The sequence below is a fragment of the Chlorocebus sabaeus genome, chromosome 16, assembly GCF_047675955.1.
Source record: "Chlorocebus sabaeus isolate Y175 chromosome 16, mChlSab1.0.hap1, whole genome shotgun sequence".
Classification (NCBI taxonomy): Eukaryota; Metazoa; Chordata; class Mammalia; order Primates; family Cercopithecidae; genus Chlorocebus; species Chlorocebus sabaeus.
In genome coordinates, this window is record NC_132919.1 from 50,447,564 (window position 1) to 50,575,872 (window position 128,309).

A 128,309-nucleotide genomic window follows, 5' to 3' on the forward strand; every position below is an offset into this window, starting at 1 on the left:
ACAGAGCATCGCTAACCAGGGAAGTCCACCCGAGCCTCTGTGTAGAGTCATCCTTGGGGTTTTATATGCAGGCATGATGGAGGAATCATTCAGTACCCACTGAAATCAAACTCCAGCCCCTCCGTCCCCGGAAGCCAGGCTGATAACAACTGGCTCAAAGACCCAACCTTCTAATTTTTTTGTCTTCTTCTTTCTGCAATTTTTTTGTTTGTTTGTTTGTTTGTTTGAGACAGGTTGTTGCTCTGTTGTTCAGGCTGGAGTGCAGTGGTGGGATCACGGCTCACTGCAGCCTCAAACTCCTGGGCTCAAGTGATCCTCCCTTATGATCCCTCTTATGGGACCATAAACGTGTACCACCACACCCAGCTAATTAAAAAAATTTTTTTGAGACAAGGGCTCTTTTGTTTTGAGACAAGGGCTCCCTCTGTCGCCCAAGCTGGAGTGCAGTGGCAGGATCATAGTTCACTGTAGCCTCAATCACCTTCCATCACCCAGGCTCCAGAGCCACAGCCTTCTATTCTCGCAGCTGGTCTTCCTGGACCTTGAGTCATTTGCATAAACGACTGGGTGTCCTCCAAGGCCCGATCATGACTAACACAGACACTACTGTCACTCAGGAAATTCCGAGGATTTAGAAGTTACCTCCAAGGAACCAGGGACAAAAGCCAGTGGAATTCTCAATTCCACACAGGATTGACAGTGTCAGGGCTGAGAGGTATCTCCCAGTCAGCCCCCTCAGTGGGTGGTTCCCTGAACCAATAATTGGGGGTGCATTTTATTCTCAGCAGTGAGCTCTCATAATTCCCGGAAAACATGAAGGATCGCACAGGGCACCTCACTCCTCCTTGTCATCCACTCTCCATCTCATTTAGCTCTCACAGCAACCTCCAGGCAGGCTCAGGCATAAGCCACTGTACCCAGCTTTTTTTTTTTTTTGAGACAGAGTCTCGATCTGTTGCCCAGGTTAGAGTGCAGTGGTGTGATCTCTGCAACCTCTACTTCCTGGGTTCAAGCGATTCTCCTGCCTCAGCCTCCCAGGTAGCCGGGATTACAGGCTCACACCACCACACCCAGCTAATTTTTTGTATTTTTAGTAGAGATGGGGTTTCGCCATGTTGTCCCGGCTGGTCTCAAACTCCTGACCTCAAGTGATCTGCCCGCCTCGGCCTCCCAAAGTGCTGGGATTACAGGCATGAGCCATTGTGCCCGGCCTAAGGCTTGATTTTATACATTTTAGGAAGACAAGTTACAGGAAAAGACATAAATGGACACAGGTAAGGTATACTTTGGCTGGGCCCAGAAAGGTGGGACATCTTGAAGCGGGGAGTGGTTTCCAGGTCATAGGTAGATTTAAATATTTGCTAATTGGCCATTGGTTGAAAAGGGTAAGCTCTGCCTGAAGAGCTGAAATCAGCTTGAGTTATGGTAAGTGGCGGGCAGTTGTGGATGCCAAAGTTCTTCTCTTGTAGATGAAGTCTTCAGGTAGCAGGCTTCCGAGAGGAGAGATGTGAATGTCAGAGGTGCCAGTCTCTCCGGAGAGACCTGAGAAGGGAAGGGGATTCTCTACAGAATACAGATTTCCCCCATAAAAGAAAGCTTTGCAGGGCCATTGCAAAATATGTCAAAGAAATGTATTTTGGGAGACCAGGCGAGGTGACTCAGGCCTGTAATCCCAGCACTTTGGGAGGCCAAGGTGGGTGGATCACCTGAGGTCAAGAGTTCAAGACTAGCCTGGCCACCGTGGTGAAACCCCGTCTCTACTAAAAATACAAAAATTAGCTGGGCATGGTGGCGGGTGCCTGTAATCCCACTACTAGGGTGGCTGAGTTTACAGTGAGGCAGGAGGCCAAGTTTACAGTGAGCTGAGATCGTGCCATCGCACTCCAGTCTAGACGACAAGAGCGAAGCTCCATCCCAAAAAAAAAAAAGGAAAGAAATATATTTTGGGATAAAATCCTTTTGTTACTGGTAGAGGGTGTCCAGGTTCTTGGTGTCTTAAAGAATTGTACAAAACTCACACAAAAAGAAAAGAATAAAGCAACAAAAGCAGAGACTTATTGAAAACAAAAGTACAGGCCGGGCGCGGTGGCTCATGCCTGTAATCCCTGCAGCACTTTGGGAGGCCAAGGCAGGCGGATCACTTGGGGCCAGGAGTTCAAGACCAGCCTGGCCAACATGGTGAAACCCCGTCTCTACTAAAAATACAAAAATTAGGCCAGGTGCGGTGGCTCACACCAGTAATCCCAGCACTTTGGGAGGCCAAGGAAGGCAGATCATGAGATCGGGAGTTCAAAACCAGCCTGGCCAATATGGTGAAACCCCATCTCTACTAAAAATACAAAAATTAGCTGGGCATGGTGGCGGGCGACTGTAGTTCCAGCTACTCCAGAGGCTGAGGCAGAAGAATTGCTTGAACCCAAGAGGTGGAGGTCAGCATTGAGCTGAGATTATGCAACTACACTCCACCCTGGGCAACAGACCGAGACTCTGTCTCAAAAACAAAACAAAACAAAAATTATCCAGGAGTGGTGGCGATGCCTATAATTCCAGCTACTCAGGAGGCTGAGACATGAGAATACTCTGTCTCAAAAAAAAAGAAAAGAAAAGAGGCCAGGCGCCGTAGCTCAAGCCTGTAATCCCAGCACTTTGGGAGGCCGAGATGGGCGGATCACGAGGTCAGGAGATCGAGACCATCCTGGCTAACACGATGAAACCCCGTCTCTACTAAAAAAATACAAAAAACTAGCCGGGCGTGGTGGCGGGCGCCTGTAGTCCCAGCTACTCGGGAGGCTGAGGCGGGAGAATGGCGTAAACCCGGGAGGCGGAGCTTGTAGTGAGCTGAGATCCGGCCACTGCACTCCAGCCTGGGCGAGAGCGCGAGACTCCGTCTCAAAAAAAAAAAAAAAAAAAAAAAAAAAGAAAAGAAAAAAAAGGAAGTACACTCCACAGGGTGGGAGCAGCCCGAGCATAGGGGCTAATTTTTGGGGGTTTAAATAACCTCTAGCAGTTTCCATTGGTTACTTGGTGTACGCCCTATGTAAATGAAGGGATTAAGTAAAGTTATAAAGTCATTCACTCGGTGAGCACCCTTTGTAAATGGAGAGGATATTTCCTGTCATAGCTGAAGTGTTTCCATTTGATTCATTTCTAGGAAGTCCTTAGATTCTCTGCTTCCAGATCCTATTCTCCTGTCTCACTTTTATTGCCCTTTTTTTTTTTTAAAAAAAAAAAGACAGTGTCACAGCTCACCGCATCCTCAACCTCCTGCGCTCAAGGGATCCTCCCACCTCAGCTTCCCAATTAGCTGGGAATACAGGCATGAACCACCATGCCCGGCTAACTTTTGTATTTTTTGTAGAGATGGGGTTTCACCATGTTGCCCAGGTTGGTCTTGAATTCTGGGCTCAAGCCATCCACTCGCCTTGGCCTCCCAAAGTGCTGGGATTACAGGCGTGAACCACCATGCCCAGCTTTTATTTATTTATTTTTATTATTTTATTATTATTATTTTTTTTGAGACAGGGTTTTGCTCTTGTTGCCCAGGCTGGAGTACAGTGGCGCCATCTCAGCTCACTGCAACCTCCGCCTCCCGGCTTCAAGCAGTTCTCCTGCCTCAGCCTCAGCCTCCCAAGTAGCTGGAATTGCAGGCATCCACTACTACGCCCAGCTAATTTTTTGTATTTTTAGTAAAGATAGGTTTCACCATGTTGGCCAGGCTGGTCTTAAACTTCTGACCTCAGGTGATCTACCTGCCTTGGCCTCCCAAGGGAGGCTGGGATTACAGATGTGAGCCACCATGCCCAGCCCATAGCTACCTTTGGACATTTGCATTGTTTGGGGGTTTTTAGCTCTCGTAGACCTGGACCCCCTTGAACTGACAAATTTGGCACACATGAGCCAAGAACCTTGTGACTTCCTGAATCATTTGCCTCCTGAGTTGTTATAATGTCTCCTTAGTGTTTGCCTTCTGCCTTCTCAGCCCCTACGGCCCTGGCCTTTTTCCTTGCTCCATTTCTGCCACTTCCACCCCATCTTGCCAGTGCCGCTACAAATCTGGCCACAGGGGTCAGGAAGCATGTCATTTGACAGGAGCTTCTGCGATGCACAGAGAGAAGGCACTAGAAGCCCCTCGAGGGTTTCCACTTGAACCAAAGTCTTCAGTGATGTTCGGGCATTTCAGACACCCTCAAATGCCTCCAAAGACTCCCACCAAGAGCTACTGAAACCGAGGCATAGGTGAGGTTGAGGGCTCAGTGCCTTGCGATTCCATTTCGGATTTTCCATCGACCAGCCCAGCAGCTGCTGCCTACCACTGTCCTTGTTGAAGCTGGGAAGGGTCACTCCCAGCAGGCTTGGCTCTGTCTGCCTGTTTTTTGCTCCTGCCCCCAGCATGGTTTCTGGTACCCTATAGAGAGAATCAGCTTAGAGATCCAAGTTGGTATTATTTTTAGAAATAAAGATCACTCAGTCCCAGCTTGCTGAGGCTTGTTTGGAGAATGAAAACAGGGAAAGGCCTCATACTTTTCCAAAGTTCAAGTTCAAGTGGTGCAACGTGGATGCAAAACTTCTGAATTATTGCCTGAAATGTTCCCTTTCCTTGCAAAGACTGACCTTGTCTTCCAATTAGTTCCTCCCTTGGGAACAGGGCTGAGCAACCCTAAACACACCCCTCTTTGTCTTGTCCTGTTTGTTCCTGGACAATATTTCACGCCAAATCTGTACTTATGCCACCCTTTGTCTTCTAGTTTCTAGTACAGAGGAGATCTTTCCATAATTCATGCTGAAACTGGCCCGGTTAACAAGCAGCTCATTTTTTAAAACTTGAAAACTGAAATCGGGTTGTAGATGCAAAATGTCACTTTGTGGAGGCACAGCTGTCTTCAATCTTGCAGGAGGTGTCCAGCGGGTCTGGAGCCTCAAGAGTCAGCCTAGTCTTATAAAGACAAACGGTAAAAAAAAAAAAAAAAAAACTGGTCAAGTGAAGTCTCACTTCAAACGTCAAAAAAGACATGTTAAGGCTGGGCACGGTGGCTCACGCCTGTAATCCCAGCACTTTGGGAGGCTGAGGTGGGCGGATCACAAGGTCAGGAGTTGGACCAGCCTGCCCAATATGGTGAAACTCCGTGTCTACTAAAAATACAAAAATTACCCAGGCATGGTGGCGCATGCCCATAATCCCAGCTACTTGGGAGGCTGAGGCAGGAGAATTGCTTGAACCCAAGAGGCAGAGGTTGTAGTGAGCCGAGATCGTGCCATTGCACTCCAGCCTGGGCGACAAGAGCAAAACTTCGTTTCAAAAAAAGAAAAAATCCCTCACCCATCAGTAAAAATGAAGACTCTGTGAAAGTTGTCAGAAGCAAAATTGAATCACTTGTGTTAAAAAAAAAAACAAAAAACTCTGACAAATAGAGCTAGGAAGGCTATAAAGAGGAGATTCTTATGCATAAATGCCAGATAACAAAAACTATCACAGAAGACGCAGCAAAAATCACAACCTTGCACAAAGGCCACTGAAATCTTACACAAAAAATACTTCTGCGAGGACATCTGCCCAGCAACTGCCTGTACGACCTGGCACTGGGTCACACTTGTTGCTGATCCTTGTAGCCAAGGAAAATTACCCCCAAACAATTGTGTAATCCCCCTCAATCTTCCTCTAAAAACGTTTGTCCTCCTTTACCTCGTTGGATACACACATAGTTTACTATGGCACACATATTCCCATTGTCGTGCCCAATCCCAAATAAATGTTGCTTTATTTCAGAGAGTCTCTCTCTCTCTTTTTTTTTTTTTTTTTTTTTTTTTTTTTTTGAGACAGAGTCTCACTCTGTCGCCCAGGCTGGAGTGCAATGGGGCGATCTTGGCTCACCGCAACCTCAGCCTCTTGGATTCAAGCGATTCTCCTGCCCCAGTCTCACTAGCAGCTGGAATTACAGGCGGATGCCACGACACCCAGCTAATTTTTGTGTTTTTAGTAGAGACAGGCTTTCACCATGTTGGTCAGGCTGGTCTCGAACTCCTGACCTCAGGTGATCTACCTGCCTCAGTCTCCCAAAGTGCTGGAATTACAGGCATGAGCCACCATGCCGGGCCATAAATTCTGTTTAACAAGATTAAATCTGACTCTAAGTCCTCTGCCGGGACTGGTACATAAAAGAGCCCCAGGGCCTTCCCCAGTTCCTGAGCTTCAAGGAGAGCCTCTGGTCTTCATTCTTTCCTCATCTTTATGAGAGTCCCCAGGGCACTTGCTAGAATCCCCACCTCCTCGTCCAACTGTCCCTTCAACTTGTGAGGACTCCCTTTCTCCAAAGCTGGGGCACTCAGGGACACTCCAGTTCTTGCCTTTGGGAATTTAGGCTTTCTTTTTTTTTTTTTTTTTTTTTTTTCTTTTTTGTTTTTTGAGACAGAGTCTTGCTCTGTAGCCCGGGCTGGAGTGCAGTGGCCGGATCTCAGCTCACTGCAAGCTCCGCCTCCCGGGTTTACGCCATTCTCCTACCTCAGCCTCCCGAGTTGCTGGGACTACAGGCGCCCGCCACCTCGCCCGGCTAGTTTTTTTGTATTTTTAGTAGAGACGGGGTTTCACCGTCTTAGCCAGGATGGTCTCGATCTCTTGACCTCGTGATCCGCCCGTCTCGGCCTCCCAAAGTGTTGGGATTACAGGCTTGAGCCACCGCGCCCGGCCGGGAATTTAGGCTTTCAATAATGAAAGCCTCAATTCCAGCTGCTTGGGAGCATCATTTGAGCCCAGGAGTTTGAGTTCAGCCTGGGCAACATAGTGAGACCCTGTCTCTTAAAAAATAAATAAATAAAAATAATAAAAGCCTCTTAAGGGAGTTTCAGGTCCTCAGAACATGTTCCTGTGTGCCTTCTTTCTCTTCAGACATGCAGGAAAATATGACTCAGATAATGCCTAAGTCAGGTTATTTTGCCACTTTCTTCATGAACATTTCCCCATCATCAATGATTCTTTTAAAATCAAACCTTTTCTTCTTTCTTTCTTTTTTTTTTTTTTGAGACAGTCTTGCTCTGTCCCAGGCTGGAGTGCAATGGTGTGGTCTTGGCTCACTGCAACCTCCACCTCCCAGGTTCAAGTGATTCTTGTGCCTCAGCCTTCTGAGTAGCTGGGACTACAGGCGCACAACAGCACACCAAGCTAATTTTTGTATTTTTAGTAGAGATGGGGTTTCACTATGTTGGCCAGGATGGTCTCAATCTCCTGACCTTGTGATCTGCCCACCTTGGCCTCCCAAAGTGCTGGGATTACAGGTGTGAGCGACCGCGCCCGGCCTGTTTTTTTTTTTTTTTTTTGAGACAAGGTCTCACTCTGTTGCCCAGGCTGGAGTGCAGTGGCACAATCTTGGTTCACTGCAACCTCCACCTCCCAGGTTCAAGCGATTCTCCTGCCTCAGCCTCCCAAGTAGCTGGGATTACAGGTGCTTGCCACCACACCTGGCTAATTGTGTGTGTGTGTGTGTGTGTGTGTGTGTGTGTGTGAGAGAGAGAGAGAGATGGAGTCTTGCTCTGTTGCCCAGGATGGAGTGCAGTGGCATGATCTCGGCTCACTGTAACCTCTACCTCCTGAGCTCAAGCGATTCTCCTGCCTCAGCCTCCTGAGTAGGTGGGATTACAGGTGTGTGCCACAACGTCTGGCTAATTTTTTGTATTATTAGTAGAGATAGGGTTTCACAGCTACCTTGCCGGCCATAGAGTCAGGGTTTCACCATGTTGGCCAGGCTGGTCTTGAATTCCTGACCTCGTGATCCACCCACCACAGCCTCCCAAAGTGCTGGGATTACAGGCATAAGCCACCATGCCCAGCGTGATTTTTGTATTTTTAGTAGAGACAGTGTTTCGCCACATTGGCCAGGCTTGTCTCAAACTCTTGACCTCAGGTGATCCACCCACCTCAGCCTCCCAAAGTGCTGGGATTACAGGCATAAGCCACCATGCCCAGCGTGATTTTTGTATTTTTAGTAGAGACAGTGTTTCGCCACATTGGCCAGGCTTGTCTCAAACTCTTGACCTCAGGTGATCCACCCACCTCAGCCTCCCAAAGTGCTGGGATTAGAGGAGTGAGCCACCACGCTCAGCCAACACCTGGCTAATTTTTGTATTTTTATTAGAGATTGGGTTTCACCATGTTGCCTAGGCTGGTCATGAACTACTGACCTCAAATTATCCATCCGCCTCGGCCTCCCAAAGTGCTGGGATTACAGGCATGAGCTACTGCACCCGGCCTGTTCCCCCTGGCTTTTCTTTTTTGAGACAGAGTCTCACTCTGTCGCCCAGGCTGCAGTGCAGTGGCAAGGTCTCAGCTCACTGTAAGGTCTGCCTCCCGGGTTCATGCCATTCTCCTGCCTCAGCCTCTCGAGTAGCTGGGACTACAGGCGCACGCCACCACGCCCGGCTAATTTTTTGTATTTTTAGTAGAGACGGGGTTTTACCATGTTAGCCAGGATGGTCTCGATCTCCTGACCTCGTGATTTGCCCGCCTCGGCCTCCCAAAGTGTTGGGATTACAGGCATGAGCCACCGCGCCTGGCCCGTTCCCCACTTTGAAGAAGGTATCAAGATTTTTGTCAGGGTCCATGAGCTGGACATGTGTGCAGTAGTTAAATAATTCGGCCTAGGCTGTGTACACACTGTCCTTCTTTTTTTTTTGAGACGGAGTCTCACTCTGTCCCCCAGGCTGGAGTGCAGTGGCACCATCTCGGCTCACTGCAAGCTCCGCCTCCTTGGTTCACACCATTCTCCTGCCTCAGTCCCCAGTAGCTGGGACTACAGGTGCCCGCCACCACACCCAGCTAATGTTTTTGTGTTTTTAGTAGAGAGGCTAATGTTTTTGTGTTTTTAGTAGAGACGGGGTTTCACAGTGTCAGCCAGGATGGTCTTGATCTCCTGACCTCATGATCTGCCCGCCTCGGCCTCCCACAGTGCTGGGATTACAGGTTTGAGCCACCGCGCCCGGCCTTTTTTTTTTTTTTTTTTTTTTTTTTTTTCCTAGAGAGCTATTGGAATAGGGACCAGGCTGCTGCAGGCTCAGGGCAGCTCAACTTCCAAATCCTGTAGCTTCAGCCTTGTGGTCCTTCATGACATGCTGAGTCACAATCTACTGCTCCCTCAAACCCAATGTCACTACAAGCAGAGTCTCTAAAGGACATTCTCAGATGATGGTACTGTAAATGTGTGAGGCACCTCTCCTCCCCTCAATTTCTGGTGCAGCTGATAACTAGAGACTTCAAATGCTTCCCTGGGCTTTACTTTCTACTTCAACAAGTACTGATTGCGGGCCTCTGGAGCCCACACACTGCCCTAGACACTGGGAAACACGGAGCACTCAGGAATACACGATCTTGGCGGGGCGTGATGGCTAAGGCCTGTAATGTCGGCATTTTGAATGACTGAGGCGGGAGGATGGCTTGAGCCCGGGAGGTAGAGGCTGCAGTGAGCCGTGATCATGCCGCTGCACTCCAGCCTGGACGACAGAGCGAGACCCTATTTCAAAAAAAATAATAATAATAATAATAATAATAATTTAAAAAAAGGAACTCACAATGTGGCCGTAAAAGGGGTTACATCCTAGTTGGGAAAACAGATGTTTGCAAAGGTGAATAAATATGCAAGAATCAAAATAACAACAACAACAACAAGAACAACAAAAATTTAAAAAATGCAAGCACCTACATGTGGCACAGTCCCGCGGGCCAGGCGGCTTCTGTGGTTGAGGTCACCCAGAAAGACTGTGGAGCAGACGCATCGCGAGTGGGTCCTGGAGGGTTGGTGCATATGGAAAGAGGGGAAGGAGGGCTTTTTTTTTTTTTTTTTTGAGACGAAGTCTCGTTCTGTCGCCCAGGCTGGAGTGCAGTGGTGCGATCTCTGCTCACTGCAACCTCCGTCTACCGGGTTCAAGCAACTCTCCTGCCTCAGCCTCCTGAGTAGCTGGGATTACAGGTGCGCGCCACCACGCCCAGCTAATTTTTGTATTTTTAGTAGAGACGGGGGTTTCACCATGGTGGTCAGGCTGGTCTCGAACCCCTGACCTCGTGATCCACCCACGTCGGCCTCCCAAAGTGCTAGGATTACAAGCGTGAGCCACCGCGCCTGGCCCAAAGGAGGGCTTTTATGATTGAAAGCGAATACCGGCAAGAGGGCCTTTGGCACGTTCAGGGAATTTTGCCTTACACGCAGACACAGGGTTGGGGATCTGTTCGGAAACGCCTGAAAGATCAGGCTCAGCAGAAGACCACCTTTCAGTATTCAGTACTGACGCTTCAGTACTGCGGTCAACCAGCTGGAAAGAACCCCGCCCTCCACTTTTCAAATTAATCTCAGGCCGGCGCACGCGCCTCGGGGGTCGGGCACTGTGCTACCATAGACATGCGGAGCTAGATCGTCTACCTCCTCGGAGGCGGACATGTTGGGTCCTGGCCAAAAAAGTTGGAAACAGCTGGAGCCACTACCGAGGTAGGATGCTCCTCCCAAGAAGGTGAGACCGAAAGAGCTCCCGTGGAAGCGGTCAAAGCAGGGGTGGAGCGAACCTGTGACACGCCCCATCGGCAGAACAGGCTTTTAGAGAGTCGCCCGGCTCCCTGCCCTCATCCGAGATGGCTGCCTGAGGGCGCTCTAGCCGACGCTCCTCGGATGCCCGGAGGGGGCGGTGGCCTTGTCTCTGGCTCTCAGGCGGCGGCGCGGGGCGCAGCAAACGCTCGGCAGCTGCAGTCCGTGGTGTGGGGTACGCAAGGGTGCGGACCTCGGAACTCTCCCAGCCTGCGCCGTTTCTCAGCGCCTTCCCCACCCGAACCGGGGTCTCGCGGTTGGAAACGCTCCGGGTGCAGCCCCGCGCGGGGCCGGCCGTAACCGCGCCGCGGGCCGGACGATGCCCAAGAAGCTGCTGCTGTTGCCCCCGCTCTCCGCGTCCTCGGCTTTCCGTGTACCGCGCGCCCGCCCCGCTCCCCTGCCGGCCATGAACGCCGCTCGCACCGGCTACCGAGTCTTCTCGGCCAACTCCACGGCCGCCTGCACGGAGCTGGCCAAGCGCATCACAGAGTAAGGGGGCGGCGGGAGGGCCGGGCCGGGGGCGGCGGCGCCTCGCTCGCCTTCGCGCCCCGAGGTACCCACTCCTCTTCACCCGCCCCACCTCCTGCACCTGGGCGGGAGGCGCAGGCCTGTCCTTTCCCAGCCGGAGAAACCTTGGAGGTGACGGAAACCAGAACCCGCCTCCCGGTTTTGCAGCTGGGAGGCTTGGGGCGGACTCTCGGTGACCTCAGTCCCCGCCCCGTGACTGGGTCCGCGGCCTACCTGCCTTTCGTCTCCGCACTCCCACACCCCGGGGCGGGCCGAGCTTTCTGGAGCTCCCAAAGTGCGTGCCTTGGGGAGAGGGGCGCTGGTCTTGGCTCCCTTTCCCACGGCTGGAGTTGACCTGGGAATCTGACCGCCGCCACTTTCGAGTCTCCCTGCGGTGAGACTCGTGGTTGTGACTTGGGGGACCCGACGCGGCGGGTGCGGTCGCAGAGCAAAGGTGTGGGGACTGGCAGTGTGAAGAAGGCAATTCCAGGGAGGCAGATGGGCCGGAGCTGGTGGTAGAAATGACAGGCCTGACCCTGCTTTGCAAATCAGCTTGGGATAAGATCAGTCATGTGTGTCTTTAACCCAAGGAAGGCCCTGGTCTCAAGTCGCCTTTGGGGTCTGACAGCTCTGAGATGCCTTCCCAGCCTTGCCACTTACTAGCTCTGTCACTGGGCGAGAGACTTGATTTCCCTGAACCTCATCTGTGAAATGGGCATGATTCTGTCTCTTGGCCAAGAATATTGTGAGGATGACCGGGATAATGTAGTAGTAGTATCTGGTTCTAGCAGAGCAGGGCTCATAGTGGCCCTCTGAATACCTGTTTACTAAATGGCCTCTTTTCTTTTTATTTATTTCTTTATTTTGAGATGGAGTCTTGCTCTGTCGCCCAGGCTGGGTGCAGTGGCGCTATCTCGCTCCCTGCAACCTCTGCTTCCCAGGTTCAAGGGATTTTCCTGCCTCAGCCTCCCAAGTAGCTGGGACTACAGACGCGTGCCACCACGCCCGGCTAATTTTTGTATTTTTAGTAGAGGTGGAGTTTCACCATGTTGGCCAGGCTGGTCTCGAACTCCCCCTGACCTCGTGATCCGCCCGCCTCGGCCTCCCAAAGTGCTGGGATTACAGGCGTGAGCCACTGTGCCCGGTTAAATGGCCTCTTTTCTAGTTGGCTCTTTTGGAGAATCCCAGAGCTCTGATATAAAGGAGGAGCCTTATATGTCCTTTCCACATACACTTGTTAGAAATCAAAGACAAAATGAATAGCTCGTCTTTTAATATTTAAAGTCATTTTCACATCTTAAACAGTTTTTACAGAGTTACTTCGTTAAATTTTTAGGGTTGATAAATAATTGCAGGGATATATTTTAAACTTCTGGGGGGAAATGTAGAAGAACGGGAAAACTTTAGTCATTTTTTTCAGCTCTGCCTGTTTTTTTTAATAGTTGGAGTTTGGAGATTGGAAGAATGTTAAAAAAAACAAATCAATCCTTTTGCAGTCTACTACCTAGTTTCTATTTCTAACCCCTGATTATTTGTCTTTCTTTTTGAGGCCAGTGAAAACACTGACTTTAAAGGAAGCTTCTGTGTGTATCTAGTGGTTCAGATTTACCCCACCTGACCTTGAGGGAGAGCAGAGGGGAGCAGGGCACATTTTAAAAGTCAGTGAGGGTTTTTTTTTTTGGTTTTAGATTATTTCCTGGCAAATTCCAGAAAGGTTTTGAATTACTATCAATGATACATATTCATAAATACTTCCCTTATTTTATCTGTTTTATTTATTATGAGACAATCTTGCTGTGTCACCCAGGCTGGAGTGCAGTGGTGCCATCTTGGCTCAGTGCAACCTCCACCTCCCAAGTTCCAGCAATTCTCCTGCCTCAGCCTCCCAAGTAGCTGGGATTACAGGTGCCGACAGCACACGTGGCTAATTTTCGTATTTTTAGTAGAGACCGGTTGGTTTCATCTTGTTGGCCAGGCTGGTCTCAAACTCTTGACCTCAGGCGATCTGGGATTATAGGCATGAGCTACTATGCACGGCCAGTAAGATTTTATTTTAAAAGAAGATTGTTTGCCCCTGAACAAAGTTTGATCAGTAGATTACTTAACCCCTGAAGTTATGATATTGTATTTCCATGATTTCTTTCAGACTGTCTAATCTTCAAGCAAGGATCTTCAAACTTTTTTGATTATGAACTTTAATCAATAAAATAGTTAGATACATGACCTTCCCAGGATATGTGAAAGTTACATGTATTTTGTTACCTGCCCCGCCCCAACCTGGTATCCTTAATCCAGCTTCCACACTTAGCAACTTTTTGGTAATCTTGTCTCTATCGTGCTTTTTTTTGAGGTGGGGGAGATGCTGGAGTATTGTTTGTTTTTGAGAAGAGTCTCCCTCTGTCACCAAGCTGGATTGCAGTGTGGTGATCTCAGCTCACTGCAGCCTCAACCTCCCGGGTTCAAGCGATTCTTTTGCCTCAGCCTCAGCCTCTCAAGTAGCTGGCACTACAGGCGCGTGCCATTATGTCCAGCTAATTTTTTTTTTTTTTTTTTTGTATTTTTAATGGAGATAGGGTTTCACCATGTTTGCCAGGATGGTCTCGATCTCTTGACCTCGTGATCCGCCCGCCTTGGCCTCCCAAAGTGCTGGGATTACAGGCATGAGCCACTGTGCCTGGCCTGGAGTATTTTTAAAAATTGTTATATACATAACATAAAGTTTACTGGTTTTTTTTTTTTTTTTGAGACGGAGTTTTGCTCTTGTTTCCCAGACTGGAGTGCAATGGTGCCGTCTTGGCTTACCCACAATCTCTGCCTCCTGAGTTACAAGTGATTCTCCTGCCTCAGCCTCCCAAGTAACTGGGATTACAGGCATGCGCCACCTCGCCTGGCTAATTTTGTATTTTTAGTAGAGATAGGGTTTCTCTGTGTTAGTCAGGCTGGTCTCGAACTCCCAACCTCAGGTGATCCACCTACCTTGGCCTCCTGAAGTGCTGGGATTAGAGACATGAGCCACTGCGCCTGGCCTACCTTTTTAACCATTTTCAAGTGTACACTTCAGTGGCATTAACTACATTCACAGTGTTGCACAACCATCACCACTATTCATTTCCAGAACTTTTCATCATCCCAAACAGAAACTCTGTACCCATTAAATACTAACTCCCCATTCTCCCCTCCCCGCCTTCCCTGGTAGCCTCTGTTCTGCTTTGTCTCTATGAATTGCCTGTTCTCTGGACTTCATACAAAAGGAATCATACAGCATTTCTCTGTTTGTGTCTAGCTTATTTTCCTCAGCGTACCTTTTCCAAGGCTCACTCGTGTCATAGCACATACCAGAATTTATTCTTTTTTTAAGGCCAAATAATATTCCATTGTATGTGTATACCTGGCTGAAGTTTTTTTTTTTTTTTTTTTTTTTTTTTTTTGAGACAGAGTCTTGCTTTGTCACCCAGGCTGGAGTGCAGTGGCACAATCTTGGCTCACTGCAGTCCCCACCTCCTGGTTCAAGTGATTCTCGTGCCTCAGCTCCCAAGTAGCTGGGATTACAGGCACTCACCACCACACTCAGCTAATTTTTGTATTTTTGGTAGAGACGGGGTTTTTCCATGTTGCCCAGGCGGGTCTTGAACTCTGGGCCTCAAGTGATCTGCCCACCTTGGCCTCCCAAAATGCTGGGATTACAATCATTGAACCACTGAGCCTGGCCTGACTGGAGATTTTTATTTTTATTATTTTTTGGAGATGGAGTTTCGCTCCTGTTGCCCGGGCTGGAGTGCGATGGTGTGATCTTGGCTCACTGCAACCTCTGCCTCCTGGATTCCGGCAATTCTCCTGTTTCAGCCTCCTGAGTAGCTGGGATTATAGGCGCCCGCCACCACACCCAGCTAATTTTTCTATTTTTTGTAAAGATGGGGTTTTATTATATTGGTTAGGTTGATCTCGAACTCCTGACTTCAGGTGATCCGTCTGCCTCCCAAAGTGCTGGGATTACAGACGTGAGCCACCGCGCCCGGCCTGGAGTATTTTTAAATAGATTCCCTTCATCATATCATTTCTCTTGTAAAAATAGTAATGCTTACTAATCAGGACTTAAAACTTCACACTACTATTAATTCCTTAATATTACGTAGTATCTAGTCTTTGTCCATATTTCTCTGATTATTTTTTAAAATGGCTTTTTTTTTTTGGGACAGAGTTTCGCTCTTGTTGCCCAGGCTGGAGTGCGACGGCGTGATCTTGGCTCACTGCAACCTCCGCCTCCCAGGTTCAAGCAGTTCTCCTGCCTCAGCCTCCCTAGTAGCTGGGATTACAGGCATGTGCCACCAGGCCCGGCTGATTTTGTATTTTTAGCAGAGACGGAGTTTCTCCATGTTGGTCAGGCTGGTCTCGAACTCCCAACCTCAGGTGATCCACCCGCCTCGGTCTCCCAAAGTGCTGGGATTACAGGCATGAGCCACTGTGCCCGGCCAAAAATGGGTTTTCATACTTGGTTTATTCTAAGCAGGATCCAAACAAGATCCACACCACATTTGGTCAATGGTGCTGAAGCCTCTTTCCTTCTCTATGCTTTTGATAATTGAGGCATTTATCTCTGGTGTGTGTTACTGAAATCGTTGCTAGTAACCAAGTACTTGGAAGTGATTTTCCAAGAAAATTACTATTCAAAGAACAATGGACCAGACATTAACCATGGGTTGTGAGCTCCGTCTGGTAAAGCAGTATGTATGTTACAACGTGGTGAGCTGCTTATGGAGTGACAGCAGAATTTTAGTTCAGTGAATTAGATTTTCTAAATTATTTTTTGGAAAGAGTGCCAGCTTAGTTATTTGAGTCTTTTTGTTAGACATATGCATATAAACTGGAGTTTTTTTAAAGCGAGAAATCTTAATTTCCCTTTTTTGTTCTTTTTGGTCTATAGGCGCCTTGGTGCTGAATTGGGGAAGTCTGTTGTATATCAAGAGACCAATGGAGGTAAGTTAAAATTATTTCTTTTTTTTTAAATTTTTTATTTATTTAGTTTTTTCGAGACAGAGCCTCACTGTGTCGCCAAGGCTGGAGTGCAGTGGCACGATCTTGGCTCACTGCAACCTCCGCCTCCCAGGTTCAAGCAATTCTTTTGCCTCAGCCTCCTAAGTAGCTGGGTTTACAGACACCCGCCACCACACCCGGCTAATTTTTATATTTTTAGTAGAGATGGGGTTTCACCATGTTGGCCAGGCTGGTCTTGAACTCCTTACCTCAGGTGATCTGCCCACCTTGGCCTCTCAAAGTACTGGGATTACAGGCATGAGCCACTGTGCCCAGCCTTTATTTATTTATTTATTTTTATTAAGATGGGGTCTCACTATGTTGGCCAGGCTGGTCTTGAACTCCTGAGCTCAAGCAGTCTTCCCGCCCCAGCTTCCCAAAGTGTTGGGATTACAGGCGTGAGCCGCTGCGCTCGGCTTCCACCATGGTATTTCTAAAATGCAAATATTTTTTCTTACTACTGCTTCCTTACTCCTCCCCTCTAGGCTGGAGTCCAGTCTTTTTAGCAATTACATGGGGCCCTTTGGGAATCCAGATTCTACCCCTTTACCTGCCTCGTCTTTGATCCATCCATTACCACATCTTGTGTGCTCTGACTTGGGAATACTTGTTAAATCTAACCTCTTCTCACAGCCTCTGCTGCTCCCACTCCAGTCCAGCCTGCCATTTGCTGCTTGCTAGACATCTTCCAAAACAGCTGCCGTGGCCTCCCCGTGGCCACTCCTGTCCTGCCATGGTTTTCTTCACACAGTAGCCAGTAGTCTTTTTTTTTTTTTTTTTTTGAGACGGAGTCTCACTCCGTCGCCCAGGCTGGAGTGCAGTGGCCGGATCTCAGCTCACTGCAAGCTCCGCCTCCCGGGTTTACGCCATTCTCCTGCCTCAGCCTCCCGAGTAGCTGGGACTACAGGTGCCCGCCACCTCGCCCGGCTAGTTTTTTGTAGTTTTAGTAGAGATGGGGTTTCACTGTGTTCGCCAGGATGGTCTCGATCTCCTGACCTCGTGATCCACCCGTCTCGGCCTCCCAAAGTGCTGGGATTACAGGCTTGAGCCACCGCGCCCGGCCTGCCAGTAGTCTTTTTAAAACAAGTAGATGAAACCCTTCCCAAACTCAAATCTTCCAGTGGGTTTCCTATTACTGCTAGAATAAATTCCACTCTTTAGTGAATAAGAAATGAAATCCAGAGTCTTGCAAGTCCTGGTCCCTTGGCTCACTGACTTCCTGTCTTTCTCTTTCCCCTCAGTCTCTCTGCTTTCTAAGTAGACTAACTGCCTGCGCCTCTGCTTGGTACGCTCGGATCCACATCTTCCTGAGTCCTGAACCCCCTTCTGCACTGCTCGTTCTGGATTGCAGTGAGGCCCTTGTTTCCAGTCCCATTGTTCTCTCTCCTTCGTCACAGCTATAGCATCTCCGGCATGCTGGGCCTGAGGGTTTGCTGGCCTTGGTGTCGTATCATGTCTCTTGAGTCAGTCTTTGTCCCTTCGTCCAAGTCCTGCATTTTGTGGTTCCCAGTACAGTTCCCGACATGGAGGAGGCCTCAGCATTTGTTTAAAAAATAATAAGGATGGGCCGGGCGTGGTGGTTCAAGCCTGTAATCCCAGCACTTTGGGAGGCCGAGACGGGCAGATCACGAGGTCAGGAGATCGAGACCATTCTGGCTAACACAGTGAAACCCCATCTCTACTAAAAAATACAAAAATCTATCCGGGCGAGGTGGCGGGAGCCTGTAGTCCCAGCTACTCCAGAGGCTGAGGCAGGAGAATGGCATAAACCTGGGAGGCGGAACTTGCAGTGAGCTGAGATCCGGCCATTGCACTCCAGCCTGGGCGACAGAGCCAGACTCCGTCTCAAAAAATAATAATAATAATAATAATAAGGATGTTAATCTTTGGCCTCTTTGTTTACCTTTTATTTTTTATTTTTTGAGATGGAGTCTCGCTCCATTGCCCAGGCTGGAATGCAGTGGCCCAGTCTAGGCTCACTGCAAGCTCCATCCCCCAGGTTCACGCCATTCTTCTGCCTCCGCCTCCCAAGTAGCTGGGACTACAGGCGCCCGCCACCACGCCCGGCTAATTTTTTGTATTTTTAGTAGAGATAGAGTTTCACCATGTTAGCCAGGATGATCTCGATCTCTTGACCTCGTGATCCACCCGCCTCGGCCTCCCAAAGTGCTGGGATTACAGGCGTGAGCCACTGTGCGCGGCCTGTGTCTTTATTTTGATAACATGTTGTTGTTTTATTGTTGCTTTTGACCCTGAGACTTTATGCTGAACTGTTGGTTAGTTTTGTCTTCTATTTTGGGGGACTTATTTTCCTCGAGTTTGACTATTTTTTTTTTTTTGAGACGGAATCTCGCTCTGTCGCCTGGGCTGGAGTGCAGTGGCACCATCTCAGCTCACTGCAACCTTCGCCTCCCCAGTTCAAGCAATTCTCCTGCCTCAGCCTTCCAAGTAGCTGGGATTACAGACATGCGCCACCACGCACGGCTAGTTTTTGTATTTTTTAGTAGAGACAGGGTTTCACCCTGCTGGCCGGGCTGGTCTTGAACTCCTAACCTCAAATGATCTCTCTGCCTTGACCTCCCGAAGTGCTGGGATCACAGGTGTGAGCCACCACATCTGGCCCTTATTTTTTTTCAAGTCAAACTGTGTTCAGTTTTTTTTGTTTCTTTTCTTTGAGACGGAGTTTCGCTCTTGTTGCCCAGGCTAGAGTGCAATGATGCCATCTCGGCTCACTGCAACCTCCACCACCCGGGTTCTAGCGATTCTCCTGTCTCAGCCTCCCAAGTAGCTGGGATTACAGGCATGTGCCACCACACCCAGCTAATTTTATTTTTAGTATGGACAGGGTTTCTCCATGTTGGTCAGGCTGGTCTCGAACTCCCGACCTCAGGTGATCTGCCTGCCTTGGCCTCCCAAAGTGCTGGGATTACAGGCGTGAGCCACTGGGCCCAGCTGTATTCAGTTTTCTTAAAGATATTTTCTTTTTTTTTTTTTTTTTGAGACGGAGTCTCGTTCTGTCACCCAGGCTGGAGTGCAGTGGCACGATCTCAGCTCACTGCAAGCTCTGCCTCAGCCTCCCGAGTAGCTGTGACTACAGGCACCCGCCACCATGCCTAGCTAATTTTGTTTTTATTTGTATTTTTAGTAGAGACGGTGTTTCACCGTGTCAGCCAGGATAGTCTCGATCTCCTGACCTCGTGATCCGCCCTCCTTGGCCTCCCAAAGTGCTGGGATTACAGGCATGAGCCACACTGCCCGGCCTTTAAAGATACTTTCAATATACAATCATGGTATTTCAAGCAGGACATGGGTAGACAATCATTAACAACATATAATAACTTTCTTTTTTTTTTCTTTTTGAGATAGAGTCTTGCTGTGTCCCCTGGGCTGGAGTGCAGTGGCGTGATCTCAGTTTACTGCAGTCTCCACCTCCCAGGTTCGAGCAATTCTCCTGCCTTAGCCTCTCGAACAGCTGGGATTACAGGCGTGTGCAGCCACGCCTGGCTAATTTTTGTATTTTTAGTAGAGACAGGGTTTCGCCATGTTGGTCAGGTTGGTCTTGAACTCCTGACCACAGGTGATCCGCCCGCCTCAGTCTCCCCAAGTGCTGGGATTACAGGCATGAGCCACTGCGCCTGGCCCAATAACTTTCAAACTCCCCTTTTCAATGAACTACCAAAAATCAGAAAGTCACTGTAAAACCCAGTGAACATTTAGCATGTTTAACAACTTTTCACGTGCTGACCCTGACTTTGAGGAAGTGAAATGAAAATGGCAGAATTTATCTGAAGATCCACAGTGTAGAAACGGAACCACTGCTCTTTTGAGGGGCGCCATGTCAGTGGCATCACTGGAAGGTACAGATTGCCTGACACACTGGAAATCAATTATGGGGGGTCAGGTCCCAGCAGTGTCTGGCTTTAAGGGATTTAAGTCTATGCTGAAAGGTGGAAAGGGAGAAGAGGACATAGACACGAATTTGTCTTTTCAGACCACGAGGCTTTTGTGTGCTGAGGTGGCCATGTGTGTCAAACTCAGGGGACCCCTCTTCCTGGGAGCCGAGAGGAAGTCTCAAAACTAGAAGGGGCCGGGCTCGGTGGCTTACGCCTGTAATCCCAGCACTTTGGGAGGCCGAGGCGGGTGGATCACCTGAGGTCGGGAGTTCGAGACCAGCCTGACCAACATGGAGAAACCCCATCTCTACTAAAAATAGAAAATTAGCCGGGCATGGTGGCACATGCCTGTAATCCCAGTTACTAGGGAGGCCGAGGCAGGAGAATCGCTTGAAGCTGGGAGGCAGAGGCTGCGGTGAGCCGAGATCGTGCCATTGCACTCCAGCCTGGGCAACAAAAGCAAAACTCTGTCTCAAAAAAACCAAAACAACAACAACAACAAAAAAACTGGAAGGTTAAGGTGCTTTCCCCACATCAATCCAGCTTCGGAGACATTCTATTCATGACATGTGCCCCTTCCCCCAAAACAACAATGAAGTGTTCTGTGTGCTAACAACATTGCTTAGAAGAAAAAAAATTCTGCATTTTTATAAAACTTGATAAAAAATAGTATTTCAAACTGTACAGTCACCAGACGTACACAGTTGTCAAAAATGCACTCACTTCCCTCGGCATCTCCAGCAGGTGCCTGGTCTGTTCAGGCATCTCCACTTCGTGTAGAGTCATTCCCCTCCTTGCCAGCGTCAGCTTTTCCCTTTTTCCCTTTGGGTACCTTCTCTCCCTTCTTTGCAGCGGCCTCTTTAGGCCTGGGCTCTGTCTTTGGAGGAGCAGGTTTAGCAGACAGCCTCACGGATCTTCTCTGTGGTTCGTCCTTCACCTTGGCCTCACCTTCCTTAGCATCCCCTTCAGCCTTTCTCTTGGGCATGGTGGCAGCAAAGGCGGCCAGATGCAGGCACTGGGAGCGGAATGCAGTGGCAGTACACGGACTGCGGTCAGTCTGGGGGTCGTTCTTGCTTCCTCTTCTTCATACTGCTCCGAGATTTATTGTTTTGCACCAGATGAAATGTTGGTTTAGATTAATCTTTACTCCCTCCAAATGTTATCTAACTGTTGCATCATGAGTGCTTTGCTTCTCTGCTTTCTTTTTTTTTTTATTTTTCCAGACAAGGTCTCTGTTGCCCAGGCTGGAGTGCAGTGGCACAGTTTCAGCTCATGCTGCAGCCACGACCTTCTCTGGTTCGGGTGATCCTCCCACTGGGACTACAGGCACCTGCCACCATGCCGGCTAATTATTATTTTTTTGAGATAGAATCTTGCTCTGTCGCCCAGACTGGAGTGCAGTGGCACGATTACGGCTCACTGCAACCTCTGCCTCCTGGGTTCAAGTGATTCTCCTGCCTCAGCCTCCTGAGTAGCTGGGACTACAGTCACGTGCCACCACGCCTGGCTAATTTTTGTATTTTTAGTAGAGATGGTTTTTCACCATATTGGCCAGGCTGGTCTTGAAGAACTCTTGACCTTGTGATCCACCCACCTCGGCCTCCCAAAGTGCTGGGATTACAGGCATGAATCACTGCGCCTGGCCCTTGCTAATTCTTGTATTTTTTTTATTTTTTATATATGTATTTATTTATTTATTTTTGAGACAGAGTCTTGCTCTGTTGTCCAGGTTGGAGTGCAATGGCACGATCTTGGCTCACTGCAACCTCCGCCTCCTAGGTTCAAGCAGTTCTTCCGCTCAGCCTCTTGAGTAGCTGGGATTCCAGGCGCCCGCCACCATGCCCGGCTAATTTTTGTATTTTTAGTAGAGACGGGGTTTCACCATGTTGACCAGGCTGGTTTCGAACTCCTGACCTCAAGTGATCCGCCCACCTTGGGCTCCCAAAGTGCTGGGATTACAGGCGTAAGCCACCATGCCTAGCTAATTCTTGTATTTTTTGTAGAGACAGGATTTTGTCATGTTGCTTAGGCTGTTCTTGAACTTTGGTGCTCAAGTGATCTCCTTTCCTTGGCCCTCCCAAAGTGCTAGGATTATAGGCATGTGCCACTGTGCCCGGCATGAAGTGCTTTTTTTTTTCTTTTTTCTCCTTTTTACACATAGGAGCTTTTCTTAAAACTTTAGAACATTTTTATTTTTCAGAAACAAGAGTTGAAATAAAAGAATCTGTTCGTGGCCAAGATATTTTCATTATACAGACAATACCCAGGTAAGAGGACTGACTACTTTATCTCTTTTCTGTAAAAACCTTAACAATATAATTGATTATCTTTTCATATGAACAACAACTTAGTGTTTTTAAAAGTTATACATTCAGACTGGGCATGGTAATCCCAGCACTTTGGGAGGCCGAGGCGGGCAAATCATGAGGTCAGGAGATCGAGACCATCCTGGCTAACACGGTGAAACCCTGTCTCTACTAAAAAATACAAAAAAAATTAGCCGGGCGAGGTGGCGGGTGCCTGTAGTCCCAGCTACTCGGGAGGCTGAGGCAGGAGAATGGCGTGAACCTGGGAGGTGGAGCTTGCAGTGAGCTGAGATCGCACCACTGCACTCCAGCCTGGGCGACAGAGTGAGACTCTGTCTCAAAAAAAAAAAAAAAAGAAAAAAGTTATACACTCAAGCCGGGCATGTGGCTCACGCCTGTAATCCCATCACTTTGGGAGGCCGAGGTGGGTGGATCATGACGTCAGGAGTTCGAGACCAGCCTGACCAATATGTTGAAACCCCGTCTCCGTTAAAAATACAAAAATTAGCCGGGCATGGTGGTGTGTACCTATAGTCCCAGGTGTTTGAGAGTCTAAGGCAGGAGAAGTGTTTGAACCCAGGAGGCAGAGGTGAGCTGAGATCGCACCACTGCACTCCAGCCTGGGCGACAGAGTGAGACTCATCTCATCAAAGGAAAAAAAAAAAGTTATACATTCATTTGCATGTGAAACTAAATGCTTCCCCAAATACAATTACTGTCTTCTGGAATTCCTGCCGTTTGTCACGCTGTACTGTTGTTACCTGTGTACTTCTCTGCAGGCTTTTTTTTTGAGATAGAGTCTTACTCTGTCACCCAGGCTGGAGTGCAGTGGCATAGTCTTGGCTCACTGTAGTCTCTACCTCCTGGGCTCAAGTGATTCTCCTGCCTCAGCCTCCCCCGTAGGTGGGATTACAGGTGCCGACCACCATGTCCGGTTAATTTTTGTATTTTAGTAGAGACATGGTTTCACTATGTTGGCCAGGCTAGTCTTGAACTCCTGGCCTTAAGTGATCCGCCCACCTCAGCCTCCCAAAGTTTTGGGATTACAGGCGTGAGCCACCACTCCCCAGCCTTTAAACTCCTCAAGGACAAAGTGTTTTCCCATGATTTGCACTGACCCTAGGCCAGTGTCTGTCAGCTCAGCTCTGCTGAAAAGCTTCTAGTTGTTAAGTGTGGTGCATAACTGCTCCTGGTTCATGCCCATCAAGACAGGTTTTTGCACTGCATTTTATCTTGCACTGTGGCCTGTTTCTGGCCTATCTCTGTTTCAGAGAGCATCGTCTTTGCTTCCCTGAGGGCAGGGGACTGACGCCTGGGGAATCCTGGCCTGGGAGCGTCCATGCTTCTATATGGGACTATCTCCTCATCGCCTCACAGGGAGTGGGCAATTACACCATCTGTGTCTCTGAAAAGTCCAGACCTTCATGTCCTGATCAGTTTACATTCCCCAGACCATATTAGTCATAAGAATGGCACCGAGTGCCACTAGTGTGCTGGATGCTTTTTATGTTTCATTTTTGTTTGTTTTGTTTTTTTTGAGACGGAGTCTCTGTTGCCTAGGCTGGAGGGCAGTGGTGTGATCTTGACTCACTGCAACCTCCACCTCCTGGGTTCAAGTGATTCTACCTCAGCCTTCTGAGTATCTGGGATTACAGGCGCCTACCACCATGCCCAGGTAATTTTTTTGTATTTTTAGTAGTGATGGGGTTTTACCATGTTGGCCAGGCTGGTCTCAAACTCCTGGCCTCAAGTGATCCATCTGCCTCAGCCTCCCAAAGTGCTAAGATTACAGGCATGAGCCACTGCCCCCGGCCCTATTGAGTCTTCTTTAGTTTGGAGCAGTTCTTCACAGCCTTTCCTTGACTTTCTTTTTTTTTTTTTTTGAGACAGGGTCTTGCTCTGTCACTCATGTAGGAATGCAGTTGCATGATCATGACTCACTGCAGTCTTAAGCTCCTGAACTCAAGCGATCCTCCCACCTCAGCCTCACTAGTAGCTGGGACCATAAGCGTGTGCCACCATCCTGGGCTAATTTTTTGTATTTTTAGTAGAGATGAGGTTTCGCCATGTTGCCCAGGCTAGTCTTGAACTACTGGACTCAGAAGTGATCCACTCACCTCAGCCTCCCAAAGTGCTGGGATTACAGACATGAGCCACCACATCCGGCTTTGACTTTGAAAACTTTGACACATTTGAAGACCGTGACATTTTACCAATTACTTTGTCGAATGTCCCTCAATTTGGGTTTCACCATGATGGCTCTTTCACTATGATGAGATTCATGTACCTTGGAAGGAAGATGTGTTTCCATTGTCTTCCTGCTGCTTCATGACAACTCGTGTGGATGCATCGGTTTATTCATTGTCTCGTGTGTCAGTTTCTAGTCTTATGCTGACACAATAGAGGCTCTTGTGAGCCTCATCGTATGTACATCATGTTGTCCGTGTTTCAGGTATATCTGTAGGAAGATCCTAAGGAATTTCTGGTTGTGAGGGTCCATGCCCTGTGGTATTGAGGGAAGGGGCTGCATTGCCCTCATTGAGGATGTACTAATTCACATTTTCTTCAGCAGTTTTGGTTTTACATTGTTTGCCTCCTGGTGACTGGAGTCTTTTTTGCCCAGTGGTTTTGTTTGACTCTCCATCTTTTTTTTTTTTTTTTTTTTTTTTTTGAGATGGAGTCTTGCTCTGTTGCCCGGGCTGGAGTGCAGTGGCACGATCTCGGCTCACTGCAAGCTCTGCCTCCCGGGTTCACTCCATTTTCCTCCCTTGGCCTCCCGAGTAGCTGGGACTACAGGCACCCGCCACCACGCTCAGCTAATTTTTTGTATTTTTAGTAGAGACGAGGTTTCATTGTGTTAGCTAGGATGGTCTTGATCTCCTGACCTCATGATCCGCCCACCTCGGCCTCCCAAAGTGCTGGGATTCCAGGCGTGAGCCACCGCACCTGGCCTGACTCTCCATCTTATAAATAAGGGGAAGACCTGAGGGCCTTGCCTGGGGGTACAGTGCCCGTCGGAAGGGAGCTTTGGCACACCTTGGCACACCACATAGCTGTTCCCTGGCCGTCTGTGATTATCCTGGGTTTTGTTGGTAGTGAATAGTAAGGTTACTTTGTCATCGCTATTTTTTCTGCATTCTTGAGTTCCTTAGGGCATAGGAAAGGGCCACATGTGACCCTAGGTCCATGGTTTGGCCACCTTAGATGACTGAGAGCTCTCTACTAGTTGGTGGAAGGGTGCAGAGTAATAGAGCATGGTCTTTGTAGCCATAGGTTGGCCAGCTTTGTCACTAATCCTCCAAGAAATATTGGGGTCTGATTCTAAAAGCAGTATTGATTGGTGAAGTCTCTTTACTACCCTAATCAAATTTGTGATAACGAAAGGATTTGTCATGTGAAGAGTTATCATTAAGAAATCTCAGTAGGCCGGGCGCGGTGGCTCAAGCCTGTAATCCCAGCACTTTGGGAGGCTGAGACGGGCGGATCACAAGGTCAGGAGATCGAGACCAGCCTGACTAACACGGTGAAACCCCGTCTCTACTAAAAAAATACAAAAAACTAGCCGGGCGAGGTGGTGGGCGCCTGTAGTCCCAGCTACTTGGGAGGCTGAGGCAGGAGAATGGCGAGGACCCGGGAGGCGGAACTTGCAGTGAGCTGAGATCCGGCCACTGCACTCTAGCCTGGGTGACAGAGCAAGACTCCGTCTCAAAAAAAAAAAAAAAAAAAAAAAAAAATCTCAGGCTGGGCGTGGTGGCATAAGCCTGTAATCCCAGCACTTTGGGAGGCCGAGATGGGCGGATCACGAGGTCAGGAGATTGAGACCATTCTGGCTAACACGCTGAAACCCCGTCTCTACTAAAAAATACAAAAAACTAGCCGGGCACGGTGGCGGGCGCCTGTAGTCCCAGCTACTCAGGAGGCTGAGGCAGGAGAATGGCGAGGACCCGGGAGGCGGAGCTTGCAGTGAGCTGAGATCCGGCCACTGCACTCCAGCCTGGGCGACAGAGCCAGACTCCGTCTCAAAAAAAAAAAAAGAAAAAAAAAAAGAAATCTCGTTGGCCAGGTACAGTGACTCACGCTTGTAATTCCAGGACGTTGAGACACTAAAGGCGGGAAGGTCACTTGAGTCTGAGATGGCTTGAGAACAGCCTGGGCAACATAGTGAGACTCCATCTCTACAAATAAAATTTGAAAATTAGCCAAGTATGGTGGTGTGCACCTATAGTCCCAGCTACCCCGGAGGTTGAGTTGGGAGGATCACTTGAGCCTGGGCAGTCAGGGCTACAGTGAGCTGTGATTGCACTACTGCACTCCAGTCTGGGCAACAGAGCCAGATCTTAGCTCAGGAAAAAAAAAAAAAAAAAGTCAAATTGTTAACACTCACTAGTTTGTCAGTCTGCACTGTAACCTGGAATTTCAGTCAGACTTCTCCAGGAAAAGACTGAACTGAGTTAGTGCCTGATCAGAGCCGTTCTCCTCTGGCATATGAGCAGCTGTGCTCTTGGCACTTTTGTTTTGTTACATGTATTTAGGGATCGTCTATGAGTCAGGAGAAGCTAAGAGGTTAGAACCTCCTCATGGCAGATACCCCATTTTGTTAGATAGCCCAGTAGTCCCCAACCTTTTTTGCACCAGGGACCAGTTTTGTGAAAGACAGTTTTCTTTTTTTTTTTTTTTTGAGACAGAGTCTCACTCTGTTGCCTAGGCTGGAGTGCAATGGCGCACTCTCGGTTCACTGCAAACCCCACCACAACCTCCGCCTCCCGGATTCAAGCGATTGTCCTGCCTCAGCCTCCTGAGTAGCTGGGATTACAGACATGCGCCACCATGACTGGCTAATTTTGTATTTTTAGTAGTGACGGGGTTTCTCCATGTTGCTCGGACTGGTCTTGAACTCCCAACCTCAAGTGATCTGCCCGCCTCGGCCTCCCAAAGTGCTGGGATTACGGGCTTGAGCCACTGCGCTGGGCCGTTCGTGGTTATCTCAAACTAGTCAAGCATAGAAACAGCGTATTGTTAGTGTCCTTTGTGATAAAAAGTTGAATTTTATAAAATTCTTGACTTTGATATTACATGGTAACCAAGAGTGCTCAATATAAGTATTTAATACATGCAATCTAGAGTGATGGTGGGGGCAGTAAAGACTGAACTTGACAAATGAAGGATCATCAGTGTGCAAGTGTCTTCCAGGGAAGGGACAAAAGAAGCATGAAAATATGAACTAGTTAATAGCAAATTGGGAAGCACAGTTTTTCTCACTCGTACCTTGAGTATGAGAAAATTTGACCATGGTCAGGTATGGTGGCTCATGCCTGTAATCCTAGCACTTCAGGAGGCCAAGGTGAAAGGATAGCTTGAGGCCAGGAGTTTGAGACCAGCCTAAGCAATATACTAAGACCCTGTGTCTATTTTTGTTTGTTTGTTTGTTTTTGAGACAAGGCCTTGCTCTGTTACACAGGCTGGAGTGCAGTGGCACGATCTCGGCTCACTGCAGCCTCCACCTCCCAGGCTCAAGTGATTCTCCTGTCTTAGCACCTACCGTCTTACCCTCCCAAGTTGCTGGGGCTATAGGCACATGCCACCACACATGGCAAATTTTGTATTTTTGGTAGAGACAGGATTTTGCCATGTTGCCCAGGCTGGTCTCGATCTCCTGAGCTCAGGTGATCCACTTGCCCCAACCTCCCAAGGTGCTTGGATTACATGCATGAGGCACTGTGCTAGGCTTTCATTTAAAAGAAAAAAGGGCCGTGCATGGTGGCTCACGCCTGTAATTCCAGCACTTTGGGAGGCCGAGGCGGGTGGATCACGAGGTCAGGAGATCCAGACCATCCTGACTAATACAGTGAAACCCCACCTCTACTAAAAATACAGAAAATTAGCCGGGCATAGTGGCGGGAGCCTGTAGTCCCAGCTACTGGGGAGGCTGAGGCAGGAGAATGGCATGAACCCAGGAGGCGGAGCTTCAGGTGAGCCCTGATTGCGCCACTGCACTCCAGCCTGGGCGAAAGGGCGAGACTCCGTCTCAAAAAAAAAAAAAAGAAAAACGAAATTTTGACCAAAGGAAGAAGTAGTGAGCACTTCATGGAGTTGCAGCAAAGAGGCAGTCTTGTATAATAACAATGGCAATTTTACATGCATGTCAACATGGAAAGGCACCTTTCCTGTTGAAAAAGGCACATAGGTATAAATGAGTACTTCTGAAAACCAGAACCCTGTCCTGAGGATGGTGAAGTTCCTTTATGTGTATTTGGTGTTGAGATTATTTAAAAGCCGCAAGTCTCTTCCCAGTGGTTCAGTTTAAGAGCATCAAAGCAAAAATATCACCGGGCATTTCCTCTGTCTTTTAAGCTGATAGGGATGGAAGAAGAAAGGAAAAATTTGGAAAAAAGACAGAGGATGGATGTGTTGTTTTGTGTGCGTGTGCAGCCCATAAAGAAGGTTATTAGGTTTGTCACAATAAACTAGTTCTTTTTTGTTGTTGTTTTGAGACGGAGGCTTGCTGTCTTGCCCAGGCTGGGGTGCAATGGCGCGATCTCAGCCCACTGCAACCTCTACCTCCCAGTTTCAAGCAATTCTCCTGCCTCAGCCTCCGGAGTAGCTGGGATTATAGGTGTGTGCCACCACAGTCAGCTGATTTTTGTATTTTTAGTAGAGACGGGGTTTCGCCATGTTACCCAGGCTGGTCTCAAACTCCTGACCTCAGGTGATCCACCTGCCTTGGCCTCCCGAAGTACTCACAGACGTAAGCCACCATGCCCAGCCAATAAACTAGTTCTTGTAGTGCTTGAGTACTGGATACTTTAGTACCAACTAAAGAACAGAGATAATTTAATTTAATTTAATTTAATTTAATTTTTTTTTTTTGAGACGAGTTTCTCTCTTGTTGCCCAGGCTGGAGTGCCGTGGTATGACCTCAGCTTACTGCAAACTCCGCCTCCCAGGTTCGAGTGATTCTCCTGCCTGAGCCTCACAAGTAGCTGGGATTACAGGCATGCACCACCATGCCCAGCTAATTTTGTATTTTTAGTAGAGATAGGGTTTCACCATATTGGCCAGGCTGGTTTTGAACCCCTGACCTCAGGTGATCCACCCACCTCGGCCTCCCAAAGTGCTGGGATTACAGGCATGAGCCACTGTGCCTGGCCCAATTTTTTATTTTATTTTATTTTATATTTTATATTTTGTTTTATTAATTTATTTTATTTTTTGAGACAGAATCTTACTCTGTTGCCCAGGTTGGAGTGCAGTGGCACAATCTCAGCTTACTGCAATTTCCGCCTCTTGGGTTCAAGCAATTCTCGTGTCTCAGCTTCCCAAGTAGCTGGGATTACAGATGTGCACCACCACACCCAGCTAATTTTTGTATTTTTAGTAGAGATGGGGTTTCTCCATGTTGCCTAGGCTGGTCTCGTGACCTCAGGTGATTCACCTGCCTCGGCCTCCCAAAATGTTAGGATTACAGGCGTGAGCCGCTGTGCCCGATCTGGTTTTTTTTTTTTTTTTTGAGACGGAATCTTGCTCTGTTCCCCAGGCTGGAGTGCAGTGGCGCGATCTCGGCTCACTGCAAGCTTCAGCTCACTTCAAGCTCCGCCTCGTGGGTTCACACCATTCTCCTGCCTCAGCCTCCCGAGTAGCTGGGACTACAGGCGCCCGCCACCACACCCGGCTAATTTTTTGGTATTTTTAGTAGAGATGGGGTTTCACCGTGTTAGCCAGGATGGTCTCGATCTCCTGACCTCGTGATCCGCCCGCCTTGGCCTCCCAAAGTGCTGGGATTACAGGCTTGAGCCACCGCGCCCGGCCTCGATCTGGTTTTTTAATATTATCTGCAGTTACATAGATGAAGGAATATATTTTACAGGTTTTTCTGTTGTTAGGAGGAAGGGGGCATTGCCTAAAGTAATAAGGCTAATTTTAGGCAAACAGACCAAAGCCTAGTCATTAAGCTTATTGCCTTCGGAGCTGTTGTTCTAAAATAACATAGATCCCTTTTTTTGGTTCTGTTTTTGCTTGGAATAGCTTTGGAACTACCGCTTCCAAACTTGCAGCATATTTCTTTTGACTGTTCTAATAATAGCAAATTTTTGGTCTTTGACGATAGGTTTAATTTTTGGAAATGGCAAAAAGCCATTCAGAACAAAATGATTATTTTGGGTAATTGAACTGTGTAATACTCAAAGATTTTCCAGATATACGAAGCAACGGAACTAAGTAAAATATGAAGCTTATAAAGTATATTTTAAAGGATAATTTTTATGTTTACGTACAAGTTCTAGTGTGTTGATTATGAAGCTTATAAAGTACATTTTAAAGGATAATTTTTGTGTTTATGTACAAGTTCTAGTGTGTTGATGTAAAGTAAGAAGACTCACTAACATAACATTTACAGCTGGGCACGGAGGCCCATGCCTGTAATCTCAGCACTTTGGGAGGCCGAGGCAGGCGGATCAGTTGAGGTCAGGAGTTTGAGACCAGCCTAGCCAACACGGTGAAACCCCGTCTCTACTGAAAACACAAAAAAATTAGCCAGGCATGGTGGCGGGTGCCTGTAATCCCAGATATTCAGAAGGCTGAGGTGGGAGAATCGATTGAACCTGGAAGGCAGAGGTTGCAGTGAGCCAAGATGGTGCTACTGCACTCTAGCCTTCCAGCCTGGGTGACAGTGACCCAGTTTCAAAACAACAACAACATCAAATTTACAACTGCCGCAGATGATTAATTTGTTATAGTTGGGAGGAGGGTAAATTCTCCCCCATTACTTCCAGCTATGGTGTTGGTCTCTCTTTTGCAAGCCTGGTTAGTTTAATGAATGCGTATACATACCATGCCTGTTTCCTCACCTCAGGTTAGTTTTTGCCTGTCCAAAATGCTAGAGCAGTAAGGTCTGGGCTTAATATAGGATATGGTTTTCTTAGGGGAAAGAAAAGTAGTTGATTGGCTGGGCATGGTGGCTTAAGCTGTACTGCCAGCACTTTGGGAAGCCAAGGCAAGAGGATCGCCTGAGCCCAGGAGTACAAGACCAGCCTGGGCAACATGGTGAGACCTTTCTCTATTTAAAAAAAAAGAAAGGGCCGGGCATGGTGGCCCACACCTGTAATCCCAGCACTTTGGGAGGCTGAGGCGGGTGGATCACAAGGTCAGGAGATCGAGACCACGGTGAAACCCCGTCTCTACTAAAAAATACAAAAAACTAGCCGGGCGAGGTGGCAGGCGCCTGTAGTCCCAGCTACTCGGGAGGCTGAGGCAGGAGAATGGCATGAACCCGGGAGGCAGAGCTTGCAGTGAGCTGAGATCCGGCCACTGCACTCCAGCCTGGGCCACAGAGCGAGACTCCGTCTCAAAAAAAAAAAAAGTCTCTGGGAAGGGGACCACACATTCTTGCATGAGTCAGATGTACTCCTTCTTAGGAAGAATGATTACCTTGAGAGTGGTCCCAGATGGCCTCTGGCGTTCCCTAGAGGTGGTTTGCCTTGTTTACCTACCACAGTGCTTGACTCAAGTTGCCCATTAAATATGTGTTGCATGGATGATGAACTAAAATTGACTATTATGAATTCCCAAGTTCCTTGAAAGTATTTGATAATTGCTTTGATTCTACCAAAGATTATCTGACCTTTTGATGCCAGACTTGGCATTATTAATTTGGAAGGCTGAAGGAGAAAAATGCTCCAATTTATTGAGGGGGGGAAAAAAAAAAGGTAACTGGAAAATAATGGAATGGATTAGCAGTCTCAAAGGAATATCTTAGTTGTCTTGAAGTTGAGCCCTGCATCAGTCTCCTCAGGGAGAAATGTTTTTTGTTTGTTTTTGTTTTTTTTGTTTTTGTTTTTTTAAATCACAGAATGCTTGCAATCGTTAAGAAAAATCTAAATTACAAGGGTGAAATTGAAAGTTCCAGGAGTTGAACCTGGAAGTGGAAAACATTGTCAGAATAAAAGGATGTCCTTGAAATCGCTCACTCCCAAACGCACTCTGCCTTAGAGAGAAGTGTCAACATAAATTGTAAGAGACTGGGAGGAAATGGCTCGATTACCCTTCAAGCTAGAAGGCATCTCTTGCTGAGTATTTCATTCAGTCACCTATTCAGCAAACGTTAACTCTGTGTATGTCAGGCTTTCCACTTTGCTGTAATGAGGGCAGCATCACCTACATGTCAGTGTAGAGCTGATAATTGTTCAAGAACGGGCGCCTGAAGAACCTGCTGCCATGGGTATGAACTGATGACATGGGGAAGGGAAAGGAGATACAGTCTTGACCCCCACCCCCGCCCCAAGATGGGGATGTTTGAGGATGCGTGGATAGTCCAGGGAAGAGCAGGAGGAAGCTAACGTGAGAAGTGAATACTGAGAGAGCGTCCTGGAAGGATTTCAAGGCTTTCTCACCGGTTTTTAAAGGCAGAGCCTGACTGGGAATGGTGGTGCATGCCTATAATCCCAGTGCTTTGATAGGCTGAGGTGGGAGCATCACTTGAGCCCAGGAGTTCGAGGCTGCAGTGAGCTATGATTGTACCACTGCACTCCAGCCTGGGTGACAGGGGTGAGACCATTTCTTAATAAGTGAGTAAGTAAGTGAATCAATGAATGAATACAGACTCTACATTAGGTTTGATTATCCTTGGCAAAAGCTAACAATCCAAATTTATAATCATTGGAAGTAGCCTTTCCTTCCACTATCTTTCAGATTCATGTTTCATTTTTTTGTCTCTCAGGGTAATCTTTGTCAGGAATTTATATGTCAGGGAAGGAAGGGTCCAGGGAGTTTTGTTTTGTTTTTTGAGACAGTCTCACTCTGTCGTCCAGGCTAGAGTGCAGTGGCGCGATCTCGTCTCACTGCAACCTCCACCTCCCAGGGTCAAGTGATTCTCCTGCCTCAGCCTCTCCAGTAGCTGGGACTACAGGCGTGTGCCACTACGCCCAGCTAATTTTTGTATTTTTAGTAGAGACAGGGTTTCATAATGTTGGCCAGGCTGGTCTCAAACTCGTGACCTCAGGTGATCTGCCTGCCTCGGCCTCCGAAAGTGCTTGGATAACAGGCGTGAGTCACTGTGTCCAGCATCTAGGGAGGTTTTTGAAAATCAAGTTCTCACTGGGCACAGTGGCTCATGCCTGTAATCCCAGCACTTTGGGAGGCTGAGGCAGGTGGATCACCTGAGGTCCGGAGTTTGAGACCAGCCTGGCCAACATGGTAAAACCCCGTCTCTACTAAAAATACAAAAGTAGCTGCGTGTGGTGGTGCACGCCTGTAATCCTAGTTACTTGGGAGGCTGAGACAGGAGAATTGCTTGAACCTGGGAGGCGGAGGTTGCAGTGAGCTGAGATCATGCCACTGCACTCCAGCCTGGGTGACAGAGTGAGACTCCGTCTCAAAAAAAGAAAAAAATTATATTCCAAGACCTCACCACACCCAATGAGAAGAAAGACCAAATCTTTCTGTTAATGGCAGCTAAATGGAAGGGCAGGTGGGTTCTTGGCGTTCATGCTGGCCTGAGCCCAAATCCCTGGGAGGCTGCCAGCAGGTGTTGGGTAACTCTGGTCACCAGCAGTTGCTTCAGATGCCACTGCAGTAACCCGGTATGACACACGAGAGACCCAGGCAAATGTGAGAGTGGGTTAACTGTGCTGTGAATAGGGGTAACCTCAGATGAAAGCTGGGGCTTACTCAGCTACAAAAAGTTGGAAAGCTTCCCCTGCCTTCATGAGGTAGCATTGTAAGCTAGTGTGATGGTAAAATTCCCACAACACCCGTCTGGCTGCCCATATTAAGTTGATAAAGTCAAGATCTTTTCTAAGGGTTAATAAATGGAGTTAATCCCCAAATACAAATTTGGACTGTTTCAGAGATGTGAATACAGCTGTCATGGAGTTGCTCATCATGGCTTACGCACTGAAGACTGCCTGTGCCAGGAATATTATTGGGGTCATCCCCTACTTCCCCTACAGCAAGCAGAGCAAGATGAGGAAGAGAGGTTCCATTGTGTGCAAGCTGCTAGCATCCATGCTGGCAAAAGCAGGTGAGTGTGCGCCGGGGCCCTGGGGTTCCAGCATGATCCTTTAGGGCTCTTTCCTAGTCGGGCTTAGTTCATACCTCAGATACCCAATTTGGGATCTGAGTGTTTGTTTCCTTTTGAACAGTTTTGGCTAAGGATATGTGAGCTTGGTTAGAAATTCTGTTTTTTCCCTTATTCGCTTCGTCTTACTTTAGAATACCATTGCTTTAGTGTCTTCTCTTCTCTGTCATCTGTCACATATCTTCTATTTCATCTTGTCATCGTTAAATTCTTAGCTGGCAGTCTTGGCATTCTTATGTGATCTTTTGATCTTCAGGTCTGGATTTCTGTACCTGCTTTGTTAGCTAAATTCCATTTTTGTTCATAGTATTCAAGCTGGATTTTCTTTTACTACCTCTCCCCCACTTGCCTTTCTACATAGCAGCTCATTTTCATTGCTTTATTCTCCTCATGTAGCGGGGGCACACTTTCTGGCCTGTAAATCAGTGTAGTATTTTACATTTGGGTTTCTATTCATCTGATGTCTATTCTAAAACTTTAACACGTATTTATGTCCTCAGAATGAAATGTATGGTCCTCCCTCGATATCCTTGTAGGATTGTTCCAGGAACCTATCTCCCCCTTCCCTGGCTCCTCAGCAGATACCAAAACCCAAAGATACTCAAGTCTTTCATATAAAATGCCATAGTATTTGCATATAACCAACACAGTCATCTGGAGATTATTTATAAATACCGAATACCATATAAATGCTACGTAAATTGTTATTATAACTGTCATTATTTAGCGAATAATGACGAGAAAAAAAATTTCATACCTGCTCAGTACAGACACAACCATTGTAGGCCTAACTACATTTTCAGTCAGTGTTTGGTTGAATCCACACGTGGAACTCGTAGATCCAGATGGTCAACTATATGTGAATTTCCTTCTGTCCAAAAAAGTATAATATTTCTGGAAAGAACAAGTAATACTGGTTCTATGCTCTGGAAGTTTTGCTGTGACCTTTGACCATTTGCAATGTGTTTATATATGTACCTTTTCCTCTTCAGTACTCTTGATTATAAGAGTATCTCTTCACTGTTTTTCTATAAGAGTACCTGAAACATTCTTTATCACATACAGAAATTATTCTAAACTTCAATATCTTTGTGTTACATGAGTTTATTTTCTTCTAATACGTATATTACTTTGTTTTTGTGTTCTTACTACTTTTTGCCTTCGCTGCAGTTCTTTATCCTTTCTTTCAAGATTCTTTAATAAAGGCCTTACTGTTTTTTACATCTCTTTGATATTAATTCCATATTCATAGTTTTGCTCCTGCCACGTTATTCTTTTCTCAATTTTCTGGACCAAGCCAATAGTCAATAATTCCCACTTTCTCAGCTTTAGTTCTTTGTCCATGTGGAAGGTTGTAGCCTTCTCTACATTGGAAAGTTGTAGTCTTCTCCACATTAAGGCTTTATTAAAGTTAACAATCAAGCGTGTGATTGCAGTGCTTAATCACAGCACCCCCTGTCTTCAGTCTGCTGGTAGGAAGCAGGAGTTGAGCATCTAGTTTAGGTCCACTGTAGCCATTAACCTGTAGGGGTGAACTTTGTAATTTTTTGTTTTAAAATTTCAGGTTTAACTCACATTATCACTATGGATCTTCATCAAAAGGAAATACAAGGCTTTTTCAGCTTTCCCGTGGACAACCTTAGAGCCTCACCTTTCCTGCTTCAGTATATCCAGGAAGAAGTGAGGAACCACCAGCAAACACCCCATTGTCCTCAAAAGAGATCTTATCTAGTTTTTCTCTGGTATCAGATTTCGATATTGAAAGGCGCATCAAATGAGCTCTCCCTTAAGTCGCAATGCCTGAGGCAGCAGACAGGGTCAACTTTAGTCGTGGAGGATCATAGCTTTAAAAGACACTAAAAATGGATTTTTTTTCCTACGTATCTTTAGCAATTTGCTTATGTTTTCTAAAATGAAGGTTTTAATAAGATTTATTTTTTAAAAATTCTTGATGGAGTGCTTTTTGCAATGATGTTAATTGATAAATATTGAAAAATCTAAAACTTGTGGCTAAAATTCTAGCATATTTGATGACTAGTTTGGATCATTGTTGTACGAACTTGAATACTAGCATCCAAGTGTTATTTTCTGATAACTTTTCAGTATTTTCTATTTTTCCTTCAAATCTAGATTCCAAATTACAGAAATGCAGTCATTGTAGCTAAGTCTCCTGATGCTGCAAAGAGGTAAGTAAGCTAGACCTGGGTCCTGATCCCTCCTGAGCACTCCCAAAGTCAGAATGAGCTGCTTTGGAATCCAGAGGCTGTCACTTGCCTGTGAAAACCCATTGGCTCTCATGTTAACCCCTCCCTCGTTGCCACGTCCCATGCCACACACAGCTTTATCTCCAGCCTCCAGACAACACACATGGTTGCTGAGTTGCTCAGCTCTCCTCTGGGAAAACAAAGTTTCTTCAAGTTCCCAGAGAAAGGAAATCAATGAGGCTATGAGCATTTTTCAGCGAATAGTTTTGTTTTGTTTTGTTTTTTGTTTTGTTTTGAGATGGAGTCTCATTCTGTCGCCCAGGCTGGAGTGCAATGGCTTGATCTCGGCTCACTGCAACCTCTACCTCCTGGGTTCAAGCACATCTCCTGCCTCAGCCTCCCCAGTAGCTGGGATTACAGGCACCTGCCACCACTCCTGGCTCATTTTTTGTATTTTTAGTAGAGACGGGGTTTCACCATGTTCACCAGACTAGTCTTGAACTCCTGACCTCAGGTGATCTGTCAACCTCGGTCTCTCAAAGTGCTGGGATTACAGACGCGAGCCACTGTGCCCGGCCCAGGCAATGGTTTTTAACGTTGTTCTTTCTTCTGAAGATGACTATTAAGAATATTGGACAAAGGATAGAATCAAAATTATCTAGAATCAGAGCTGGGCGGCGTGGCTTACGCCTGTAATTCCAGCACTTTGGGAGGCCAAAGCGGGAGATCGCTTGAGCCCAGGGGTTCAAGACCAGCCTGGGTAACATAGTGAGACCCTGTCTCTACAAAAATACAAAAATTAGCCAGTTATGGTAACATATGCCTGTGATCCCAGCTACTTGGGAGGTTGAGCTGGGAGGATCACCTGAGCCCCAGGAGGTTGAGGCTGCAGTGAGCCATGTTGACGCCACTGCACTCCAGCCTGGGTGACAGTGAGACGTTGTCTTAAAAAAAAAAAAAAAAAGGTCTAGAATCAGATACAATCCCAGACACTAACTCATGTGCGCTTTGAGGCATTTACATTCTGACCTGGGCCTCACATTCTCATTTATATAAATAATGCCTTTGTATGTCCCTGAAATGTTAAATATTTTCATTTTGTGGTTAAAAAGTGATGCAGTAGTGATATGTGGGATTTCTTCCTGTCAGTTTCACCATTTCCCTTTGTCCTTCTAGGGCCCAGTCCTATGCGGAGAGACTGCGTCTGGGTTTGGCTGTCATCCACGGGGAAGCTCAGTGCACGGAACTGGACATGGATGATGGTCGTCACTCCCCGCCTATGGTCAAAAATGCGACTGTGCACCCGGGCCTGGAGTTGCCATGTAAGATGAGCTCTGTGTTTTTATTTTAGTTGTAAACTGAAGAAAGTTTTTTTTGTTTTTGTTGTTGTTGTTTTGTTTTGTTTTTGAGACAGAGTCTCACTCTGTCACCCAGGCTGGAGTGCGGTGGCGTGATCTCGGCTCACTGCAACTTCTGCCTCCTGGGTTCAAGCAATTCTCCTGCCTCAGCCTCCTGAGTGGCTGGGATTACAGGTGTGTGCCACCACACCCCGCTAAAAATGTATTTTTAGTAGAGACAGGGTTTCACCATGTTGGCCAGGCTGGTCTCAAACTCCAGACCTCATGATCTGCTCGCCTCGGCCTCCAGAGTGGTGGAATTAGAGGCATGATCCTCTGCGCCTGGCCCTGAAGAAAGTTTTAAGTAGTCTGAATGACTAGGAGTTACCGACTATGTAGATATATGCTGTCTTCTTGTTTTTAAATAATGGAATGGTATTTGCTATCCTCTGCCTTTTTTATTTTTCGAGAAAGGATCTCACTCTGTTGCTCAGCCTGGAGTACAGTGGCACAGTCATGGCTCACTGCAGCCTCGACCTCCTGGGCGCAAGTGATTCTCCCACCTCCACCTCCTGGGTAGCTGGGACTCTAGGGGTACACTACCATGCCTGGATAGTTCTCTTTTCTTTTTTTTTTTTAAATAGAGACGGGGTCTCCCTACATTACCCAGGCTGGTTTGGAACTTCTGTGCTCAAACAGTCCTGCTGTTGTGACCTCCCAAAATGCCAAGATTACATAAGATTATGGATGTGAGCCACCATGCCAGGCCCGATTTCCTCTTTTGTAAAAGGAAGTTGTGTTGTACGCATTTGTAGACTGTGTATGGACAGTTCTGCGTAGCACTCAGCATTCAGACAATATTCGATAATTTTTGCTTTAGTAAAAAAGTTGTATGTGATGGTGTGAAATCTTAAGCTTTTATATTATGGTAAGCTGGGTGACATCCGCTGATCAAATACCAGGCTTTGGGGATCAGGTAACTTTCATTTGTATTTATTTATTTATTTATTTATTTATTTTGAGATGGAGTCTTGCTCTGTCGCCAGGCTGGAGTGCAGTGGTGCAATCTTGGCTCACTACAACCTCCTCCTCTCAGGTTCAAGCGCTTCTCCTGCCTCAGTCTCCCCAGTAGCTGGAACTATAGGTGCGTGCCAACATGCCCACCTAATTTTTGTATTTTTATTATTTATTTATTTATTTTTATTTATTTATTTTTTGAGACGGAGTCTCGCTCTGTCGCCCAGGCTGGAGTGCCGTGGCGTGATCTCGGCTCACTGCAGGCTCTACCTCCCGGGTTCATGCCATTCTCCTGCCTCAGCCTCCCGAGTAGCTGGGACTACAGTCGCCCGCCACCACGCCCAGCTAATTTTTTGTATTTTTAGTAGAGACGGGGCTTCACCGTGTTAGCCAGGATGGTCTTGATCTCCTGACCTCGTGATCCACCCACGTCGGCCTCCCAAAGTGCTGGGATTACAGGCTTGAGCCACCGTGCCCAGCCTATTTATTTATTTTTTTGAGAAGGATTCTCTCTCTCTTGCCCAGGCTAGAGTGCAGTGGCGTGATTTCGGCTCACTGCAGGCTCCACCTCCCGGGTTCATGCTATTCTCATGCCTCAGCCTCCCGAGTAGCTGGGACTACAGGCACCCGCCACCACGCCCAGCTAATTTTTTGTATTTTTAGTAGAGATGGGGCTTCACCGTGTTAGCCAGGATGGTCTTGATCTCCTGACCTCATGATCCACCCGCCTCGGCCTCCCAAAGTGCTGGGGTTACAGGCGTAAGCCACTGCGCCCAGCCGATTTTTGTATTTTTAGTAGAGACGAAGTTTCACCTTATTGGCCAGGATGTTCTCTATCTCTTGACATTGTGATCCGCCTGCCTTGGCCTCCCAAAGTGCTGGGATTACAGGTGTGAGCCACTGCACCCGGCCTATTTTTATTTTTTTTAATTTTGTTTAAGACTGATCTCGGCCGGGTGCGGTGGCTCAAGCCTGTAATCCCAGCACTTTGGGAGGCCGAGGTGGGTGGATCACGAGGTCAGGAGATCGAGACCATCCTGGCTAACACGGTGAAACCCCATCTCTACTAAAAATACAAAAAAAAAAATTAGCCGGGCGTGGTGGCAGGCTCCTGTAGTCCCAGCTACTCGGGAGGCTGAGGCAGGAGAATGGCGTGAACCCAGGAGGCGGAGCTTGCAGTGAGCTGAGATAGTGCCACTGCACTCCAGCCTGGGCGACAGAGCAAGACTCCGCCTCAAAAAAAAAAAAAAAAAAAAAAAAAAAAAAAGACTGATCTCGTTCTGTTGCCCAGGCTATAGTACAGTGGCGTGATCTTGGCTCACTGCAGCCTCCGCCTCTTGGGTTCAAGCAGTTCTCCTGTCTCAGCCTCCCGAGTAGCTGCGACTTCAGGCACACACCACCATACCCGGCTAATTTTTGTATTTTTAGTAGAGACAGGGTTTTACCATGTTGGTCAGGCAGGTCTTGAACTGCTAACCTCAGGTCATTCACCTGCCTCGGCCTCCCAGTGTGCTGGGATTACAGGTGTGAGCCACCATGCCAAGCCATAGTCTGCTTTTTTAGCTTTTTATTTTAAACTGACTTTAGACTTAAAGTTGAAAGAATGGTACAGATTTCCAGCATATGCTCTTCACTCAGAGTCCCCAAATTTAACGTTTATATACTTGGGTTTTTTTTCACCATTTGAGGGTGAGTAGCAGATGTAATGTTCCTTCATTCCTCAATACCTACATGTATATATATAAAGACAAAAGACTCTCTTATATAACCAGAGTATCATTGTCAGACTCAGGAAGCTAACATTGCTATAACACTGTAATTTACAGACTTTACTTCAGTTTCACCAGTGGTGCCAGCAGTGTCCTTTAGAGCAAAAGAATAAACTTGTTTTCTTGTCCAAGACCTAACCCAGGATCACACATTGCATTTACTTGTCATTTCTCTTTAGTCTCATTTAATCTGGAATGGCTGCTCTATTCTTTGTTTTTCTTATGACCTTGATACTTTTGAACAGTGCGATCAAGTGATTTTGTAGACTGTCCCTTAATTGGGGCTTGTTTATGTCCTCAGGATTAGATTCAGGTTATGCATTTTTGGCAGAAAATCACAGGAAACACGTGATGTGTCCCATTACCGGTGACGTGCATTCTGATAAGTTGGTTAAGGTTTCTCTGGCACGTTTCTCCACTGTAAAGTTATTCTTTTTTTTTCCCCCTTTGTAATTAAGACTATGTTTTAACTGTAAATACTCCATTCAAAAAAAAAATTAGCCGGGTGTGGTGGTGGGCGCTGTAGTCCCAGCTACACGGGAGGCTGAGGCAGGAGAATGGCGTGAACCCGGGGGGGCGGAGCTTGCAGTGAGCCGAGATGGCACCACTGCACTCCAGCCTGGGCGACAGAGCGAGACTCCGTCTCAAAAAACAAAAATGTCGACCAGGTAATGTGCTGATGTTCTGACAAGGTTCAAGGGTAGCACATCTCACATGTGAGTGCGAACACCCAATGATCACACTTAGGAACTATAAAAGGATCTGTCTGATAGCATTTTACCCAGAAGAACGAACTACTTTCTCTCTCTCTCTCTCTCTTTTTTTTTTTTTTTTAGACAAGAATCTCACTCTGTCGCCCAGGCTGGAGTGCAGTCACCGTCTCGGCTCACTGCAACCTCTGCCTCCTGGGTTCAAGCAATTCTCCTTCCTTGGCCTCCTGAGTAGATGGGATTACAGATGATTACAGATGTGTGTCACCATGCCTAGCTAATTTTTGTATTATTAGTAGAGATGGGGTTTCACCATGTCAGCCAGGCTGGTCTCGATCTCCTGACCTCAGATGATCTACCCACCTTGGCCTCCAAAAGTGCTGGGATTACAGGTGTGAGCCACCATGCCCGGCCGAAAGAACTAGTTTCAAAATTGTAGTTGCTTTTCTCAAACCCTGCCACTGTGTTACCATATAATTTTTGTAATACTTCGAAATCCTTGTTTTCATGCAGTGTTCACAGCATCTTCGCCAGCAGTAGATTCATCTCGAAAAAAAAAAAAAAAAACCCACTTTCTTTGCTTATCCATAAAAGCAACTCCTTCTCCATTACAGTTTTATCATAAGATTGAAGCAGCCCAGTCACAGCTTCAGGTTCCATTTCTAATTCTAGTTCTTTTGCTATTTCCACCACATCTGCAGTTACTTCTACCATGGAGGCCCTGAGCTCCTCAGAGTCATCCATGAGGGTTAGAATCAACTTCTTCCAAACTCCTGTTAATGTTGATATTTTGACGTCCTCCCCTGAATCACGAATATTCTCCATGGCATCTAGAATGGTGCATCCTTTCCAGAGATTTTCAATTTACTTTGTCTGGATCCTTCAGAGGAATCACTATCTATGGCATCTATTGTCTTATAAAATGCATTTCTTTTTTTTCTTTCTTTTTTTTTTGATACAGAGTCTTGCTCTGTCACCCAGGCTGGAGTACAGTGGTGTGATCTTGGCTCACTGCAACCTCCGCTTTCCCGGTTCAAGTGATTCTTGTGCCTCATTCTCTCGAATTTCTGGGATTGCAGGTGTGCCCCACCATGCCCAGCTGATTTTTGTATTTTTAATAGAGACAGGGTATCACCATGTTGGCCAGGCTGGTCTCAAACTCCTGACCTCAGGTGATCTGCCTGCCTCGGCCTCCCAAAGTGCTGGGATTATAGGAGTGAGGCACCACGCCCAGCCAAATGTATTTCTTTTTATTTTATTTTAGAGGCGGGGTCTCTGTCTGCTGTCCGGGCTGGAGTACAGTGACAGGGTCTCCCTCTCTCGCCCAGACATGGAGTGCAGTGGTGCGACCACTGCTCACTGCAGCTTCTATCTCCTTAGGCTTAGGTGATCCTCTCACCTCAGCCTTCCGAGTAGCTTGGAAGCTGGGACCACAGGTGCGTGCCACCACACCTGACTAATTTTTGTAGAAATGGGGTTTTGCCATGTTGTCCAGGCTGGTCTTGAACTCCAGGGCTCAAGCAATCGACCCACCTTGGCCTCCCAAAGTGCTAGGATTAGAGGTATGAGCCACTGTGCCCAGCACACAGCTAATTTGTAGAAATTTTTAGTAGAGGCGGGGTCTTGTCTTGTTGTCCAGGCTGGTATCAAATTCATTGGCTCAAGTAATCCTCCCGCCTCAGCCTGTATTCTTTTTTTTTTTTTTTTTTTTGAGACGGAGTCTCGCTCTGTCGCCCAGGCTGGAGTGCAGTGGTGCCATCTCAGCTCACTGCAAGCTCCGCCTCCCGGGTTTACGCCATTCTCCTGCCTCAGCCTCCCGAGTAGCTGGGACTACAGGCGCCCGCCACCTCGCCCAGCTAGTTTTTTATGTATTTTTAGTAGAGACGGGGTTTCACCGTGTTCGCCAGGATAGTCTCGATCTCCTGACCTTGTGATCCGCCCGTCTCAGCCTCCCAAAGTGCTGGGATTACAGGCTTGAGCCACCACGCCCGGCGCCTGTATTCTTCACAGTGTGGGAGGGTGAGGTAGGAGGATCACCTTACTGTTACTACTTTTTTTTTTTTTTGAGATGGAGTCTCGCTCTGTCGCCCAGGCTGGAGTGCAGTGGCACGGTCTTGGCTCACTGCAACCTCCTCATCCCGGGTTCATACCATTCTCCTGCCTCAGCCTCCTGAGTAGCTGGGACTACAGGCGCCTGTCACCACGCCCGGCTAATTTTTTGTATTTTTAGTAGAGACGGGGTTTCACCGTGTTAGCCAGGATAGTCTCAATCTCCTGACCTTGTGATCCGCCCGCCTCGGCCTCCCAAAGTGCTAGAATTACAGGCGTGAGCCACCGCGCCTGGCCTATTATTACTGCTAATAATAAGACTTGGAAGTTGAAATTACTCCTTGATCAATGGGCTGCAGAATGGATGTTGTATTAGTGGGCATGAAAACAATGCAAATCTCCTTGTATATCTCCGTCAGAGCTGTTGAAAGACTATTGTTTGAGATATATATATACATATATATATATATTGAGATGGAGTCTTGCTGTGTTGCCCAGGCTGGAGTGCAGTGGCACAATCTCGGCTCACAGCAGCCTTCACCTCCCAGTTTCAAGCGATTCTCCTGCCTCAGCCTCCTGAGTAACTGGGATTACAGGCATGCACCACCATGGCTGGCTAATTTTGTATTTTTAGTAGAGATGGGGTTTCACCATGTTGGTCAGGCTGGTCATTAACTCCTGACCTCAAGTGATCTAACTGCCTCGGCCTCCCAAAGTGCTAGGATTACATGTGTGAGCCACTACGCCTGGCCTGTTGTTTGATATTGTTTGAACTTTTATGAATTATCTTGGTTAGATCTTGTGAGTAACTTACTGCAGCTTCTACATGAGCACTTACTGCTTCACCTTGCACTCTTAGGTTACGGAAATGGCTTCTTTCCTTAAACTTCATGAACCAACCTTGCTCTGGATTAGGCTTTGGCTTAAGGGAATTTTGTGGCTGGTTTGATCTTCTATCCAGATCACTCAGACTTCTCTGGTTCCGTAATAAGGCTGTTTTGTTTTCTCATCATTCGTGTGTTCCCTGGAGTCAAATTTTTAATGTCCTTCATGAACTTTTCCTTTGCATTCACAACCTGGCTGTTTGACTAAAGAGGTTTAGCTTTTGGCTCTCGACACACTAAGCTTGATTATTTGTAGCTTTTGATTTAAAGTGAGAGACATGGGGCTCTTCCTTTCACTTGAACACTTACAGGCCATTGGAGGGTTATTGGCCTAATTTCAATATATTGTATCTCAGGGAATAGGGAGGTCCAACAAGAGGAAGAGAGACGGGAACAGCAGGTCAGTGGAGCAGTCAGAATACACATTTACTAAGTTTACTGTCTTTTTTTTTTTTTTTTTTTTTTTTAGTGACAGAATTTTGCTCTGGGTCTCGGCTCACTGCAACCTCCGCCTCCCGGGTCCAAGTAATTCTCCTGCCTCAGCCTCCTGAGTAACTGGGATTACAGGCGCGCTCTACCACACCTGGCTAATTTTTGTATTTTTAGTAAAGACAGGGTTTCACCATGTTGGTCAGGCTGGTCTTGGACTCCTGACCTCATGATCCACCTGCCTCGGCCTCCCAAAGTACTGGGATTACAGGTGTGAGCCACCACTGCACCCAGCCAGTTTGCTGTCTTATGTGATCTTGGTTCATGCTGCCCCAAAACAATTGCAGTAGTAATATCAAAGATCACTGGTTACAGATACCAGAAAAAATGTAACAATAATGAAAAAAGTGGAAATACTGCAAGAATTACCAAAATGTGACACAGAAACATGAAATGAGCACATGCTGTTAGAAAAATGGCTCCCAGGCTGGGCACGGTGGCTCATGCTTGTAGTCCCAACACTTTGGGAGGCCAGAGTGGCAGGATCACTTGAGCCCAGGAGTTCGAGACCAGCCTGGGCAACATGACGAAACCTCGTCTCTACAAAAAGTACAAAAAATTAGCCAAGTGTTGCATGCACCTGTGGTCCCAGCTATTCGGCAGGCTGAGGTGGGAGGTTCCCTTGAGCCCAGGAGGCAGAGGTTGCAGTGAGACGAGATCGAACCACTGCACTCCAGCCTGGGTTATAGAGCGAGACCCTGTCTTTAAAAAAAGGTAAAAAAAGAGAGAGAAAAAAATGGCGCCCGTAGACTTGCTTGACACAGGGTTGCCACAAACTTCAATTTGTAAAAATTGTATTATCTGGTAATCTAGCACTTTGGGAGGCCTATGTGGGCGCATCAACTGAGGTCAGGAGCTCGAGACCAACCTGGCCAACATGGTGAAACCCTGTCTCTACTAGAAATACAAAAAAAAAAAATTAGCCAGGCATGGTGGTGTGTGCCTGTAGTCCCAGCTACTTGGGAGGCTGAATCAGGAGAATCACTTGAACCTGGGAGGCAAAGGTTGGAGTGAACCGAGATCGTGCCACTGCACTCCAACCTGGGCAACAAAGAGCCCTGCCCTGCCCTGCTGTGCATGCAGCGGCACCATCTTGGCTCGCTGCAACATTTGCTTTCCAGGTTCAAGTGATTCTTGTGACTCAATCTCTCAAGTTTCTGGGGTTATGGGCGTGTCCCACCACGCCCGGCTAATTTTTGTGTTTTTAGTAGAGACAGGGTTTCGCCGTATTGGCCATACTGGTCTCCAACTCCTGACCTCAGGTGATCCGCCTGCCTTGGCCTCCCAAAGTGCTGGGATTGCAGATGTGAGCCTCCACACCCAGCCTACTTTTATTTTAATGCTCAGTTTGTCTCATATTTGGCCAGAGAGAGCTCCTTCTAGCTGCCTCCTGTGTTCTTTTGGCATGTCCCCATCACTTTTGGAGACTCCCTTACTTTTCTGCTGTAACTACGCCCCGTGTTCATCTTGTAATTTCTTAGTACTGTACTTGGCCATTTCTCCAAGGAGCCCTTATACCTTTAGTTGGAGAATGGTATTTATTTATTTTTAAAAATCAGTCAGGCCAGGCACAGTGGCTCACGCCTGTAATCCCAGCACTTTGGGAGGCCGAGGAGGGCGGATCGCGAGGTCAGCCTGGCCAACGTGGTGAAACCCCATCTCTACTAAAAATACAAAAATTAGCCGAGCATGGTGGCGGTCACCTGTAATCCCAGCTACTTAGGAGGCTGAGGCAGGAGAATCGCTTGAACCCAGGAGGCGGAGGTTACAGTGAGCCAAGATGGTGCCACTGTATTCCAGCCTGGGTGACAGAGCAAGACTCGGTCTAGGAAAAAAAATAAATCGGTCAGATTTACCAGTGCTGGAATGTATGCCAACTTTTTAGTGACACTAATATTAATAAGTATTGATAACCCATTAGCATCAGACCAGCTGAGAATGGTATTTAGAAACCAAGATTTGGGGCCGGGCGTGGTGGCTCACGCCTATAATCCCAACCTTTGGGAGGCCGAGGCGGGCGGATCACGAGGTCAGGAGATCAAGACCATCCTGGCTGACACGGTGAAACCCCATCTCTACTAAAAATACAAAAAAGTAGCTGGGTGTGGTGGCGGGCGCCTGTAGTCCCAGCTACTCGGGAGACTGAGGCAGAAGAATGGCATGAACCCGGAGGCAGAGCGTGCAGTGAGCGGAGATCGCGCCACTGCACTCCAGCCTGGGCGACAGAGCGAGACTCCGTCTCAAAAAAAAAAAAAAAAAGAAAAGAAACCAAGATTTGGGCTCAGGGTGGACATACTCAGTTACCAGATGTTACTACCTGTGAGTAGCCTTGACTTAATGTCCTTTTTTAAGCGGCTGAGTATGTTGTAGGATAATGACCAAGAAATAGGCTGGTTGTGGTGGCTCACACCTGTAATCCCAGCACTTTGGGAGGCCTAAGCAGACAGATCACGAGGTCAGGAGTTCGAGACCAGCCTGACCAACATGGTGAAACCTGTCTCTACTAAAAATACAAAAATTAGCCAGGCGTGGTGGTACACATCTGTAATCCCAGCTGCTTGGAAGGCTGAAGCAGGAGAATTGCTTGAACCTGGGAGACGGAGGTTGCAGTGAGCTGAGATCACGCCACTGTACTCCAGCCTGGGTGACAGAGTGATACTCCTATCTCAAAAGAAAAAAAAAAAAAAAAAAAAAGACCGAGAAATAAAATTACTGGGTCAGAGGTTACTTTGATAGATGTTGTATTATCAGAGTATTTTATATGGTGAGATTATTTATTCTGAGGATGTTGCTTTGTTGCTTAATGGTCGTAACCATGGTTTCCCTGGCAGTCATCTTTATGAGTCATAGGAAAAGCATGCATTACTTCTAGACATACTGGTGTGTTTACATTGCAGCTTCCACAGTTATCATCACATTGTTTTGTGTGACTCTAATAGGCTTAGCCAAGAAGATTCTGAAAAAATTATTTCTTGTGTATGTAATAAATTGTGCCTCCTAAATTAAATATGCTTTACATCTGTATGTCAGTTATCCAGTGTGTTCCAGTGGTTCATTTGTTGGTAATTTAGTTTAAGATCTTAGAATGGTTATGACAGAATAAATATTCAACCTGAGAACTTTTGCAGTTTTTAGGGAGATGAACTATTTTATTTTCCTCAAATCCATTCTTTTTTTTTTTGAGATAGAGTCTTGCTCTGTCACCCAGACTAGAGTGCAATGGTGCAATTCCAGCTCACTGCCACCTCCACCTCCCGGGTTCAAGCGATTCTGCTGCCTCATCCTGCCAAGTAGCTGGGATTACAGGTGCCTGACACTGCCCCCAGCTAATTTTTTTGTATTTTTACTAGAGACGGGGTCTCACCATCTTGGCCAGGCTGGTCTTGAACTGCTGACCTCGTGATCCACCTGCCTTGGCCTCTCAAAGTGCTGGGATTACAGGTGTGAGCCACCACACCTGGCCAAACCCATTATTTAGAGCACTACTTCTTGCCCACGGGTGAGTTTTGCTTCACAGTGGGTATTTGGCAATGTCTGGAGATATTTCTGGTTGTCACAACCATGGGAGCTGGGGTGCTGCTGGCATCTCGTAGGTAAAGGCCATGATGCTTAGCATCCTGCAGTGCGATAATCACCTAATCCAAAATGTCAGTAGTGCTAAGGCTGAGAAGCTCATTTTAGAGTAATTTGTTAAAAGAGAAGTTGTATGAATGAAGGAGTGAAACCTTAAATCTTTTTCATCTTATAGGTAGGCTTGATACAGATGATGGGCAAGGGCATCTAACAAACTTGAAAAGATTATATGTCGGGGGTTCTGCTAAAGAAGACTACATTTGCCACAGGGGTGAAAAGTAAGAGTTTGGATCACAAAAGTGAGAGGAGGTGACTTTTTCTGGCTCGCTTTTCCTGGCTTGTTAATTTCACAAGTGAAGATGTGGTTTTCACCACTGAAGTGAAAACAGACATTGGCACCTCTTGAGCATCTGTTAAATGTAAATTTTGATTTGTTTGTATGTAGATAGGGGTTGTGAGCTTGAAATCAGTTCATTTCTGTTCTACAGAAGACCTCATTTTTTTTCTTCATCTAATTTATTTGTTTATTTTTCTGAGACGGAGTCTCATTCTGTCACCCAGACTGGAGTGCAGTGGGCAATCTCAGCCCACTGCAACCTCCGCTTCCCTGGTTCAAGCAATTCTTCTGTCTCAGCCTCCGAAGTAGCTGGGATTATGAGCGTGAGCCACCACACTCAGCTAATTTTTGTATTTGTTTTGTTTTGTTCTTGTTTTGAGACGGAGTTTTGCTTTTGTTGCCCAGGCTGGAGTGCAGTGGTGTGAACTTGGCTCACTACAACCTCTGCCTTTGGGGTTCAAGTGATTCTCCTACCTTAGCCTCCCGAGTAGCTGGGATTACAGGCATTCACCACCACGCCTGGCTAATTTTGTATTTTTAGTAGAGATGGAGTTTCTCTGTGTTGGTCAGGCTGGTCTCGAACACCTGACCTCAGGGTGATCCACCTGGCTTGGCCTCCCAAAGTGCTGGGATTACAGGCATGAGCCACCACGCCTGACTGTTTTTTTTTTTCTTTTCTTTTTTCTTTGAGACAGAGTCTTGCTCTGTCGGCCAGGCTGGAGTGCAGTGGCACGATGTCAGCTCACTCCAACCTCCACCTCCTAGGCTCAAGCAGTTCTTCTGCCTTAGCCTCCCAAGTAGCTGGGATTACAGGTGTGTGCCACCACGCCCAGCTAATTTTTGTATTTTTAGTAGAGACAGGGTTTCACCATGTTGGCCAGGCTGGTCTCAAACTCCTGATCTCAGGTAATCCGCCCGTCTCGACCTCCAAAAGTGCTGGGATTACAGGCATCAGCCACCATGCCCGGCCTCTTGTTTTTTTTGAGATGGAGTCTCGCCCTGTCACCTAGGCTGGAGTGCAGTGGTACAATCTCAGCTCACTGCAACCTCCAGCTCCTGGGCTCAAGGGAACCTCCCACCTCAGCTTCCCTAGTAGCGGGGATTACAGGTGTGCACCACCACGCCTGGCTAATTTTTGTATTTTTAGTAGAGAAGTGGTTTTGCCATGTTGCCAGGCTGGTCTTCAACTCCTGACCTCAGGTGATCTGCCCGCTTCAGCCTCCCAAAGTGTTGCGTTCACAGGCATGAGCCACTACGCCCAGCCACTCATCTCTTTCTAATGTCAGTTTGTTGATATGGTTTGCCATTTCATTGAACTAGAAATAGACAAAGGTCAAAATGGGTAAGGAATGAATTTGCTCATAGTTCTTTTTTGCTGTTTACTTTAGCAGAGGAAGGTTTGGTTAATTGGCTCCCAGGAAAGAGTAAACGTGTGCACATGTGTGCAGGTGCTTGTACTTGTGATGGAAGCGTTTGTAAGGTAAGGAGGGTTGTCAGTGCAGCTTTATTTTACTTGGAAAATGCTACCTTTAAAAGCAAAAGACAACTTCCTGCTTCCTTCATAAAAACATTGGAAATCATTTGATGAATTGGAGACATTTTCACTGCAGTTGATGTAGTTTTCACAGTGATTTCTGGCCACAAGTAAGGTTGCACAATTCATTTTATTCATGGATTAGATTTTGTTTGATAAAATGGAAAGAGAGAGCAGAATCTAAACTTAGGGTAGTTTTAGCACTCTATTCTTGACCTTGTATGAAAACTGTAATTTTTAGTGTTTTATTTTTTGGGTAAGCTATTCAGAAACTGTTGGCCTGTGAGGTACTAGTCATTTTTTTCTACCCTGTAATAATAAAGCCTGTCTCTGTTTTGTGGCAGCCACCAAATTATGTGTTCACTTTTATCCAGAACCTAAAGGCAGTATCAGCAGGGAATGAGTATACTGGGCAGGAAGCCTTTCTTTTTAGCCTTTTTTAGCCTCCCTCCTAGCTGTGCTTAGGTTTTTCGTACGAAACTAACAATAGTTCTTTGCAGGAGGTAGGGTTGCAAAAAAGTAAACACAAATATTGTGATGTTTTCTGTATCAAACTAGAGCTGAATTTCCATTGATATTTGATGGAGGGATATTGGCTTGCAATATTTCTTTTTTTTTTTTTTTTTTTTTTTTGAGACTGGAGTCTTGCCCTGTTTCCCAGGCTGGTGTGCAGTGGTATGATCTCAGTTCACTGCAACCTTTGCCTCCTGGGTTCAAGCAAGTCTTGTCTCAGTCTCCCGAGTAGCTAGGATTACAGGCATGTGCCACCATGCCTGGCTAATTTTTATATTTTTAGTAGAGACAGAGATTCACCATGTTGGCCAGGCTGGTCTAGAACTCCTGACCTCAGGTGATATGCCTGCCTTGGTCTCTCCAAAGTGCTGGGAGATTACAGGCATGAGCCACCACGCCCAGCTGAAAAGGAACCACATCTCTTTAAGAAGCTGGTAGGTTGGTCAGGCACGGTGGTTCATGCCTGTAATCCCAGCACTTTGGGAGGCCGAGACAGGTGAATCACTTGAGGTCAGGAGTTTGAGACCAACCTGGCCAACATGGTGAAACCCTGGCTCTGCTAAAAATACAAAAAATTACCCAGCTGGTGGTGTGCTCTGTAATCCCAGCTACTCAGGGAGCTAAAGCAGGAGACCTGTAATCCCAGCTACTCAGGGGGCTAAAGCAGGAGAATCACTTGAGCCTGGGAGGCAGAGGTTGCAGTGAGCTGAGATCATGCCACTGCACTCTAGCCTGGGAGACAGAGTGAGAATCTGTCTCAAAAAAAAAAAAAAAAAAACACAAAACGGATAGGTCAACACAACTGTCTATTTACATGGTTTAAAAACAGAATCTCAGGAAGCTGCTCCTAATGGTGGTGGTTTGAAACCCCCCTCCCCCCCATTTTAAGTGATTTTATATACAAAGTCTTCTTTTCTTGCCCAAATTCAAGAAGTTGTCTTTGTTTCTACGATATGAAATCAGGAAATACATGTCTGTCGAGATGTATAAAGTAGTGCTGAATTTCAGCTCAGCTGATTTGCCAATATACAGAGAAAAACACCTGTTCTTTGAGATACACAGTGCCTACTGGTGGAAATCAGCCAAAATTGTTTTTTGGTAGTCACCAAACTCTGTTACCCTGGATTTTATTCTCTTTCGCTTCCCTGACTACTAGGCTAATAAATATTTCAGAATAATAAAGTTTAAAGAAGGAATACTTAGCCTATTCTTCTGAAATAGTCTTTGTTTTTCTTCTCTGTTTACTAACCTCCTTTTGAGGATAAAATCTTATTTCCTTTCTTTATCCTGTAGTTTCCTTTGTACACTCATAGCCTTTCTTCAGACGCAGATTTTGTAGTCAGATAAAAGTCTCTACTTTAAGCACTAATTAAATCAGGAAAAGGTGATGGGCCTGGAGTTATTGTCTTCAAGTTCCTGATTCTGAGGAAACTCTGATTATGTCAGTAGTGCAGTTATCTGATAGTAAGGTTACACTGTCCAAATAAGGTGACTTTGGAAGAAAATAACATAAAGCCATCTCATGATCTGGCAACCTTTCGCAGTTTCGCTTTCTGCAGAGCGGCATTCCTTCTGACTGTCTCTGCCAGCCTCCATGAGAGTGGGGTTTCTATCTGCACGGCATTGCAGTGCAGCCCCTCCGTGTTGGCAGAATCTTCCATGCTCTGCTGGTTCATTGTCTTTCCAGCTGTGCTGTGCACTCTGCTGGTTGCTGAGCTCCTGAGACACAGCTCATCTCAACTGAGAAGTGCTATGTGTATAAAACACACACCAAGTAGAGAAGACTTGATAGGAAAAAAGTGTAAGGCTGTGTGTGGTGGCTCATGCCTGTAATCCTAGCACTTTTGGGAGGCTGAGGTAGGAGGATTATTTGCGTCCAGTTTGAGACAAGCCTGGGCAATATAGCAAGATCCCCTCTGGAAAAAAAAAGTGTAAAACATCTCATTAATAGATTTTTATATCAGGCTGGGTGTGGTGGCTCACGCCTGTAATCCCAGCGCTTCGGGAGGCTGAGGCAGGTGGATCACCTGAGGTCAGGAGTTTGAGACCAACCTGACCAACATGGAGAAACCCCGTTTCTACTAAAAATACAAAACTCAGCTGGGTGTGGTGGCGGATGCCTGTAATGCCACCTACTTGGGAGGCTGAGGCAGAATTGCTTGAACCCAGGAAGCAGAGGTTGCAGTGAGCCAAGATCGTGCCATTGCACTCCAGCCTGGGCAACAAGAGCAAAACTCCATCTCAATACATACATACATACATACATACATACATACATACATTTTTGTATCAGTTACATGTCGAAATTATAATATTTTGGGAATTAGAATTACATAATCTGTTTTTAATGTGGCTACTAGAAAATTCAAAGTAACATGTATGGCGTGCCTTCTATTTCCTTTGGCCAATGCTGCTGTTTCTGAGAGATCGCAGATTCATGGAGGGGGAATCTGCGTGGTTGGTTTGTTTTTTGTCTGTATAGTGGTTGTGCTACCATTTCCAGGGAATGAGGTTATGATTACATTTCTCTAGTGATACATAAATGACTGAGATCTTGTAATTTGTTTTGTTTTGCTAGTGATGATGGCCAAAGAGAAGCCACCGATAACTGTAGTTGGAGATGTTGGAGGCCGCATCGCAATCATCGTGGTATGGTTATGTGTCATCCATTTGCAGAGGTGACACTCCTGGCTCTTGGTCAGTAGGTTGTCCACTCTGGGACTGTATTTCTAGGAACAATGATCTAAATGGATCCACATATCCTTTCTCACCCAAACTCCCTTGTGCCAAGTGGCAGAACCCTCTATCCAGGTGAACACACATCAAAGTATAACCTACAGATAGGAAATGAGCACAGTACTCCCATGAGAAAATTCAGCACCTTCACCTTCATCATGTGGATTCTAGGTTCTTTAAACCAGCTCTCCTAATCATGCTTGAGCGTTAGAGCCAAAAGATGAACTGAAGATGAGCTGTTCCATTTTCACGACTAAGAATGGATGTCCCCGTGCAGACTTGTTCTGCATGTTGACATAGTTTTTTTTTCCCAGCTCTAAATATCTGCTGACTAGTGGGTCATGAGTCCTTTGCTGTAGCACACTATTTCAGTTTTCTTCTCATGTCACGTTCTATTTGAAAAAAAATAAACGGAACGCTGGCTATGTGGGATTCACCAGAAATGTGACACAGGAAAGTGAGTGTTGGCAGTCCTCAGCTCCGGCCGTAACGTCACAGGTGCTTGGCTGCGCCCTCCTCTGACAGACACACAAGGTACTGTCAGGTACTTCTGTTACCATTTCTGGATGCTCAGTCTTTGACCTAGGCACACAGCTCTGATTTTCCATCGGAAATCCTCTGAAACTGAGTGCAGGAAAGAGGAGGGCGGTGTGTGCATTGACAGTCTGGGCTAGAGGGTGTTTTCTTGCCTACCAGCTCACTCTGTTCTCCTCCCAGGATGACATTATTGACGACGTGGAGAGTTTTGTTGCTGCCGCGGAGATCCTGAAAGAGAGAGGCGCCTACAAGATCTACGTCATGGCCACCCACGGCATCCTGTCTGCAGAGGCCCCCCGCCTGATCGAGGAATCCTCCGTAGATGAGGTTGGGCTGCTTCTAAATCTTGAGCCAAGATTTGCTGCTGTGTTTTCTGGGAATAATAAAATGATTCAGTCAATACTAAATTGCTTAATCTGTCTATAGCTTTTCTAACTTTTGCTGGCTAGCAGTTTGTTGGAACAGATACATGTTTAGGAATACAGATAGTCTACGACTTACCATGGTTCAACTTAGAATTTTTTGACTTTATGATGATGCAAAACCATCGCAATTACGATGTAATGTATAGTATTCGTTAAATTACTTGAGGTATTCAATACTTTATTTTAAAATAGTAGCTTTTATTATAAAATGAAAGCCTTTGCCCTAGATGATTTTGCCAACTACAGTCTAATGTAACTGTTCTGGGCATATTTGAGGTAGGCTAGGCCAAGTTAATGATGTTCAGTAGGTTAGGTGTATTAAATGCATTTTTTTTTTTTTTTTTTTTTGAGATGGAGTCTTTGTCACCCAGGCTGGAGTGCAGTGTTCCAATCTCGACTCACTGCAACCTCTGCCTCCCGGGTTCAAGCGATTCTCTTGCCTCAGTCTCCCAAGTAACTGGGATTACATGCGCCTGCCACTAGGCCTGATATAATTTTTGTATTTTTAGTAGAAATGGGGTTTCACTGTGTTGGCCAGGCTGGTGTCAAACTCCTGACCTCAGGTGATCCGCCCGCCTTGGCCTCCCAAAGTGCTAGGATTACAAGCATGAGCCACTGTGCCCGGCCTAAATGCATTTTCTACTTAAAATATTTTCAACTTATAATGATGTGTTTATCCAGACGTAACCCTATCATAAGTTGAGGGTTATGTTGAGAGTCTGTGTATGTCTATTTGCATAACAATTTGCCTGGGTACTTTAATTTGACACCCTAGGAGCGTTTCTCTTGAGGCTGGAATTCTTCCCTTATGGTCTGAGAGTTCTGCATAGCACTGGGGCTCACTGTTTCTGTGTGGAGACCATGTCCTTCCTGAGATTTTCGTCTTTTGTTCTGAGGCCATGTAACTTTTCCTTTGCATAAAATTAGTTAAGTTTGGTTTATAAAAACTATACTCAGTGGAACAAGGTTTTGTAGTTTGGAACTTAGGCTGTGGGGACTCAGTGTTAGATAAACTTTTCTGTGTAACCAGTTTGAAACACACTTCAGTAACAGTGTTTGTTTTCCATCACTGTGTGACTAGGTGGTGGTGACGAATACTGTCCCTCATGAGGTTCAGAAGCTGCAATGTCCCAAGATAAAGACTGTGGATATCAGTTTGATTCTTTCTGAAGCCATTCGGAGAATCCACAACGGAGAGTCCATGGCCTACCTTTTCCGAAACATCACTGTGGACGACTAACTTTCACGAGGGTCTCGACCCTGGACCTCCTGAGGGAAACATGGAAAAAGCAGTGCCATGAGTGATACAGTGTTTCCTTGCAAGGGAGGACTGGAAACAGCCTGGAGTTAGATAGTCTCTCTTGCCCGGATTGATGGGTAGGAGGGATTGAAAGAGTCAGGAAGAAGACAGAGCTAATGGATAAATGTCATAACATGGCCTTATATCTCTGCTGTCATCAGCCCTGATCCTTAAAAGTTCTAGCTGCTTTCCTGAAAATAATCTGAAAATCTTATTGATACTAAAGAGGAGTTAAAGGCACATAAAGTCTTAACTCTATAATGTTCATTTAGTTGTTTCAGCTCCAGGGAAATGGAGGTATTGATGTTGAACCTGGTTAGGGAAGCTGAGCGCCTGTGGCTCTATTACTATCCAGTTGGCCTCTCCCAAATCAACTTCAAGTCTTTTATAGAGAATCGTATTTTTCTTTCAGAAATTGTTATGCCTACAGCCATTGAAAAATGAAGCATTAATGTTGTTACATCTTCCAAGGATGTCAGATTAGAAAATAGCATCCCACCTCTGGAAATCTGAGTGGCTCTGAACTTGCAAATAAAAGAATTTGTTGTCTTGCTAGTCTTTTCATTAGATGGCAGACCATAGTCACAGAACCGCAGTCAGGTCTGTGGCTGGACACACTTTCCCAGGTTCTGCCCTCTTCCTAAGTGTGGAAGCTGAGTCCTTGTTGAATAATATATTTTACATCTAAATTAAAAAAAAAAAAAATAGGCTGGGTGTGGTGGCTCACGCCTATAATCTGAACACTTTGGGAGGCTGAGGCAAGGAGGATTGCTTGAGCCCAGGAGTTTGAGACCAGCCTGAGAAACATGGCGAAATCCCCCCATCTCTACAAAAAGTACAAAAATTAGCCAGGCATAGGTAGCGTGTACCTGTAGTTCCAGCTACCTTGAGAGACTGAGGTGGGAGGATTGCCTGAGTCAAGGAGGCTGAAGCTTCAGTGAACTATGATTGTACCACTGCCGTCCATCGTGGGTGACAGAGCAACACCCTGTCTCAAAAAAAAAAAAAAAAAAAAAAGGCCAGGGATGGTGTCTTAAGGCCTGTAATCCCTGCACTTTGGGAGGCTGAGACAAGTAGATCACCTGAGGTCAGGAGTTTGAGACCAGCCTGGCCAACATGGCAAAACCCCATCTCTACTAAAAATACAAAAATTAGCCCAACTAAGTTAAAAGCGTAAGTGCATAAAAGACTGCAAAGAGGCCGGGCGTGGTGGCTCACGCCTGTAATCCCAGCACTTTGGGAGGCTGAGGCGGGCAGATCACGTGAGGTCAGGAGTTTGAGACCAGTCTGGCCAATATGGTGAAACCCTGTCTCTACTAAAAATACAAAAATTAGCCAGGTGTTGGCAGGGAGGTGCACACCTGTAATCCCAGCTACTCGGGAGGGTGAGGCAGGAGAATTAATTGGTTGAACCCGAGAGGTGGAGATTGCAGTGAGCTGAGATTGTGCCACTGCATTCCAGCCCAAGGGACAGAGCAAGATTCCATCTCAAAAAAAAAAAAAAAAAAACTGCAAAGAACTAGTTATTTTGATAACCCTTTAAAGGCCTACTGTGTACCAAGTTACTGGAATATGATGATCGAAAATCCTTCAATTAAATAAACTACTACTCAGGCTGAAGTAAAAAATCTGAACTTGAACAGTAGTTAAAGTAGTACAGTTATTCCTTCCAGTCCATGGGGGATTGGTTTCAGGACTCAGCCTCCTGCCCATGGATGTGCAAGTCCCTGATAGAAAATGGTGTACTATCTGCATAGAAGCTATGCACATCCTGGATGACGTATAATACCTATGGGAATATCCATCCTGTGTAAATGGTTGTCATGCTGTATTGTTTAGAGAATCATGACAGGAATCTGTACGTGTTCAATCCTGGTTGGTTAAATCTGCAGATGCAGAGCTTGTGGAGGAGGCTGGCCATGCATGGCACACGCTCATAGGTTCTCTTTAAGTAGCTTTGCTGTGCTTCTGTTAGGAAGTTTTATTTATATGTTTTTGGGAAGAATCTGGTACTGGGAAGTCATGCCTCGATTGTTAACCCCAGATTTGTCTTGTGCTGTTTAATCCTGCTTTGTAAGGAGCTGAAGCATGGGCGCTTGACCAGGTGAGTTTTAAAACTTTTTAAAATTTATTTTATTTTTTTGAGAAGGAGTCTTGCACTGTCACCCAGGCTGGAGTGGTGCAATCTCGGCTTGGCTCACTGCAACCTCTGCCTCTCGGGTTCATGCCCAGTCTGCCATATATTAATTGATCTCAAAAAATGGCCAGGCGTGGTGGCTCACACCTGTAATTCCAGCACTTTGGCAGGCCGAGGCGGGTGGATCACCTGAGGTCAGGAGTTAAAGACCAGCCTGGCCAACATAGTGAAACCCCGCCTCTGCTTAAAATACAAAAAATTAGCAGGGCTTGGTACCACGTGTCTGTAACACTAGCTACTCGGGGGAGGCTGAGGCAGGAGAACTGTGTGAACCCAGGAGGCAGAGGTTGCAGTGAGCTGAGATCGGCCATTGCACTCCAGCCTGGGCGACGGTGAGAAACTCTGTCTCAAAAGTTAAAAAAAAATTATGGCAGCACAGAAAAGGGACAATTAACCACCAAATAGTCATCCGGTGGCTAATTGGAACTGCCTGAGTAGCGGGTTGTCTTTTCCAAGTTGCTTCACCTTTGATTGAAGGAAATATGCGGACTGTCTGCAGGGGACCAAGGCCCCAGGACTGCATCCCTTAGACACGGGGTCACCACTGTGGAATGGACGCAGCTGATGACACAAAGCATGGTTGCCAGGAAACCCTCAAGCCTTTCTGTCCTTATGTGGCCCCGCCAAGAGTGAGTGAATCCTGGCCTTTCTAGGTTAAGGGGATGGATGGGGTCGAGCTGGATCTTGGGAGGCCTCCTCGGCCCTTGTTGCTGAGGCTCCCCTTGTGATCCCTGTGGTGGCCTTTGCTTCCCCTCTGGGGCTCGCAGCGAGGGCGTGTTCTTAGTGGAATCTTCAGGGCACGCGGGGTCCCCCACGTTTCAGACGTCCGCCGGCACTGGGACTGGGAGTCTAGGGCTCCGGCTGGGGGACCCGAGGCTGGCGACAGACAGCGGAGGGGTGGCCATCGCGGACCCCGCCGGGGAACGGAGACGCGGATTCCCCGGAGGCAGGAGCTCCGCCCAGTGACTCGCCCAGCGCCGCTGGACCCGGGGCAGGGGCGTCCCGAGGACCTCGCAGGGTCCCTGAAAGGCCCCAAGGCACAGCGCGCAGTGAGCGGGAAGTGGTGGGTCGGCGCCCCGCGGCAGCGCACGGCTGTTGACAGCCACGATGCCGCCCGGGAGCACGGTCTCCCTCCGGGAGCTGGCGGACCTCTCTATCGGCACCCCGGAGGTGGGCGCCGTCAACTTCACGGCCCTGCACACGCTCATCGTGGCCATGCTCAAGAACCTCGACCTCCAAAATACCCGGATCGACTTCCAGGCCCCGTCGCCTGAGCCCAGCCGCTCGCTGCTGTCCGCCCGGAGCTCGCTGAGCACCCCACACCTGCCCGCGCCCAAGGAGGCTCCCAAGGAGGCTCCCAAGGGGGCGACCCGGGAGAAGCGCAGGGGCGTGGGCCGGGTGCCTCCATCAGCGCTGGAGAGCCAAGTGAAGGACCTGGGTGGCCAGGTGGAGGACCTGAGCAAGCAGCTCAAGCGCGTGGACAGCCAGATGCAGGGCATTGCCACGCACGTGCAGCGCTTCTCTCAGGCCAGTGGGCTCCATCTGACCTCGCAAGAGTGGCCGGAGGAGCAGGAGGTGGCCATGCAGGTGCTTGATAGGGTGCGGACTGGGAGTATCTTGAAGGACGCCGCCGAGGAGCTCAGCTTTGCCAGGGTGAGGGCGCACGTGGAGGCACGCGCAGGCCGTCTCCCTCCTCCAGGCCGCCCTCCAGGCCTAGCCGAGTCCCCGCGAGCAGTGGTTTGGACGGAGGGGATGGGGACCGAGGAGGTGCTAGGCCTCAGTGCCACTGGCTAAATAGAGTGGCCCATGCTCTATCTTGCAGTCCATGGGGCTGCTTTAAGATGTCATGCAAGACCTGAAAACCCTGAAGGAAAGCCACCGAAAGGCGCAGGGCCTCCCCGAGCTGGAGGGGCCTGAGGACCCCACCTCCCGAGCCTAGTGGCCCCATCCCACCCCACTCCTTCCTAGCCCCTGTTTACAAGAGAGGTTTGCCCACCACTTATCAGACATCCAAGGACCAGAGCTGGCCCAGAGTGGGGCCCACAACTTCTCAGAAGATTGTTAGAGTGAATTCCCTTTTAAAAAAGAATAAAGGCCGGGCGCGGTGGCTCAAGCCTGTAATCCCAGCACTTTGGGAGGCCGAGATGGGCGGATCACGAGGTCAGGAGATCGAGACCATCCCAACATGGGCTAACATGGTGAAACCCCGTCTCCACTAAAAAATACAAAAAACTAGCCGGGCGAGGTGGCGGGCGCCCGTAGTCCCAGCTGCTCGGGAGGCTGAGGCAGGAGAATGGCGTGAACCCGGGAGGCGGAGCTTGCAGTGAGCTGAGATCCGGCCACTGCACTCCACCCTGGGCGACAGAGCGAGACTCCGTCTCAAAAAAAAAAAAAAAAAAAGAATAAAGACATAAAGAGATAGGCACTGAGGACAAAGGCTCCCAGAGAAGGGGAGTCAGGATGGAGAGTTGGACCTCAGCTCCCTGTGGCCATGACACAAGCTACAGCAGGCAGGGGACAGTTTCACTTGGACTTTTTTGTTTTCCTTTTTTTTGAGACAGAGTCTCACTCTGTCACCCAGGCTGAAGTGCAGTGGTGCAGTCTCGGCTCACTGCAACCTCCGCCTACCGGACTCAAGTGATTCTCATGCCTTAGCCTCCCGAGTAGCTAGGATTATAGGCGTGTGCCACCATGCCCGGCTAATTTTTGTAGTTTTAGTAGAGATGGGGTTTCACCATGTTGGCCGGGCTGGTCTCAAACTCCTGACCTCAAGTTATCTGCCCACCTTGGCCTCCCAAAGTGCTGGGATTACAGGCATGAGCCACTGAGCCCTACTTTCAATTGGACTTTTGTTTTCTTGGAGGGACAAGTGCATATAATCATTGAGCACAAGTATTATCCAGTGAACAGCAGGAAGCAACACAGGTCAGCGCTGGGAGGTAATAGACACGTGCATGTCTCAGAACCACCTTAGGTTGGTCCTGAAAGAAAAAGCAGAAGCAACTAGGAAGGCAGTTGGACAGGGAGGCCAAGAGACAGGAGGGGAAAAAGAGGCTGGGAAGAGGCAGGAGAAAGAGGCCAAGCCCCAGCAGGGGAGCCCGGGCCGCTTATGTCCTCCTGTCGTATCACCCCAGGTCTCGAGACCCCAGCACCAATTCACTTTTGCTCTGGGAAGCAAGTTTGCTTTCCTTTTCAAACTTTAAAGTGTGGTAGGGTTTTTTTGTTTGTTTGTTTTTGTTTTTTTTTTTTTTGAGACAGTCTCACTCTGTCACCCAGATGGAGTCCAGTGGCGTATTATTGGCTCACTGCAACTCCATCTCCTGGGTTCAAGGAATTCTCCTGCCTCAGTCTCCCTAGTAGCTAGGATTATAGGTACATACCACCACACCCAGCTAATTTTTGTACTTTTAGTAGAGATGGGGTTTTACCATGTTGGCCAGGCTGGTCTCGAACTCCTGACCTAAAGTGATCCTCCTGCCTCGGCCTCCGAAAGTGTTGGGATTACAGGCAAGAGCCGCTGCTCCTGGCCTTTTAATTTTTAGCTAATCTTAGATTCTACAAGTTTGCAAAAGTTATAAAAAACAAGTTTTATTTTTATTAATATATTCTTTCTTAATCCCAAATATGATAGTAAGCACCTTATGTTGTAGCGATTTGCTTTGGTTCTTTTGAGGTGCTTTTCTCTTTAGACAGCACCCATGTTCCGCTACTGTTGTACCTGGCACCACCTGCAAGGCAAGGTGGGCCTCATCCTACAGGCTTTCATGAGTGGATTGGAGCAAACTGAATCCCAGGACCAGAGGATCCCATCCCTGCAGCAGCACTTACTCTTACTGTGCTACCAGCCAGGCCCCCCACTGCATCTCACTTCCCTTCCTGCACTTGGCTGGGAAAAGACCCAGGAGCCTGGGCTGACTGGCCAGGTAAAAACCAGGTAGAAGGCAGGGCTCCTGCCTGTAATCCCAGCACTGTGGGAGGCCGAGGCTGGAGATTGCTTGGACCCAGGAGTTCGAGACCAGCTTGGGCAACATGGCAAGATCTTATCTCTACAAAAAAGTGTTTAAAATTAGCTGGATGTGGTGGTGCATGCCTGAAGTACCAGCTACTCAGGAGGCTGAGGTGGGAGGATTGCTTAAGCCTGAGAGGTTGAGGCTGCAGTGAGCTGTGGTGGCACCATTGCACTGCAGCCTGGGTGACAGAGCGAGACCCTGTCTCAAAAAAAAAAAAAGGAAACCAAAAAAACCCCCAAAAAACTCAAGTAGAAGAAATCCTCCCTTTCCATAAGAGCCACATGCACTCCCCCTTTCCTCATCTCCTGGCACTGAGTCACTGTGTGAGTGTGCGAGTATGCGTGTGTGTGTGAGTGTGAGAGTGTGTGTGTGAGTGTGAGAGTGTGTGTGTGAGTGTGAGAGTGTGTGAATGAGTGTGAGAGTGTGTGTGTGCACATGTGAGTGTGCATGGGTAGGGGCCGCTGTCATTCTCCTTTCCTGAACTCTTCTTCCAGGTAATTTTACAGCGGGTTGATGAACTAGAGAAGCTATTCAAAGATCGGGAACAATTCCTGGTAATACCAGCCAGTTCCATGGGAAGGGGCTCTCCAGGGGGCTGGCCCTCTCTCAGCATGGCCCTCTTTCCAGGGCTTGTCCATCTGGGGCAGGCAGTGTGTGCCTTCTGCCTCTCAAGTCTCTGCCCCTGGGTTGGAGGGGAATCTGTCTCATCCCTGCCCAGTGCTCTACGGGTGCTCACATGGAACAGAGGACTGTCTTCCTGACCTTCACTGGTCACTTGAAGGGTGATGAATTCTCCTTGGGGCTGGGGCTGGGGCTGGGAAGGATCCACCCAGATCCTATTAGACCAAGTCTGTCCCTAAAGCTTCTTGGGATTAATCGAGGGGTGTTTGTGTGTGTGTCTTGTCTGTCACTGTCAGGAACTAGTCAGCCGGAAGCTGAGTTTGGTTCCTGGTGCAGAAGAAGTCACCATGGTCACCTGGGAAGAGCTGGAGCAGGCAATTACGGACGGCTGGAGAGCCTCACGAGCGGTGAACCAGTGGGGGCCTGGGCCGTGGTCTTGGGTGGGGCTCCCCAGAACCTCTTGCTTTGCACAGTTGCACGGGATTCTGTTCTATGGATGTTCATAGTTTGTGAGTTTCATTGATACGGGTATTTTAAATGGTTTTTCCAGTCTTAAGAACAAGGTGACATTCACGTGTGAATAACATGCATCCCTAGAAACGGACGTTAATGATTTGGCTAGCCATTAGCAAACTGCCTTCCTTGGCTGCTGTTCCAATGTAGACCCCCACCAGCAATGGGAGAGCGAGCTTATTCCCTGACATCCCCCAGCCCTGTATATTGGCACCCAATTTTTTGCGCTTTGCCAACCCATTGGATCAACAGAAAGGTTGAAAAAGAGTGTCGTTGTTATTTGCTTTTGTAGCTTTTCAAACTTTCTTTACAGTCTGTCTTGAAATGCAGGGATCTTTCTTTATTAGTGGGCCATGGTGACAGATCCTGGAAATAAAACCTCTGTAGGGGGCCCTTTGCTGGTGGCGATTTTTTTTTTTTTTTTTTTGAGACAGAGTCTTGCTCTATTGCCCAGGCTGGAGTGCAGTGGCACGATCCGGTTCACTGCAAGCTCCGCCTCCCAGGTTCATGCCATTCTCCTGCCTCAGCCTCCCAAGCAGTTGGGACTACAGGCGCCCACCACCACGCTCGGCTAATTTCTTTTTGTATTTTTAGTAGAGACGAGGTTTCACGGTATTAGCCAGGAAGGTCTCGATACCCTGACCTCGTGATCCGCCTGCCTCCGCCTCCCAAAGTATTGGGATTACAGGCGTGAGCCACCGTGCCTGGCCACTGGTGGCGATTTTTGCACAAAGGCATGCATCTGTCTGTCTTGAGACTGTACAGATGACCAAATTGTTTTCCAATCCCCAACCTACCTTCACCTGAATAAAATCAAGCTGGATATGTTCAAATGGCCCTCAAAGATGAGGCTTAACTTCCCTTTTGGTCTTGACATCCCTCCCGCTGGCTTTGGGCAAGTGGGTTATCAAAACAATCAAGTCAACTTTGAGGGCCATTTGAAAATGTAGACAGAAGCAAGGTGAAGAGTAAAGCTTTTGGCGCCACCAAGTGGCCATCTTGGGGAGCGCTAAATATCTGGGGACAAAAAGACAACCTGAGATCTCCAGGACGTTTCCTGATTTCAGGGCTCATTCTCAGAGGAAAGCGGCATCAGAAAGATGTTGCAAGAGGGGCCAGTCTCAATGGCTCCAGCCTGTAATCCCAGCACTTGGGGAGCTGAAGTGGGCGATCACTTGCGTCCAGGAGTTCGAGCCCAGCCTGGACAACATGGTGAAACCCTGTCGATACCAAAAATACAAAAATTAGCTGGGCATGGTGGTGCATGCCTGTAATCTCAGTTACTCGGGAGGTTGAGGCAGGAGAATCGCTTGAACCCGGAAGGCAGAGGTTGCAGTGAGCTGAGATTGCATCACTGCACTCTAGACTGGGTCACAAGAGCGAGAACTCCATCTCAAAAAAGAAAAGTAGGTAAACTGGAATGCAGTGCCTCGGGAGGAAAAAGGGGACAGTGTCCGCTTCCTGTGGCTGTTCCAACAAATGGCCAGAGACTGATCGTGTAGCTTAAAACCACACAGATCTGTTATCTTACAGTTCGGGAGGACACAAGGCCAGTACCAGTTTCACTGAGCAGAAGTCAAGGTGTTGGCAGGGCTGGTTTCCTCTGGCAGCTCTAGGGGGAGAATCCATTTCCTGGTCATTTTCAGCCTCTGAGTGTGGCCGGCAGCCCCTGGTTCTGGCCACATCAGCTTCAGCCTCCTTCTTGTAAGGACCTTTGTGACTTCATCACTGCATCCACCTGGATAATCCGGGATACTCCCTTTGTCTCAAGATCCTTAATTGTAGGCCGGGCGCGGTGGCTCAAGCCTGTAATCCCAGCACTTTGGGAGGCCGAGACGGGCGGATCACGAGGTCAGGAGATCGAGACCATCCTGGCTAACACAGTGAAACCCCGTCTCTACTAAAAATACAAAAAACTAGCTGGGCGCGGTGGCGGGCGCCTGTAGTCCCAGCTACTCGGGAGGCTGAGGCAGGAGAATGGCGTAAACCCGGGAGGCGGAGCTTGCAGTGAGCCGAGATCTGGCCACTGCACTCCAGCCTGGACGACAGAGCGAGACTCCGCCTCAAAAAAAAAAAAAAAAAAAAAAAAAAAAAAAAGATCCTTAATTGTACCTGCAAAGTCCCTTTTGCCATGTAAGGTAATGCTCCCAGGTTCAGGGGATGGGCATATGGATATCTTTGGGAGCTCGTATTCAGCACACCATAATGACTAAAACCAAAATAATGGTTTTTCAGAACAAACACCTTGAAGTTCTAGACAAATGGACATGACAGCTACAGAGGTTGGCGGGGAGGAACAGGGTCCTAGAAAGGTCGGTACAGTTTTCATTAAGGGTATCAGATGAGACTCCTGTCATTTCTGAGGATGACAGGAATTAGAAATAATGAGTGCCCTCATTAGGAGCTCAAGTGATCCACCCGTCTGGGCCTCTCAAAGGGCTGGGATTACAGGCATGAGCTACCGCCCTGGCCTATCATATACTTTTGTTCAAGATTTTGGCTCATTTATTGTAATGTTAGGGCATGTTAAAGAAAAAAAAATTATGTTTGAGACAGTCTTGCTCTGCTGCCCAGGCTGGAGTACAGTGGTACCTAAGGGCTTACTGCAACCTCCATCTCCTGTACTCAAGTGATCCTCCCACCTCAGCCTTCTGAGTACCTGGGACTACTGGTGCATGCCACCACACCTGGCTAATATTTTATATTTTTGAGACAGAGTCTTGCTCTGTTGCCCAGGCTGGAGTACAGTGGCATGATCTTGGCTCACTGCAACCTCCACCTCCTGAGCTTAACTGATTCTCCTGCCTCAGCCTCCTGAATAGCTGGAATTACAGGTGCCCACCACCACGCCTGGCTAATTTTTGTATTTTTAGTAAAGATGGGGTTTCACCGTGTTGGCCAGGCTGGTCTTGAACTCCTGACCTCATGTGATCCACCCGCTTTGGCCTCCCAAAGTGCTGGGATTACAGGTGTGAGCCACCATGCCCGGCCATATTTTGTATTTTGTAGAGAGTTTTCGCCGTGTTGCCCAGGCTGGTCTCAAACTCCTGGCCTCGAGCAGTCTGAAAGCCTTGGCCTCCCATAGTGCTGGGATTGAGCCACTGCACCCAGTCTCAGTCCTGGCCCTCTACTCATGATGCAGGCACACTGCACAGTTTCCATAAAGTCACCACTGTCTGCCAAAACCCATAACTGCCTTTAACACCCAGTTTCAAAATCCTTATTTTACATTTCTGCTAAAGGACTCCACCAACCATGCAGGCAGGTCAAATTGGTCTCAGGTCAAATTGGCCTCAGGTGTGCTGTATGTGCTTAACTGGGGCTAGTGGCACTCCCCCACTGCTTTCATCCTGGTCTGTGCGAGGGCTGAACTGGCTACTACCAGAGCTTGTTCTCTTCCTTCTCAAGAATCTTTAATATTTATAGTTATCTTCAGTTGCTTTTGGAGTTATTCATAATTATGAGCAATAATCAAACGCAGATGCTTTCTTACCTCTGGAAAAGTAAAAATGTTTGAAGGTGTTTATGCTTATGTGTAAGCCTCAAGGTGTCTGCCGCCTGGACCCCGAGAAGATGTACTGCTCAGTAAAAACAGTATGATAGTGGCATGTGCAAAAAAGCTTTGGCTTGAAAAAAGTGAAAGTAGAGGCCACTTTTTTCTAGTCCATTCCTTTTATGTTCAGGGTCCTCTTGCAATATCGTTTAGTTTTGTTTTTTGAGACAGAGTCTTGCTTTGTTGCCCAGGCTGGAGTGCAGTGGCTCAATCTTGGCTCACTGCAACGTTCACCTCCTGGGTTCAAACGATTCTCCTGCCTCAGTCTCCCGAGTAGCTGAGATTACAGGCGCCCGCCACCACGCCTGGCTAATTTTTGTATCTTTAGTAGGGACAGGGTTTCACCATGTTGTCCAGGCTGGGCTCGAACTCCTGACCTCAGGTGATCCGCCCGCCTCGGCTTCCCAAAGATGTTGCCCAGCCCCTCTTGCAACGTCTTTCTGATGCCGCTTTCCTCTGAGAATGAGCCCTGAAATCAGGAAACGTCCTGGAGATCTCAGGTTGTCTTTTGTAACCAGATATTTGGCGCTCCCCAAGATGGCCACTTGGTGGCGCCAAAAGCTTTACTCTTCACCCTGCTTCTGTCTACATTTTCAAATGGCCCTCAAAGTTGACTTGATTGTTTTGATAACCCACTTGCCCAAAGCCAGCGGGAGGGATGTCAAGACCAAAAGGGAAGTTAAGCCTCATCTTTTTTTTTTTTTTTTTTGGAGACGGAGTCTCGCTCTGTCGCCCAGGCTGGAGTGCAGTGGCCGGATCTCAGCTCACTGCAAGCTCCGCCTCCCGGGTTCACGCCATTCTCCTGCCTCAGCCTCCCAAGTAGCTGGGACTACAGGCGCCCGCCACCACGCCCGGCTAGTTTTTTGTATTTTTTAGTAGAGACGAGGTTTCACCGTGTTAGCCAGGATGGTCTACGATCTCCTGACCTCGTGATCCGCCCGTCTCGGCCTCCCAAAGTGCTGGGATTACAGGCTTGAGCCACCGCGCCCGGCCTAAGCCTCATCTTTGAGGGCCATTTGAACATATCCAGCTTGATTTTATTCAGGTGAAGGTAGGTTGGGGATCGGAAAACAATTTGGTCTTCCGTACACTGTCTCAAGACAGACAGATGCATGCCTGTGTGCCAAAGTCGCCACCAGCAAAGGGCCCCCTACAGAGGTTTTATTTCCAGGGTCTGCCACTATGGCCCACTAATAAGGAAAGATCCCTGCATTTCAGGACAGACTGTAAAGAAAGTTTGAAAAGCTACAAAAGCAAATAAAAACTACACTCAGGGCCGGGGGGAGTGGCTCACACCTATAATTCCAGCACTGTGGGAGGCCGAGGCAAGGGATCACTTGAGGTCAGGAGTTTGAGACTAACCTGACCAATATGATGAAGCCCCATCTCTACTAAAAATACAAAAATTAGCTGGGCGTGGTGGCACGTGCCTGTAATCCCAGGTACTCGGGAGGCTGAGGCAGGAGAATCACTTGAATCCAGGAGGCAGAGGTTGCAGTAAGCTGAGACCGCGACACTGAACTCCGGCCTGGGCAACAGAGGGAGACTATCTTAAAAAAAAAAAAAAAAAAAAAAAAGACCAAGAGGTCAGGCATGGTTGCTCATGCCTTTAATTCTAGTGCTTTGGGAGGTCAAGGTGGGAGAAGTGCTTGAGGCCAGGAGTTTGAGACCAGCCTGGGCAACATATTGAGACCCCATCTCTACAAAAAATTTTTAAAAGGCCGGTTGCGTGGCCAGGTGCAGTGGCTCACGCCTGTAATCCCAGCACATTGGGAGGCCGAGGTGGGCAGATCACGAGGTCAGGAGATCGAGATCATCCTGGCTAAGACGTGAAACCCTGTCTCTACTAAAAATAAAAAATTAGCCGGGAATGGTGGCGGGTGCCTGTAGTCCCCAGCTACTTGGGAAGCTGAGGCAGGAGAAAGGTGTGAACCCAGGAGGCGGAGCTTGCAGTGAGCCAAGATCATGCCACTGCACTCCAGCCTGGGCCACAGAGCGAGACTCCATCTCAAAAAAACAAAAAAAAAAGGCCGGTCGCAATGGCTCATGCCTATAATCAAAGTTCTTTGGGAGGCTGAAGCGGGCAGATCACTTGAGGTCAGGAGTTTGAGACCAGCCTGGCCAACGTGGTGAAAACCCATCTCTACCAAAAATACAAAAATTAGCTGGGTGCCCAGGCTGGAGTCCAGTGGCATGATCATGGCTCACTTGAGCCACTGTGCCTGTCCAATCTCCATTAGTTCAATTCAGGACTTTAAAAAATATATGTCTCGGCCGGGCGCAGTGGCTCAAGCCTGTAATCCCAGCACTTTGGGAGGCTGAGGCGGGCGGATCACGAGGTCAGGAGATCGAGACCATCCTGGCTAACATGGTGAAACCCCGTCTCTACTAAAAAATACAAAAAAACTAGCCGGGCGAGGTGGCGGGCGCCTGTAGTCCCAGCTACTCAGGAGGCTGAGGCAGGAGAATGGCATAAACCCGGGAGGCGCAGCTTGCAGTGAGCTGAGATCCGGCCACTGCACTCCAGCCTGGGCGACAGAGCGCGACTCCGTCTCAAAAAAAAAAAAAAAAAAAAAAAAAAAAAAATATATATATATATATATATATATATATATGTCTCTACCTTTTGAACATAAGAAATATAGCTATACTTGGCTGGGCGCAGTGGCTCATGACTGTAATCCCAACCCTTTGGGAGGCCGAGGCAGGCGGATCATGAAGTCAGGAGTTCAAGACCAGCCTGACCAACATGGTGAAACCCCGTCTCTACTGAAAATACAAAAATTAACTGGGCATGGTGGCGGGCACCTGTAATCCCAGCTACTCAGGAGGCTGAGGCAGGAGAATCGCTTGAACCCAGGAGGCGGAGGTTGCAGTAAACCGAGATCAAACCATTGCATTCCAGCCTGGGTGACACTGCAAGACTCCATCTCAAAAAAAAAAGAAAAAAAAGAAAGAATTCTAGCTATACCTGTGTGCAGCAGCTCATGTCCCCAATCCCAGTGCTTTGGGAGACTGAGGAGGGAAGACTGCTTGAGATCAGGAGTTTGAGGTCAGACTGGGCAATATAGCAAGACCCCTTCTCTACAAAAACATTTTTAAAAAAATTAGCCAGAAGGGACCAGGCACGGTGGTTCATGCCTGTAATCCCAGCACTTTGGGAGGCCGAGGGGGGCAGATCACAAGGTCAGGAGATCAAGACTATCCTGGCTAACATGGTGAAACCCCATCTCTACTAAAAATACAAAAAAAAAATTAGCCAGGCATAGTGGAGGGTGCCTGTAGTCCCAGCTACTCAGGAGGCTGAGGCAGGAGAATGGCATCAAGCCGGGAGACAGAGCTTGCAGTAAGCCAAGATCACGCCACTGCACTCTAGCCTGGGCGACAGAGTGAGACTCCGTCTCAAAAAAAAAAAAAAAAAAAAAAAAATTAGCCAGAAGGCCAGGCAGCGTGGCTCATGCCTGTAATCCCAGCACTTTGGAAGGCCGAGGTGGATGGATCACCTGAAGTCAGGAGTTCAAGACCAGCCTGGCCTACGTGGTGAAACCCCATCTCTACTAAAAACTCAAAAAATTAGCCAGGCATGGTGGTGCGTGCCTGTGATCCCAACTACTCAGTAGGCTGAGGCACTTGAACCTTGGGGGCGGAGGTTTCCATGAGCTGAGACTGTGCCACTGTACTCCAGCCTGGGTGACAGAGCAAGACTCTGTCTCAAAAAAAAAAAAGTGAGACTCCCAAGTAGTCCTACCTACTTGGGAGGCTGAAGGGCGAGGCTTGCTTGAGCCCAGGAGTTAAAGGTTGCAGTGAGCTGTGATTATGCCGCTGCACTCCAGACTGAGTGACAGCGAGACCCTGTGTCTAAAGTATGTGCTTGTGTGTGTGGAGCCATAATAACTGTTTAAATAGCCATCTCTGCTAATTCTAACACAGATGCCAGTGCTGAGTTGGTCTCAATTGGTTGAGTTATCTCCTCATTATGGGTCATGTCTTCCTGCCTCTTTGTATGCCTGGCAATCTTTGATTGGGTGCCAGCCGTTGTGACTTTTCCTTTCCTGCATTGGATGTTAGCTATTTTTGTATTTTTTTTTTTTTTTCTTTTGAAATGGAGTCTTGCTCTGTCCCCCAGGCTGGAGCGCAGTGGCACAATCTCGGCTCACTACAAACTCCGCCTCCCGGGTTCAAGCGATTCTCCTGCCTCAGCCTCCTGAGTAGCTGGGATTACAGGTGTGCGCCACCATGCCTGGCTAATTTTTGTATTTTTAGTAGAGACAGGGTTTCACCATGTTGGCCAGGCTGGTCCCGAACTCCTACACTCAGGTGATCCACCCACGTTGGTCTCCCAAAGTGTTGAGATTACAGGTGTGAGCCACATTTTCTTGAGCCTTTTTCCCCAAGTACACAGCTACTTAAAAACAGTTTGTTTCAGGCCTTGCTTTTATGATTTTATGATTTGTTAGGTGGGCCCATAGGTGTGTTCAGTCTAGGGCTGATTATTCTCCACTTCTGAGGCAACACTTTTCTGAGTACACTCTGCTCTGTGCTACTTGAATGATGAGTTTTTCCAAACTGGTTGATAAAAACAGGCACCATTCCCAGCCCCATGGCAGTCAGGGCACTGCTTCTTCAAGCCCTGCAGATGGTTCTTTCCCCAGTCTTGGGATGTCTTCCCACATGCATGTGCCCATCAAATGTGTGCCGATCACTCGGAGGGGAACCTCCACAGACCTCTGGAGTGGGCTTTCTGTCATCTCCCTTCTTTCTGATTAATTTTTCTTTTTGAGACAGAGCCATGCTCTGTCACCCAGGCTGGAGCGCAGTGGCACGATCTCAGCTCACTGCAACCTCCACCTCCTGGGTTCAAGTGATTCTCCTGCCTCAGCCTCCCAAGTAGCTGCGACTACAGTCGTGTGCGACCATGCCTGGCTAATTTTTGTATTTTTAGTAGAGATGGGGTTTCGCCTTGTTGGCCAGGCTGGTCTCAAACTCCTAACGTCAGATAATCCACCTGCCTCAGCCTCCCAAAGTTCTGGGATTACAGGCATGAGCCACCACGCCTGGATAACTCGTTTCTTTCTGGTACTCTATCCTGTGACCTTCAGTTGCCTGAATCTCCCTGAATGCTCAGTTCTGTCTCCTCAACTCAGAGAGTCTGCTGGGCTCCACCTCAATTCCCCCTCCCTGCACTGCAGTCTGGAAGCTCCAGTGAGGCAGAAAGCCGGGGTCATGCAGGGCTCCCAGTTTTCATTTCTCTGCCTCTTGGGGATTACTGTCCTTCATAAATTGATATCCGGTGTCTAGGAAACCACTGTTTCACAGCTGTTGTTGTTTTTGTTTTTGTTTTTGTTTTTGTGTTTTTGAGACGGAGTCTCGCTCTGTCACCCAGGCTGGAGTGCAGTGGCGCTGTCTCGGCTCACTGCAACTTCCGCCTTCCGGGTTCAAGCAATTCTCCTGCCTTAGCCTCCTAAGTAGCTGGGATTACAGGCATGTGCCGCCACACCCAGCTAGTTTTTGTATTATTAGTAGAGATGGAGCTTCACCATGTTGGTCAGGCTGGTCTTGAACTCCTGACCTCATGATCCACCCACATCGGCCTCCCAAAGTGCTGAGATTACAGGCGTGAGCCACTGCGCCCAGCCTCAGTTTTGTTTTTTCTTGTTACAGACAGGAGGGTAAATCTAGCCCCTGTTACTTCATCTTGGCTGGAAATGGAAGTGGTTCATTCTTTTCATGGATTAATAGCATCTACTGTATTGGTGACCAGAAATATCTCAGTCCCTTATTGATGATATATCTTATCAACGATGCTGCAGACCCCATCATTGTATGTAAAGCTTGGCATCCTTTGGTGAGGATTCAGAGAAAATTCCTATCTGTGGAGTTTCTGGGTCCATCGGTTTGCATGTTTACCTTTTATTTATTTATTTATTTATTTTTGAGATGGTGTCTTGCTGTGTTGCACGGGCTGGAGTGCAGTGGCATGATCTCGGCTCACTGCACCCTCTGCCTTTTGGGTTCAAGGGATTCTCCTGAGTAGCTGGGATTACAGATGTGCAGCACGAAGCCTGGCTAATATTTTTGTATTTTCAGTAGAGACCAGGTTTCACCATGTTGGTCAGGCTGGTCTCGAACTCCTGATCTCAAGTGATCCGCCCGCCTCGGCCTCCTGTCAGTGTGTTTCTTTATGTCAAGCTTAGCTTTTAGGACCAGAGAGCTTTTTTCTCCAGGGTCCCTAAATCATCCTAGTCAGAACTTCCAGATTTCCTTTCTTCCCGCTCTGATAGTGAATCTTTTGACTGTTATTGATTTCCTTCTTCCTCTCCAACCAGGGCTCAGAAACACTTATGGGATTTTCTAAGCGCAGAGGGTTCACTTCCTTAACATCACCTGATGGGACTCTAAGCGGAGCCTCTACCAAGCAACCAAGTATTGACCAGGCTCTGGATTCTGCCGGTGGTGTTGGCCCGGATCAGACTGCATCAGGATCTGGTGGCGCAGCACACCCCTCTGAGGGGGTTATCAGTAGGGAACAAAGCAGGGGCCCCTCTGGCACTGGTAGACAGCAGCAGCCGAGGGCCCATGATGAAGCTGGCATGCCACGACTCCATCAGTCTTCTGTACTGCAATTCAAACCAGACTCAGATCGTCGCAGGAGTAGAGAGAAGCTTACCTCGACACTTCCAAGAAGAGATGAACGAGATGCACGTCCTGGTCCAGTTCAACAGGACTTAACCTCAGCCAGGGAGCAGCCCAGTAGGGTGCCCGCTAGCCAGAGTCAGGTCCATCTAAGGTCAGATCGCCGTGGGTTAGAACCAACTGGCATGGATCAGCCTGGATTAGTGCACGCTGGCACTTACCTACATGGTGTGGTACCCCTCAGCATGGGTCAGCTTCGTGTGCCACCACCTGAAATGGATGATCAGGAATGGGGACGACTTGTCATGGATGAGCAACGTATGTTGCCATCATCAGTACCTGGCAGAGACCAGCAAGGATTGGAACTACCTAGCACAGACCAACATGCTCTGGTTTCAGTTGGTGCATATCAGCATGGTATGGTACTTCCTGGCACAGACCAACGCAGTATGGAACCACTTGGCATGGATCAGCGTGGATTTATAATATCAGGCATGGGTCAGCAAGGACTGGTAGCCCCTGGAGTGGACCAGCAAGGATTGATATTGCCTGTCATAGATCAACATGGACTGATTCTACCTTTTACAGACCAGCATGGTTTGGTATCACCTGCTTTGATGCCAATTAGTGCAGATCAGCAAGGTTTTGTGCAGCCCAGTTTGGAAGCAACTGGCTTCATACAACCTGGCACAGAACAGCATGATTTGATCCAGTCTGGCAGATTTCAGCATGCTGTGGTGCAGCCTGGTGCATATCAGCCTGGCTTGGTCCAACCTGGTGCAGATCAGCGTGGTTTGGTCCGGCCTGGAATGGATCAGTCTGGTTTGGCCCAACCTGGTAGAGATCAGCATGGTTTGGTCCAATCTGGCACAGGTCAGGGTGGCTTGGTACAGCCTGGTGTAGATCAGCCTGGCATAGTCCAACCTGGTGCAGATCAGCATGGTTTGGTGCAGACTGGTGCATATCCACCTGGTTTGGTACAGCCTGGCATGGATCAGCATGGTCTAATACAATCTGGTGCATTTCCCAGTGGCTGGATACAGCCTGATGTGTATCTACCTGGACTGGTACAGCCTGGTACATATCCACATGGTTTGGTACAGCCTGGTGCAGATCCACATAGCTTGGTCCAACCTGGTATAGATCAGCGTGGTTTGGTTCAGCTAGGAGCTGACCAATATGTGCAGCCTGGCATAGATCAGCTTGGTTTGGTGCAACGTGGTGTGGATCAGCAAGGTTCAGTCCAGTCTGGTGCAGTTCAGTATGGTGTGGTCCAACCTGGAATGGATCAGCATGGTTTGGCACAACCTGGTGCACTTCAGAGTAGTTTGGAGCAACCTGGTGCAGTTCAGCATGGTTTCGTCCAACCTGGAGTGGATCAGCGTGGTTTGGTACAACCTGATTCACTTCAGCGTGTCTTGGTACAACCTGGTGCAGTTCAGCCTGGTCTGGTCCAACCTGGAGTGGATCAGCGTGGTTTGGTACAATCTGGTGCAGATCAGCCTGGTCTGGTCCAACCTGGAGCGGATCAGCGTGGTTTGGTACAACCTGGTGCAGATCAGAGTGGTTTGGCACAAGTTGGTGCAGTTCAGTATAGTTTGGTGCAACCTGGTGCGGATCAGCGTGGTTTGGGCCAACCTGGTATGGATGAGCGTGGTTTGGTCCAACCTGGTGCGGATCAGCATGGTTTGGGCCAACCTGGAGCAGATCAGCGTGGTTTGGGCCAAAGTGGTATGGATGAGCGTGGTTTGGTTCAGCGTGGTTTGGTCCAACCTGGAGTGGATCAGCGTGGTTTGGTCCAACCTGGTGAAGTTCAGCATGGTTTGGTGCAACCCGGTGCGGAGCAGCGTAGTTTGGTCCAACCTGGAGTGGATCAGCATGGTTTAGTGCAACCTGGTGAAGTTCAGTGTGGTTTGGTCCAACCTGGAGTGGATCAGCGTCGTTTGGTCCAACCTGAAGTTCAGCGTGATTTGGTCCAACCTGGAGTGGATCAGCATGGTTTGGTCCAACCTGGTGAAGTTCAGCGTGGCTTGGTCCAACCTGGAGTGGATCAGCGTCGTTTGGTGCAACCTGGTGAAGTTCAGCATGGTTTGGTGCAACCTGGTGCGGATCAGCGTGGTTTGGTCCAACCTGGAGTGGATCAGCATGGTTTGGTGCAACCTGGTGAAGTTCAGCGTGGCTTGGTCCAAACTGGAGTGGATCAGCGTGGTTTGGTCCAACCTGGTGAAGTTCAGCGTGGTTTGGTCCAACCTGGTGCAGTTCAATATACTTTGATGCAACCTGGTGCAGTTCAGCGTAGTTTGGTGCAACCCGGTGCAGTTCAGCGTGGTTTGGTCCAACCTGGAGTGGATCAGCGTGGTTTGGTCCCACCTGGTGCAGTTCAGCGTGGTTTGGTCCAACCTGGAGTGGATCAGCGTGGTTTGGTCCAATCTGGAGTGGATCAGCGTGGTTTGGTCCAACCTGGAGTGGATCAGCGTGGTTTGGTCCAACCTGGAGTGGATCGGCGTGGTTTGGTCCAACCTGGAGTGGATCGGCGTGGCTTGGTCCAACCTGGTGCAGGTCAGCCTGGTTTGGTCCAGCCTGGTGCAGGTCAACTTGGTATGGTACAGCCTGGAATAGATCAGCAAGGTTTGGTGCAACCTCAGGCAGATCCACGTGGCTTGGTACAACCTGGTGCCTATCCTCTTGGTTTGGTCCAACCTGGTGTATATTTGCATGATTTGTCTCAACCTGGGACATATCCACATGGTTTGGTGCAGCCTGGAATGGAGCGGTATGGTTTGAGACAATCTGGTACATATCAGCCAGGCTTGACAGCACCAGGCACAAAGCTTCGTGGCTCTTCAACATTCCAGGCAGATTCTACAGGTTTTATATCAGCACGTCCATATCAACATGGTATGGTACCTCCTGGCAGAGAACAATATGGCCAGATGTCACCACTTCTAGTCAGTCAAGGTTTGGCATCACCTGGTATAGACCAAAGGAGTTTGGTACCACCAGAAACTTATCAGCAAGGTTTGATGCATCCTGGCACAGACCAGCAAGGCCCAATACCATTGAGTACAGGTTTGGGATCTACACACCCAGATCAACAGCATTTGGCATCACTTGACCCAGGTAAGCATGAGCAGGTACATCCAGATGCAGCTCAGCACGGCTGTGCTTTCTCTCTCTCTCTCAGTCCTGATTCAATGTGTCCTGGTTATGGTGGCCCAGGTTACCTCAGTGCCGATCAGCATGGCCAGGAAGGTTTGGATCCAAATAGAACACGAGCCTCGGACCAACCTGGAATTCCTGCCCAGAAGGCCCCAGGCCAAGACGTCACCCTTTTCAGGAGTCCAGACTCCCTCCACCGAGTCTCATCAGAAAGGAGCGAAGCGTCGAGTGAAGTCCTGAGTGAGCGACGCGATTCACTGTGTAGAATGAGTTCTAGTTTCCCCACGGCAGTGGAGACATTTCGTCTGCTGGGAGAGCTCAGTGGCCTCTATATGGGGTTGAAGGAGAGTATGAAGGATCTGGATGAGGAGCAGGCCGGCCAACCCGACGTGGAGAAGATCCAGTTCCTGCTGGCACAGATGGGTGGGTGCTGCTTGCCGAGACAGGAGAAACCACTGTCTCTGTTTTCAGCTGGTTTCATCCTTTTCTTTCCCTGGTCTCAACTCCTGGCTGCTACACATCTCCCTGAGTCTCTGAAAACAGCATGTCATTCAGAGCATGTCCCACAGCCTCCAGAGTCCAAAAAAATGGGTGGGCAAAGGAGAGAACTAAGCCCCAGGAGAGGAGTGGAATGGGTTCTTGTGGCTTTGTCAGGCTCTCTGCACAGCAGCTGGGGAAAGTGTCTGGTTATAGAAAGCAGTAGCATTCGGAGGTGGGCAGGAGAGAAAGTTGAAGAATTAAACTTAATATTTTGACTGGGAGCAATGGCTCACACCTGTAATCCCATCACCTTGGGAAGCAGAGCCGGGTGGATAGCTTGAGGCCAAGAGTTCAAGACCAGCCTGGGCAACATGGCAAAATCCAATCTCTAAAAAAAAAAAAAAAAAAAAAAAAATGGGCCTGGTGTGGTGGCTCAAGCCTGTAATCCCAGCACTTTGGGAGGCTGAGATGGGCCGATCACGAGGTCAGGAGATCGAGACCATCCTGGCTAACACGGTGAAACCCCGTCTCTACTAAAAATTACAAAAAACTAGCCGGGCGAGGTGGCGGGCACCTATAGTCCCAGCTACTTGGGAGGCTGAGGCAGGAGAATGGCGTAAACCCAGGAGGCGGAGCTTGCAGTGAGCTGAGATCCGGCCACTGCACTCCAGCCTGGGCGACAGAGCGAGACTCTGTCTCAAAAAAAAAAAAAAAAATTAGCCAGGCGTGGTGGCACACACCTGTAGTCCCAGCTACTCGGGAAGCTGAGCTGGGTAGATTGTTTGAGCCAGGGAGGCAGAGGTTGCAGTGAGCTGTGATCGCATCACTGCACTCCAGCCTGGGTGACAGAGCAAGACCCGGTCTCAAATAAAAACTTAACATTTGCCTGTTCCCAACTCCAAGCCCAGAGAGTAATTAAGATTGTTTGCAGTGGGTGGAATTCGTGAGTCAGTTGTCCCAGAGCCCTTTAGGATGTCAGGCATTAGGTGGATGTTTCATGGGCTAAGGACTGCTCTCTCTCTCCCTTCTTCCCACCCCGCTTTCCCAGTCACCAGGAGACACAGGATACGGTGATAGGTCCTGCTGTCCTCTAGGGTAGCTTCAGTGTTGCAGGGGCTGGAAATGGAGATTGGGAGCCCACTAGAAATCTAACCCCTCTGATCATAAGGCCTCTGCTTTCCATAGTCAAAAGGACCGTACCTTCTGAACTACAGGAGCAGCTGAAGACCGTAAAGACACTAGCCAAAGAACTTCGGCAGGAAAAAGTAAAAGTAAGGAAGAGTCAACCCACTTTTTTTTTTTTTTTTTTTTTTTTTTTTGAGACGGATTTGCGCTCTTGTTGCCCTGGCTGGAGTGCAGTGGTACCATCTTGGCACACCGCAACCTCCACCTCCCGGGTTCAAGCGATTCTCATGCCACAGCCTCCCGAGTAGCTGGGATTACAGGCATGTGCCACCATGCCCAGCTAATTTTGTATTATTTGTATTATTAGTAGAGATGGGGTTTCTCCATGTTGGTCAGGCTGGTCTTGAACTCCCGACCTCAGATGATCCGCCCACCTTGGCCTCCCAAAGTGCTGGGATTACAGGCGTGAGCCACCGTGCCCAGCCCCCACTTTGTCTTTTAATGCTAATAATAGCACTTTCCATTTGTATTTTATGGATTAAATAGTCCTTTCTCTTACATTATTATCTAATTGGATCTTTGCAATCCTATCAGATAGAAAATGCACTTTGGGTATCATCATGTTCATTTCCTGGATCTGAAACCTGATGCTCAGGCTGGGCGCGGTGGCTCATGCCTATAATCCCAGCACTTTGGGAGGCCAAGGCAGGAGGATCACTTGAGCCCAGGAGCTCGAGACCAGCCTGGGCAACATAGCAAGGCCTTATCTCTACAAAAAATTTAAAAATTAGCCAGACATGGTGGTACATGCCTGTAGTCTCAGCTACTTGGGAGGCTGAGGCAGGAGGATCACTTGAGCCTGAGTTTGAGGCTGCAGTAAGCTATGATCACGCCACAGCACTCTAGGCTGAGTGAGAGGGCAAGACCCTGTCTCTAAAAAAAATTTTTTTTTAACTGATGCTCAAAGCTATTATGATTCAGCTGAGCCGAATAATGATGGCTTTGCTCTTTTCATTATCTGTGGCAGCCTTGGAGTCCCGTTTGTGAGATTTTCTGGGGCCAGAGGTCATTGCAAGGGACTGCCAGATCCCTTCAGACATTCTTCTTTTTTTTTTTTTTAATCGAGACAGAGTCTTGCCCTGTTGCCCAGGCTAGAGTGCAGTGATGTGATCTTGGCTCACTGCAACCTCTGCCCTCTGGGTTCAAGCTATTCTCGTGCCTCAGCCTCCCAAGTAGCTGGGATTACAGGCATATATGTTCATGCCCAGCTAATTTTTGTATTTTTAGTAGAGACAGGTTTCACCATGTTGGTCAGGCTTGTCTGGAACTCCTGACCTCAGGTGATCCTCCCACCTCAGCCTCCCAAAGTGCTGGGATTACAGGTGTGACCCACCATGCCCGGCCCAGTCATTCTTTTTTTTTTTTTTTTTCTCACTCTGTTGCCCAGACTGGAATGCGGTGGTGCAGTCTCAGCTCACCGCAAGCTCTGCCTCCCGGGTTCACACCATTCTCCTGCCTCAGCCTCCCGAGCAGCTGGGACTACAGGTGCCGCCACCACACCTGGCTAATTTTTTGTAGTTTTAGTAGAGACGAGGTTTCACCGTGTTAGCCAGGACGGTCTCGATCTCCTGACCTCATGATCTGCCCGCCTTGGCCTCCCAAAGTGCTGGGATTACAGGCGTGAGCCACTGCGCCCCGCCTTTTTTTTTTTTTTTTTTTTTTTAAGACTGATTCTTGCTCTATTGCCCAGGCTGGAGTGCAGTGTCGCAATCTCACCTCACTGCAACCTCTGCCTCCTGGATTCAAATGATTCTCGTGTCTCAGCCTCCTGAGTAGCTGGTATTACAGGCGCCAGCTACCACGCCTGGCTAATTTTTGTATGTTTTAGTAGAGATGGGTTTCCCCTTGTTGGCAAGGCTGGTCTCGAACTCCTGACCTCAGGTGATCTGCCTACCTCAGCCTCTCAAAGTGCTGGGATTACAGGCGTGAGCTATCACGCCTGGCCCAGTCATCCTCTTAATGCCAGCTTTCTACATCCATGGGATGGATGAATGGGCGGATGGATGTCCACAAGGGCTCCTGGCTTTTGTCGGAGAGGGTTAGGTTAGTAGAGGGAATGGGGAGGGCTGGCATGAGCTGCAAGGGCACACTTGGGAAGCGGGAGCTCAGGCCTGCCTGACCCTCCTCATTCACTGGGTTTGTAGGTGGAAAGGCTGCAAAGGATCCTGGAGGGGGAAGGGAATCAAGAAGCAGGGAAGGAACTGAAAGCTGGAGAGCTGAGATTACAGCTGGGTGTCCTCAGGTAAAATACCCCAGCTAAGAGCAGCTGGTCCCCTGGAATCGTGAGTCTCAGCCAAGGAGATGATGGTGGCCAGTGGCTCCCTCCTGCCCCTGAATGGACCACTGTCTTTGGCCCGGATTGTGTCTGTCTTCAGATTGTCCATGTCTAGTTCAAGGAACTGGTAGAAGCTCCCCAGGTTTTCAAAACAACTCAGGACCAGGTCTTGGAAAAGCAAAAATAAGCTTCTCAGACTCTACCCAGTCGGAGGCTGAAGGAGACCACTTCTGATGACCCCTCTGAGCTCTCTCTTTGCAGTGCCCAGTCCCACCGCCCAGAAGCCTCCCAGGACAGAGGCAGAGCCCAAGACTCCCTAGACAAAATCCAGGGGAGCGGGGTGGAGGGCGAGAGACCTCCAGCTGTGTCTGCATTCCCCCTGCGTCCCTGATGGCCCAGGCTCTGCATGGGTGGGCTCGGGTCTCTGGCCTGACTGTGGAGTCTGGCAGTCTCTTGTCGTGCACCACAGAGTCACCGTGGCTGACATTGAGAAGGAGCTGGCCGAGTTGAGGGAGAGCCAAGACAGGGGCAAGGCCGCCATGGAAAATTCTGTCTCTGAAGCCTCCCTTTACCTGCAGGACCAGGTGAGGATTCCCCACTCTTCAGCTCCAGGGACCAAGGGCCCTTCTCAGCTGGTTTGTCCCTGCCCTCCCACCTCTCATCAAAAACTAGGTCCCTCCCGTCCCCCGTGTGTGTGTGTGTGTGTCTGTGTGTGTGTGTGTGTGTGTGGTAGGGGTGTGTGTGTGTCTGTGTGTGGTGTGTGTCTGTGTATGGTGTGTGTCTGTGTGTGTGTGTGTGGTGTGTGTCTGTGTGTGTGTATGCGTGTGTGTGTATGCGTGTGTGTGGTGTGTGTGGTGTGTGTGTGGTGTGTGTGTGTGGTGTGTGTGGTGTGTGTGTGTGTATGTGTGGTGTGTGGGCAGGGGGTGGGGGCCATGGCGAATGTGTCCAGGATCCAGATCCTTCCTTATCCAAAGCCAGCTCTGAGTCCACAGGGGCAAGTGGCAAGGGAAAGGAACCCTTACAACACCTGTCTACCTCCCATTCGATCTTTCCCTATCTTTCATTTTTTTTTTTTTTTTTTTTGAGATGGAATTTCACTCTTGTCGTCCAGGCTGGAGTGCAGTGTCGCGATCTTGGCTCACTGCAACCTCCGCCTCTCGGGTTCAAGCGATTCTCCTGCCTAAGCATCCTGAGTAGCCAAGACTACAGGCATGTGCTACCACACTCAGCTAATTTTTGTATTTTTGGTAGAGACGGGGTTTCACCATGTTGGCCAAGCTGGTCACGATCTTTGCCTATCTTCTTTATGATATAATTCATATATCAATACATTCACCCTTTTAAATTGAATAAGGTAGTTTTTAGTACATTCATAAAGTTGTGCAGCTATCACCACAATCTAATTCCAAAACATTTAATCACCCCAGAAAGAAACCCTGTGACTCTTAGCAATCTCTCCCCATGCCCTTCTATCCCTCAGCCCCTGACAACCACAAATCTGCTTTCTGCCACTATGGATTTGTCTATTCTGGACATTTCATATAAATGGAATCATACAACATACGACTTTTGTATCTGGCTTCTTGCACTTTAGCATGATGTTTTCAAGGCTCATCCATGTTGTAGCATGTGCCAATACTCCATTCTTTTTTATGGCTTCATAGCATTCCATTCTGTGTCTGTGCCACAATTTGTTTATCTAGTCATCAGTTGAAAGACATCTGGGTTGTTTCCATCCTTTGGCTATTATGAATAATGCTGCTATGCACATTCATGTATAAGTTTTTTTTTTTTTTTTTGAGACGGAGTCTCACTGTGTCTCTCAGACTGGAATACAGTGACTCGATCTTGGCTCACAGATCTCCGCCTCCTGGGTTCACACCATTCTCCTGCCTCAGCCTCCCCAGTAGCTGGGACTACAGGGTGCCCACCACCATGCCTGGATAATTTTAAAAAATATTTTTAGTAGAGACGGGGTTTCACCACATTAGCCAGGATGGTCTCGATCTCCTGACCTTGTGATCTGCCCACCTCAGCCTCCCAAAGTGCTGGGATTATAGGCGTGAGCCACTGCACCTGGCCATAATAAGTTGTTTTTTTGTTGTTGTTGTTTTGTTTTGTTTTTGGAGATGGAGTTTTGCTCTTGTTATCCAGGCTGGAGGGCAATGGCATGATCTTGGCTCACTACAATCTCCAACTCCTGGGTTCAAGTGATTCTCTTGCCTCAGCCTCCCAAGTAGCTGGGATTACAGGTGCCCGCTACCACGCCCAGGTAATTTTGTATTTTTAGGAGAGATGGGGTTTCACCATGTTGACCAGGCTGGTCTCGAACTCCTAACCTCAGGTGATCCACCCGCCTCAGTCTCCCAAAGTGCTGGCCTGGCCTCATGTATAAGATTTTGTGTGGGGCCAGGTGCGGTGACTCACACCTGTAATCCCAGCACTTTGGGAGGACGAGGCAGGTAGATCACTTGAGGTCAGGAGTTGGAGAGCAGCCTGGCCAACAATGTGAAACCCCATCTCTACTAAAAATACAGAAAATAGGCCGGGCGTGGTGGCTCACGCCTGTTATCCCAGCACTTTGGGAGGCCGAGATGAGCGGATCACGAGGTCAGGAGTTCGAGACCAGCCTGACCAACATGGTGAAACCCCATCTCTACTAAAAAAATACAAAAATTAGCCGGGCATGGTGGCGCGTGCCTGTAATCCCAGCTACTCTGGAGGCTGAAGCAGGAGAATTGCTTGAATCCGGGGGGCGGAGGTTGCAGTGAGCAGAGATTGCACCACTGCACTCCAGCCTGGGCGACAGGGTGAGGTGAGACTCCATCTCAAAAAAACAAAAACAAAAACAGAAAATAGCTGGGTGTGGTTGTGCACACCTGTAATCCCAGCTTCTTGGGAGGCTGAGGCAGGAGAATCACTTGAACCTGGGAGGCGGAGGTTGCAGTGAGCCATGATTGTGCCACTGGATGCCAGCCTGGGTGACAGCAAGACCCTGTCTCAAAAAACAAACAAAAAAAATTTTAGCCACCCTAGTGGGTGTGAGGTGGGATCTCATTAGAGTTTTGATATGCATTTCCCTAGTGACCAAAGATGCTGAGCATCTTTTCGTGTGCTTTTTGGCCATTCGTATACTTTCTTTCTTTTTTTTTTTTTTTTTGAGACGGAGTCTTGGTCTGTCGCCCAGGCTGGAGTGCAGTGGCCGGATCTCAGCTCACTGCAAGCTCCGCCTCCCGGGTTCACGCCATTCTCCTGCCTCAGCCTCCCGAGTAGCTGGGACTATAGGCGCCCGCCACCTCGCCCGGCTAGTTTTTTTGTATTTTTTAGTAGAGACGGGGTTTCACCGTGTTAGCCAGGATGGTCTCGATCTCCTGACCTCGTGATCTGCCTGTCTCGGCCTCCCAAAGTGCTGGGATTACAGGCTTGAGCCACCGCGCCCGGCCTCTGTATACTTTCTTTAGAGATAAAATATACATATCTGTTCAAATCCTTCATCCATTTTTTCAGGTGAATTATTTGTCATTTTATTGTTGAGTTGAAAGAGTTCTTTACATGTTCTGGATGCTAGGCTCTTATTTGATAGATGACTTGCAAATATTTTCTCCCATTCTGTGGGTCATCTTTTCATTTTCTTGACAGTGTCTGCCTTTAAGCCTTGCAATGCAATTCTTGGTCATTTTCTCACTAAGGAGTGTCTGAACCAGGAGCAGCCCTCTGAGTGCCCACAGAAGGACCACCTAGGAAAAGCCACTGGGCCAAGGGGGTTCATGTCAGGAACCTCTTTGTGCATTTTTTTTTTTTCTTGAGAAAGAGTTTTGCTCTGTTGCCCAGGCTGGAGTGCAGTGGCACCATCTCAGCTCACTGCATCTCCACCTCCTGGGTTCAAGTGATTCTCCTGTCTCGGACTCCTGGGTAGCTGGGACTACAGGTGCGCACTGCCATACCCAGCTAATTTTTTTTGGATTTTTAGTAGAGACGGGGTTTCACCACATTGGTCAGGCCGGTCTTGAACTCCTGACCTCAGGTCATTCACCTGCCTCTGCCTCCCAAAGTGCTTGGATTATAGGCATGAGCCACTGCACCCCACTTTTTTTTTTTTTTTTTTTTGAGACAGAGTTTCGCTCTTGTTGCCCGGGCTGGAGTCCAATGGCATGATTTCAGCTCACTGAAACCTCCGTCTCCCGGGTTCAAGTGATTCTCCTGCCTCAGCCTCCCAAGCAGCTGAGGTTACAGGTGCCTGCCAGCACACCTGGATAATTTTTGTATTTTTAGTAGAGATGGGGTTCACCATGTTGGTCAGGCTGGGGTTGAACTCCTGACCTCAGGTGATCCACCCACCTTGGCCTCCCAAAGTGCTCGGATTACAGGCGTGAGCCACGTGCCTGCCCACTTTGTGCTTTGAGCCACATTCCAGGCTCCCAAGTTGCTGGAACTGTGGTGTGCACCATGTCATGACCCCAGGCCAGGTGTCCTGCCTGAAGAGCAGCTGGGAGTGTTTAAGAGTCACCTGTCAGTCCAAGCTCATGTCTGGCTGTCCCAGGACCACACTCAGGAGAGAATCCACTTCCCGTTGGGCTGGCCTAGCCTCCTTTTGCAGGCTTTTTTTGGAGGCCCCTGCTTCTACATGCTGCATCTTTAGCCACCTTGGCCTCCTGCCTGTCTCTGAACGCACTCTTATCTTTCCTGCTGTTCTTTACACAGATAGCTGTGGCTTAGTCTTAAGACTCCACTGAAATGCCCATGTTTCTGGGAGGCCTCTTCCACTTTTCCAGAGAGAACTGGCCGGTCCCTCTGCATCCGGGGCCCTCAGAGGTGCCTGCCTCCGGGCAGGCTCTTCTGGTTGTAAGTGGCAGCATCGCTGTGAGCCCACACAAGAGGGTGCTGCCCTGGGGATGTGCAGCTGTAGGGAGTGGAGGAAACGGGAACTTCCAGGCCATGGGGGAAGGGCATGTCCGCCTGTCCCTCTGCATCTGCTTTTGTGGGTACCCGTGTCCCTCTCCTGACCCATCCTCTGAGCCCCCATGTCTCTCTCCCGTTCCACTCTCAATCCACCTTGCTCTCCTTCGTGCTCCATAGCGGCTGCCCCAGCCCTGCAGAGTCCTTTCTGCTCCATTACCCACTCCCAAGAGAGGAGCGTAGGTTGGCCCAGCCTCTCTTTTTGGACGGAGCATGTCCGTTCCCCTGGCATGTGAGCAGGAGCATGTGCAAGCCCCACCCCTCACAGCCCCAGATCCCGGGGCGGGGCCTGTGTGTCATTAGGGTCCTCTGTATGTTTACGGCCCAGCTAACTGGCAGCAGCCCCAGATCCCGGGGCGGGGCCTGTGTGTCATTAGGGTCCTCTGTATGTTTACGGCCCAGCTAACTGGCAGCAGCCCCAGATCCCGGGGTGGGGCCTGTGTGTCATTAGGGTCCTCTGTATGTTTACGGCCCAGCTAACTGGCAGCAGCACTTTACGATTTAGCTAAAGAGATGTTCTCACACTAAGCCAAGCCGGTGGGCTGGCTGGAGAAAGCTCCAGAGGCCTTCCTCTGGCAAGGGCTTGGCTCAGCATTGACACTGTGCTCCCGGAGAACTCTCTACTCACCGTTTACTGGATAGATGCCCATGATGGCACATGCTCTGGGAGGCACTGAGGATTCAGCAACTGCCCAGGGCGCAACAGGGAAGAGGCACACAGGCTAGGAGCAGTGCCAGCATGGGCAGAACGTGGCCATGACTGGCCTCACTGCCCTGCTGCTGCTGTCTCTCCTGCATGCAGTTGGACAAGCTCAGGATGATCATTGAGAGCATGCTGACCTCCTCCTCCACGCTCCTGTCCATGAGCATGGCCCCGCACAAGGCCCACACTTTGGCTCCTGGCCAGATCGACCCTGAGGCCACCTGTCCAGCCTGCAGCCTGGATGTGGGCCATCAGGTCAGCATGCTGGTGCAGCGCTATGAGCAACTCCAAGACATGGTCAACAGCCTGGTCGTCTCCCGACCCTCCAAGAAGGCCAAGCTTCAGAGACAGGTGGGGCTCTGCTCGCCTCCCTCCTGCTGCAACTGGACATGGCCCCACAGGGGAGGGTCACCCTGCTGCAGACCCATGGAAGTGGGGCGGGTGTTTGGACCTCAAGGTCAGCTCTCCATGGTGGAGCCCTTTAGCCAGATCCCACAAGAGTCCCTGGTCTTTCTGCAGGTCCACAGCAAGGGTAGCAGCAGAACTAGCTTTGGGGATAGGAGACCATGGGGAAGAGCTGGCTTGATGGGGTGGGACAGCACATGCTGGCTGAGGACAGATCAGTGCCCTTCGTGTGCCCTGGAAACACAGGCCCAACTATAGGAGATGTTGGCTCCCTGGCACACGGGTCTTCCGACCCCTTCTCAATTTCCCTCCAAAGGGCAGGCTTGCTGGTGGGGGTGGGCACAGCCACAAGTCCTGGGTCCTGCCTCTTGGGCTGAGGAACTCAGATTTGGGCCAGGAGCACAGGGGAGAATAAAGCGTGCAGCCCAGCTCTCCAGTGCCCCGGGACAGCACATCACTCCTGAGCCTCTGTCACCTCTACTGACCCCCCACTGGCAAGCCAGGGTCCCGAGGCTAGTCCGTGGGGATGTAGGTGACTGACACTTGTGTCCTGTGGGGGTGGACACCCAGAAAGGGCAGGCAGAGGGCCTTCTGCACTGTTAGTGGGAAATTGTTTTCCATTGTTTTTTTTTTGTTTGTTTTTTGTTTTTTTGAGACGGGGTCTTGCTCTGTCACCCAGGCTGGAGTGCAGTGGCTGGATCTCAGCTCATCGCAAGCTCCGCCTCCCGGGTTTAGGCCATTCTCTTGCCTCAGCCTCCCGAGTAGCTGGGACTACAGGCGCCCGCCACCTCGCCCGGCTAATTTTTTTGTATTTTTTTGGTAGAGACGGGGTTTCACCGTGTTAGCCAGGATGGTCTCGGTCTCCTGACCTCATGATCCGCCCGTCTCGGCCTCCCAAAGTGCTGGGATTACAGGCTTGAGCCACCGCACCCGGCCCCATTGTTGTTTTTGAGACAGGGTCTCCCTATGTTGCCCAGGCTGTTCTCGAACTCCTGGGCTCAAGTGATCCTCTAGCCTCGCCCCAGCTTCCCAAAGTGCCAGGATTACAGGCACGAGCCACCGCTCCCAGCCTTGGAGATGTTTTAAGGGCCAACTTACCTGGGGGCAGCAATACTAAGGCAGCAGGGGGTGGGATCGCGCCAGCAGCCTCCAAGAGCCTTCCCATCCCTCCTGCCACAGGACGAGGAGCTGCTGGGCCGCGTGCAGAGTGCCATCCTGCAGGTGCAGGGCGACTGCGAGAAGCTTAACACCACCACCAGCAACCTCATCGAGGACCATCGGCAGAAACAGAAGGACATTGCTGTGAGCGGCCGCAGGGTGGCCGGGACGGGGGCCGGGGCTCAGTGTGGTGCCACAGCCCCGTAGCTGCTGGCTCTTTTTTCCTCTGTTCACTTGGCCTCCCCAGATGCTGTACCAGGGTCTGGAGAAGCTCAAAAAGGAAAAGGCCAACAGGGAGCACCTGGAGATGGAGATTGATGTGGTGGGTGCCAGGCCCCAGGGGCCACGCTGTGTCCCAGGGCAGTCTCGCCGGCTGTTCTTTGAGAGACTGAGTGGAGGGGAGCTGGCAAGAGGAGTGTGGGCGCTCAGAAACCTGCCTGGTGTTCGGGGTTGACACCCCCAGGGAATGGGGCCCCTCCATGGCCATCTCCCAGATGCGGGGACCTCTGTCTGTCTCTGGGCAGAAAGCCGACAAGAGTGCTCTGGCCACCAAAGTGAGCCGTATCCAGTTTGATGCCACCACGGAGCAGCTGAACCACATGATGCAGGAGCTGGTGGCCAAGATGAGCAGGCAGGAGCAGGACTGGCAGAAGATGCTGGACAAGCTGCTCACAGAGATGGACAACAAGGTAAGGCAGGGGCATGGCGGGGCTCTCCATCCCACAGCCCTGCCTCCAGGATTGGGACAGCACCACCTTCTCCTGGGTCAGCCCCCTACCTGCTTCCTTAGAGGTCCCCTGGGCCCCCTTTCCCTGCCACAGCTGGACCGCCTGGAGCTGGACCCAGTGAAGCAGTTGCTGGAGGATCGGTGGAAATCACTGCGACAGCAGCTCAGGGAGCGCCCCCCACTCTACCAGGCAGACGAGGCGGCTGCCATGCGGAGGTGACATCTGGGAGGCAGGGGAGGAGGCTGGCACACTCTTCGGAGGGTGAGGGCAGAGGGGGCTGGGGGTCCCCAGACAAAGAGCTCCTGCCGGCACACAGCGGATCCTGCCCAGGACTGTCCCATGGTTGGAGGGACAGAATTTTAAGAGCTTGAAACACTCTTCTAGCTCAGGCCCCTTCGTATTACAGCAGAGAAAGGGAGGAGGGGAGGCTTAAGGCTCTCTGGGTTTGGCTGAGCTAAGCTGGGCCTTTGGGACAGGGAGAGGTCCTCAATACCCAGAGCTGAGATAGCTCCTGGGGGCCTGGCCTATAGGACCTGGCCCATGGTAGGCTTGAATTCCAGGATTCCCATTCGTGGCCACCAGGGGGCCCCCGAGACTTGCACAGGGCACCCTCAGGGGCCCAAGGAAGCCTACTGGCTTTGGGTTAGGGCAGGGAGGTCTGGGATGTGAGCCTGGAGGTGGGAGCAGATGGATTCTCGGGGAGCAGGGACAAGATCTGCACCCTGGTGGGCTGAGCTTCCAGCCTGCCTGGCCTGCAGGGCCACAAGCTCTTCTGGGACTTCTGGGCAGAGCACTCACCCTGCGTGTACGTCCCATTCCTAACAGGCAGCTCCTGGCACATTTCCACTGCCTTTCATGTGACCGGCCCTTGGAGACACCGGTGACCGGACAGTGAGTGCCCACACCGCTGGCACACGGCCTCACACGGCAGGGCTGTCTCCTCCCTTCTCCACCTGTGTCCACCTTTCTTTCACGCGTCTACTTTCAGCCCTTGCTCCCTCCCAGGCCGGGGGCGGTGGGAAGGTTCTTTAGGCAGGTGGATTTGGGGGACAGGACTTGTCCCACTCTGACCCGTCCCTTCTCCCTCTGTCCCTGCCCAGTGCCATCCCTGTGACCCCCGCGGGTCCAGGCCTACCTGGCCACCATTCCATCCGCCCCTACACGGTGTTTGAACTGGAGCAGGTCCGGCAGCATAGCCGCAAGTATGGGACAGCAGGGTCTGGGGCCAGGGCTCTGGATGGGGAAGGCAGAGGACAGGGGTGACTCCGGAGGGCCCGGCGGAACGTGACAGAAGGCAGCGCTGTGGCATAGTGTGGAGAGCCTCCTCCTTGGAGTGGGACAGTGGGGGCCGCAGGCCAATTTCTGAACTAGCTCCCTGGCAGTTCCCAGGGCATGAGAGTAGGAGGCAGACCTAGTCACACCTGCCTTTGGGAGTTACAGCGGGACTTTGCCAAGGTCACCAGCTGCCTCTGAGAGCTCCTCTACTTCTTGACCTCTTCCCCAGCCTTCAGCTGTCTCAGCAACCCCGGGATTAGAGCGGTCGGGGGAGGGTCCGGCATAGCTCAGCCAGAGGGTGGACTCAGCCAACGAAGGAGGCTGGCGGCGGGCATCTCATGCTCCCTCCGGCTCCTGCCCGCCTCTCTGCTGCTCCCCTTCTCCTAAGGATGGGAGTCCATAGTTCAGAGGACTTCAGGCTGCTCTTTGAAGCCCTACGGGTTCCAGGTATGCGGGGCCAGGTGCGCCGAGATGGGAAGGCCCGGGGCTGCCCTCAGCTCCTCCACCTGCAGGCAGCAGGGCTTTTGTCCATTTGGCTGGCCTGCACTTTCCCATCTGAGGAAGGCCTTCCCGGCAAGTCTGGCCCTCAGATGCTGTGGAAAGGGCTACTGCTGAGGGGTCAAGCTGCCCAGCGATCCCCATCCTCGGCCAAGAGCCCATGAGACTAGCTGGGTCCTGCACAAAAGGGACCTGGAACTGAAGGATTCGGCTTACACAAGGTCAAGGTCCCCTCCATGGGCCAACCCTCCCTCTGTTCTGCTCACACCCTGCAGCCTCAAGCTGGGCAGTGCTTTCCCTCGGGGTGACCTGGCGCAGATGGAGCAGAGCGTGGGGCGCCTGCGCTCCATGCACTCCAAGATGCTGATGAATATCGAGAAGGTGCAGATCCACTTCGGGGGCTCCACCAAGGCCAGCAGCCAGATAATCCGCGAGCTGCTGCACTCCCAGTGCCTGGGCTCCCCCTGCTACAAACGGTATAGGAGAGGGGCGAGGCCATGGGGAGCAGGCACCCAGCGACCAGGCTTGGCTTCTGCCCATGCACGGCCGTGCAGACAAACGCCTCGCCCCACTCCTGGGGAAGAAAGGGAGTGTGTGTGTGTGTGAAAGTGTGGGCGAGGGGTGTCAGTGTGTAATGTGTGTAAGCCATGTGTCTATGAGTGTCAGTGTATGAGTGTGTGTAAGGGTGTGTATGAGTGCGTGTGTGTGAGTGTGGGTGTTGATGTGTGTGCATGTATGGGTACATGTGTATGAGTGTGTGTGTGTATGTGTGTGTGTATGTGTATGAGTATGCGCGTGAGTACGTATCTTCATATGTACATCTGTGTGTGAGGACCTGTGTGTATGTGTGTGTGACTGTGTGTATGAGTACATGTGTATGTGTGTGAGTGTATGGGTGTGTGTGCACACCTGCCCATGTGCACAGTCACTGGGGTGGCCCGGCCTCGCGGCTGCTCTGCCCCCGCCCGCCTGTTCCTGGGCCCCGGCTGCCCTGCCTCCCAGCAGCCCCTGAAGAGAAGCTGCCCCACTTCCCTCTGGTCAGCCCCATCGTGGGTGAGTCCCAGGCCACATCCCTGGCAGTCTTCTCCCAATGACTCCATCCTGTTTTCATCACAGGGTGACAGATATGGCCGATTACACCTACTCAACTGTGCCCCGGCGCTGCGGGGGCAGCCACACCCTCACCTACCCCTACCACCGCAGCCGCCCGCAGCACCTACCCCGGGGCCTGTATCCCACCGAAGAGATCCAGATTGCCATGAAGGTCAGGGCCCTGCCTGGAGCCACCAGGGAGGGAGGCCCTGACACGGCTCCAGATTCCTCAGTCATTCTCTAAAGCCACCAGAAGTCATCTCAGCCAGCCCTCTGCCTTGAGGCAATTCCTTAATCAGACCCAGTGAAAGCCTCAGGTTCTTACCCTTTTCTGGGAAGAAAGATTTATCCCGGCTGCCTGCCCAGCAGCAGCATTCCGGCCTCCCAGGCCTCCCACCATGGCCCAGCTACCATTTCACCTCCCTCTACCTTCTTGCTCCACCCTAGTGGAGGTGAGAAGAGAAAGCCGAAGGAGGTGTGGAAAAGAGAAAGCCTGAGTGACTGAGTGATTTGTGCCCCTTCTGGGAGGTGGGTAGGTGCTGTTACTGTCCCATTCCACAGAAGATGAAATAGGGACAGGGTTGCCACCCACATCTCTGGCTCCGGGTCCATGCCCTTGCCCTGCTCACATGCGCTGTCATGGAGCTCATGCGCCTGGCCTCTGCATGGTGGCTGCTGGGCACAGGACATGCCCGGGTCCCCAAGGGGCTCCCAGAGCCCCCCTGGAGGGTTCTGAGACCACAGTACTCTGTGCTTCAGGCCTGTGTAGACGGGTCGGGGCCAGGGGGCTGTGGCCGCTACAATGGTGATGGTATCTGTCCACTTCTACAGCGTGATGAGGTGGACATCTTGGGCCTGGATGGCCACATTTACAAGGGACGGATGGACACAAGGCTGCCGGGCATCCTCAGCAAAGACAGTGAGTGGAGTCCAGAGGCCCCCAGGCGCCGCACTCGGGTCCAACAGGGTGTGCATCCATTGTGGGGACTGGCACTTTTATGGGCCACTGGACCCTGGGTGTCTTCCTTCTCTACTCCCCTCACTCCAAATGTTCAGGTCTCTCGAGAAGCCACCAGGTAAATGTTCACAGGTGGAGGACAGCTGTCCAGCCTCAGCCATCAGCTGGGATGGGGTGGCCCCGTGTTTTCTTGCCAGCCTCCATCCCGGCTGCACTGCTGGGCTCTCCTGTCTTGGCCTCTGTCCACGGCATCATCAGGGCCTCCTCCTCCTTCAAAACTCAGCACAATGCCCTCTGCTGAGCCCCACCACTTCAGCCCCCGAATGCCCGCCTCCCGTGGCAACGCCCAAAACCTGCTGTTGGTCACTTCCCATCATGCATTTAGCTGTGTATGTGCCTTTCTAGATGCCTCCCCTCCTGCCCTGGAAACCCCAGGTCAGAACTCACCCCTCACCTGGCACAGGGCTGACGTGTGCAGGTCCTCCCCTGCACACTCCTCTGTGTGAGTGGGTGGGTTGGGTGGGTGGCCACGAGAATGAATGAAGACTGCTTCTCTGGGGCATAGCCACAAATTCAGAATGACGAGGACTCCACTCTGCTGAGGCTGGCCATGACCAGCAGCCCTGCAGCCCTCTCCCCACGCCCAGGGGTTCCCACAGAGCTCTTACCGCTGCCTCAGCACTGACCCTTCCCTCCTGCCCCCATCAGGCTCAGGGACCTCAAAGCGCAAGTCCCAGCAGCCCAGGCCCCATGTGCACAGGCCGCCATCCCTCGGCGGCAATGGCCACCTGCCCTCCCGGCCACAGAGTGCCCAGATGTCAGCTGGCAACATCTCAGGTAGCTTCCCTCTGGGTGGGGCATCCTGCCAGGCCTCCCTGCTGGCCCTGCCGGCCCCCTTTCCTGCCATGTAGGGCCACACCTTTATCTCCCCGGAGAGGGGAGGGCCTGGGAGCCGAAGGAGGTGTAGAAAACAGAAAGCTGGGTGTGGAAAAGAGGACCCTGAGTGACTGAGTGATTCGTGCCCCTTCTGGGAGGTGGGTAGGTGCTGTTACTGTCCCATTCCACAGAAGATGAAATAGGGACAGGGTCGCCACCCACATCTCTGGCTCCAGGTCCATGCCCTTGCCCTGCTCACGTGCGCTGTCATGGAGCTCGTACGCCTGGCCTCTGCATGGTGGCTGCTGGGCACAGGACATGCCCGGGACCCCAACAGGCCCCTGACCCTGTCATGGAGGAGCCTCTCTCTGCCGCCCGGCCTGGAAGACCCCTTGGGTCCTTGATCTCCCCAGGAGCTAAGTTGGGCCTGAAGGTCAGGGAGCTATGGACCCCCAAGCTACGGGGCCATACAAGGCCCTGCAACCAGGAGGCTGGATCACTGCCAAGTGACCCTGGGCAAGGTCACTCTTGACAAGGGCTGTCCCCTCTTCAGACCTCAGTTTCCTCATCTGTCATCAAGGGGGTGCTGGGTTAGTGCTGCTTGGAGTTAGGGCCCCCCGAGAATCTAATGAAAGCTGCCAACCTTCCTCCTGTAAAACAGTATGCACCCACATTCCTTGTGAATGCCTGCGGGAGGTTCAGGGACCCCGCGCCCAGAGCCTGCACCCTCCCCTGCCCCTCAGCTAGATACTCTCCAGCATCACTCCAGCCCTCAGTGAGGGCATGTGGCTGAGGGAGGAGGAAATCACAACAGAATAAGTGGCTGTGGTGGTCATGGCACCTCGCCATCATCTAGGGCCCCCCACAGGCCAGGTAGTTTAGGAGCTTTACACGGACGGATGAACCACTTTTAATCCACGTACCAGCACTAAGAGGTAGGGACCATCGTTAGCACCACTTACAGCTGAGAAAACTGAGGCACAGAGAGATGAAGGTCCTTGCTCCGGGTCACACAGCCAGGAAGCGGCAGAGCTGGAGTTCAAAGCCAAGCCCTCTGGCCCAGAGGCTGTTCTGGGAACGACAGGTCTCAGTGGTGGACGGTGAGCACAGAACTGTCACCCTGGCTCCCAGAACTCTGTTTTCTTGGGAATACTTAGCTCACTTCTCCCAGTGTCTACTCTAAGGGCACTGAAAATGCTCTGGAAGCAGGAGAGAGGGACTGGTAGTCTCGGGAAAATTCCTGTGCCTATTGGTGTGGATGTCTAGTGTCTGTATTAACAGGAAACAGTACCAAAGAGGCAGCTCTTGGCCCCTGCAGAAGGACATGTTTGCTTATTTTTCATTCACAAAGATCATGAAGGGTGCTTCATGACTGCTTAGGAGCTCAGATGGGCCTGCACCGTGCCCCCCGGCCCCGGCAGCTCCCCTCCAGCCTGTGTCAGCCCGGCCTGGTGAACAGAACTGCTGTCAACCTCCCTGGGCTTTGGGCAGGCTGGGGTGACCCCTGGTGGGTTTGGGAAATGTGTTGAGCAACCTCAGCCCCTCTGTCTTACAGTTTCTTCGCGTCAACAGAAAGACAGACCTTCCTCCGAGGGCCGTCTCTCCCAGCCGAACACAGCCCACCCACCCAGCTCTGCCACGGTGGCAAACAGGGGGCTGGAGAGGCACATGGACATGCCTCCTGGGGAGGGGCTCGAGGAGCCCACGCGGGGGCCACGGTCCAGCACTGGTCAGTGAGCGGAGGTGTAAATAAATGTTCAGGAGGAAGTTTAGGTGCGGCGACTCTTCTCTGACAGTCCTGGCTCAGGAAGATGGAGGGAAGGGGAAGTACCCGCTGCTGGCCAGGCAGCCCCCCACGTGCCTCCAGACCACCCCCAGGCCTGCCCACTCAGTAGACCTTCTCTTGGACAGTGGATCTGGTTTGTAGCCTGAAAGTGAGTCCTCAGCTTCCGTTCTCCAAGGGCGCCAGGGCTTCGGGAGAGCTGGACACTGCACTGGCGACAGGGAGACTCCTGGCCCTGGGACCAGCTGGGCCAACGCTTACCCAACCAGCTCTCTCCTGGCCTCAGCTAGACCCGGAGTGCTCTGCCTTCTGGCCCTAGACCTGCCTTCTAGCCTGGGGGGCTGGGGTCCGAGCTGTCAGTGTCCAGCACTCTGGGCGTGAGGGTGGCAGCTGCCTGCTGCGCTCTTGCTGCTGGCTCAGGGTGGTTCCTGACCCCTGGCGTGGGATTCCAGGGAAGCAGTGCCAATGGCTGGAGGCTGGGCAGGTTTCTGTTTGCCGCCCTCTGCTGCTCTCCCTTGAGTGGGCTGCTGCAGAGACAGCCGGGGCCTGAAAGCTCAGACCAGGGGCTGCTGTGGCTGTGATGCAGTTTCCCCATTCCCCTCCTAGAAAAAGACATCCAGGTGGTGGGTGGAGAGGTGGTGCGAGCCCGGTGCTTGTCGCTTGTCGTGATTTGCTTCCCTCTGCCCTAGCTCCGACACTTGCAGGCAAGGGACTCACTAAAGGTCTTGGCAGGTGAAGGGACAGAGGCGTGCAGGTGGGACTGGGCTCCGGCTGGTGCAGCAACTGCTAGAGATGAGCCCCTATCACTGCCGCAACCCACTGGAAGCTCCTGGGACCAAGGAGTCCCCTGACCTCTTGAGCTTGGACTCCAGCCAGATTCTAGGGGTCCCCCAGTAGATGAGAGTGGCCCCCCACCCTGAGGTTTATAAAGCCCTGAAGTCACCAAAGCCTTTCTGCCTCCGAGGCTCCCCCCTCAGAGAAAAGGAAGTGCTCAGAGTCGAGAACGGGGCTCCCCCCACCCCCAGTTCCCATCTCCCCAGTATGGGAAAGGGATGTCTGGGGGAAGAGGCCTGCTTTGGGGTGTGAGGAGACAAAATCACACAGGAAAGGAAAATGTGGCGACAAACAGCCCAGAAAAACGCTTCTGCCCCTGACCCTGGCGTGGGCAAAGTGGGGCAGGCTTGGCTGGGTCGGGTGGGCGCTTCCTCCTGGCCCATTCTGCGGAGACCCAGGGAGTCTTCACGTAATGATGTCATGCTCAGAGCTGGACAGAAGAGAGGAGCTGCTCAGACAGCAGACACCCCTGGGCCCCAGCCCCTTTCTCCCCAGGCAGGAGGTAGAGGCAGGGCCGCCCCTCCCCGGCTCCAGCTGGGCTCCTGTTGCTCTCGGCCCCCGCCCCCGGCTCTGAAATGTCAGAAGGTCGGCTCAGTTTCCCGGGTCTAGAAGCCAAATTCACCAGCTTGGCAGGGAGGCGCAGCCCAGCCCTCCTCACCCAGGCCTTCCCCACACCCACAGAAGGGCCCGGAGCGACATTCCCTAAGCCAGCCAGGCCAACCCCCACCATTCCCGCACCTGGCATGGCCCACACCTGGGTGGACCCCGGCTCTGGCCCAGGCAGCCTGGGGACGTCACAGCCTAACCACCCACGTGCTGAGAGGGGCTGCCCCTTCCAGCCTGGGAAAGCACAGGTGGGCAGGGGCGGGGGGAGGGGGAGGAGTCTCAGGGGTTTCCAACCAGGAAACAAAACTGAAAGGACGAACCCAGCTTCCAAGTATGTCCGTGTCACACGCAGGGGTGGAGGGGCAGCGGGGCCCACCGTTCCACTCCATTGGAGGAGGGGCTGCCCCACCGTGTGAAGGGCCCGAGGAGGGCCGGAGGCAGGATGCGGTGGGTGCCGGGCCTGGCCCCTCTTGACTTTCACTTCACTTCCGGCCTGAACCTCCAGAACCCTTGTCCTGCCTGTGTTCCAGCCGGACTTGGGCCCCACAGACCCCAGCAGAGGGCGAGGCAGGAGGACAGGACAGGAAGGGGCTGCCTGGACAGTGTGTGGCGGCAAAGGGCAGGGCTGGAGGAGGAATCCCAGCCACGTGGCCATCACCCCCGTTAGCCAGGTGGACAGGCTCCCCACGCAGCTGACCTCCCGCGCCTCAGGACCAGCTGAGGACGAGCCGCTAGGCCAGGAACTGGTAGCTGTGTCCCATGCTGACACCTACGGGGCTGTGGGTAAGGGGGAATGGAAGCAGGCCCCTCTGGGGACCCACCAGCCTTAACTGACCTTTGGGTCATGGCCCTCGACCCAAACGGACATACTGCCCTGGGAAGCTGAGGGGAGGAATATCAGAGATGAGCCCAGCTGGAAGATGCCTCCTGGGAGGGCCTGGGGGGCCATCAGGAGGCCCCCAGCTAGAAGCTCTCCCCACTGCAGATGGAAATGACTTCCAGCGCTCCTCCCTAGGACTCTGTGGGTGGGCGCTACACCGATGGGGCCAAGAAGGGACAGTCACAGCAACTCAGGATGGACCCCGGCCCCTCCCCATCCCCACACCAACCTGGACCATGCTGTCAAGAGCCCCTGGTGTGACCACCCCCCAGTAAAAAACATCCAGACCAGCCCAATGGCAAGAGACCTCCACCACCCCTTCTGAGGAGACTGCTTTTCCCACCAACGGAAATAAAAGCACCGCAAACCAGGGAAGTTAGAAAAGTCTCTTTTTAAGTTTTTAAATTAAAATTTCACCCTGGTGAGATGGGATTCTGATTTGGGAAGTAAACCCAAAGGCAGGCTCTCCGCAGTGGGAGGGGCAGGGCGCCCAGGGCAGTCAAGTCCCCTGCTGGGCAGAGCCTGACCTTTGACCTAAGTCAGCTCCTCAGTGCCACATCAGCCCTGCGTTCAGCAGGAGACGGGTGACAAGACCTATGGGGCCACAACCAGCAATCAGAGGTGGGGAAGAGGCCATGGGGAGAGAGAGCCCTGATACCAAGAGGGCCTTCCACAACTTTGGCTTCAGGCCCTCCCGGGACCTGCAGCTGCTACGTGGCTGCCCGGTGACTGTGGGAGTGGGGTCCGCTTCCAGATTCCAGAAGGCATGGCTGTTAAACGAGGCAGCTGAGACACCTTATGCCACAACATCACTCCATCGGCTCTGCAGCATGGCAGCCCTAGCCCCGAGCACCCCAGGTGTGCCAGGCCCATTCTCACGCACATTAGTTATATTTATATATTCATATATATTATAGTTATATATTAAAAACAGAGGAAAAACTTGCCTGAAAAACTCCTGAAGGACCCAAGTGGCCCAGGAAGTTTACTATCCCCCCCACCCACAAAAATTCTTTTATAAAATCTTCCAGTGCGATCTTCGGGAAACCCCCTGCCCTCCCCGGCTCCCCCCTCCCTGGCCCTCCTGTGTCCCCACAACCCTGGGCTGCCCCCAGCTCCAGCCCAGCGCCCGGCGGCGTCCAGTCTCATCTCTGGCCGTCCATGGCCGCCATGGCTTTCTGCTGTGTGCCCCCCTGCTGTGCTCCTGGGGGCCACGTGGGCTGTGGGCGGTGGAGGTGGTGGAAGGTGGTGGGGGAGGAGGGCGGGATCCAGGGTGCCTGGTGGCTGGGCGGGGACGAGGCCCAGAAGGGGCTGAAGTTTGCAGGTGGGGAGCAGGCTGCTGCTGTCATGGGGCTGTTGCTGCTCTGCAGGCCCTCGGAGGCGCGGAGCTTGGAGAACATGGCCAGTGCATCGGGGAAGTTGGGCGGCGTGGCAGGGGTGTTGCTGGGAGTGCACATCTGCAGGAAGAGAACACGGGTGTGGGGAGGCTGCCTCGAGGGTCCCCGAGCCACTGGATGGGGCTTACCCAGGTCAGCCACTCCTTTACTCCCATTTTTCAGCTTCATTCATTTTTGCACAAGCAGCTTCCATAGGACAAAAGCGCCCTCTCCCCGAGCCAATACAAACAAAACCCAAGAACCTTATCAAAACCAACAGTGTTTCACGAAATGACACCCTGAGGAGCATCCAAAGTGAATGGTTAATTGCACCCAGGAGCTAAGGTGTCAGATTCAAGTGAGAGGGCAGGGGGCAGCCCAGGACACCGCTGCTCCGTGCCTTCCCTGGCCAGGGAGACCAGCTGGCTGCCCCACCGGCCACCCTCAGATGCTCCCAGGCTGCTGGGCAAGGGAGGGCGGCCAGCGGGGAGGCTCTCCCTCCTGTGCCAACTCTGGAAAAGTTAAACCACCTTGGTGGATGGGTTCACACCATACTAAGGGTGACAGCCACCAGGCCTTGAAGGCTTTGCCTCCCTTATCTTTTTTTTTTTTTTTTTTTTTTGAGACGGAGTCTCACTGTATCTCCCAGGCTGGAGTGCAGTGGTGCCATCTCGGCTCACTGCAAGCTCTGCCTCCCGGGTTTACACCATTCTTCTGCCTCAGCCTCCCAAGTAGCTGGGACTACAGGCGCCCGCCACCACGCCCGGCTAGTTTTTTGTATTTTTAGTAGAGACAGGGTCTCACCATGTTAGCCAGGATAGTCTCGATCTCCTGACCTCGTGATCCACCCGCCTCGGCCTCCCAAAGTGCTGGGATTACAGGCTTGAGCCACCGCACCCAGTCAGCCTCCCTTATCTTTTAACAATGATACTTAATGGCTTCAATTATCCTCTCTTTATGACAAATTAGGAAACTGAGGCCCAGAAGTCAAGTCACTTGCCCGAAAATGCACCCACAACAGAGGGCAAGTTGAGAAGACGGACCTCCCCAGCTCCCAAGTCTGCAGGCCCAAGTTCTTAACATCTACTGGGCCACAATGCACAGAGTCAAGAGCCCCTTTATATCTGGGCCCCCTGAGGACAGAAACCAGGGATTTCAGTGTCCTGTGTCTGTAGCCTCAGGCCGAACACAAAGCTGGCCTGCCCTTGGCTGCAGGCTGGCAGTTTCTGTCTGTCCAGCCCCTCAGTCCTCTTCCTGGGGGTAGATACAGTCCCCCATCTGCTGTCTTCTGCCACTACCCTGGGGGCAGGGGCTGGAGTGCCATCCAGGAGTACCTCGCCAGCAGCATGGGCAAGAGGCAACACAGAGAACAAGACCACACAAAACTGACTGGGACCTCAAAGCTGCTTTCTCCCTTTCCCAGGAAGCTACAGGAGTCCTTCTTCGAATTTCTCCTCATTTTAGCAACACTGGCCCCTCCCCCAAGCACAGGAGTCGGGGGAACAAGACTTGAGGGCTCTTCACCTTGAAAGAGGGAGCGTTGGCAAGGCACAGTGGCTCACGTCTGTAATCCCAGCACTTTGGGAGGCTGAGGTGGGTGGATCACCTGAGGTTAGGAGTTCAAGACCAGCCTGACCAACATGGTGAAACCCCGTCTCTATTAAAAATACAAAAATTAGCTCGGTGTGGTGATGGGTGTCTGTAATCCCAGCTACTTGGGAGGCTGAGGCAGGAGAATCACTTGAACCCGGGAGGTGGAGGTTGTAGTGAGTCCAGATTGCGTCACTGCACTCCAGCCTGGGTGGCAGAGCAAAACTCCATCTCAAAAAAAAAAAAAAAAAAAAAGAGGGAGCTTTCACAGCCAGAAACCGGGGGTTGTGCGTGGGGGGGTGTAAGCTACATTGGAAGGGGGCCACTCGTACACTCTGTCCATTGAGCCCCACACCATGTCAGCACCCAAGGCACCAAGGGAGCTCTGACCCTTGCCTTTCTAGGGGCCCTCAGGGGAGGCTGAAGGACTCAATGCAGAGGCCTGGCCCCACCCAGACCTTTCCCCTCCTCCCTCCACGACTCCCTGCCCCCCCCTCGCCTCTGGGGATGGCTTCTCGGCAGCAGGAAACAATGAATGAAGGGTGGGGGTGGAGGCCAATTGCATCACAGCATCGTGACCGACTTCCCCAGTTCCCTGAGCCAGCGAGGCCTGTCTCCTCAAACAGCCACCAGAGAACAGCAGGGTTGATGGCTGGCAGGCCTGTGTTGGCCTGCCTGTGTGAGCTTGGGCAAGTTCCTGAACCTCTCTGGAGGTTCTCTCTGCTTTTGTAAAATCGGAGTTTTGAACCAGATGCGCCCCCTCGGCCAGTTCTCAAGAGAACCCAGTGTCCCCTGCACCCACCTTGTCCTCCCACTTAAAGTCTGTGGTGCCTTTCTCTACTTCCAACTGGGAAACCCTCCTTATCAACTGGGAAGGTTCCAACTATGGGAATCTACAGTAATGTACGTGACAATCATTTATCAGTTACTCATGACTTCTGGTTTTGCCATTTTGCTGTTACTGGTCTCTAGTGTTTTTTTGTTTTGTTTTGTTTTTTGTTTTTAATCTTTTTCCTTTGACTTACTTTGTCTAAAAGAAATTGCCAGGCCGGGCGCGGTGGCTCATGCCTGTAATCTCTGCACTTTGGGAGGCTGAGGCAGGCGGGCCACCTGAGGTTGGGAGTTCGAAACTAGCCTGACCAACATGGAGAAACCCCATCTCTACTAAAAATACAAAATTAGCCAGGTGTGGTGGCGTGTGCCTGTAATCCCAGCTACTTGGGAGGCTGAGGCAGGAGAATAGCTTAAACCTGGGAGCTGAAGGTTGCAGTGAGCCAAGATCACATCACTGTACTCCAGCCTAGTCAATAAGAGTAAATCTCCGTCTCAAAAAGAAAAAGAAAAAGAAAAAAAAATAGAAAAGAAATTGCCAGCTGGGTGCAGTGGCTTACTCCTATAATCCCAGCACTTTGGGAGGCTGAGGTGGGAGGATAGCTTGAGGCCAGGAGTTTGAGACCAGCCTGGGCCACACAGAGAGACTTCTCCTGCCCCCGCCCTTCTCAAAAACAAAATTAGAAAAAAAGAAAAAAAAAAGAGAAACCACGAACTTTCTGAGAGCAGGGATGGTATCCTCCGCTGTGCCGCTAAGGCACTCAGACTTGGGCACTGATGGACACGCTGGTCATGTGTGTTACAAAACCTGCTGCCTTCCTTGAGGGATGCTTCAAAAGAGACTTACCATCTCCTTGGGATTTGCAGAGGAGGGGCAATAGGAACTAAACAGGATGCCATACCAGCTCTTCCTGGGGAGCCTCCCTGTTCTCAGCCCCTCAGAATGGCTGTAGTATCTGGAAGTTCTGAGCTTTTTGGGATGGCCACAGCTGGTGAGAGGACACCTCAAGGATCCTCTGACAGGAGATGGCAGGGAGCTCTGAGGCTCAAGCACAGGCGGGTGCTTGGCCACTTCTCATGGTCAAGTGCAGGGGAGCGCGTCTCCTGGAGATGAAACCCCCTGGGGTTTCTAAGAGCCCTATGGCCAGTACCACGCTCCCATTATACTCAAATGCCATTTTTTCTTGATTTATATACAGCATCAGCCATTCTGAGAAAAACTAGTTAAAAAGATCAAGACAGACCCCTCTACTTGTCCTCTGTGACTAGATGAAAACAGAGAGCCAAAGGCAAGGGCACCAAGTGTCAAAAATCCCAAAAATGTACCTAGAAGCCACAACAGCTCTCCTGGGGAACAATGTTTTAAGATCCCTATTGCTGAGCCCAGCCCCTCCTCCCCCAGCAGGTCGGGTAGAGGAGGGATGTCCTGGGCCTCTAAGAAAGCAGGGTACCCCATGGCCAGGAGGGCAAAGGCTCAGGTCTGGGCCAGAATGATAAAGAAAGCAAATCCAGACCCGGACCACTTCTCGGTGTGCTGGGCTGGTAGAGCTCAACACAGAAATTAAAGACACACTCCTGGCCTTATCTTGGGCCAAAATCTGTGTGTCCTCCTGGCTTGGGGGATGTATGTCCTTCCAACTTCCCAGTCCCCTTGGGCTTCGGAAGGGTGAACAGATCTTTGTGGCTAGAGCCCGGCTTCCTGAGCCAGGGTGGGTTCATGCCTTTCCTGTTCCCTGTAGCGCTGGGTGTGTGTGTGTGGAGGGGGAGGGGGAAAACCACTCAACAGCACGAGGGGGTCCCTATAAACGCAAGCACCCCCAGCGCCCTCCCTGGGCCCTTCGCGCGGGCTTCCCAGTGTCCCAGACGTCCGGGCATCACCCGAGCCCCCTCCTCATCCCCTGGCTCTGGGGTCCCCCAGATCCTGAGCTCCTCGCCAGGCCCCCGGCCTTCTCCCCCTCCCTCCTACCCCCAACTCTGGCACTCCTTCCCCCCAGGGACCAGTGCCGGGCACCAGTCCCGAGGCCAAGCAGCAGCAGCCCGGGAGGCGGGCCTCAAAGTTGGAGGCGCCAGCGCCGGCCCGGGAGCCGCTCTTTCCTGGAAGACATTTTGGCTCTTTGTTTACATTCGCGGCGCGGCGCTCCCCGGCAACATGGCTGTCACCGTCGCGCTGACAGCGGCCCCGGCCCGCGCCCCTGCCCGCCGCCGCTTACCATCTGGTGGTGGTGGTGGCTGTTGGGAATGTTGGTTTCTTGGAAGAACGTGCTCAGCGCGGTCTGCGGACAAACAGGGCAGTGACACCGCGGGCCCGGCGGAGGCAGGAAACGCAGCAGCCGGGCCCCCCACCGACTCCCCCCGCCTCCGCGCCCGGTCCGCGGCCCCCGACCCTCGGCTGCCCCACGTGCAGGCGGAGCCGGTCCCGGCCCCAGCCCCGGTCCTGCTTAAGACCCGCTAGCGGGCGCCGATCGCCTTCCGGGCCAACGACAGGAGCGCTCCCCGCCCCCGCCGCCGCCCGGCGTCTCCGACCCCCGCGGCCCGGCCCCGCGGCAGCCAGGTTCGCACCTCGAACTGCCAGTGGGCGGCCTGCAGCAGCTGCTTCGCCTGGTCGGCCGCGCAGCCCGCGGCCAGCACGAACTGGTTGATCATGACCTGGTGCCGCAGCTCGTCCATGTTCACCGACATGGCGCGGCGCGGGGCCCGGCGGCTCCGGCCGGACGCAGACGCGGGGCTGCGCGGGCGCGGGAGGCCGGCCGCCCAGGGCTCCGGGGCTCGAGCTCACCGCCGCCGCCGCCGCCGCTCCGCCGCCCGCTCCGCCGCCGCCCGCCCGGCGAATGTTGTGGTTCGGCTCCCGCGGCCCGGCCGACACCACAAACAACAGCGCGGGGCGGGGCTGGGCCGGCCCAACGTTCGGGGACCGCCGCTGATTGGCCGGGGCGCCGCTCCGCCAGCGCCCGGCTCCCGTAAGGACGTTCGATTCGAATCCTGCGGCCTGTGGGGCTCTCACTGTTTCTCTTTTCGCCCGGCCGCGCCCATTGGCGGAGCTCGGCGCCGTGGGGCTCCCCAGCATTGGCCGGCCGCTGTGTTTTGGCTCATCCGGCCTCGTGGTTGGTCACGGCCGGGCGTTCGGGGCGGGGCCGCGCGCGCTGATTGGCCTCCGTTGGTCCTGTTTGAACTCAACTTGAAAACCCGGAGTGCCTGCTGATTGGCCGAGGGCCCTCTGTTTGCTGTTGTAGGCTTGGGGGTGGTGCGGCCAAGTTCATTCATTACTTCATTGAAACAGAACATGCTCAGCTGGAAAAGCAAGACAGAGTGGCTTTGACTCATTTCCTCTGAAAGATGTGGTCATCTCGAGAAACAGAATGATCAAAATAGAAAACAGAGCCTTTGCAGCTGCTCAAGTCTCAAAAGCATGTAATTTTTAAAAATAACTTTCAAGCGGCCCAATTTTTCAAAAAAAATCTTTTATTGAGACATAACGTACATTAGGAAAGTGCGATGTCGCAGGTACAGCTCCTAGACTTTTCACCAAGTGAACACTCAGATCAATTAACAGAACGTTACTTGCACCCTAAGAACCCGCGTCCTGCGCTCTTCTAATCACTACCCACCGCAAGGATTGAGCAGTCTTCTCTTAGTTTTTAGACCAAAGACTTTGCTCTCTGAAGATGGAAGCCAAGATTTATGTACAATAAATATGATATGCAAGGAAATATGCAAGGAAAAAAGTGAGACTTCCTCAGTGACCAATATCCCAAGCCAAGAATTTTTTCTTGTTAAATCGGTTGACCTAACTGAAGCTTTAATTTCTTTTTTTTTTTCCTCTGGCTTGTCACGAAAGCTAAGATGAAGCTTTAATTTCTACCACGTTTTAAAAAAACAATGGGTGGCAGTAGGGGTGGAGTCTGGGGTTGGGGTGGCTTACACCTATAGTCCCAGCACTTTGGGAGGCCGAGACAGGAGGATAACTTGAGGCCAGGAGTTCGACACCAGCTTGGGCAACATAGCACAGACTCCATCTCTACCAAATAAAAACAAACAATAACAAACAGTGAGTCCCCTATGAGCCCATAGGTTTCTACAGAGATACTGTTTCTCAGTCGTAGCCCTTTAAAGCCCAAAATTTGGTGGTGGTTGTTAGATAGGGCTAGAGTGACATGATCATGGCTCACTGTAACCTCAAGCAATTCTCTTGCCTCAGCCTCTTGAGTAGCTGGGACTACAGGCACACACCACCATGCCTGACTAATTTTTGAATTTTTAGTAGAGATGCGATCTCACTATGTTGCCCAGGCTGGTCTTGAACTCCTGGACTAAAGTAATCATTCTGCCTCAGCCTCCCAAAGCACTGGGATTACAGGTGTGAGCCACCATGCCCGGCCCCAAATTTGTTTATACGTGCTGAGCTTCCATCTTCTGGATTAGGGTTTGATCTTCAGGGCTGTGTTTGAGAATTGTGGGGGGAGGAAAATAACTAGGAGTTTAAGCAGATTGGGGAAGGGGCAGAAGAGATTGGAAAGATAAATGTTGTTAGGGATTCACTGCTAAGAGTTTCTGTTTCAGGAGAACTTAGTGAGTTTTTGATCTGAACTACTAATTACAGAGTGTATTTTAACTAAAGGTCTGCAGAACAGAAGGAGGCTTATAATAAGAAAGCATGCCGTGGTTCTATCTTGACTTTGCCTACATTGGATTTAACTCCCTATCTAAGAAAACTTGACAATATGTATTTTTAAAGTTTACAAAGAAGAAGAAGATTACAACTAGTGTTAATGTTTCTGTACTGATGAAAAACAAATTCAGGTACTACAATGAGCTCATTCCATTTGGTTCGTTTTTTGTTTATTTGTTTGTTTTGAAGGAGTAGGAGTCAACTTTTTCCTGGGAATTGCCCTGAAGTACACATGGGCTGGGACCTGGTGTGTGGCTGGAGAGTCCAGTACAGTTTGCAGCCTTCCCGCCCAGTAATTGCAAGGTGAAAACAAAAGTGAGCAGCCGGCAGCATACATTGTCAGGGAGCTCAGGCCACAAGCAGCCCAGAAGAAGGAAGTACTGTCACTGTGGAGCTCCAGGTTTTCACAAGTACGTGCGGGTGTCAAACATGTCAGGGCCATGAGTAGGAGGGTCTACCCTGGGGAGAAACATTTCTGGATGTAGTGGAATGTCCCCTATGAGCCCATAGGTCTTAATTCAGAAGTAAGTTCCCAAGGAAAGCAAGAGTCCAAAATTGCCAAACCTGTTATTTCCTGGATATGAAGGCAGTTTATCCAGTTTATGTAATGTTTAACAGTTGCAGGGCCCAGCTGTGGGTACCTGAGCGAGGCATGGAGGGCAAGGCCCCCAAGCCAGACTCAGGTTCTAGTTATCTTCTGTGGGCCTAAGGTCACTCAGGAAGAGGGAAGGAGAGCAACAGAGCCCGTGATTTGTGGTCCTGAGATGTGGAAGTGCTTAATCCACATTTTGGATTCCGATAATCTGGTTGGAGATGACTAGCTGAGAAACCTAGAACTGCCCCACTCCTGGGAGAATGAATGAGGTCATGTTTGTAGAGGGCTTTGAGCTCATGGGATGAAAGCAATTTCCTAAATGCGAGGTATTATTAACTTGAAGGTACTATTATTTTAATCTGAGAGGACAATGTATGGTAGGTAAAACAGAGCAATAAAAATATGCCATGGGCTGGGCGCGGTCGCCAGCACCTGTAATCCCAGCACTTTGGGAGGCCAAGGCGGGTGGATCACGAGGTCAGGAGATCGAGACCATCCTGACTAACACGGTGAAACCCCATCTCTGCTAAAAATACAAAAAATTAGCCAGGCATGGTGGCGGGCGCCTGTAGTCCAGCTATTCAGGAGGCTGAGGCAGGAGAATGGTGTGAACCTGGGAGGTGGAGGTTGCAGTGAGCCGATTTTGTGCCACTGCACTCCAGTCTGGGCGACAGAGTGAGACTCCATTTCAAAAAAAAAAAAAAAAAAAAAAAGGCTTGAATCACAAATAAAACATGGTATCCTCAGAAAGAAAATCCTTGTTACATCAATGGTCTGGGCTTCAGGACAAGCGGTGAGGCAGCAACCAAGAAGAGAAACAATCTTAGCAGTATTTCCTCCTTTCCCGGATAACAAGGTTGTTGTGAATACAAGTCATTGAATCAGTCCTGAAACAGGCACACAATAGCCGGACCATAACAAACAGCTGCCAGTTACCAAGCACTTCCTGTGAGCCAGGCAGCTCTCTAAGACTTGAATGTCTATTAACTCATTTCAATCCTCCCCCAAATCCAGAATCTCATTTCACAGATGGGGCCTCGGAGGGACGGTGGAGGGGAAGAGTGTCCAGTTGTGGAGTGAGGCAGTGGTTAGCTCACCCATGCTACCTCCCTTCCTGTTGCAGCTGTCACTTCCGTGGGACTCTCAAAGGGCCCCCTCCCCAAAAGATCTATGGAGGGCACTGAGAGTTCCGCTGGAGATGCCTGAAATGAGTGAACCCTCCCCGCCTCTGTGGGGATGGGGAGAAAAGGATACCAGCTCTCTTGGGTAATGGGTTTGGGGGAAGGTTGGCGAACTGGCATTCCCAACCTCCATCTCTGCAGTGCATTAAATTGTTTTTCCGGCCGGGCACAGTGGCTCACACATGTAATCCTAGCACTTTGGGAAGCTGAGGCAGGCGGATCACTTGAGGTCAGGGGTTCAAGACCAGCCTGGCCTATATGGTGAAACCCCTGTCTCTACTAAAAAAAAAAAAATGCAAAAATTAGCCGGGCATGGTGGTGCATGCCTGTAATCTGTAATCCCAGCTACTCAGGAGGCTGAGGCACAAGAATTGCTTGAACCCCGTAGGTGGAGGTTGCAATGGGCTGAGATCACGCCACTGCACTCCAGCCTGGGCGACAGAGCAAGACTCTGTCTCAAAAATAATGACAATAAAAAATAAAAATAGGCCGGGCGCGGTGGCTCAAGCCTGTAATCCCAGCACTTTGGGAGGCCGAGACGGGTGGATCACAAGGTCAGGAGATTGAGACCATCCTGGCTAACATGGTGAAACCCCATCTCTACTGAAAAATACAAAAAACTAGCCGGGTGAGGTGACGGGCGCCTGTAGTCCCAGCTACTTGGGAGGCTGAGGCAGGAGAATGGCGTGAACCCAGGAGGCGGAGCTTGCAGTGAGCTGAGATCTGGCCACTGCACTCCAGCCTGGGCGACAGAGCAAGACTCCGTCTCAAAATAGATAAATAAATAAATAAATAAATTATTGTTCCTTTCTTCCTCCTTTCCACCTCTTATTTCCCTAAATCCAAACAGATCCAACAAAGCTGAAAGATGGAACTTGAGGGCTCTCAGAAATCCCAATAGGCCTAAGGCTCAGAGAGGGCACAAAATCCACTCAAGGTCACGAACGCTCCCTTTCCTCCAACTGACTGATGGCAGCACTGGGATTAGATTCAGGTTCGGTTGATCAAAAAGCTCATTTCCTTTCTCCCTTCCTTTTCTTTCCTTTCTTCCTTTCTTTTTTCCATCCTCTAATTTTTATTTCTTGCTTCCCTCCTGTTTCTTCAAGATGCCAGGACAAAAGGACAAGGTGGCCAGGAGAAGCAGAAAGGTGTTCAGAGGAGAAGGAGAATGGGAAAGGGTCAATAAGAATACAGTGAAAACAAGCAGCACCAAGGCAGCTGGGCAAGGCTGGACTCACACACTCCCTGAAGCCTCGGGTCCAGGAGGCACTGGTGGTACGATGGTTTTCTTCTCCTTTTGTGGATTTCCAATGCTATTGCTAGCCTTTGTTTGTTTAACATAACCTATTTTTTTGCTGCTGTTTTTCATTGCAAATTTATGCTTTATGTTTCTTTTTTTGGAGACAACTTCTCGCTCTATCACCCAGGCTGGAGTGCAGTGGTACGACTTCGGCTACTACAACCTCTGCCTCCTGGGTTCAAGCGATTCTTGTGCCTCAGCCTCCCTAGTAGCTGGAACTACTGGCATGCTCTGCCACACCCGGCTAATTTTTGTGTTTTCAGTAGAGACAAGGTTTTGTCATGTTTTCCAGGCTAGTCTCGAACTACTGGCCTCAAGCGATCTAACCGCCTCGGCTTCCTGGTTTTTTTTCTTTTTTTTTTTTGCGACACGGTCTTGCTCTGTTGCCCAGGCTAGAGTGCAGTAGCTCACTGCAGCAACCCTCAACTTCCCTGGGCTCAAACAATCCTCCAGCCCAGCCTCCTAAGAATCTAGGACTACAAGCACACAACACTACACGTGGCTGGTTTTTATTTTTATTTTTATGTTTTGCCCAGGCTAGTCTTGAACTCCTGGCCTCAGGCGATCCTCCCACCTTGACCTCACAAAGTTCTGGGATTACAGGCATGAACCACTGCGCTTGGCCATTTTTTTTTTTTCCCTACTCTTTTGCCTTAAAGAGGAAGGAGACTGTGCAGAAGGGTTTCTTCTACTCCAGGCACATCCCAGTCTTCCTGGGCGATGAGAACAGCTCTGTCTATTGGGAACACACTAAGAGCCCAACTCTGTGCTAAATTCTTTATTTGGATTTTACATCATTTAATACTTTTTTTTTTTTTTTAAGACAAGGTCTCGCTATGTTGCCCAGGCTGGTCTTAAACTCCTGGGCTCAAGCAGTCCACCTGCCTCGGCCTCCTAAAATGGTAGGATTACAGGTGTGAGCCACCACGCCTGGTCTGGGTTACATCATTTAATACTCACAACTACTCAATTAGGTGGGACTGTGCCTATCCCCAGTTAACAAATGGGAAAATGAAGGAGGTCAAGGTGGCTAAGTGATTTGCCCAACATCACTCGCTAGCTCAAGGAGCTGAGATTTGAGCCCAGATACTTGGTGTCTGCTTCCAGAGCTGGCTCTTTTAATTATCACATTCAACTTTTTAAGCCCTGTCCACCCCCTGGAATCCCCCTTAGCTCTCCCTCAATGATACTGAAAAGATAGAAAAGCTTATCTGTGCTGTTGGAAGCAGCAGGAAGGTGAAAGCCAATTCCCCAGTGACGAATTCATTGCTGGCTTATGCCAGATTACATTTTTCACCAAATGTCACATGTCCCACAAGGGACAAAGGCTGCACCACTCCCAGCACAGTTAATGGCATTTCCTAAAAGCAGCACTCTGACTGGTGAGTACTTTCTGTCCTGTACCTGCCAGCCCAGTGATAAGGTGGCCCTGCCTCTGCTTGCTAGGTGTGTCTTATGGTAGGTGAGTCCCCGGTAGTCTTTTTTTTTTTCTTCTTCTTCTTTATTTGAGACACTTGCTCTGTCGCCCAGGCTGGAATACAGTGGTGTGATCTCAGCTCACTGAGAGCTCTGCCTCCCAGATTCAAGCGGTTCTTCTGCCTCAGCCTCGCCTCCTGAGTAGCTGGGATTACAGGTGCCCACCACCACGCCTGGCTAATTTTTGTATTTTTAGTAGAGACAGGGTTTCACCATGTTGGCCAGGCTGGTCTCAAACTCCTGACCCCAGGTGATCCACCTGCCTCGGCCTCCCAAAGTGCTGGGATTACAGGCACGAGTCACCACGCCCAGCACTGGCAATCTTTTCAAAGAGACACGTGGCTGGACACAGGAGGTTGCCTCTCTGCTAAGGAAAAGACAAAGAGTAAAAGCTTTCTAAGGAGGGTCCTCCTTCTCAGGGGTCCTTAGTTATCTGCCCGGACTCAGGACTCCCAGCCACTTTCTCTGGGGAGGACAGAAACGGATGGGCCTGGAGCTAGGCCACTATAGCTTCACGTCCAAAACGCAAGAGGTCTGTTGTTGTGACAGGCCCTGACTTCAGACATGAGGCAGCTTCCCACCTGGCCTGCCCCTTTTTTTTTTTTTTTTTGAGACAGTGTCTCAGTGTCATTTCAGCTGGAGTGCAGTACTGCAATGCAGCCCACTGCAGCCTCGACCTCCTGGGTCAAGTGATCCTTCTGCCTTAGCTTCCTGGGCAGCTGGGACTACGAACATGTACCAGTGCCCCAGGAGGCCCCCAGCTGCCCAGGCCAGGTCTTAGCCCCATCTCCGTGGGTGCGCCCTGCAGGATGGCGGGTGGGAAGCAGATGTAGAGGTAGCGGTTTTAAGTATGTAAACATTGATCTACTGTAATTGAAAGTAAATAATTTCTAAAATTGATAAATCAAGAAAGAACAGTATAATCATTTTATTCAGGCCAAGGTGGACAGATCACTTGAGCCCAGGAGTTCAATACCAGCCTGCGCAACATAGTGGGACCCTGTCTTTACTACAAAACAAAAAATTTTAATTTGGGGCCGAGTGCGGTGGCTCATGCCTGTAATCCCAGCACTTTGGGAGGCTGAGGCGGGCGAATCACCTAGGGTCAGGAGTTCGAGACCAGCCTGGTTAACATGGTGAAACCCTGTATCTATTTAAAATTAGCCGGGCGTGGTTGCGGGCACCTGCAATGGCAGCTACTTGGGAGGCTGAGGCAGGAGAATTGCTTGAACCTGGGAGACGGAGGTTGCAGTGAGCTGAGATAGCGACACTGCACTCTAGCCTGGGCGACAGAGTATGACTCAGTCTCAAAAAAAAAAAAAAAAAAAAAAAAAAAAAATTGGTATAGCTGTGTTCAAATCAAAAAATTTTTTTAGAGACAGGGTCTCAATCTGTCACCCAGGCTGGAATGCAGTGGCTCCATCTTACCTCATTGCAGCCTTGACCTCCCAGGCTCAAGCCATCCTCTTGCCTCAGCTTCCTGAGTACCTGGGACCACAGGGGAGCACCAGCATGCCTGGCTAATTTTCAACAAAACTTTATTTACAAAAACAGGCAGCAGCCTCAGGGCTAGTTTGCCAACTCACAACTACGAGAGGATGGAAGATTCCCCATTTGGGTCATGATATTACTGCCCCAAGGGGAGATTTTCTTGAGTCACTGCAGCCGCCTTTGTATGGGTGAGAAGGAAAACAGTCTGTTACCCCAGTATGGCTGAGCCTTACCTGATGAATCTGAGGCGTCTCTGGGCCAACCTGACAGCATGTGCTACTTTTCATGGATGAAGGATATGACCCCCACCCCTTCTCCTTCACTGCCCAGAGCATGTTCATTCCAGCCATTGCCTGTCCAAGCTTAGCACCTCCCCAGGCCCCACTGGCTCCCAACGGATGCCCTGAATGGGCGTGGCTATGAACTTGCTTTGGTTTGCACTCTTCTCTCTTCCAAAAATTCCCTTTCTTCCCCTTCCTGTTTATCCAAATCCTTCCCAGGTTCAATTTTCCCTGCTCTAAGGAGCCTTCTTGGATTATCTCCTTATGACCTATGGTTGCTCGTTTGGGTCAGAGTCGCTGTCTGAGGTCACAGAAAAGAGAAAAAGGGCCAGCGCTTGCTTGGAGGACTCTACCTTGGTAAGAGAACTCCACTGAGCTCACTCACCAAAAGTTGGGGAGAGGGACTGGGTCACATAGGCAGTGGAATCAATGTGTCAACCCACAATGCATTGCTCAGGGATACACACATATAGGATTAAATGACAATGAAAAGCAAGGGACTGATTAATGCAAATTGGAGGATACTGAGTCTCTGGTGAAGAAAGGAGGATATCCATCTGGGAAAGGTCATTCAAGGGTTTCAAAGGTCTTGGACTTCTTAAATTCCTGTGTCGGGTACATGGGTGATTGCTTATTATTCTTTAAATTGTGCGTATTCTAGCTTGGCCAATATGGTAAAACCCCGTCTCTACTAAAAATACAAAAATTAGGTGTGGTGGCATGCACCTGTAATTCCAGCTACTTGGAAGGCTGAGGCATGAGAATTGCTTGAACCCGAGAGGCACAAGTTAAATTAACTTGTGAGTTAAATTAACTTGTGAGTGCAGTGAGCCGAGATCTCCACAGCACTCCAACTTGGGTGACAGAGCGAGATTCTGTTTTTTTTACTTTTTATTTTTTGAGACGGAGTCTCGCTCTATCGCCCAGGCTGGAGTGTAGTGGCATGATCTCGACTCACTGCATGCTCTGCCTCCTGGGTTCACGCCATTTTCCTGCCTTAGCCTCCCGAGCAGCTGGGACTACAGGCACCTGCCACCACTCCCGGCTAATTTTTAAATATTTTTTAGTAGAGACAGGGTTTCACCATGTTAGCCAGGATGGTCTTGATCTCCTGACCTCGTGATCCGCCCGCCTTGGCCTCCCGAAGTGCTAGGATTACAGGCGTGAGCCACTGCGCCTGGCCTCTTTTGTTTTTTTGAGATGGAGTTTCACTGTTGTTGCCCAGGCTGGAGTGCAATGGTGCGATATCGGCTCACTGTAACCTCCACCTCCTGGGTTCAAGCGATTCTCCTGCCTCAGCCTCCCAAGTAGCTGGGATTACAGGCATTAGCCACCATGCCTGGCTAGTTTTTGTATTTTGAGTAGGGACAGGGTTTCACCATGTTGGTCAGGCTGGTCTCGAACTCCAGACCTCAGGCGATCCACCTGCCTCAGCCTCCCAAAGTGCTGAGATTACAGGCATGAGCCACCGTGCCTGGCCTCTGTTTTTTTTTTTTTTTTTAATTGTGCATGTAAATTATAAACACACTTTGGGTGTATGATTGTTTTTCCTCAAATTAAAAAATAAAACGCAGAGCTGGCCATGGTGGCTCACACCCATAGTCCCAGCACTTTGGGAGGCCGAGGCGAGTGGGTAGATGGATTGCTGGAGCCCAGGAGTCTGAGACCAGCCTGGGCAAAAAAGCAAGAACTCATTTCTACAAAAAATAAAAAATTAGCCGAATGTAGTTCACGCTTCTCAAGAGGACCTCAGATATTCTTCCACAGTGTAGAGAAAAATACTCTGTCCGTGGTCAAGGCCTGCCAGCTATTGTGTGTGCCTGCTAGTGTGCCAACAGTCAGTGCCATTGTGTGTGTGTGTGTGTGTGTGTGTGTGTATGCACAAAGGGTCAGTCCACCTACTGCGAGCCTGCTAGTGCACTGTCATTACACCTATTGCGGGTAATGCCTTGTGATGGCACATTCCAAAGAGGGAAGGGTCTGACAACCACTCTGAGGCCGCCAGGAACCCACAAATTCCCCCAAGTCCTCATCCTCCTCTGAAGATGTCTCCTAGCTCACTGTTTCCCAGTCACTGGTGAAATCCTCAATACAGCCCCCTTCACAGCCCGTGCAGTCCCCCCACTGCTCCCCCTGTGTGTGACCCTGGGGCCAACCTCTCCTCCTTTGGAACCTCGATCTCCCAGTTTATCTCCCAAATTAATAATATTTTTTTATTTGAGTAGCTGCAATATACAAACCATAAAACCATAAAGATGTCCTCTCTGGCACTTTGCACCATATGGAACATGCCAGCAGACAATGAGAGGGCTGGAGAGCTAAGCATCGGCAATTAAATGCTTAGCCTGGAAGCACAGCACACGCGGTGTAGCGACCTTTCTGTCAATGATGGGCTGCGTCTGTGAAGGTGGGTCCACTCAATTAGAATGCCGTATTTCTACTGTATCTTTTCTGTTTTTTTGTTTTTTTTTTTTTTTTTGAGACGGAGTCTCACTCTGTCACCCAGGCTGGAGTGCAGTGGCCAGATCTCAGCTCACTGCAAGCTCTGCCTCCCAGGTTTACGCCATTCTCCTGCCTCAGCCCCCGGAGTAGCTGGGACTACAGGCGCCCGCCACCTCGCCCTTTTTTAGTAGAGATGGGGTTTCACCGTGTTAGCCAGGATGGTCTCGATCTCCTGACCTCGTGATCTGCCCGCCTCGGCCTCCCAAAGTGCTGGGATTACAGGCTTGAGCCACCGCGCCCGGCCTCTACTGTATCTTTTCTATGTTTATTTTATTTTATTTTATTTTATTTTATTTTATTTTATTTTATTTATTTATTTATTTATTTATTTATTTATTTATTGAGATGGAGTCTTATTCTGTCCCTCAGGCTAGAATGCAGTGGCCTGATCTCGGCTCACTGAAACCTCCGCCTCCCCAGTTCAAGTGATTCTCCTGCCTCAGCCTCCTGAGTAGCTGGGATTACAGGCACCTGCCACTATGCCTGGCTAATTTTTGTATTTTTAGTAGAGACAGGGTTTCACCATGTTAGCCAGGCTGGTCTCTAACTCCTGACCTCAAGTCATCTGCCTGCCTTGGCCTCCCAAAGTGCTTTTCTATGTTTAGATGCGCAAATACTTAACCACTGTGTTACAATTCCCTACCATATTTAGTATAGTAACATGCTGTATAGGTTTGTAGCCTGGGAGCGATAGGCTATGCCACGTGGCCTAGGTGTGTAGTAGGCTAGAGCATTTAGGTGTGTGTAAGTACACTCCAGGACGCTCACACGACAGAATCGCCTAATGACGCATTTCTCGGAGCGTATACGGGTCTTTAAGCAACACATGACTGCAGTACACCTTTGTTCCTGGTTCACTGTCCTGAAGAATCATGTGGCCTCTTCTAACTCGAAGCGGGCAGCAAAAGAGAGCCTCTGTATACCCGAAAGTAGAGGGCGGGGTTCAGGTGAACGTTAGCGCCAGGCTGGGAGTCAAAGAGGATGAACCTATTTTCACTTGGTTATCTTTAAATCCCAGAGTCTGGCCGGGTGCGGTGGCTCACGCCTGTAATCTCAGCACTTTGGGAGGCCGAGGTGGGTGGATCATTTGAGGTCAGGAGTTTGAGGCCAGTCTGACCAACATGGTGAAACCCCGTCTCTGCTAAAAATACAAAATTAGCTAGGCGTGGTGGTGCATGCCTGTCATCCCAGCTACTTGTGAGGCTGAGGCAGGAGAATCGCTTGAACTCGGGAGGCAGAGGGTGCAGTGAGCCGAGATCAGCCCATTGCACTTCCAGCTGGGGCAACAAGAGCGAGACTCCGTCTCAAGGAAAAAAAAAAAAAAAATCCCAGAGTCACAGAGGAAATTTAAATGGACCAGGACTCAGCAGAAGGGAGAGAAATGTTAAAAGAAGCCAGAGTTTCTGATGAGTTCATGCTTGAGACTTTAGAAATTGTCAGGACCACAGGAAGCCCGGGTATAGTGAAAAAAAAAAAAGTGAAAGAGAGAGAAAATAAAAAAGAGAGCAAGAAACAAGTGCTGGGGTGAGAAGAGTTTGTTTCCCATAAAGCCCCTGATCTTTTTGCTGGGATAGGCCCCCTTCTCCTTCAGAAACACTGCACCTCCAGAGTGAATGATGGACGAATGCTTTTTCCTGACCCCACCAGCCCAAGCCACACAAATCATTCTTTGGGCCAGAATGAGGTGCTGTTAATAAAACACAGAGCCAGTGTTCTGCACAAAGAGGAAGGAAGTATTTACTGAACACTAGAGCACTGGGTTGTACACAACCGAATTGGGAAACCACCAGAATATGCCTCATCACCAACAACATCCGTACCACACACTCCCGTGCCCAACACGCCCTGGGGCCTGGGAACAGTCAGAGAAACTCTTGTGTCCTGCCTTTGGGAGCTTCCAGATCAGATCTGACCCACTGACCACACTGTGTACACAGTCCAGTCATCAGAAGGGATTGAGCAAGGAAACAGGGTGTCCATCCAGCCCTGAAGGCAGGCAGCTGCCTACGCACAGGCTTCATGGCAGTGTTTGCAGGAGGGCAGGTTACTCATCTGCTAGAGGTCTTAGAGGGAAGCTTAGGACCAAAAAGGCCTTCCACAGACAAGAGTTTCCCAGGGCCTGTTGAGGAAATAGTCCCAATACAGGCAAGGAGATTGATAATACAGAGGGAAGCGAGGAGGAAAAGGAAGAAAGATTAAACCTGGAGAGAGGCACGGTGAAGTTGGCGGTGGTGGTGTGACAATGATGGAGATGTCCCCATGCATTGCCCTTTGTCACTGGTACTACCCCAGGAGATTCACTCTGCTAGCTTGGTGGGCAGTAAGGCTGGCATCCAGGCAGGCTTTCCCCATGGAGGCTGGTGAGATGGGTGATCTATGGGTAAAATGTAGGGCTTTGAACCTGGAAGAACCTGGAGCCAGTTCCTGCTCCCTGTGCTTACCTGAGTTGCAGTTTCCTCATCTGGGAAGTAGGAACAATAATACTTATCTCTTAGGGTTGTTTTGAAGATTAAATGAGGCTCAGGTGGGAGGATCGCTTGAGCCCAGGAGGTCAAGACTGCAGTGAACTGTGATCACACCACTGCACTCCAGCTCGGGTGACAACGCATTCCAAAGTGCTTGGACAGAGTCATTGCTCAAAAATGACTATTCTTGGCTGGGCTCGGTGGTTCATGCCTGTAATCCCAGCACTTTGGAAGGCCAAGGCGGGTGGATCACCTGAGGTTAGGAGTTCAAGACCAGCCTTTGCCAACATGGTGAAACCCTGACTCTACCAAAAATACAAAAATTAGCTGGGTGTGGTGGCATCCACCTGTAATCCCAGCTATTCAGGAGACTGAGGCAGGAGAATCGCTTGAACCTGGGAGGCAGAGCTTGCACTGAGCCGAGATGGTGCCACTGCACACCGGCCTAGGCTACAGAGCGAGACTCTACCTCAAAACAACAACAACAACAACAACAACTAAATAGTCATTCATTTAGTGAACACTTTCTATATGGGAAGCAATGTGCCCAGCCCTTCTGGGGGATGAGAAGAAACCTGAGACCAGGGGTGTGCTGGTAAACCGGCTCTGGAGAATGGGAGGAAGCTGTGATTAGCAGCATCTGATGGTTTCTGTTGTAAATACTCCCATTACGCTACCAACAATTTAACAACTGGCTGGCAAAATTCCGAAACTATGAGCCCTGGAGAGCTGGCCCCAACTCAGTGAACTTGAACATCCTCTCTAGTTAGCAAATTGCACTTACGTGAGAAGTTAACAATGGCAGAAGGCCAGGCGTGGTGGCTCACGCCTATAATTCCAGCACTTTGGGAGGCCGAGGCGGGAGGATCGCTTGAGCCCAGGAGTTCGAGACCAACCTGGGCAACATAGTAAGCCCCTAGCCCTTTTTTTTTTTCTTTCTTTCTTTTTTTGAGACGGAGTCTCACTCTGTCGCCCAGGCTGGAGTGCAGTGGCCAGATCTCAGCTCACTGCAAGCTCCGCCTCCCGGGTTTACGCCAGTCTCCTGCCTCAGCCTCCCGAGTAGTAGCTGGGACTACAGGCGCCCGCCACCACGCCCGGCTAGTTTTTTGTATTTTTTAGTAGAGACGGGGTTTCACCGAATTAGCCAGGATGGTCTCGATCTTTTGACCTTGTGATCCGCCCGTCTCGGCCTCCCAACGTGCTGGGATTACAGGCTTGAGCCACCGTGCCCGGCCTGACCCTAGCTCTTAAAAAAAAAAAAATAGCCGGGTGTGGTGGCACACTTTACTCCCAGCTACTCAGGAGGCTGAGGTGGGAGCATCGCTTGAGCACAGGAGGCTGCTGTGGGCCACGAATGCCCCCGCATTCCAGCCTGGGTGACAGAGCAAGACCCTATCTCAAAACAAAAAACCAAACCCCCAAAACAATGGCAGACAAACTCTGACCCGCAAATACACACATCCGCAAATACACACACCACACACGTCCACAGATGGCTAATCCAGACAACGGGGCAAGAGGGCCAATTAGGGGCCCTGCTTTCTTCTAGTGCAGTGACTTGGTGGCAGTACTTTGTTAAGGAGCAGGGCCAGGCTATCTTTTTCTCTGACCCTTTAGCAGCCACCACACATGTGATAGGGGAGATGTGTCCCTGGCATTTTGAGTTTCAACGAACACAGAAAGGTGATGTCTCAGGAAATCGAAAACCCTGGACTCTGCCTTCACCTGGTGTGGGAAGTGCATGGGCCTCGGTTTCATCCTGGGCGGACTCTCAAATACATATCCCGACTTGGAAATCCAGAAACTCTGACTTAAAAATTCTTTTTTAGGAAGCTAATCTCTTTGTTAAAAAAGGTTTTTTTTTTGTTTGTTTTTGCTTTTGAAATGGAGTCTCGCTTTGTCACCCAGGCTGGAGTGCAGTGGTGCAATCTCAGCTCACTGCAACCTCTGCCTTCAGGGTTCATGCAATTCTCCTGCCTCAGCCTCCCGAGTAGCTGGGATTACAGGCACCCGTCACCACACCCAGCTAATTTTTGTATTTTTAGTAGAGAAGGGGTTTCACCATGTTGGCCAGGCTAGTCTTGAACTCCTGGCCTCAAGTGATCTGCCTGCCTCAGCCTCCCAAAGTGCTGGGATTACAAGCATGAGCCATCATGCCTGTGTTTTTTTTTTTTTTTTTTTTTTTTTAATTAAAAAAGTTAGCATTCATTGAGCACCTGCTGTCTGTCAGGAACTTTGTGAGGGCTGCACATGCTTTGGCTAACTTAATGTTCAAACAGCTCTTAGATGTTCTCATGGATGAAGCATAAATGAACTCAGAGAAGCCAAAGAACTTTCCCAGATACACAACCAATAATGGAAGACCTGGGTTTTGAACCTTGCTCTGTTTGACTCTAGAGCTTTATGAAGTTGATCCTTCAAGTCCATGAGTTCCATATCCATGGATCCAATCAACCATGGATCAAAGATACTAGAAAAGAGGCTGGGCGCTGTGGCTCACCTATGTAATCCCAGCACTTTGGGAGGCCGAGGTGGGCGGATCACCTGAGGTCAGGAGTTTGAGACCAGCCTGGCCAACATGGTGAAACCCCATCTCTACCAAAAATATAAAAATTAGTTGGGTTTGGTGGTGCATGTCTGTAATCCCAGCTACTCAGGAGGCTGAGGCAGGAGAATCACTTGAACCCAGGAGGCAGAGGTTGCAGGGAGCCGAGATTGTGCCACTGCATTCCAGACTGGGTTACAGAGCGAGACTCTGTTTCAAAAAAAAAAAAAAAAAATTAGAAAAGAAGCAATGAAAAATAACAATACAACAATAAAAGATAATACAACTATTTGAATTATATTTGGTATTATAAGTAATCTAGAGATGATTTAAAGCATACCCAACATTGTGCATAGTAGGTTGTATGCAAATACTATGCCACTTCGTATCAGGGACTTGAGCATCCAAGGGTTGTGGTATCTGGAGCCAATGCCCCATAGATACAGAGGGACAACTGTTTATGTATTTTGCCTTTGTAGGCTGGGGACATCTTGCACATAAATATCAAGTTATACAGAAAATAATTCATGCAATAGAACTTCTGAGAAAGAAGAGCCACCTATTGGCAGCAGTTCTCAGAGGCGGCATCATGGAAGAGGTAGGATTTCAGCTGAGTGGAATTCACCTTGGCAGACAGGAATGGAAAGGGCACAAGTGGAAGGGTTTTTTTTGTGAGCAAAAACATGAGCAGGAGCCACATGCAGTGGTTCATGCCTGTAATCCCAGCACTTTGGGAGGCTAAGGTAGGCAGTTCACTTGAGCCCAGAAGTTTGAGACCAGCCTGGGCAACATGGTGAAACTCCTTCTACAAAAGGGGTTTTGTATCTACAAAAAATACAAAAATTAGCCGGGAGTGGTTCTGTATGCTAGTAGTTCCAACTACTCAGGAGGCTGAAGTGCGAGGATCGCTTGAGCCTGGGAGGTGGAGGCTGCAGTGAGCCGTGATTGCATCACTGCACTCTAGCCTGGGTGACAGAGCAAGACCTTGTCTCAAAACAAAACAAAACAAAACAAAAACAAAACACTCATACATGAGCCGGACTGATAAGCTGCATTTGGGGTATAAACAGGGGTTTATTGGGAAGCAGAGAGAGGAAAGGGCTCAGGGATGAAGCATCTGTCTTCTGTAAGATAATAGGGAGCCACTGAAGGTATATAGGTAAGGGAGTAACATGATGACAACTGTATACTGGTGAAGCTAACCTGAGAATAATTTAGAGTATGGATAAGGGGAAGGAAGACCAAGAGGTAGGAAGACCAGAGAGGAAGCTAATGAAATTGCCAGACCTCTTTTTACACACAGATTCACCTTCGAATATAAAGGATAACAGGGCCTAGGCACGGTGGCTAACTCATGTAATCCCAGCACTTTGAGAGACCGAGGCAGGTGGATCACTTGAGGCTATGAGTTTGAGCCTGGCCTGGCCAACACAGTGAAACCCCATCTCTATTAAAAATATAAAAAGTTAGTTGGGCGTGGTGGCGCATGCCTATAATCCTAGCTAGCTACTTGGGAGGCTGAGGCACGAGTGTCTCTTGAATCAGGGAGGCGGAGATTGCAGTGAGCCGAGATCGTGCCACTTTACTCCAGCCTGGGCGACAGAATGAGACTCTGTCTCAACAACAACAAAAAATAATAATAAATAAAATAAAGATATGTATTTATTTATATCTTTATAAATAAAGATATTTATTACATATTTATATTATATATTATTATTATAAAAAATAATAAACTATAACGGGGCCAGGCATGGTGGCTCACGCCTGTAATCCAAGTACACTGGGAGGTTGAGGCAGGAGGATCACTTGAGGTCAGGAGTTCGAGACCAGCCTCGCTAACATGGTGAAACCTCGTCTCTACTAAAAATACAGAAATTAGCTGGGCATGGTGGCATGCGCCTGTAGCCCCAGCTACTCAGGAGGCTGAGGGAAGAGAATCGCTTGAACCTGGGAGGTGGAGGTTGCAGTGAGCCGAGATCAGGCCAGTGCACTCTAGCCTGTGTGACAGAGTGAGACTCCGTCTCAAGAAGAAAAAAAAAGGAAAAAAATGGGCCAGATGCGGTGGCTCACGCCTGTAATTCCAGCACTTTGGAAGGCCGAGGCGGGTGGATCACAAGGTCAAGAGATCAAGACCATCCTGGCTAACACGGTGAAACCGCGTCTCTACTAAAAATACAAAAAATTAGCCGGGCGTGGTGGCGGGCGCCTGTAGTCCCAGCTACTCGGGAGTCTGAGGCAGGAGAATGGCGTGAACCTGGGAGGTGGAGCTGGCAGTGAGCAGAGATCACGCCACTGCACTCTAACCTGGGTGACAGAGCAAGACTCCGTCTCAAACAAACAAACAAACAAACAAAATGATAAGATAACAGGATACACTAACAATGTAATAAATATATACCTCATGGTGCATAAAAAAGATCTAAGGCTTCCAATAGCTTACTGTGAAAACCACAACAGTGAGTGGTATCTCTGTTTATTACTTTGTCAGGCTCAACACACAGTTCTTTGAAATACCCTAATAGGATAGTAGTTATCACATAAATAAACAAGCAATTAGCTCAGAAATAAATGTGTCATTGTAAACAAATTGCTTGTCTGTGGTGGACTTTGGCTGGCACTCAGACTTTAGCTGGACACACTATTAGCATGCATATGGCACTTCTAACCTACTTGCTAAGAATCTGATCTCCTTCTCCTTTCTCTTTTCTCAGCAGCCCTTTGGTTCCTGTGCCTGGGAGGAGTTAGGTGACCGGTTGATCAGTTCAGTTCTGCAGCCCTGACCTCAGCTCCAGTTTCAGAGGAGCAGAGGGAGGGTGCAGGGAGTCTCCAACTGAGACAAGCTCAGTGGTTTTCTGATTCCGACTTGAGCACAGTTACAGACAAATTTCCTGTGAGTGCAGTTGATTGCATGCTCACACTGGTATTGCAACAGTTGAACATGTATGTGCACTTCTGTTGAGCTTCAGAGCTCAACCTCAAGTCAGCTTGTCCTCTTATGCCAGCTGTAGGAGATGGCTCACCAAGGGGAGAGAGAGAGAGAGAGAGAGAGAGAGAGAGAGAGAGAGAGAAAACCAGCATAGCACCAGCTTCCCATATCAAGACCCAGTGCACAGGGAGCCAGGGATCCTTGGGTTCTGAGCCATGGCTACCACTTGTATGGTCTTGAGCAAGCCGCTTAGCCTGTAGAGGCTGCAGCTTCCTCATCTGTCAGGGGAGGGGCTGCACCTTTAAGATTCCTTCCAAATCTGAGCATCTAGCCAGGACAGGCATTTTCAAGAAACCCTGTTTGTTATTTTCTTCTTTTGATCTAAGTAACCGTAGCTGAGTATTTGTTTTGTTAAAGAAAGGTTTGGGGCTGTCACCACGCTGCCTCTTCCACATTCTACCTTCTCTAGGTAGCAAGAGGCAGATGCTGGGCTTTGCGCCTGCTATGTCTAGTCTGTTTCTCCAAGAAGGGCAGCTGGAGTCCATACTAGGCTGAAATGTTCTTTTTTTTTTTTTTTTTTTTTTTTTTTTTTTGAGACAGGGTCTTTCTCTGTCACCCAGGCTGGAGTGCAGTGGTGCAATCCAGCTCCTGGAATCCTCCTGCCTCAGCCTCTTGAGTAACTGGTACTACTAATTTTGCACAGCTAATTTTTTTTTTTTCCCCCAAGATGGCGTCTTGCTCTGTCACCCAGGCTGGAGTGCAATGGTGCCATCTTGGCTCACTGCTACCTCCACCTACCAGTTCAAACAATTCTCTTGCCTCAGCCTCCTGAGTAGCTGGGATTACATGCACGCGCCATCACGCCCGGCTAATTTTTGTATTTGTAGTAGAGATGGGGTTTCACCATGTTGGGCAGGCTGTTCTTGAGCTACTGACCTCGTGATCCACCCGCATCAGCCTCCCAAAGTGCTGGGATTATAGGCATGAGCCACTGCGTCTGGCCTGCACAGATAATTTTAAAATATTTTTTTGTAGAGATAAGATCTCACTATGTTTCCCAGGCTGGTGTCAAACTCCTGGGCTCAGGCAATCCTCCCACCTCAGCCTCCCAAAGCACTGGGATTACAGGTGTGAGCCACCAGGCCTGCCCTACTGAGCTGAAATGTTAGCCTCACATTCTATTTTTATTTTATTATTATTATTATTACTTTTGAGACGGAGTCTCCCTTTGTGGCCCCAGGCTGGAGTGCAGTGACGCAATCTGGGCTCACTTCAACCTCTACCTCCCTCGTTCAAGTGATTCTCCTGCCTCAGCCTCCCGAGTAGCTGGGATTACAGGCATGCGCCACCACACCTGGCTAATTTTTGTATTTTTAGTAGAGACGGGGTTTCACCTTGTTGGCCAGGATGGTCTCAAACTCCTGACCTCAGGTGATCCATCCGCCTCGGCCTCCCAAAGCGCTGGGATTACAGGCGTGGGCCACTGCACCTGGCCCACACATTCTTTTTACACCAACTTTAGGATGCAGAATGTGTAGTCCCAAGTGGAATGAGCTCAAAGCCAAAAGAAGGGCAGGACCAACGAGGAAAAGAATGAAGGCAGAAGTGAACATGTAGAACCCAGCTTAGAAGGTCTGGTATTTGATAGAAACAACAAAAAAATAGAACACGCTCTCCCAATTTCTTCGAACTAGTCTGTAAACATAAATAGTGTCTTGGGCCCCTCATTTTCCAATGCCAGATGCCTTAGCAACAAGGCCGGAACCAGAGTGAGGCAGGTGAGGCACTTGCATGACACTGGGAGTGAGAACTTTTTTTTTTTTTTTTGAGACGGTGTCCTGCTGTGTCACCAGGCTGGAGTGCAGTGGCATGATCTCAGCTCGCTGCAACCTCCGCCTCCCCAGTCCAAGTGATTCTCCTGCCTCAGCCTCCCAAGTAGCTGGGACTACAGGTGCATGCCACAATACCCAGCTAATTTTTGTATTTTTAGTAGAGATGGGGTTTCACCATGTTGGCCAGGATGGTCTCGATCTCTTGACCTCGTGATCTGCCCGTCTCGGCCTCCCAAAGTGCTGAGATTACAGGCGTGAGCCACTGCGCCCAGCTGAGAGTGAGAACTTCAAGTTGACATTCTGGGTGCTCCACTCACCTCCCCTTATCCCCACCACGCTGGGCAGTGTAAACATCATCTTTCATTTTAGTCTTAACTTGAAAAATAGATTAAGAGGCTACAAACTGGACTGGAGTCTGCATCCATTTGAACAACTCTTCTTTGTTGGTAGCCCAGAATGGAGGATGAAATTAACAATGAGGAATTCACACTTGGTAAAAAGCAAAATATGAAAGCCTGATTGTGGATTTCCTAACGGACAAGATTATTTTCCTCTACAGAGAGCCTTAGGTTGCCAGAGGAACCGTCTGCAGGGCCCCAAAGCATTTAGGATCAGACTATTCTGTCGACGGTAGCCTAGCCCACTGATCTGGAGCAGGATGTGACATTCTCTGCTGGTGGTTTTGGCTTCAATCCACCGAAGCCACATGTCGAGGACTAAAAGAGGGATCGGGCCCATGTGTGGCTGATTGGGCCCTATCTTCTGGAGAGAGCTGGTACTCATTAAGAACAGCCAAGACTCTCATCTTCCTGTCCCAAAGGCAGGGACCTTTCTTAGCTCTTTCAGGTCACCGGAGATACTGGTTTGCCTCCCCAACCCTGCTGCCTCAGGAATGCTGTGCTGCAGGGCTCTGTCTGTCAGTTTCCACCTGCAGGCTCCCTCACTCCTTTCCTGTACTAAGCTAATCCTTGCATATGTTACAAGGGTAAAAATGGTACATCTGGGCTGAAACCAGGACAGCAACATTAACAAAATGAAAAGTTCAAAGGGACAAGCTCACCTAAAAATTACTTGTCCCCATGCTTCCCCCACCCTTCTCCTTTCTCCCTTAGACCCAACTTACAGAAGAAGAGCTTGAATGTGATAAAAATACTTGGCTTGGCCCCTTGCCTTCCAGAGTTGTTTAGAGAAAACCCCTGAGACCCTTGGATGTTGTATTGTCTGCTGGGATTCTCCCAAGGGCTGCATCCACAGTGTGGAAATGGACAGGGTGCTGCAAGGCTATTTCCACAAAGCACGTGTGGTATTTGCATGTGATTTCCCTAGGCACACTGTGCAGCTCCTCCCCAGACCATTTTTCAAGTTGAAAACATTTTTATGGCTCTTTTGATGTCAGTCACTTCTGGATTTTTCCTCCTATCCGAGTTGCCTTCTCCCTCGGGCACTCTCCCTGGTCCAGATCTTTGGCAAGGGAGCCAAGTGGAGTGAGGGAAGAACCATAGAGGAATGCAGCCCTCAGTCCCTCTAGAGTCGGCTGCTCCCAGGGCTTAGCTGCTTATCTCACCCTTGCCCCCGGGTGTTTCCAAAATTGTTCACACTAGGTGATTACACTGTAGACTGTGGAACTCTAGCTCAATTAATTCACAAAAAGTCTCTTTGATCTAGAAGTTTCTAAACTACCTTCTATCCCTTTCTCTTCTGCCTCTGGTCAACATTATTTTAAAAATGAGTCTTGGTTGGGTGTGGTGGCTCATGCCTGTAATCCCACCACTTTGGGAGGCCAAGGCGAGCACATCACCTGTGGTCAGGAGTTGGAGACCAGCCTGGCCAACATGGTGAAACTCTGTCTCTACTAAAAATACAAAAATTAGCTGAGTGTGGTGGCCGGTGCCAGTAGTCCCAGCTACTCAGGATGCTGAGGCAGGAGAATCGCTTGAACCCGGGAGGTGGAGGTTGCAGTGAGCTGAGATCGCACCATTGCACTCCAACCTAGGCGGCAGAGTGAGACTCCGTCTCAAAAACAAAACAGACAAAAGAGTCTTGATTCACTTATTGCATCTTTGCAATAACCATTGGAGACTGGGCTATTTTTGAGGAGGAAACGGAGACAGTTTCTAAGGGCTTAGTTCCAAGTTACATAGCTGCTTAGGGTTTTGATTTGTCCAACTCAAAGTCGAGTGCTCTTTCTGTGCCTCAGTCTCTTAAACTGTAAAATTGGGGTGTAAATAGCATATATGTGATAGGGTTGTTGGGAGGGTTGATGCTTTAATATGTGTGAAGTGTTTAAAACAGCCTGGCACATAGAGTGTTCCATAAATATCCACTAATTTTATTGTGCTATGCCTTGTTTTTCTTTACCATTCTAAGCATCGGACTCATGACTCCTTCGTGGAAGGAGGAACCAACTTCTAGGCTTGGGGAGTATTATTCAAGATGGAGAAGCTGGCTTCCCAGGGTCAAGCCAAGGTGGGACCAGAACAGACACCCCATAACCAACAGGACTGGGCTGCCTGACTGAGCCGCATCCCTGCCTGGCCCTGGCTAAGCAGAAGAAACTCTCAGACATGGATAAACGCCCAAAGGGAAACGATGTCCCATTTACAAAATGCTAAGGGCAGGACGAACCAAGGCTTCTGAACAGAGCCAAGGAGCATAAGGCAACATTTTACTCTGTGATGTGTCAAAGGCCTTGTGTTTTGAGGCGGTTCTAGATTCTTCATGACTTGTATCTTACCTTTACCCCGCAGTTACAAGGTAGGGCTTGTGTGTGCTGAAAGGAGTATGGAGGAGGACAACAGTTCCCTCCCACAGGGATGACTGAAAGCCTTGGAGTAGTTAGGACCAGGGACTGGAGAGAGGGCTTTGAACTCTGCCAGAGAGCTCTGGTGCTTGGGAGAAGCTGCCCGGGCAGGGACTTGCCCTGTAACCCAAGCCTTCCTTAGCAGCAGCCAATATAAATGACAGGGATGGGCTCCTACCATCCTGGGGACCCTGGAGGAAACCAAGGCAATCACCATCAGGTCTGTTGGCTGCTGCTGAAAATACGGCAATGAAAAATACAATATGTGCCGGGTGTAGTGGCTCACGTCTGCAATCCCAGCGCTTTGGGGGGCTGAGGTCAGGAATTCGAGACCAGTCTGGCCAGCATGCCGAAACCCCATCTCTACTAAAACTACAAAAATTAGCCGGGTGTGGTGGTACATGCCTGTAGTCTCAGCTACTCGGGAGGCTGCGGCAGGAGAATCCCCTGAACCCAGGAGGCGGAGAGGTTGCAGTGAGCTGAGATAGCGCCACTGCACTCTAGCCTGGGCAACAGAGTGAGACTCCGTCTCAAAAACAAAACACAAAAAACAAAAACAAAATATAACCAGGAAAGACCTAGACTCCGTAAAATAGCTTTACAAACCTAATCAAGGGAACCAGACACCCCAAACTGTACTTCGAACCCTGCTGAAAAGTTGTGAAAGTCATGTTCTAGCAGTTGAAATTTTCGCTGATCAGTCCACTCTCTCAGGAAAAAAAACACTAGACCTACAAAGAAAATAGAAGGTTTAAAACACAAATGTCTGTAATTAAGCAATGGAATGACGTCTTCTGCCGGCCCAAGCTTCCCACTGTTGTGTTTTTATCAAGAGGAGCCCCCGGTTCTGCCTGGCCCGGTTCGCTTTCGCCTGCGTCGACTCTCTCGGCACTCAGGCCTTTCCAAAGTTTCCAGGGTGCCGTTTCCAAGATACAGACGGAGGCTGAATGTCTTGATCTTATCCTGAGTCGATGTTCTCCTAACTTTAGGGCCACAAGGAGCCATAAACAGCACGTATAGGGTTGGGAGCGCTTTGAACAGACACACGTGAGAGGGAAGCGGCATCTTCCTAGCCGGTCACCAGCATTAACATGGGGCAGGAGAGATGTGAACGCATCGTGGGACCCCTCTCCTCGCCCCCACTGCATGAGGTTTCCGACGACCGCCGCCTGCAGATGATGAGGGGAGAAGCTGGGAAGGCCTCCTCCAGGCACGGGAGCTGCGGAGCGGGGACCGCCCGCTTTGGGACGCCCTGGACAATGGCGAGCGAGCTCCCGGCCAGGCCTCGCGGACC

General features: G+C 49.8%; 3 protein-coding genes and 1 non-coding gene across 7 annotated transcripts; 2 read left to right on the forward strand and 2 right to left on the reverse strand.

Annotated features, from left to right (window-relative positions):
- Positions 1–10,649: 10,649 nt before the first annotated feature.
- PRPSAP1 (phosphoribosyl pyrophosphate synthetase associated protein 1) lies at positions 10,650–56,326 on the forward strand. Of its 3 annotated transcripts, none has more exons than XM_008011665.3 (10): positions 10,650–11,045; positions 15,985–16,037; positions 22,188–22,254; positions 34,134–34,306; positions 35,928–36,043; positions 36,494–36,549; positions 37,744–37,889; positions 53,358–53,428; positions 54,233–54,379; positions 55,559–56,326. In XM_008011665.3, the coding sequence occupies exons 1-10, from the start codon at positions 10,876–10,878 to the stop codon at positions 55,715–55,717; spliced, it is 1,158 nt and encodes a 385-aa protein (XP_008009856.1). In that variant the 5' UTR covers positions 10,650–10,875; the 3' UTR covers positions 55,718–56,326. The 3 variants fall into 3 exon arrangements, with proteins under 3 accessions (XP_008009856.1, XP_008009860.1, XP_008009858.1); XM_008011669.3 differs by lacking the exon at positions 10,650–11,045 and adding an exon at positions 11,197–11,457; XM_008011667.3 differs by lacking the exon at positions 10,650–11,045 and adding an exon at positions 11,422–11,517.
- LOC119622233 (small nucleolar RNA U13) lies at positions 41,349–41,452 on the reverse strand. Its single transcript, XR_005238903.1, has one exon. It is a non-coding gene; the product is annotated as a small nucleolar RNA U13 (small nucleolar RNA).
- A 1,066-nt stretch (positions 56,327–57,392) lies between the features above and the next one.
- QRICH2 (glutamine rich 2) lies at positions 57,393–94,789 on the forward strand. 2 transcript variants are annotated; one of them, XM_073005004.1, is made up of 20 exons: positions 57,393–59,627; positions 62,479–62,538; positions 62,902–63,012; positions 72,998–74,957; positions 75,384–76,886; positions 78,129–78,214; positions 80,273–80,370; positions 80,873–80,987; positions 86,162–86,413; positions 87,647–87,769; positions 87,873–87,947; positions 88,150–88,314; positions 88,447–88,568; positions 89,179–89,244; positions 89,454–89,555; positions 90,402–90,602; positions 91,243–91,390; positions 92,050–92,137; positions 92,885–93,013; positions 94,608–94,789. In XM_073005004.1, exons 1-20 carry the CDS (start codon positions 59,082–59,084, stop codon positions 94,787–94,789), a joined length of 6,132 nt encoding a protein of 2,043 aa, XP_072861105.1. In that variant the 5' UTR covers positions 57,393–59,081. The 2 variants fall into 2 exon arrangements, with proteins under 2 accessions (XP_072861105.1, XP_037849061.2); XM_037993133.2 differs by lacking the exons at positions 57,393–59,627; positions 62,479–62,538; positions 62,902–63,012; positions 72,998–74,957 and having other exon boundaries at positions 75,741–76,424; positions 76,524–76,886.
- Positions 94,790–97,526: 2,737 nt separating this feature from the next.
- UBALD2 (UBA like domain containing 2) lies at positions 97,527–103,956 on the reverse strand. Its single transcript, XM_008011670.3, has 3 exons — positions 103,512–103,956; positions 103,163–103,225; positions 97,527–98,612 (listed from the first exon to the last, which is right to left on the reverse strand). Exons 1-3 carry the CDS (start codon positions 103,629–103,631, stop codon positions 98,301–98,303), a joined length of 495 nt encoding a protein of 164 aa, XP_008009861.1. The 5' UTR covers positions 103,632–103,956; the 3' UTR covers positions 97,527–98,300.
- Between the last annotated feature and the right edge of the window lie 24,353 nt (positions 103,957–128,309).

Bases quoted from the DNA above. Each gene is read 5' to 3' on its own strand.
- PRPSAP1 (XM_008011665.3), top strand. From the start codon at position 10,876: ATGCCCAAGAAGCTGCTGCTGTTGCCCCCGCTCTCCGCGTCCTCGGCT. The intron at 16,038-22,187 runs GTAAGTTAAAAT...TTTATTTTTCAG, and splicing joins ATATCAAGAGACCAATGGAG to AAACAAGAGTTGAAATAAAA. The intron at 34,307-35,927 runs GTGAGTGTGCGC...TTAAAATTTCAG, and splicing joins ATCCATGCTGGCAAAAGCAG to GTTTAACTCACATTATCACT.
- UBALD2 (XM_008011670.3), bottom strand. From the start codon at position 103,631: ATGTCGGTGAACATGGACGAGCTGCGGCACCAGGTCATGATCAACCAG. The intron at 103,226-103,511 runs GTGCGAACCTGG...GTTTGTCCGCAG, and splicing joins CCGCCCACTGGCAGTTCGAG to ACCGCGCTGAGCACGTTCTT. The intron at 98,613-103,162 runs GTAAGCGGCGGC...CTCTTCCTGCAG, and splicing joins GCCACCACCACCACCAGATG to ATGTGCACTCCCAGCAACAC.
- QRICH2 (XM_073005004.1), top strand. From the start codon at position 59,082: ATGCCGCCCGGGAGCACGGTCTCCCTCCGGGAGCTGGCGGACCTCTCT. The intron at 76,887-78,128 runs GTGGGTGCTGCT...TGCTTTCCATAG, and splicing joins GTTCCTGCTGGCACAGATGG to TCAAAAGGACCGTACCTTCT. The intron at 89,245-89,453 runs GTGAGTGCCCAC...GTCCCTGCCCAG, and splicing joins GAGACACCGGTGACCGGACA to TGCCATCCCTGTGACCCCCG.